The following is a 103,150-nucleotide window of genomic DNA, read 5'->3' on the forward strand; positions in this document are numbered from 1 at the left end:
GTCATAAAAGTTACACCTTTATTTCTTAGTTCACAATTCACTTATTTTTGTTTTTGAGACAGCATCTCACTCTGTCACCTAGGCTAGAGTGCAGTGGCATGATCACAGCCCACTGCAGCCTCAAACACCCAAACATAAGGGATCCTCCTGCCTCAGCCTCCCAAGTAGCTGGGATCACAGGCATGCACCAGCACATCTGGCTAATGGCTATTTTTTTTTCTTTTTTTTTGTAGACATGGAGTCATGTTCTGTTGCTTGACCTGGTTTATTCTTCATTGCTTAGCTATTATTCTCCAAAGCACAAATGTAAATGGTAGTTGGATCTTGAAGTTTTCTGCATCAGTCATATTCTGTTAAAAAACTTTCTTCCATACATTTTTTTTTTCTTTTTAGAGAAAAGGTCTTATTCTCTCACCAAGGCTAGAGTGTAGTGGTGTGATCATAACTCACTTTAGCCCCCTCAAACTCCTGGGCTCAAGTGATACTCCCTCATCAGCCCTCCTGAGTAGCTGGAACTACCGGTACATGTCACCATGTCCAGCTAATTAAAAAAAATTTTTTTTGTACAGACATGGTCTCACTATGTTGCCCAGGCTGGTCTTGAACACCTAGCCTCAAGCAATTCTCCTGCCTTGGCCTCCTAAAGTGCTGGGATTACAGGCATGAGCAACTGCACCTGATTTTCCATAATTTTTTTTGTTTAATAAAATGAGGTGGAATTCACATATGAAACTAACAATTTTAAAGTGAAATTTTCATTGACATTTAGTATAATTACTATGTTGTGTGACTACTACCTCTATCTAGTCCCAAAACATTTTCATCACCCCAAAAGGAAACTCCGTACCAATTAAGCAGTTACTCTCTATTGCCCCCTTCCCTTGGCCTCTGGCAGCCACCAATCTGCTTTCTATCTCTACAGATTTGCATATTATGGACATTATTTATAGAAATGGAATCATAAAATAGGTGACCTTTCGTGTCTGCCTTCTTTCACTTAGTACAATGTTTTTGAGGTTCATCCATATTTTAGCATGTATCAGTACTTCATTTCTTTCTATAGCTGAATCATATTCTATTGAACGCATATACCATATTGTGTTTATCCATGCATTAGTTGATAGACATTTGGTTTCCATCTTTTAGCTATTATGAATAATGCTGCCATGAACATATATGTACTTCCTTGAATTCATAGGCTTTCTTTTTTTTTTTTTTTTGAGACGAAGTTTCACTCTTGTTGCCCAGGCTGGAATGCAATGGTGCGATCTCAGTTCACTACAGCCTCCACCTCCCAGGTTCAAGCGATTCTCCTGCCTCAGCCTTCCAAATAGCTGGGATTACAGGCATGCGCCACCATGCCCAGCTGATTTTTGTATTTTTAGTAGAGACAGGGTTTCATCATGTTGGCCAGACTGGTCTCGAACTCCTGACCTCAGGTGATCCACCTGTCTCAGCCTCCCAAGTGCTGGGATTACAGGTGTGAGCCACTGTGCCCAGCTTCAATTCCTAGGCTTTAAAGCAGAGCCCTGGGCGTGAGCCTAGATGTCCATATCTTTAAGTTAATTTTACTTTAGGAACTTGTTATACTTTCTGCCACTGGGCGTTTGTCAGAATCTCCTCAAAAGATAATTGCTTTTTTTTTGAGAGTCTTGTTCTGTCACCCAAGCCGAGTGCAGTGACGCGATGTTGGCTCACTGCAATGTCCACCTCCTGGGTTCAAGTGATTCTCCTGCCTCAGCCTCCCGAGTAGCTGAGATTATAGGCACCCACCACTACGCCCAGCTAATTTTTGTATTTTAGTAGAGACAGGGTTTTACCATGTTGATCAGGCTGGTCTTGAACTCCTGACTTCAAATGATCCGCCTGCCCTGGCCTCTCAGTGCTGGAATTATAGGCATGAGTCACCATGCCCAGCCTCAAAAGATATTTCTAACTTCAAATCTCAGAGAGTATGGGTTGGATATTGATGTCTCTCTCTTTTTTTTTTTTTTTCAGGTCTTTGGGTTCTTTATGCAAATAGATGTTCAACCCACCTAGAACACTACAAACCAAGGAGAGAAGCCTTAATTAAGCCCTGTAATAGGGTTCCTAGAGGGACAGAAATAATAGGCTGTGTGTGTGTTTGTGTGTGTGTGTATGTGTGTATATATATATCACACACGTATATATATAAACACATATATATACATACATACTCATATATACATGAGTTTATTAAGTATTAACTCACATGATCACAAGGTCCCACAATAGGTCATCTACAAGCTGAGGAACAAGGAGAGCCAGTCTGAGCCCCAAAACTGAAAAACTTGGAGTCTGATGTTCAAGGGCAGGATGCATCCAGCATGGGAGAAAGATGTAGGCTGGGAGGCTAGGTCATTCTAACCTTTTTACATTTTTTCTGCCCGCTTTGTATTCGCTGGCAGTTGTTTAGATGGTGCCCACCCAGATTAAGGGTGGGCCCACATTCCCTAGCCCACTGACTCAAATTTTAATCTCCTTTGGCAACACCCTCACAGACACACCAAGGATCAATACTTTGCATCCTTCAATCCAATCAAGTTGACACTCAGTATTAACCATCACAAGTCCACCCCTTGTCAACTTGAACCCATACACATCTCCTGAGATCATACATAATCTTCAAATAAAGACAATAAGATCATAATTCCACCTAACACAACTATCCCTCATACAACCAGAAACATATCAATCCCCAATCCAAATGCTATTAAAGTTAACAATACTTAAATGCTGACATGAAGTCAATAAATATGATGTCACATGATAAAGGAAAAAGGAAATGAAATGAAGATATTTTCTTAGTACACGTGTATACTTGCACAAACATGTTTTTAACAAAAGAAGGAAATATCCATGACAATTACAGTCCTTGTTTCCACAACTGGTCATGTGGTCACAGCTGGTATTGATGACTATCTTCTTCTGCTACCCATTCTGTATTCCCTTTGCCTTCATCAAGCAGCTCAGCAGGTTGTGGTTTTTTTCCTGGTGGGGTGACCCAAACTTTCATTTCTGAAGGGTCTGGGCAATTTATAGTCCTGCTTGGACTGGGCTGCTGTAGTTTCCCATCGACCTTAACCACAGGGCATGATAATACTAAGAGATGCCCTAATGGGTCTCCTGCATTCCATGAATACTGTGGAGTAGTAGACTGATTTCATCTTGATAATCAGGGTCAATCACACCAGCCAACACTAACTCCCTTCTTAGCCTGTTAACTTAAAGGTAGGAGGAGCCCAAAGTGTCCAGGTGGCAATCGTAACTTCCAGTTTAATGGAATCATTGTTGTGTCTCCTGGTGGCAGCATTCCTCCCTCTGGAACTAAGACCTCTAGGCCATCAGAACGTAATGTCACAGGAACAGGGAGCAAAAACTTGCTAGTGGATCGCTAGGTGTTATGGTGAGTAGTGCCACTTCCACTTCTACCGCTTGATTCCTGGACCCATGAATCCTGGCTACGGGAGAAACAGTACCATACATTGGACACTGATTCAGAGCATACACAATCTTCTGAAGAACTTTGCCCCAGCCCTGCAAAGTACTGTCACCTAGTTGGCGTTGTAATTGTGACATCAAAAGGCCATTCCACTGTTCTATCGATCCAGCTGCTTCAGGATGATGGGGAACATGGTAAGACCAGTGAATTCCATGAGCATGAGCCCACTGCCACACTTCTTTAGTCATAAAGTAAGTGCCTTATCCCAGCACTTTGGGAGGCCGAGATGGGCGGATCACGAGGTCAGGAGATCGAGACCATCCTGGCTAACACGGTGAAACCCCGTCTCTACTAAAAATACAAAAAACTAGCCAGGCGAGGTGGTGGGCGCCTGTAGTCCCAGCTACTCAGGAGGCTGAGGCAGGAGAATGGCGTAAACCCGGGAGGCGGAGCTTGCAGTGAGCTGAGATCCGGCCACTGCACTCCAGCCTGGGCGACAGAGCGAGACTCCGTCTCAAAAAAATAAATAAATAAATAAAATAAAGTAAGTGCCTTAGTCAGAGGCAATGCTGTGTGGAATACCACGACGGTGGATAAGGCATTCTGTGAGTCCATGGATGGTAGTCTTGGCAGAAGCACTGTGTACAAGATAGGCAAACCCATATCCAGAGTAAGTGTCTATTCCAGTGAGGACAAACCTCTGCCTTTTCCACGATGGAAGAGGTTCAGTATAATCAACCTGCCATCAGGTATCTGGCTGATCACCCTGAGGAACTGTACCATATCAAGGGTTCAGTGTTGGTCTCTGCTGATGGCAAATTGGGCACTCAGCAGTGGCCGTAACCAGGTCAGTCTTGGTGAGTGGAAGTTCCTGTTGCTGAGCCCATGAATAACCTCCATCCCTGCCACCATGGCCACTTTGTTCGCGGACCCATTGGATGATGGCAGGGGTGGTTGGGGAAAAGGGCTGAGTGGTGTCCATAGAACGAGTCATCCTATCCACTTGATTATTAAAATCTTCCTCTCCTGAGTTCACCCATTGGTGAGCACTCGCATGGGATAAAAATATCTTCACAGTTTTTGACTACTCAGAGAGGTCCATCTACATACCTCTTCCCCAAATTTTATTCTCACCAATTTTCCAATCATGCTTCTTCCAAGTCCCTGACTATCCAGCCAAACCACTGGCTACAGCCCATGAATCATTATATAATCACACATCTAGTCATCTCTCCTTCCATGCAAAGTGCACATCCAGGTGCACTGCTCAAAGTTCTGCCCACTGGGAAGATTTCCCTTCACCACTGCCCTTCAGGGATGTCCTAGAAAGGGGCTGTAGTGCTGCAGCTTTCCACTTTCAGGGGGTGCCTGCATATCATGCAAAACATCTGTGAACCAGGTTCTAGTCTTCTCTTTCTCTGTCAACTGATCATGATCATAGGGAACTCCCCATGAGGCCATTGGTGCAGGCTGGGGGAGAGAAGGCAGGGTGGCAGGAGTGGAGACCATGGGCATTTGAGCCACTTCCTCATGTAACTTATTCCTCAGGTGACTTTAAGACCGGCGAGAGCCTGATCACACATATACCACTTCCACTGGATGATAGAATGCTGCTGTGCACAACCCACTTTATAGCTAGCTGGGTCAGAAAGCACTCAGTTCATGATAGGCAGTTCAGGTCACATGGTGACTTGCTGACCCATAGTCAAACGTTCAGTTTCCACTAAAGCCCAGTAACAGGCTAAGAGCTGTCTCTCAAAAGGAGAGTAGTTATCTGCAGAAGATGGCAGGGCCTTGCTCCAAAATCCTAGAGGCCTCCACCGTGAGTCATTTATGGGTCCTGCCAAAGGCTCCAAATAGCATCCCTATCTGCCACTGACCCCTCAAGCACCATTGGATCTGCTGGGTCAATGGCCCAAGTGGCAGAGCAGCTTGCACAGCAGCCTGGACCTGTTGCAGAGCCTTCTCCTGTTCTGGACCCTACTCCTGGTACCAAAATCTATATTAGTCAGAGTTCTCTAGAGGCACGGAACTAATAGGATATAAATATACGTGTGTGTGTGTGTGTGTAGGGCAGTTTATTTATTTATTTATTTTTCTGAGACAGAGTCTTGCTCTGTCACCAGGCTGGAGTGCAGTGGCGCGGTCTTGGCTCACTGTAACATCCACCTCCCGGGTTCAAGTGATTCTCCTGCCTTAGCCACCCAAGTAGCTGGGACTACAGGTGCGTGCTACCACGTCCAGCTAATTTTTGTATTTTTAGTAGAGATGGTGGGGATTCACCATGTTGGCCAGAATGGTCTCAATCTCTTGATCTTGTGGTCTGCCTGCCTCGGCTTCCCACAGTGCTGGGATTACAGGCGTAAGCCACCGCGCCTGGCCTATTAAGTATTAACTCACATGATCACAAGGTCCCATAATAGGCCATCTGCAAGCTGAGGTGCAAGGAGAGCCAGTCCAAGTCCCCAAACTGAAGAACTTGGAGTCTGATGTTGGAGGGCAGGAGGGGGATAAATGCACAGGGGAAGGATATAGGCTGGCAGGCTAGGCCAGTCTCATCTTTTCAGGTTTTTCTGCCTGTTTTATATTCACTGGCAGCTGATTAGATGGTGCCCAGCCAGATTAAGGGTGGGTCTGCTCTCCCCAGTCCACTGACTCAAATGTTAATGTCCTTTGGCAATACCCTCACAGACACATCCAAGACCAATACTTTGCATCCTTCAATCCAATCAAGTTGACACTCAGTATTAACCATCACAAGCCCTATGAAATAAAAAGTTTTATGACCCCTTTCTTCCCAGAATTACGAATGCCAATTTACTTGCTCTACATTTATACAACTTCAATGACCTGGGGCAGGTAGGTTTGCAATGTTTTGTTACTTCCCCATTGTCCATATCCACTTGTGTCCTTGGCCATGGCCAACTAATTTACAGGTTGAAACATTTCCCAGCACTTTGGAAGGCTGTGTGGTGGGAGGACTGCTTGAGGCGAGGAGTTCAAGACCAACCTGGGCAAAATAGTGAGACCGCTGTCTCTATAAAAAGTAAGATTAGCCAGGTGTGGTGGCACATTCCTGTGGTCCTGGCTACTTGGGCGGCTGAGCCCAGGAGGTTGAGGCTACAGTGAGCCATGATCGTGCTGCTACACTCCAGCCTGGGTGACGGAGCAAGATCTTATCTCAAAAAAACAAAACAAAACACATTGTACTAGACTGTCTTAGTATTTGAAGCTTGAACAGATACACAGAAAAGACAGAGAAGCCACCTACAACGCATTCTAGAAAGAAGATCATGCTGCTGAGGATCACGGAAGTATCCTGGTTCCCATTGTCAAGCTTAGTTGTTCAGCTCTTCCTTAAGTTATATAAACTATCCCAGAATTCTTCTAAATTCCCCAACCCCTTTAATTTGGTTTAAATTAGCCAAATCAGGTTATTGTTGCCTATAACGAAAACTTAAGGGAAATAAATTGGTTGGGAGAATGTGTTGTAGCCAGTAGCCTGTCAAGAAAATGTTGCATTTTTAAGTGGTTTTGTCAAGCTGAGAAGGGATGAAGTGAGGGAGACTTATCTGACTTTCAAGATACTTGGCTTTCAAACCATTTGTTTTCACTTCTTGACTGTGTTATCACCATCCTCCCAGGACTTTACAGCAGAAATCTGAAGGTCACCACTGATACCATCTTCGCCTCTTTGTTCCTATGTCTAATCATTAGTTACATCTGCCAGGTTCCATACCTTGAGTATGTCTTTTCATTCCCACTATTACTGCCTTAGTTCAGGTTACTGCTTTTCTTACGCATTACATTACTATGGGCTTTTAAATGGCTTCTGTGCCTTTATCTACTCACAAACTATTCACGCTGCAGTCAGAAGTGTTCTTTCTAAGCCAAAATTATTCACTTCCAAAATGAAGATCTAATTATGTTCACAAGTCCTCTCCTTCTTCACCCATTCCCCACTCTAGTGTTAATCTAATACTAGGTTAATCAAGGTAATGGGGTAGAAGGTCATGGGTAACTCCAAATCACACTTTAAATGAACTCTAGTCAAAGTACTGAATACAATGGATATAAACTTGCTTAGAAAAACTACCTCTAATAATTTAGGAATAAATTTGCCTTCTGTGAAAGCCATTCCAAAGTACAAAACTAGTATAATTACAGGTATTTAAGCTCACAAAATATCAAGGTTATGACTGAAAAATTGGCAAAGGTTTTTTGTTTCGCCTCTTAGTTGAGCTCTGTGTAACAAATGGAAATAGAAGCACACAAATTCAAGAAAAGGGACTCTAACAGACTGAGGATATTGTGGCTTTCAAAAAGGAGAGAACATTTTAGATGATACGAAGAAAATGTCACCCCATTACTCAGAATTCACTCTATTCGACAGATATATACACCCCTCAGCAAGTGCTCCTAAGGATGAGAGGAGAGTAAGTTTTTCCATCTATCTCTATCAACACTCTTCCTAAAATACCTAATGCCTAACAAGTCTAAAGAACACACTGGCTACTCATACCTCCCATAGGCAGAGACCTTGTCCTTTTTGTCCTGCTGTATCTCAGGCAACCAGCAGTCACTGAGCGGATGCTAATACATTTGCAAATTCCTCTGGAGCCTCTAAAGACCGTATCATGAATCAATTCAAATGCCTATAGGAGTAGGGCAGGTGATATGATTGAGTAAACAGAGTCATTTTAGGGCCTATAACAAAGGGGAGAGAGGCCAGGAGCGGTGGCTCACGCCTGTAATCCTAGCACTTTGGGAGGCCAAGGTGGGCCAATCATTTGAGGTCAGGAGCTCGAGACCAGCCTGACCAACATGGTGAAACCCCGTCTCTACTAAAAATACAAGAAAATTAGCCGGGCGTGGTGGTGCATGCCTGTAGTCCCAGCTACTTAGGAGGCTGAGGGAGGAGAATCGCTTGAACCCAGGAGGCGGAGGTTACAATGAGCCGAGATCCGCGCCACTGCACTCCAGCGTGGGCGACAGCGAGACTCCGTCTCAAAAAACAAAACAAAAACAAAGGGGAGCCTACAACTACATAAGCCATCTCCAGGCTAGTTTCTTTAACGAGTCTTCATATAATAATCTCCTCAGGGTCCTGTTTTATCCCTACAAAATACAAAACAGTTCCTCGTGTCTTCCTTCAAATATACTACAGTCTTTAGCTCATCAGGGTAGCTGAGTTAATCCAAGGCGTAATCCCAAAAGCGAAACTGAATGTCAGAATCGATCTCATCTCAACACTCATTCCAGAAGTAAAAACTTCTTCTGCAAGTTCAGCTTTTGACTAGGAATTCTTCAGCGCGACTTTTGCAGAGAGCTCTGTTCCAAGAAGCTGGCGGCTTAACACAAACTATCTACTCATGCACAAGGTGAGGCTGGCTTGGGTCCAGATTCGGCGGTAGAGTGGAAAAGTTACGCGGGCCGACTTTAACCACAAAGGCAATTTCTGCCCAGGGCTAGCGTTCCCAGAGGGGCCCGAGGGCGCGCCAGGCTCGGGTGCAGGGGCAAGAAGACCCAGAGCTAAGCACCCTCGGAGGGCCCGCCGAGGAGAGGGCGGGCTCAGGGCTCAGAGACCCTCCCAGCTCGGAGCCAGCGCTGGAACACGAGAGCGCGAAGAGAAACCCCTAGAGACGGCGAAAAGGCGAACGTAGCGAATGACGCTGCCCAGACGTTAGGCGCCGACGGGAGCCTGATTGTCACCGTAGGACCAGTGAGGGGGCGGGGCGGAGCTGTGCCTCAAAGCGCCTGCGCGGAGAGCCCCCTCTCAGGGACCAGGCTGGGAGGCGAGGAAAAGGAACGTGGGGCGCGGGAGGCCCACTGCATACGCAGGCGCACTCGGCGATCCCGGCTTTTCGGCGCACCCGTTCCAGCACAGGCCTTGGGGCGGGGCCTCGGGTGCAGGGGCGGGGCCGGGGCGGGGATAAATGCGGAGGGACTGTCCGGCTTTCGCTCTCAGCTCGCAGCCGCCGCAGTCGCCGCCACCTCCTCTGATCTACTAAAGTCATGTTACCCAATACCGGGTAAGGGGGTCGGGGCGGCGCGGGGAGAGACCCGGTCGGGCGAAGGGCGCGTCTCGGGGGGGCCGCCGCTAATCGCCCGGGCTGGCCGGCCCGGCGGTGGGAAGTCAAGGATGCTGCCTGGGCACGCTCTAAGCTCTGGTCCGCGTTGGGCGCTGTGCACCGAGAATCTGCGGTAACGCGTGAAAAGGAACACAGAGTTTTGTGTTACAGGGTGGCAGCAGTGTAGAAACCTCTTCCACTGGTAAAGGGCCGAGGGTAAGTCACTCTGCCGCCCGCAGTGCTGGCCCTCCCTGAATTTAGCAGGAGTGCATGCCTGGCCGAATGCGTACGAGTTCTAGGTGAAAGGTCGCAGGAGCAGCTCCAGAGTTTAAATGTAGAGTTTTCACTGTTCCTGACGCCCAATTCTAGAGTAATAATGGAGTGTTTAAAAACTGATTTCCAAATTAGAAACAAATTAAACCGATCTTAAAACATAGGTATCTTTTAGGGATTTTTTTCACCTTAAAAAATTGTGTTAAAATACGTATAAAATTTGCCATCTTAACCATTTTTTAAGTGTACACTTTAGTAGTGTTAAGTAGATTCATATCGTTGTGCAGTCAATCTCCAGAACTTTTTTCATCTGCAAGCTGAAACTCTACCCATTAAACAACCCCTCTTCCCCACCTCCGCTCATCCATTGGCAACCACCATTCTACTTTCTGGTTTATGTAAGGTCTGGGTATCTTGAGTTGAGTGACGTGTTGTCAGATTTTGTGATTTGCCTGAAACATGCAGGCATATAGCCAAAGACTTAAAACAGTTAAAAGAATATAGGGTAAAAAGTGAGTCTCCCCATCCGTAAAATCTAGTCCCCCAGTTACTTATGTTATGTTTCTGTTTCGTGCATGTATAAACATATTTTGTATACATCCAGACCCCCCCACACACAGGTACACAGACACACACACCCTTTCTTAAAAGTAGCAGCAAACTCTATTCTTGGTCTTGCTACTTTTAGTTGGTATGCCTTGGGACATTCTTTTTTTTTTTTTAAATACAAGGTCTCCCATGTTGCCCAGACTGGCCTCTAGCCTCGAACCCCCAGGCTGATGTTCCTTCCTTCTTAGTCTCTGGAGTACTTGGGATTACAGGCATGCACCACTGTGCCCAGGGACAAACATTTTTGGTACATGCAGATCTTCTGCCTCCTTTTTTTTTTTCTTTTGAGACAGAGTATCGCTCTTCTCCCAGGCTGAAGTGAAGTGGCGTGATCTCGGCTCACTGCAACCTCCGCCTCCTGGGTTCAAGCGATTCTCCTGCCTCAGCCTCCCTAGTAGCTGGGACTACAGGCGCGTGCCACCACGCCATGTTAATTTTTTAATATTTTTAGTAGAGACGGGGTTTCACCATGTTAGCCAGGATGGTCTCGATTTCCTGACCTCGTGATCCGTCCGCCTCGGCCTCCCAAAGTGCTGGGATTACAGGTGTAAGCCACCTCGCCTGGCCCCTCCTCCTTTTTTTTTTTTTTTTTCGAGACCAGAGTCTCACTCTGTCGCCCAGGCTGGAGTGCAGTGGCGCCATCTCGGCTCACTGCAAGCTCCGCCTCCCGGGTTCACGCCATTCTCCTGCCTCAGCCTCCCGAGAAGCTGGGACTACAGGCACCTGCCACCACGCCAGGCTAATTTTTTTGTATTTTTAGTAGAGACGGGGTTTCACCGTGTTCACCAGGATGGTCTCGATCTCCTGACCTCGTGATCCGCCCACCTGGGCCTCCCAAAGTGCTGGGATTACAGGCGTGAGCCACCATGCCCGGCTACCCCTCCTCCTTTTTAATGGTTGCGTAATATTCTGTAACAGCCTGAGTATCCATTATGCAAAATGCTTGGTTCCAGAAGTGTTTTGGATTTCAGATTTGGTTTGCTCAACCTGTATATGAATATACCTTTGTTTATTTAACCTGTTCCCTATTGTTGGATACTAGACTGTTTCCAGTTTTTTGGATACTCTTTTTGCTTCCATGATTATACTTATATTTCTCTATTTGCATATATGTAAGTGTATATGTAGGGATAAACTCCTGGAAGTGAAATTGCTGGATCGAAGAGTAGATGTGGCTGACACAGTGGCTCACGCCTGTAGTCCCAGTACTTTGGGAGGCCGAGGTGGGTGGATCACTTGAGGTCAAGAGTTCGAGACCAGCCTGGCCAACATGGTGAAACCCTGTCTCCACTAAAACTACAAAATTACAAAAATTACAGATACAAAAATTAGCTGGGCCTGGTGGCGGGCACCTGTAATCCCAGCTACTCAGGAGGCTGAGGCAGGAGAACCGCTTGAACCTGGGAGGCGGAGGTGGCAGTAAACCAAGATCATGCCACTGCCCTGCCCTCCACCCTGGGTGAAAGAGTGAGACTCTGTCTCAAAAAGAAAAAAGAGTAAATGCACTTTATATTTTGATAGATATTGCCAGATGACCCTCCAGAAGGGTTGCACACCCAAAAGGATAAATGAGACCCCCTAATCCCACATGCTGGCTAACTGCAAAATAGTTAATGATGAAAATCTAATTAGAGAAAAAAGTGTCACCTCATTATTGTTAAAATTTGCATTTATTTTATCACAAGTGTGGATTTTGATCTCTTTGTATATTTAAACCAGGGACAATTTGATCCCCAGAGGACATTTGGTAATATCTGAGGACATTTTTGATAGTCACAATTGAACGGGGATGCTAATGCCATCTTGTGAGTAGAGTACAGGGATGCTGGTACACATCCTACAATGCACAAGCATTCCCTACAACAAATAATTATGTAGTCCAAGAGGTCAGTCGTGCAGAGGTTGAGAAACCCTGGTTTAAAGCCATCTATGTATCTTTATATTTGTCTGGCTTAACAAACGGGGTTTTTGATTAATCTCTGAGGGCTCTGTGTATTTTAAAAATTTGTCTTTTATCATGTTACAAATATTTTCCAGTTTTTCATGTTGCATCTGGACTTTGATTATACTGTTTATTTAACATGGAGAAATGTGTTTTTGTAAAGCGAGAGTTATCAGTCTCTTAAGGCTTTTGCATTTTTGTGAGAAGCCTTTGAGTTAAACCAAGATCTTTCTTTCTTTCTTTCTCTCTCTTTTTTTTTTTTTTTAGATGGAGGCTTGCTCTGTTGCCCAGGCTTGAGTGCAGTGGTGCGATCTTGTTTCACTGCATCCTCTGCCTCCCAGGTTCAAGTGATTCTCCTGCCTCAGCCTCCCAGGTTCAAGTGATTCTCCTGCCTCAGCCTCCCAGGTTCAAGTGATTCTCCTGCCGCAGCCTCCCAAGTAGCTGGGATTACAGGCGCACAACGCCATGCCTGGCTAATTTTTATATTTTTAGTAGAGTCGGGGTTTCACCATGTTGGCCAGGTTGGTCTCAAACTCCAGACCTCAAGTAATCATCCTGACTCGGCCTCCGAAAATGCTAGGATTATAGGTGTGAACCACTGTGCCTGGGCAGATCTTTCTATAATTAGTTTCCTTCTAATATTTTTATGGTTTTATATGTTTATATTTTTCAAATATATTTCTATTGTATGTATTTTTTGTACTCAGATTTTTTTTATTCCCCTGGGATTTGTTTCAGGAAGTGAGTTAGGAAGCCTACTTGATTTTTCTTCAGATGGCTGCTCAGTTGTCCTAGCAGCATTGACTTAATAGTTAATCTTTTTTCTTCCGTTCGAAATTCTACCTCTGTCGTACATTAAATTCTTGTACATGTAGAGGTCTGTTTCTGGACTTTCTGCTCTGCTACTTTAGTCTGTATTCATGTACCAGTACCAAACTGTTTAATTAATTAATTAATTGAGACAGGGTCTCACTCTGTCACCCAGGCTGGGGCGCATTGGCACTATCATAGGTCACTGCAGCCTTGATCTCCTGGGCTTAAGCAGTCCTCCCAGCTCATCTTCACAATTAGCTGGGACTAGAGACATGCGCCATAATGCCTGGCTATTTAAAACAAATTTTTTGTAGAGGGGTCTCACTTTGTGGCCCAGGCTGGTCTCAAACTCCTGGGCTCAAGTGATCCTCCGGCCTCAGCCCCCGAAGTGCTAGGATTACAGATGTGAGCCACTCTACCCAGCCCAAACTATTTTAATTGTTTTAGTTTTATAAAATGTTTTAATATGTGGGAAAGCTAGTTCCCACCACATTTGGATTATTTTTCAGAATTTTCCTGGTTATACTTGGGTATTTATTTTTCCAAATGAACTTTAGAATAATTTGTATAGTTTTTTGGAAACAATTGTTCTTCCTTTTTAAAACAGTTAACAAAAATTTCAGCACTTTTACCTGATTTTGGGGTACCAGAGAATTTTAGTAAATCAAACTGTAAGTTAGCTCTGCATTAATAAGTTTTAGCCATCTATCAATAATACTAAGAAATTTGGAGCCTTCTTTGAAGTGCTCTTGCCTTCTATATTCTGGTACTAATGCTTTGGAGCTGGAGGGCTTCCTTACTGGCACAGATCGGGGTTATGTTTGCTTTTTTTTCTGCCAATGCCAAAGACTCTGAGTGAGGAAGAAAATGCCCTTTCTCCTACTGGGAATCAATCCAGCTATACTCAAGGCAAAGAGATACGGCTTTTTCACAGCAATAGTTGGGACATTTTCTTGTAAATACTTATATTAAAAATCACTTTAACCTGTGGTCCCAGCTACTTGGGAGGCTGAGGTGAGAGAATCACTTGAGTCCAGGAGGTTGAGGCTGCCGTGAGCTGTTGAGGCTGTTATGGTAAACTGAGGACCAAAGAGACCGATATTGGGAAGACAGGAGGATGTTTATTTAAGGTACGCACCGGCTCAGTGGATTCACGTCCAAAAAGCTGAGCCTTGAACAAAAACAGATTTTAGCTTATACAGACCAGCATACAAGAGCAAAACAAAGGCAGTAAATTTTACAGTGACAAGTCACGTAATCCATAGCATAACTGCTGACCTGGCACTAACCTGTGGCCTTGCATAGCTAGTGGCCTAGCAGCTGCATTGAAAAAACAGGAACTTTGCAAATCTTACTTAAATACAAGCATTGGCAAACATAGTCATAACTAATAGTACAGGAGAGACAGTAAAGGAAATCGTTTTTCTTCTTTTAACCTTGCTCAGGGGTGTTTGGAGCTCATTTCTGCAGGCTAGGTCACTATGATCTGTCTATAGCCTTGCTTGCAGTAGTGAAAAACTTGTGTTTTTCACTTAACCCTTACTTTCCTTGGAGTGAATAAATGCAATATTTATTTTTCTTTAAATTTCTCCCTCAAGGCAACAGAGCAAGACTGTCAAAAGAAAAACACAATGACAACAAAACCACTTTAATATTTTGTGTATACTGCCTTTTGTATAAAAAAAGGAAGGGATAATTTTTCACATACATGGAGTGTGAGATCTATATATATATGTATGTTTGCTTATCTTTGAAAAAAGTACAAAAATGATAGGCCAGAAATTAATGAAGCTAGTCACCTAGAGGTAAGAGATCAGACTTCTTTTTTAAAAGTTTTTAAGTTTCATTTATTTATTTATTTATTTATTTTTGAGATGGAGTCTTGCTCTGTCGCCCAGGCTGGAGTACAGTGGCGTGATCTAGGCTCACTGCAACCTCTGCCTCTGTTCAAGCGATTCTCCTGCCTCAGCCTCCGGAGTAGCTGGAATTACAGGTGTGCACCACACACCTGGCTAATTTTTTTTTTTTTTTTAAGACGGAGTCTTGCGCTGTGGCCCAGGCTGCACCTCCAGGGTTCAAGCAATTCTCCTGCTTCAGCCTCCCGAGTAGCTGAGATTACAGGTGCCTGCCACCATGCCTGGCTGTTTTGTGTGTGTGTGTGTGTGTGTGTGTGTGTGTGTGTTTAGTAGAGACAGGGTTTCACCATGTTGGTCAGGCTGGTCTCAACTCCTGACCTCGTGATCCACCTGCCTCAATCTCCCAAAGTGCAGGGATTACAGGCATAAGCCACCGCGCCTGGTCAATTTTTGTATTTTTTTAGTAGAGAGGGAGTTTCGCCACGAAACTGGTCTCGAGCTGACCTCAGGTGATCTGCCTACCTCGGCCTTCCAAAGTGCTGGGATTACAGGCGTGAGCCACTGCACCCGGCCTTAATTCTTTTTTAACCCCACAAGTATTATTTTATTATTATTATTATTATTATTATTATTTTTTGAGACGGAGGCTCGCTCTGTCGCCCAGGCTGGAGTGCAGTGGCCGGATCTCAGCTCACTGCAAGCTCCGCCTCCCAGGTTTACGCCATTCTCCTGCCTCAGCCTCCCGAGTAGCTCGGACTACAGGCGTCCGCCACCACGCCCGGCTAGTTTTTTGTATTTTTTTAGTAGAGACGGGCTTTCACCGTGTTAGCCAGGATGGTCTTGATCTCCTGACCTCGTGATCCGCCCGTCTCGGCCTCCCAAAGTGCTGGGATTACAGGCTTGAGCCACCGCTCCCGGCTGTATTATTTTATTATTATTGTACTCTTTCTAAAAAAGATTTCTGTACTTATTTACCAATATCTTTGGTTTTCCTATTTTCTTGAATTTCAGACCTTCCATGTGGAAACACTTTTCTTCTGACTGAAGTGTAACCTTTAGTAAATAAGGTGTAAGACAGAATGAAAAACTATTTGGATTATAATGAAATAAACAATGCTGTAGTTATTTGCCGATGATGTAATTATCCTGCACAGGAAACCAAAATAACGTATAACTGAATTGTTATAATTAATAAAAGTTTAAGAAAATTGCTATATATAAAAGTCAACAAATAAAAATAATTTTGAGCTTGGCATGGTGGCTTACGCCTATAATCCCAACATTTTGAGAGGCCAAGGTGGGAGGATCGCTTGAGCCCAGGTGTTCAAGACCACCCTGGGCAACATAGAAAGACTCTGTCTCTACCAAAAAAAAAAAAAAAAAAAAAATCAAGCATAGTGATGCACACCTGTGATCCTAGTTATTCAGGAGGCTTAGGTAGGAGGATTAGTTGAGCTAGGGGGTCAAGTCTGCAGTAATCTGTGATTGTGCCATTGCACACTAGCCTGGGCGACAAAGGGAGACTCTCTCAAAAAATAATAGTAAGTTAGATTTCTACACAAGCAAAAATCTGCAAGAAGTATATAGTACATAGCAATAAAAATGAGAAGTTCAAAATCCCAGATATGGACTCCACTACAGGACAAATTATGTATATTCTTCAGCAAATAAATGGCATAAAGAGTGGAAGGGAAGCTGGCACTGATTAAAAGAGAAACTCTTAAGGTATAACAACCAAATGTAATGTGGGGTACTTATTGGATCCTGATTTGATCAGGCCAACCACAAAAAAAACTGAGGTAATTATAAAAGTTTGAACATAGACAGATATTGGGTGATATTGAGAAATTATTGTTAATTTTCTTAGGTATAATAATGACATTAGTGTTTTAAAAGTTTTTATCTGTTAGAAAAGTAAATACTGAAGTATTCATAGGTGAAAGTATATAACCTCTGGGATTTGGTTTCTTTTCTTTTCTTTTTTTTTTTTTTTGAAACAGGGTCTCACTCTGTGGTTCAGGCTGGAGTGCAGTGGTGTGATACCAGCTGACTGCAACCTCCGTGTTGTGGTCCCAGGTGATCCTCCTACCTCAGGTTCCTGAGTAGTTGGGACTACGGGTGCATACCACATGCCTGGCTAATTTTTCTATTTTTTAGTAGAGATGAGGTTTCTCCATGTTGCCCAGGCTGGACTCAAACTCCAGGGCTAAAGTGATCTGCCCACCTCCGCCTCCCAAAGTGCTGAGATTATAGGCATGAACCACCATGCTACCCGGGATTTGCTCTCTGATGATTGCTTTCACAATTTAGTTGTTGGATAAACATGGAAGCTTATTATACTCTTTTCTGGTTTTTTGAATGTATTTGAAAATTCCATAATAAAAAGAGTCTTTGTTTTTGCACTGATTGTTTATTGGTTGCAAGGGAAGGAATAGTAACTGTGCAGTGGAGAAATATGGTAACACTATGGATAGATGATAAAAATTAACATTATAAAGTGAGTACAGATGGACGTTGTATGCTGCCCTATGGGATATACTGAGGAAAACACAGTATCACATGTTCTGGTTGGAAATGCATAACCGGAATCTAATCATGAAGAAATATCAGTTGAATCCAAAATGAGCATTCAGCCAGGGGTGGTGGCTCATGCTTGTAATCCCAGCACTTAGCAAGGCCAGGGCAGGAGAATCGCTTGAGCCCAATCGTTCAAGACCAGGCTGGCCAACATAGTAGGACCCTGTCTCTACAAAAAATGAAAAAATTAGCCGGGCTTGATGATGCGTGCCTGTAGTCCCAGCTACTCAGGAGACTGACTAGGAGACTTGCTTGAGTCCAGGAGGTCAAGGCTGCAGTGAGCCCTGATCGCACCACTGGACTTCAGCCTTGGTGACAGGCAAGACCCTGTCTCAAAAAACAAACAAACGAACAAACCAACAAACAAAAAGCCAGGTGCTGTGGCTCACGCCTGTCATCCTAGCACTTTGGGAGACTGAGGCAGGCAGATCACGAGGTTAGGAGTTCAAGACCAGCCTGACCAACATGGTGAAACCCCATCTGTACTAAAAATAGAAAAATTAGCTGGGCATGGTGGCACGTGCCTGTAATCCCAACTACTCAGGAGGCTGAGGCTGGAGAATCACTTGAACCTGGGAGGTGGAGGTTGTAGTGAGCCGAGATCGCGCCACTGCACTCCAGCCTGGGAGACAGAGCTAGACTCTGTCTCAAAAAAAAAAGAAAAAAAAAATAGGCCAGGTGTGGTGGCTCACAGCTGTAATCCCAGCACTTTGGGAGCCTAGGCCAGTGGATCACAAGGTCAGGAGTCCAAGACCATAGTGAAACCCCGTCACTGCTAAAAATATAAAAAATTAGCCAGGTGTGGTGGTGTATGCCTGTAATCCCAGCTACTCAGGAGGCTGAGGCAGGAGAATTGCTTGAACCTGGGAGGTGGAGGTTGCAGTGAGCTGAGATTGTGCCACTGCACTCCATCCTGGGTGACAGAGTGTGACTCCATCTTGGAAAAGAAAAAAACTAAGGATCATTGTATTTTTAAAAAAGGAGTGCAGACTGTATTTTTCACAAGGTCAATATCATAAAAGACAGAAGAGGCTGCAAAAATGTTCTAGAGTAAAGGAGACTAAAGAGATATGTCAATTAAAAGCACTACCCTAAACTGGGTCCTGTAGTGGAAGGAAAAAATGCTCTAAAGGGCATTATTGAATCAATTGACAAAATTAAAATACTATGAAAGTAGATACATAAGAGACCAAGCTTTGATGTATTCAGATCACTTTTTTTTTTTTTTTTTTTTGAGACAGGGTCAGTCTCTGTTTCCCAGGCTAGAGTACAGTAGTGTAATCATGGCTCACTGCAGCCTTGACCTTTGGGCTCAAAAAATCTTCCTGACTGAGCCTCCCGAGTAGCTGGGACTATAGGCGTGCACCACCACACATTGCTAATTTTTAAATTTTGTAGAGACAGGGTCTCACTATGTTGCCCTGGCTGGTTTCGACTTCTGGGCTCAAGTGATCCCCCTGTCTTGGTCTCCCAAACTGCTGGGATTATAGGCATGAGCCACTGCACCTGGCCTCAAATCATTCTTAAGTGTTTTGGAGAAAATAAGATATAAAGAAGGAGAAAGAGAGAAGGAGAGAAAATGAGCACAAATGCTAAATCATTGGGGTAAAATATTAACCATATATGTATCTGGGTGAAGGATATGTGAGTATTTTTTGGTACTACTGTTATTCTTGCAACTTTTCTTTAAGTTTGAATTATTTACAAATAAAAAGTTGGAAAAAGTTAAAAATAATGGAGTACCTAGGAATAAAGCCAACAAAAGATGTATAATACCTTTCTGTAGGAAATTATATAATAGTGAAAAACAGAAAGACCTAAATAAACAGGGAGTTATACCATGTTCATGGATTAGAACACTCACTGTCACAAAGATGTCAATTCTTTCCACTTTGAATTATAGACTTATTATAATTTCTATCAAAATCTCAACTGATTTCACTTGATCAGTTAGATAATGAGATTCTAAAATATACGTGGGCCAGGCACAGTGGCTTATGCCTGTAATTCTAGCACTTTGGGAAGCTGATGCCAGTGGATCACTTGAGGTCAGGAATTTGAGACCAGCTTGGCCAACATGGCAAAACCCTGTCTCTACTAAAAATACAAAAAATAGCTAGTCACGGTGGCGTGTACCTGTAGTCCCAGCTACTCAGGAGGCTGAGGCAGGAGAATCACTTGAACCCAGGAGGCTGAAGTTGCAGTGAGCTGAGATCACACCACTGCACTCCAACCTGGGCGATGGAGCGAGACTCTGTCTCTAAATAAATAAATAAAGTAAAAATTAAAGTAAAATATATGTGGAAAAGCAGAGGTCCAAATATAGACAAGAAACTCTTGAAGAAGAATAAATTGGAATTATTTGCCTTATCAATTATTAAGACTGATAAAACTGTTTTAATCAAGGCAGTGTGGTCATGTAGATTAGTGGAACAGAATAGAGAGTCCAAAAGCAGATATATATATTTATGGACATTCAGTTTGTGACAGAGTTGATATGAAGAGCTGTGAGAAAGATGGGTATTTCAGACTTGGACAGTTGGTTATCTGTGTGGGAAAAAATGTATTAGTCCCCTACCTCCGTTCATACACACAAATTAATTCCAGGTAGATTAAAGACCAAACTTATTAATTTATCTGTTTAGAGACAGGGTCTTGCTCTGTCACCAAGCTCTGGAGTGCAGTGACACGATCATGGCTTACTGCAGCCTCAACCTCCTGGGCTCAAGCAATCCTCTCACCTCAGCCTCCTGAGTAGCTGGGACTACAGGTGCACACCACTACACTGGGCTAATTTTTTAATTTTTTGTAGAGACAGGGTCTCACCATGTTGCCCAGGTTAGTCTTGTACTCCTGGGCTCAATCGATCCTCCCATCACGGCCTCCCAAAGTACTGGGATTATAGGTCTGAGCTACCACACAAGGTAGCTCAAGACCAAACTTTAAAAGGTAAACCATGAAACTTTTGAAATACAAATTAATACACTTATAGGAAAAAAAGAATTTCTTAAGATTCCCAAAGCCCGGGCCATAAAAGAAAAGAATTATACATTCCTTAATATTAATGAATTTTCTAGGCCGGATGCAGTGACTCACACCTGTAATCCCATCACTTTGGGAGGCCAAGGTGGGCAGATCACTTGAGGTCAGGAGTTCAAGACCAGCCTGGCCAACATGGTGAAACCCTGTCTCTACTAAAAATACAAAAAATTAGCCAGGCGTGATGGCACATGCCTGTAATCCCAACTATTTGGGAGGCTGAGGCAGGAGAATCACTTGAATCCAGGAGACAGAGTTTGCAGTGAGCTGAGATCGCGCCACTGCACTTCAGTCTGGGTGACAGAGTAAGACTCCATCTCAAAAAAAAAAAAAAAAGATTTTTCTATAATCCCAGTGCTTTGCAAGGCTGAGGCAGGAGAATTGCTTGAGGCCAGGAGTTAAAGATGAGCCTGGGCAACATAGCAAGACCCTGTCCCCCTCAAAAAATAAAAAAATTAAATTAAGCAGGCATGTTGGTGTGTACGTGTAGTTCCAGCTACTTGGGAGGCTGAGACAGGAGGATTGCATAATCCCAGGAGTAGGAGGTTATAGTGAGTTATGATTGAGCCACTGCACTTCAACCTGGGTGACACAGCAAGACCCTGTCTCCAATGATAAAGAATTTCTGCTAATCAGAAGACACTATAGGCCAGGTGCGGTGGCTCAAGCCTGTAATCCCAGCACTTTGGGAGGCCGAGATGGGCGGATCACGAGGTCAGGAGATCGAGACCATCCTGGCTAACACGGTGAAACCCCGTCTCTACTAAAAAATACAAAAAACTAGCCGGGCGAGGTGGCAGGCGCCTGTAATCCCAGCTACTCGGGAGGCTGAGGCAGGAGAATGGCATAAACCCGGGAGGCGGAGCTTGCAGTGAGCTGAGATCTGGCCACTGCACTCCAGCCTGGGCGACAGAGTGAGACTCCGTCTCAAAAAAAAAAAAAAAAAAAAAAAGACACTATAAAAATAGTGAAAGAGCAAGCCACAAATGAAAAGATACTGAAATGTATGTAATTTATAGACTTGTATGACTCAATAAGAAAAAAGTTAACCTTATTTATAGAAAAATGGGCAAAACTGACCAGGCTTGGTGGCTCACACCTGTAATCCCAGCACTTTGGGAGGTGGAGGCAGGAGGATCACCTTGAGGTCAGGAGTTCGAGACCAGCCTGACCAAAATGCAGAAACCCCCCATCTCTACTAAAAGTACAAAATCAGCTGGGTGTGGCGGCGCATCCCTGTAATCCCAACTACTTGGGAGGCTGAGGCACGAGAATCACTTGAACCCGGGAGGCGGAGGTTGCAGTGAGCCAAGATTACACCATTGTACTGCAGCCTGGGTAACAAGAGCGAAACTCTGTCTCAAAGGAAAAAAAAGAAAAAGAAAAATGGGCAAAACCAATTAATAGGAACTTTGCAAGAGAAGGAACACAAGTGACCATTAACATGGGAACAAAAATGTATTCCACCTCATTAGTAACTGGGGAAGTGCAAATGAAAATTGCATTGGGATATCATTTCATAATACAGAATTGGCAAAAAAATTTTAAGGTCAGATATTACCAAGTGTTGGGGAGGTTGTGGAGCTACAGGAACTCTTATACTCATTCACTGCTGTTGGTAAGAATATTATCCTCTTTGGGCCAGGTGCAGTGGCTCACGCCTGTAATCCCAGCACTTTGGGAGGCCGAGGTAGGCGAATCATGAGGTCAGGAGATCAAGACCATCCTGGCCAACATGGTGAAACCCCATCTCTACTAAAAATACAAAAATTAGCTGGGCGTGGTGGCGTGCGCCTGTAGTCCCAGCTACTTGGGAGGCTGAGGCAGGAGAAATGCTTGAACCCGGGAGGCAGAGGTTGTGATGAGCCAAGATTGCGCCACTGCACTCCAGCCTGGTGACAGAGTGAGACTCAGTCTCAAAATAATAATAATAATAAAAAATAAATAAATAAATAAATAAATAAATAAATAAATAAATAAAACAGAACCACAAACTGGATGGCTTAAAACAAATGGATGCTCTTCTCACTGTTCTGGAAGCCAGAATTCTGAAACCAAGGTGTCAGCAGGCCTGCGCTGTTGCAGTTCTAGGAATAATCTTTCTTTGCTTCTTCCCAGCTTCTGAGGGTGGCCAGCGATCCTTCTGTTTGGGCCTTACAGCTGCATCCCTCCAGACTCTCTGCCTTTGTCATCATACATTCTCTGTGTGTCTGTCTTTACATAGTCTTCCCTCTCAGAAGGACACCTGTCCGATTGGAGTAAGGGCCCACCCTACTCCAATATGACTTCATTTTAACTAATTACGTCTTCAGCAATCCTGGTTCCAACTAAGGTCACCTTCTAAAGTTAGGACTTCCACTTGCTTTTTAGGGGACACAATTCAATCAATAACAGGGAGATAAGGCCGGGGTTATCTTCCTGTTATTGATTGATAACATCCCTTGCTATTATCTTAATTTTTATTCTTTTATTCTTTTTTAATGAGTTTACTAGGAAATTATTTTAGATGTCTCCTTCTCACTTAGCAAGTGAGTAAATAAAAAGTTTAAATGAACTTAATTTAATGTTTATAAGCCCAGCACTTAGGGAGGCCAAAGCAGGAGGATCGCTTGAGCCCAGTTCAAGACCAACCTGGGTGACACAGTGAGACACTGTTTCTACAAAAAATTTAAAATTTTCCAGGTGTGGTCGTACACGCCTGTAGTCCCAGCTACTTAGCTGGTGAGGCAGAAGGATCACTTAAGGCCAGAGGCAGAGGTTGCAGTGAGCCATGATCACACTACGGCACTCCAGACTGGACGACAAACAAACAAACAAAAAAAGTAGCAGAAGGATAATGTTTTATCTAATTAGGATTCAAAATTAGCATTCCTTATCATCAAAATTGATCACAAATGCTCATCTGTAGCAATCAATCTTAGCTCCAGGGCCATACACAAACAGGTGGTGGGTCAGATTTGGCCTGGGGCCATAATTTGCGGACTGTTGATTTAGACTCAGACCTAGGTACTAGGAATAATGAAAAAACAAGGGAATGAATAATAACATTTAAGGTAGTTTTCGTTCTGTGGGGTGGGGGAAGGAAGGAGGATAGAGTTGGAGAGGAATATACAGGTGGCTTCTGGGGTATTGGTAATATTCTATTTCTTGCCTTGATACTACTGTTCATTTTAATTTTGTTCATTAAACAATACACATTGTTTTACATGCTTTTTATATGTGTGCTATATTTCACGAAAAATAATTTCAACCTCTCTGACTCCTCCCCACTTCTCCACCCTCCCTCCTTCTTACCAAACCAATTATTCCTTATTTTAAAACCGCTTCCCACTTTTACCTCTGATCTCTTCTGGAGTGTAATCCTCTGGGTTTTACAAGAGTTTTATGTTCTTTTATTAACAAACCTGTTAATCTATTACCAATCTCAGGTCATCCCTCTTTCTTTGTCATTGTTGCTTTTGCTCTTCTCTCTCCATTCTTTTCCTTAAGCAGACTTTTAAATTTGCCCTTAGAAAGTAAAAAAGAAAGTGGGTTTCCCTTGCTGTTATCTTACTTTATTTTATTCTTTTAGTTTTTCTTTTATGAGTTTACTAGGAAATTATTTTAGATGTCTCCGTTTCACTTAGCAACTGAGTAAGCAGAAAGTTTAAGTGAACTAAATGAAATGGTGGGAGGCCAGGGTGGGAGGATCACATAAGGCCAGGAGTTTGAGACCTGCCTGGGTAACATACCAAGCCCCTGTCTCACAAACAGTTTTAAAAAGTAGCTGGGTATGGTGATGTGCGCCTGTAGTCCCAGCTGCTTGTGAGGCTGAGATGGGAAGATCACTTAGGCCCAGGAATTTAAGGCTGCAGTGAGCCATGGTTGTGCCACTGTACTCCAGCCTGGGTAACAGAGCTGTCTGGAAAAGAAAAAAAAAAAAAAAAAAAGCACGTAGGAGTTCAAGGCCAGCCTGGGTAAGATGGTGAGACCCCATTTCCATTTAAAAAAACAAAAACAAAAAACAGGCTGGCCGGGTGCGGTGGCTCACACCTGTAATCTCAGCACTTTGGGAGGCCGAGGCGGGTGGATCATGAGGTCAGGGGTTCAAGACCAGCCTGGCCAACATGGTGAAACCTCATCTCTGCTAGAAATACAAAAATTAGCTGGGCATGGTGGTGCACACCTGTAGTCCCAGCTACTTGGGAGGCTGAAGCAGGAGAATCGCTTGAACCTGGGAGGCAGAGGTTGCAGTGAGCTGAGATCGTGCCACTGCACTCCAGCCTGGGCGACAGAGCGAGACTCCATCTCAAAAAACACACACACACACAGCACACACACAAAAATAATGAAATGGGCACAGGGACCTGTCAGTACGTTTGAATCAGAATATTTCAGATCAACCTGCAGCAATTTGTGAGACTTCTCGGTTTGTTTATTTAACAGCTCTTTTGAGATGTGATTCACGTACCACACTATTCACTCATTTAAAATATGCAATTCATTGGCTGTTAATATATTCACAGAGTTATGCAGCCATCACCACAGTCAATTTTAAAACCTTTTAATCATCCCAGAAAGAAACCCCTCAACCCTCCGTTGTCAGCCTCCAACCCCTCCCACTTCCAGCTCGAGGTAACCTCTGATCTTTGTGTCTCTATAGGTTTGCCTATTCTGGACATTTCATGTAAATGGCATCATCTGTGGTCCTTCATGACTGGCTTCTTCCACTTAGCAGAATGTTTTTGGTTCATCCATGTTGTGGTTTATAGCAGTACTTTATTTCTGAACATTATTTCATTGTATGCATGGCTACACCACATTCTGCTTATCTGTTCATCAGCTGATGGACATGTGGGTTGTTGCCACCCTGGCTATTATGAGCGTTCGTTGAACAATTGTTTGTTTTTAGATAATTTATTTTAAGTAGCATTTAGTCATTGTGGAAAATTTGAAAAATATTAAAGAATATAAAGAATATGATAAAATTTACTCATAATCCCGCCACTCAAAAAAAAAAAAGCATTATTGACATGTTTTCTGTGGGAAAAAAATGCACGTTTATATAATTTGTTTTATAATTCTTCATTTCTCTTGAAGATTTGCTTTGCATTTGAACAGGTTTTGTTTGCCAAATCACAGCAAGACTGGCCAACTGCAGTTGTCGTAAATAATTTATAAGTCATTGTGCAGTGGGAGTACAGTGGAGTTATCTGCCATCAGATGGGCATGGGGAGGGTTTAGAGAAAATTTCAGAGGAGGAAACATATATTATAAAAATATGTATGAGGTTCTGATACCCATCAGTAAATAAAATATTGGGTCTTCTAATAAGGTCATTTTGTTCTGTTGTAGGAGGCTGGCAGGATGTACAGTCTTTATCACAGGTGCAAGCCGTGGCATTGGCAAAGCTATTGCATTGAAAGCAGCAAAGGATGGAGCAAATATTGTTATTGCTGCAAAGACCGCCCAGCCACATCCAAAACTTCTAGGCACAATCTATACTGCTGCTGAAGAAAGTGAGTGTGACAGTGCCATTTGATAAAATGTCTTTCTAGTGGTTTCAATACATAGAGAATTTGCTGGAGAGTTTAGATAAAGCTGTTTGAAAGCTACCCTGAAAATAATTGTATCTAGTGAAAGAAGTATTTATGTTGTCACCTTGGGGCAGTGCTTCTTACCATTTTTCTCCTCCAGCACTTTTAAGCAATGTGAGAGATTCCATTTAAAAATCTTATTTCATGGCTTGGCGTGGTGACTCACACCTGTAATTTCAGCACTTTGGGAGGCTGAGGCGGGTGGATCACCTGAAGTCAGGAGTTCGAGACCAGCCTGGCCTACATGGCAGAAACCCCGTCTCTACTAAAAATACAAAAATTAGCTGGGTGGGGTGGTGCACACCTGTAATTCCAGCTACTCGGGAGGCTGAGGCAGGAGAATCACTTGAACCTGGGAGGCGGAGGTTGCAGTGAGCCAAGATCATGCCGCTGCACTCTAGCCCGGGTGACAGAGCGAGACTCTGTCTCTAAAAAAAAAAAAAAAACTTGTTTCATGAGGGCAGTGGTTCTTGGATGGGAGAGGGAGTGGGGAAGTAGAGTGGAGAGAATTTGATTGGCAAGTGGCATGAACTCTTTGAAAAAGCTTTATGTGTTATTTATTCTCTGCACAATTTGCAAGTCATCATTTTAATAACTTTTAGTTGACAAATAATTATCACATACTTCTATTTAAGGCATGGTGCTAGGCACAGAGCCAGGAGAGAGGGCTTAAAAATTCAACTTCAGTTGACATTGCTAGTTTTGTTAGTCATGTTCAGAGCACTGTGGTTATGTTAGAGGAATGCATGTGAAGTGTTTATGAGTGAAATGATGTCAGGGATTTGCTTTAAAACACACCAGCAAAAAATAAAATAGGGGAAAGGAAAGATAAACATATTATCTGACAAAACTAACAATCATTGAAGATAGATGATGGGTTCCTATTAGTTTATTATAGCATCTTTACATTTTTGTATACTTTAGAATATTTCCACAATAAAAAGTTTTTTAAAATTACTTTCAACTGGGTGAGGTGACTCATGCCGGTAATCCCAGCACTTTGGGAGGCTAAGGCTGGTGGATCACTTGAGGTCAGGAGTTCCAGACCAGCCTGGGCAACATGGCAAAACCGCGGCTCTACAAAAAATAGAAAAATTAGCCTGGCATGGTGGTGCATGCCTGTAGTCCCAGCTACTTGGAAAGCTGAGGTGGGAGGATCCCTTGAGCCCAGGAGATTGAAGCTGCAGGGAGCCATGTTTGTGCCACTGCACCCGAGCCTGGGCAAGAGAGTGAGACCCTGTCTGAAAAACGAAAACAAACAACAACAACAAAAAACTTCCTTTTTTTTAGCTTTTTAAAAACAGTTACAAAGAAACCGCCACCAAACCTTCGTTTTTGTTTTATAATAGTGTTGGCCTATCTAGTCTGTCCTACTATATGGCAGAGTCACTGGTGGTAAGATAGAGTTATTTATATTGATTTTCCAAACACAGGGTACTTATTTCTTTTGACCGTGATATCGGAATCAAAGGTATAATATTTAAATGCTTTAACGCTTTTTCGTTTTGTATCCTTTATATAAGTTGAAGCAGTTGGAGGGAAGGCCTTGCCGTGTATCGTTGATGTGAGAGATGAACAGCAGATCAGTGATGCAGTGCAGAAAGCCGTCAAGAAATTTGGAGGTAACAACTTCATTCTGAAAAAATTATTGAATATTGGTAAAATAAAGGTATAACTATAATGTTAATTTAAAAATTTGTTTTGATTCTTGAATTTTCTGAGTCATTGGAGAAATAATGTATTTGTTCACGCAGAACATGGTTTAAAAGCATCTGATGAGGCCGGGCGCGGTGGCTCACACCTGTAATCGCAGCACTTCAGGAGGCCGAGGCAGGCAGGTCACTTGAGGTCAGGAGTTTGAGACCTGACCTGGTCAACATGGTGAAACCCCGTCTCCACTAAAAATACAAAAATTAGCTGAGCATGGTGGTGTACGCCTATAATCCCAGCTACTCAGGAGACTGTGATGGGAGAATTGCTTGAACCTGGGAGATGGAGGTTGCAGTGAGCTGAGATTGCACCACTGCATTCCAGCCTGGGTGATAGAGTAAGACTCCATCTCAAAAAAAAGAAAAGAAAAAAAAGTGTAGAATGATAGACTGTGGAGACTGGGAAGAAAGAAGGGATGGAAGAGGGGTGGATGAAGGGAAATTACTTAATGGGTACAATGTTTGCTGTTTGGGTGATGGATACCCTACAATCATGGACACTTCACAATCTATGCATGTGAGAAAATTGCGCTTGTACCTTATACATTTATTTTTGAAAAAAATTCTTCTTTTATATGGTTAAATCTCATCTTCACAAAGTCAGTTCCCTCACCATACCAACTAATCAGAATTATATTTTTCTTTCTCTGATTTCTTTTTTTCTTTTCTTTTCTTTTTTTTTTTTTTTGAGACTGAGTCTTGCTCTTGTCACCCAGGCTGGAGTGTAGTGGCATAATCTTGGCTTACTGCAACCTCTGCCTCCAAGGTTCAAGCAATTCTCCTGCCTCAGCCTCCTGAGTAGCTGGGATTACAGATGCTCGCCACCACGCCCGGCTAATATTTGTATATTTAGTAGAGACAGGTTTCGCCACATTTGCCAGGCTGGTCTCGAACTCCTGACCTCATGATCCACCCACTTCAGCCTCCCAAAGTGCTGGGATTACAGGCGTGAGCCACCATGCCCGGCCTCTCTGATTTCTTAAAACATTCCTTTGATCCTTACCTTGTACTATTTTAGATCTTAGTATTTCTTTTCTCCCCAATTAGTTGAAAAGTTCCTAGAAGAGAGGTGTTGGGGATTGAGCTAAGGCTTTCATGGTATTGTAGTAGTGCACCTAGGCATGTCCAAATCCTGCCTAAACCATTACCACTCTCCCCACTAATGTTCTGGAGGACGATGTGTACATGTGAGGGACAATGGCCAGTGGAAAATGAGGTAATGCTTCAGTGTTAGCAGGGCTGTACTTATAATCCCAGTACAGAGTGCTGTGGCGTGCTGGACTGAAGCACAAGCTTTGGCTCAAGTGGGGCCTCTTCCCTTAAATCCAAAATCTTACCCCTAGCTGGCAGCCTTTCCCAAAGAAATGTGAATGCCTGTGTCAGAAGAGGAGAGAAAATGCAAAATGATGTTTGTCCAACTGATAGGACCCTAATTGTGAAATGTGCCACACTCAACTGCAGGATATTTTATCTAAAATGACTTTACCTAGTAGTAAAAGTGGTTAACTAGTGCCACTTAGGATTTGATGTAATTAGTTTATCCACTAATTTTTGGGGAGGAACTAAGGGGAGAAAGCTGACTTTTCAATTCTCCCATATTCATTCAGTTTTAGTTCTTTTTTTTTTTTTTTTTTTTTAAACAGGGTCTCACTCTGTCACCCAGACTGGTGTGCAGTGGCATGATTGTGGCTCACCGCAGCCTTGGCCTCATGGGCTCAGGTGATCCTCCAACCTCAGCCTGCCGAAAAGCTGGGACTATAGGCGCCCACCATCAGGCCTAGCTAATTTTTGTATTTTTAGTAGAGATAGGGTTTCACCATGTTGGCCAGTCTGGTCTCAAACTCCTGACCTCAAGGGATCCACCCGCCTCAGCTTCCCAAAGTGCTGGGGTTACAGGCATGAGCCATTGTCCCTAGGCTTGCATTTATTATTTAACTTTTAAAAATTGTGGTAAAATACACATAACATAAAATTTACCATCTTATTTTTCAGTGTACAGTTCAGTGACGTCCAAGTTTATTATATTGTTACACAACTATCATTAAGTGCACCTTACAAAGAATAATGAAGACCAGATAGAAACAAATAAAAAATGTTTGACATAGTTTTTGTATTTTACCATTTTCCTTTAATGTTATTTCACTAAGCATATAACTGTAAACAAAACTTGTTGCTTATAGGTGGAAGCTAGATAGAATTTGCAGAAATAGTAGTTACTTTGGTTTATTTTTTGTGTGTGTGTGTATGAGTCACTAAAACAAAATTGATCCACTTTGATGATTTGCCTGGGATTGAAACAGTAGGTCTTTCTCTTTTCCCAGTTCTCAGGACCAGAAAGGAGCCTTTCCCTTTAAGTGAGGGGCCTTGAGGGAAGGGAGAGTACTATGCTTGAAAGGAGGACAGGCCTTTGAAACTTCATGCTAGAGAGGAAGGAAGACTTTAAGGAATTTGATCCAAGGTTTATGGAGACAGGGAGGGACAACCAGGAGGTAAGAGAACAGATAAGAGTGGAAGCTACAAACCACCAAAGACTAAGCCTCCTTTTAGTTTCATGTGGAGCTCTGGCAATTGGCTATGTCTCCATTGTGCTAGAGACAATCATGCAGGTGCTATTTTGAAACAGCTACCAGTCTTGCATTGGTAGTGTTCAGTCATATTATCTAAAAGACGTACAGCCACGCATTGCTTAATGATGGGGATATGTTCTGAGAAAGGCATTATTAGGCGATTTTATGATCGTGTGAACATAGAGTGTAATTACAGAAACCTAGATAGTCTAGCTGACCACATACCTAGGCTGTATGGCATAGCCTATTGCTTCCAGGCTATAAGCCTGTATAACATGTTACTGTACTGACTACTGTAGGCGTTTGTAACCCAACAGTAAGTATGTATCTGAACATAGTTAGACAGAAAAAAGATAAAATAAAAATATAGTGTTATCATTTTAAGGGACCATGTTGCATATATGGTCCATTGTTGACTGAGATGTTAGGTGTGGTACATGACTGTATTTGTCAATCAACTGAGGGTTCAGAAGAGAGTAAATGCTTTTTTGGTGTGTGATAAAAAGTCTTACATTAAAAGGAAATTGATTTTTCAATTTTGAAAACAGGAATTGATATTCTGGTAAATAATGCCAGTGCCATTAGCTTGACCAACACACTGGACACACCTACTAAGAGAGTGGATCTGATGATGAACGTGAACACCAGAGGCACCTACCTTACGTAAGTTTGCAAGAAGAGTTGTGGGGGAGGAGGTCGTGGTGTTCTCTCAGGGAACTTACTTAGTTGTAAACAGATTTGAGTCAAATTAACAGTGTAGTTCAAAATCTAGGCAATCCTTATAAAGGCCTAAAAGTCCTTCATTCGGTCAATAGTATTATATTTTATTTTATTATTTTTTTATATATATTTTTTTGAGATGGAGTTTCGTTCTTGTTGCCCAGGCTGGAGTGCAGTGGCACGATCTCAGCTCCCTGCAACCTCTGCCTCCCAGGTTCAAGCGATTCTCCTGCCTCAGCCTCCCGAGTAGCTGGGATTACAGGCGCCCACCACCATACCCAGCCAATTTTTTGTATTTTTAGTAGAGACAGGGTTTCACCATGTTGGCCAGGCTGGTCTTGAACTCCTGACCTCAGGTGATCCACCCACCTTGGCCTCCCAAAGTGCTGGGATTACAGGCATGAGCCACCACACCCGGCCCAATAGTATTTTAAATAGCTTTATTCGGAGCTCCTTTTCTCTATGAATTTAGGAGAGACCTAAGTAGGCTGAGTGCGGTGGCTCACACCTGTAATTTCCACACTTTGGGTGAGGGGAGGATTATTGGAGGCCAGGAGATCGAGACTGGGATGCACAAGATGGCAAGACGCTGTCTCTACAAAAAAAATTTTTTTAAATCAGGCAGGCATAGTGGTGTGTGCCTACTGAGACCGTGGTGGTGGTCTCATTTACTCAGGAGGCTGAGGCAAGAGGATCCCTTGAGCCCAGGAGTTTGAGGCTGCAGTGGGCTATGATCATGCCACTGCACTCCAGCCTGGACAGAGAAAGACTCTGTCTCCAAAGGAAAAAAAAGGACTAAAGTGTAGCTCAAGCATTTTCTCAAATATTTGCATGTGTAAATACTTACATGTATACTCTGTCTTTCATAGGACACAGTCCTTTCATAGAACTGTTTCTGATTACTGAAGCCAGCAATAGTCTTCTTCCTCTGAAAAAGAACTGGAGTTAAATAAAAAAAAAAAAAAGGCTTAGGTTTTAGTTATTTAAATAACAGTAAGGTCATTCTCATTATGAATCACACTTTGTTGTAACCAATAAAAAGGCTAACACTTTTTTGGGCTTTGCCGGGGAAATGTAGAATATCAAATGAAAGAACATAGTCCTGATCTGTTCTGGATTCATCAGACAACTCATCTTATTGTCCATATATTTATTTGTTTATTTACCCTCTGGTTCTATCATTTTCTATGTGAGTATCAGGATACACCAGGGTAGAACTTGCTTCTGTACCTTACGTGTATCTTGTTACACACAGAACAGGTGGTTAGGAGCTCAGACTTTGGAATAAGACTGCTTGGATTCAAATCTTAACACTCACCCTTCATGACTTTCTATTTTGTGACCTTGGACAAGTAACTTAACTTCTTGCAGATTCAGTTTCTTTACTTTTAAAATGGCAATAATAAAGTAGAATGTTATAGGGTTGGTCATGAGGGTTAAATATCTAAGTTATTAAGTTAGAGTCCTGAATTTTTCCCTCAGGTATGTTTTGTTGGGTCTGCAAAACTTGGCCCAGACAGTGTTAAAACAAAATTATTTTCATGAGTTACCTACATTCAAAGTTTTATTAGTTAGGGCCAGGCAGGGCGGCTCATGCTTGGAATCCCAGCACTTTGGGAGGCTGAGCCAGGCAGGTCACTTGAGCCCAGGAGTTCAAAACCAGCCTAGACAACATGGCAAAACCCTGTCTCTACAAAAAATAGAAAAATTAGCTGGGGATGGTGGCACATGTGCCTGTAGTCCCAGCTACTCAGGAAGCTGAAGTGGGGGGATTGCCTGAATCTGGGAGGTGGACGTTGCTGTGAGCTGAGATCACGCTACTGCGCTCCAGCCTGGGCAACAGAGCGAGACCCTGTCTCAAAAACTTTATTGGTTGCTTATGTTGAAAAAACTAGAAGATTTATATAAAAGTCCAGATTCCTAGCTTTTCTTGAAATGTTAGAAGATCTGGCCACATAGAGAAGCATTACCACATGGCAATAGTTGCTGTAGCTGAGTGGCAGGGTATCAACTACCTCATTAGATGGGGCCAGAGCTCTGTTGTCTTCTGGATGCTGAGGACAGGCTAACAAGTTATATCATTGTGTTTACACTGTTGTTTTTTCTTATATGAAAGAGGAAAGTGAAATATTTCTCATAACCACATCTCTCTCTGAAGTAGGAAAATGAGACTTATGCCAAGAGGGCTGTATATTCAAGTAAAATGGGTGAAAGCTTACTTGTTTGTAGATATGAGGCATATTTCTACAAATTCACTATGTAAGGTATGTCTCTATTGAATGAAACCATATTGAACCCGACCATAGCAAGAATTATGGCAACTGGCTGGGCATGGTGGCTTGTAATCCCAGCACTTTGGGAGGCCAGTGCAGGCAGATCACCTGAGGTCAGGAGTTTAAGACCAGCCAGGCCAACATGGTAGAAACCCTGTCTCTACTAAAAATACAAAAAATTAGCCGGGCATGGTGGTGCGCACCTGTTACTCGACTACTCTGGAGGCTGAGGCAGAAGAATCGCTTGAACCCAGGAGGCAGAGGCTGCCGTAAGCCAAGATCGCACCACTGTACTCCAGCTTGGGCGACAGAGTGAGACTCTGTCTCAAAAAGGAAAAAAGAATTATGGCAAGCGTATAGATTGTAGTGAAAAACTTGAACTAGAAAAGGAATTTATTTTTCAAGAGTTTGTGTTTCTTTTCAAATAAAATAGGCAATGTTGCTATGTGATACTGTCATGGTACTAGAAAAAATTATATGGGAATCAAAATCTTTTACAGCTGGCAACTTTGTGAAATAAGTTCAATTGAAAGTTAAGTATTTGTTTAAACAAATGCTTAAAAATATAAACCTAGCCAGGAATACTATTGCTCAACATGTTAAACTAAGGCTTAGTTAAGGGCATGTTGTGTGAATAAGTTTAATGATTTATGGCAGTTTCTATTGTAGATGATGAAGCCACAGATATACATATACAGGTTGAGTATCCCTGGTTTGAAAATCTCAAATCCAGAATGCTCTGAGATCTGAAACTCTGAGCGCTGACTCAACGCTCAAAAGAAATGTTCATTGGAACATTATGGATTTCAGATTTTTGGAGTAGGGATGTTGAACTGGTTAAGTATAATGTAGATATTTCAGAATGGAATCTGAAACAATTCTGCTCCCAAGCGTAAGGGTTACTAAACTTGTACCACACACCTAGGTATATGGCGTCAGGAGAATTTCGAAGTGAATAAAAAGGTGTTAGACTGGGTATTCATGACATGAAATGACTTCTAAGGTATTGACAGATATCTTGGCAAGTTTAAGGTAGATTTGTCAAAACTAGTAATCATAACTAGAGACAGTGCTGTAGTAGTGGTCAGTGTTAACTTTAGACTTATTAAAAATCTAAACAAATGTAGATATATGTTTTGCAGGGGTGCAGAAATTGTTTGTTCATTGTATCATTTGCTAGGAATTGCTCCCTACTAACAAAGTTAAAAACATACATGTTTTCTTTCCACAAGATGATCAATACAAGTAAAGCACTGAATTTTATGTAGATTTGTCAAAATTGGTAATCATAACTATGGACTTGACGTTTTAAACTGACATTATGACTGATGTGTACATAAATGTATGAGTCTTTTTGTTTTTTTCCTTGTGAAATTATGTCTTTGGAAAGCCCATTTGGCAAAAATAATTTAGTCTACTTTCCTGTATTGAGGTAATTTTTCAAAAATGAAAGTGATGTCTTAACCCACATTTTTAGATGTGAAGGTTCAATTAAAAACAAAATAGACCAGGTGGGGTAGCTCCTGCTTGTAATCTCTGCACTTTGGGAGGCCGAGGCGGGTGGATTACTTGAGCCCAGAAGTTCGAGACCAACCTGGGCAACACAGTGAACCCTGTCTCTATTTAAAAAAAAAATTAAAGTTAAAATTAAAACTCTTGCACAAAGATTCTGTTCACTATTGAAAGTGCCTACCTTTATAAACAGCTGCGTAAAAAAAAATCCACTAAATAAAATTAAATATTGCTCCCAGTTAAAAGCAGATTGCAATGCCAAATGAAAGACCTCACACTGACCTTTGGGTCAAAGAAAAGTGTCAGAGTTTTGGCCTTCTATGAAAGGTATGTTATAAAATGAAAATTCATAATGAAATATTTCTATTTTGGCCAGGCAGGTGGTGGCTCACACCTGTATTCCCAGCACGTTGGGAGGCTGAGGCGGGTGGATCATGAGGTTGGGAAATCAAGACCATCCTGGCTAACACAGTGAAACCCTATCTCTACTACAAATACAAAAAATTAGCTGGGCGTGGTGGCGGGCGCCTTGTAGTCCCAGCTACTCGGGAGGCTGAGGCAGGAGAATGGCGTGAACCCGGGAGGCGGAGCTTGCAGTGAGCTGAGATCGCGCCACTTCACTCCAGCCTGGGCAACAGAGTGAGACTCCGTCTCAAAAAAAAAAAAAAAGGTGGATTGGCCCGGCATGATGGCTCACGCTTGTAATCCTAGTACTTTGGGAGGCTGAGGTGGGTAGATCGCTTGAGTCCAGGAGTTTGAGACAAGCCTGGGCAACATAGCAAGACCCTGTTTCTAAAAAAAAAAAAAAAAAAAATTACAAAAACTATCCAGGTAGCTGGGCATGCTGGCACATGCCTGTAGTCCCAGCTACTTAGGAGGCTGAGGTGAGAGGAACGCTTGAGCTGGGGAGGTAGAGGCTACAATGAGATGTGATCATACCACTGCACTCCATCCTGGCAGCAGAGACACCCTGTCTTAAAATTAAAAAAAAAAAAAAGAAAAAGGAGAAGTTAGCTGGTAGCAGTGGTTCACACCTGTAAACCTGTAATCCTGGCACTTCGGGAGGCTGAGGTAGGAAGAGTGCGTGAGTCCATGGGGTTCAAGACCAGCCTGGGCAACAATGCTAGACCCTATCTCAAAAAAAAAAAAAAAAAAAATTACAAAAATTAGTGGAGCATGGTGGTGCACACCTGTAGTTCCAGCTACTCGGAAAGCTGAGGCGGGAGGATTGCTTGAGCCCAGGCGCCCAGGAACTCAAGGCTTTAGCAAACTGTGATTGAGCCATGCACTCCAGCCTGGGCAACAGAGTGAGGCCCCGTCTCTTTAAAAAAAAAAAAAAAAAAGTGGAGAAATTTAGAAAGCTGTTTAATTTGACTTGTATTTTCTTTTGCTTTCAGATCTAAAGCATGTATTCCTTATTTGAAAAAGAGTAAAGTTGCTCATATCCTCAATATCAGTCCACCACTAAACCTAAATCCAGTTTGGTTCAAAGAGCACTGTGGTAGGTGGTAGGGTGAGGGGATGGTTTGTGCTTAATTTGTTTTGAATTAAATCTGTGTATGTCTGATGTAATCATAATCTGCACATAACAATCAGCATTGAATTTTCTATGCCAAATCATTAAGTGGCATTTGGAAAGCAGATTCTTAATCTTTTATCTGTAATTAAAAAAAAACTGAGGCATAATTTACATTCAATAAAATGCCCAGCTCTTAATGGTTCAGTTTGATGAATTTTGAGAAATGTATATAACCAACATCCAAATCAAGATACAGATTTTTACCATTTCAGAAAGCTCTTTCATTTCCCAATGAGTGTGTTTTACTGTGTGTAATTTATTCGTCTATAAAGTTGGTTAAAAACTATCTATGGGATACTTTATTTTTCTTAGCCAGGTATGCACCTGTAGTCCTAGCTACTTGGGAGGCTGAGGTGGGAGGATCGCTTGAGCCCAGGAGTTTGAGGCTGCAGTGAGCTATGATCATGGTATGCACTCCCGCCTGGGTGACAGAGAGAGACCCTGACTCAAAAAAAAAAACAAACACGACCAAAAAAAAAAAAAAAACTATTACCTTTCATAGCATACCAATGGTTTAAGGTAAATATGCTAAGCAACAAGATTTACGTATAGGTGCCTCCTTTAAAATAGTTGTACCAAACACTTAGTTTTTATTTCAGCACAATTCACTAACATTTGGAAAGGCACTTGGAATGGGAACCCACAGAGCAAAACTGAAAGTTGTTTCGCTTTAATTGACTAGGTTAAATACATTTGCAGCCTTTTGTAATGATTGTTTTACTAGCAGCAGTTTCCCTTTAAATAAACACTTTCATACTTAAAAAAAAAAAAGAGTCCAGACATGGTGGTTCAGATCTGTAATCCCAGCACTTTGGGAAGCCGAGGCAGGCAGATCACTTGAGGCCAGGAGTTTGAGACCAGCCTGGCCAACATAGTGAAGCTCCATCTCTACTAAAAATACGAAAATTAGCTGGGCATGGTGGCACACACCTGTAATCCCAGCTGCTCAGAGGCTGAGGCACAAGAATCACTTGAACCAGGGAGGTGGAGTTTGCAGTGAGCCAAGATCACACCACTGTGCTCTAGCCTGGGCAACAGAGTGAAACTGCGTCTCAAAAAAAAAAAAAAAAAAAAAAAAGGTGTAACATATTAAGAAATAATAATGTAATTTACCCTTATAGTATTAAGAAAAATGAAAGTTTATTACTGTCACTTTTATTTTAATCAAATATTAGGAGGGAAATATATAAAATGATTTCATCTCTGTTCACTTCTATAAAAACTGTTCTTTAGAAAATAGTACATTTAAAAGTTATATTTTATATTATTGAAAAGAATTCTCAAAAATACATCAGGGAGGCTGAGTGTGGTGGCTCATACCTGTAATCCCAGCACTTTGGGAGACCAAGGCAGATGGATTGCTTGAGCCCAGGAGTTCAAGACCAGGCTAGGCAACATGGCAAAGCCCTGTCTCTACAACAAATTGAAAAATTAGTCAGGCTTGGTGGCACGTGCCCATAGTCCCAGCTACTTGGGAGGCTGAGGTGGGAGGGTCGCTTGAGCCCAGGAGGTAGAGGCTGCAGTGAGTCATGATTACACCACTGCACTCCAGCCCAAGTGATAGAGTGAGACCTTGTCTCAAAAAAAAAAAAGAATATGTGTATACATATGTATATATGTATGTGTGTCTGTATACATGTGTGTATTACTGTTTTCTTCCTGATATATATCTGTATATGGATATGTTGTATGTATATACATGTATATACATATATGTATACACACATATACACATATATATGTATATACATACATACACACATATATATGTATATACATACATACACACATATATTGGGAAGAAAATAGTAATAGAAAAATTGGTTATTTCTACTCACAAGTTAATCAAATTAATTTCTTTTATAATTAGATTATTATTTTTTGTGCTTCTTTCAGCTTATACCATTGCTAAGTATGGTATGTCTATGTATGTGCTTGGAATGGCAGAAGAATTTAAAGGTGAAATTGCAGTCAATGCATTATGGCCTAAAACAGGTATGTATTTTTAAAAACTTCATTTGGTAGATTTTCACGTATTGTCCCTGACACTTATTATTTTTTTGATCCAGGGTAGAGTGCAGTGGTGTGATCTCGGCTCACTGCAACCTCTGCCTCCCGGGTTCCAGCAGTTCTTGTGCCTCAGCCTCCCAAGCAGCTGGTCTCAATCCCTTGACCTCGTGATCTGCCAGCCTCGGCCTCCCAAAGTGCTGGGATTACAGGTGTGAGCCACTGTGCCCGGCCTCTTCATTACATTTTTAAAATTTTTTTTGTATTTTTTTTAGTAGAAAGGGGGTTTTGCCACGTTTGCCAGGCTGGTCTTGAACTTCTTGCCTCAAGTGATACAGCCTCCTCGGCCTCCCAAAGTGCTGGAATTACAGGCATGAGCCACTGCGCCAGCCTCATTACATTTTTTAAAACACTTCTAGGCCGGGCGCGGTGGCTCACGCCTGTAATCCCAGCACTTTGGGAGACGAAGGCGGGCAGATCACAAGGTCAGGAGATTGAGACTATCCTGGCTAACACGGTGAAACCCCGTCTCTACTAAAAATACAAAAAGTAGCTGGGCATGGTGGCGGGTGCCTGTAGTCCCAGCTGCTCGGGAGGCTGAGGCAGGAGAATGGCATGAAACTGGGAGACTGAGCTTGCAGTGAGCCGAGATCGCACCACTGCACTCCAGCCTGGGAGACAGTAAAACTCCGTCTTGGGAAAAAACCCACAAAAACAAAGAAAAATCACTTCTACTGATGGCAAATTGGAATCTTTTTCACTGAATTTGCCGGCAGAGGGGGTTTCTAGGAAGATGACTACTGGAAGTCATGTCCCTGCTATCCCTTCCGTTCCCCTGATTGGAGCAGCTGCTACGGTGGTGGGCAGGTAGGACTAGGAAGGAAGGAGTAGGACTTGATTCTGTAAGAGAAGGAACTTGAGAAGCTTGTGAAAGACTGTTCTCTCTGAGCTAGAGGACAGAATGGAGCCAGGGCAGAGAACTTGAGAAAGAACAGATACTCAGAAGTTCCTGGAGAGGGCTTTGACCATGGAGATCTGAGGACTCAACGGGGTGGCTCAACAGGCAAGGTAAGTATTTCCTATCCTTGAGGTGTGGAAGTGAGGAGACCTTGGAGACTTCATCAAGTCCCAAAATAGATTCAGTGACTAGTATATCTGATATGATAACTTACTACTGCTGGCAACGCTAGCATCGTTTAAACTATCCTGGTGACAGAGCGAGACTGTCTCAAAAAAAAAAAGCTACATAAGGGTGAACAGTGCTATGAGGAAACAAAGAAAAATGGTAGTACAGCTAAGAGGACCCAATATCCAGACACAGAAAAAATAAACAGAATACCCAGAATAGTAGTTTTCAGTGAAATAAAACTGCTAAAGAAACAGAAAATACCTCAGTTCATAAAGAAAAATCATAACATAAGAGATTGAATTATAGTATGAAAAATGCTTTCTGGAACTAAAAATAGATTGTGTTTTTAAAATACATAATGGGCCGGGTGCCGTGGCTCATGCCTGTAATCCCAGCACTTTGGGAGGCCCAGACGGGCAGATCACGAGGTCAGGAGATTGAGACCATCCTGGCTAACACGGTGACACCCCGTCTCTACTAAAAACACAAAAAATTAGCCGGGCATAGTGTCGGGCGCCTGTAGTCCCAGCTACTCGGGAGGCTGAGGCAGCAGAATGGCGTGAGCCCGGGAGGCGGAGCTTGCAGTAAGTCGAGATGGCGCCACTGCACTCCAGCCTGGGCGACAGAGCGAGACTCCGTCTCAAAAAACAAACAAACAAACAAACAAAACAAATAAAATACATATATGTATATAGTAGTTGAAGGGTTGGATGTTGAGTAACACCTGAGTAAGCAGCTTGGATAGTCTACTGCAAGAAATATCTCAGAAGAGCAAAAACACCCTGAAGAAAATGGAGAGAGGCTTAGAGGACACATCCAGGGAACTTCACATGCAAATATCAGAAGTCCCAGAAGGATATCTGGAAAGAGAAAAAATAGAGGAGAAACAATAATTGAATGACTAATAGGAAACAATTCCCTTGAGCAGAAGAAAGACCGATATGGATGTAGACTAAAAGGTTGACCAGATTTGAGGCTGAATTTATGAGGGGGAGAAAGACATCTGGGAGAACTTCAGAATTTCAAGGATAAAAAAATCTTCCAAGCCTTCAGGCAGAATATATGTTACTTACAAAGGAAAAAGATTGCAGACTCTTTTATCTTCAATGCCAGAAACTAGAAGGCAGTGGAATAACATCTGTATGTTACTGATGGAAAGGGATTCAGCCAAGATAGTTATTTATTGACAAGATGAAGGGAAGATATGTGGATATGCTACCACACTTGAGAAGAGTCTTATAGAAAGGGCTGTTAACCAAGCAGCAAATCTGTCAGAACAGAGTTTTCAAGATAGGAGTCAGAAAAAAAGAGGAGAGAAAATAATGGCTAGCAAATAAACCTGTAGTATATTTAATATATGGTCAAATGTACATGGATTACCTAGAATAACTGGGAATATGAAATACAGGTACCAAATATCAACTCTCTACATTGAAGAGATAGGAGAAGAGAAAAGTTTAATACTTGTCTGTAGTATAGGCGCCTGCCGCTGTGCCCGGCTAAATTTTGACTACACTGTCTTCAAAACCTAGATTTTGGGGAAGAGGGAAATGTGGAAGTCATTGAATTCTTTTCTTTTCTTTCTTTTTTTTTTTTTTTTTTTTGAGACGAGTTTTGTTCTTGTCACCCAGGCTGGAGTGCAGTGGCACAATCTTGGCTCACTGCAACCTCTGCTTCCCGAGTAGCTAGGACTACAGGCGTGCACTATCACGCCCAGCAAATTTTTGTATTTTTAATAGAGAGGGGGTTTCACCACGTTGGCCAGACTGGTCTCAAACTCCTGACCTCAGGTGATCCACCTGCCTCGGCCTCCCAAAGTGCTGGGATTATAGGCATGAGCCACTGCACCAGGCCAGAAGTCACTGAATTCTGAAGGACTCATATGAGCATGGGAAGATTAGGGAAGGGAACGCTTTCTCACCATCTCGTTTTGAGGCAGCTACAATTCTAGATAGTGTCTTTGTTGTTGTTGTTTGTTTGTTTTTTGAGACAGTCTCACTCTGTTGCCTAGGCTGGAGTGCAGTGGCGTAGTCGGCTCACTGCAACCTCTGCCTCTGAGGCTCAAGTGATTCTTGTGCCTCAGTCTCCCAAATGGCTGGGATTACAGGCACTCGCCACCATGCCCAGCTAATTTTTGTATTTTTAGTAGAGATAGGGTTTCACCATGTTGGCCGGGCTGGTCTTGAACTCCTGAACTCAGATGATCCTCCTGCCTTGGCCTCCCAAAGTGCTGGGATTATAGGCATGAGCCACCACACACACCCGCCCTAGATGGTATCTTTTAAAAAAATTATATTTTCTGTTTGGTGCTAGGGTGTAGAAATGTTTTTGCATTTAAACATTATAGGCAGCTATCTTTCTAAACTTTCTTGTTGAGTCTAATAATTTAGAGTCTCTTGGATTTTCTGTGCAGGTAATCATATAATCTATAATAACATTCCAATTCTTATGTCCTTGGTTTCTTTTTTTCTTGCTTTACTGCATTCTCTTCTCTCCTTCTCTCTAGCCTTCACTAGTAGTTTTCTCTTGACTTATTGAGAGCCCAGCAGTGCTTTTAAAAAATGCTTATTGCTTATTTATAGTTATATTGTAATGAGACAGCCCTTTAGAGTTTATAAGTCATCATATAGTTGATACATGAACAATGCGGTGTTAGGGATGCCAGCCCCCAGCAGCGAAAAAAAGAAAACGTATTTCCAGAAGCAGAAGACTAGTCCTATCCATTTTTAGTTAGATATATTACTAGATATTTTATATATATATATATATATTTTTTTTTTTTTTTTGAGATGGAGTCTTGCCCTGTCGCCCAGGCTGGAGTGCAGTGGCGTGATCTCAGCTCACTGCAAGCTCCACCGCCTCCCGGGTTCACGCCATTCTCCTGCCTCAGCCTCCCGAGAAGCTGGGACTACAGGTGCCCGCCACCACGCCCAGCTAATTTTTTTTTGTATTTTTAGTAGAGATGGGGTTTGACCGTGTTTGCCAGGATGGTCTCGATCTCCTAACCTTGTGATCCGCCCGCCTCGGCCTCCCAAAGTGCCGGTATTACAGGCGTGAGCCACCGCACCCAGCCAATATTTTATATTTTTATTGTTTTCAATATATTTTCTAATTTGTTAAAGTATATATAAATATAAAAATGATATATCTTTATTACAAATATACTAGTAAACTGAACTCTCTTATTAGTACTAAAAAGTTTTCTGCAGATTCTCCTAGTTTTTTTAGGTTTAAAGTCTTATCACAAAAAGTGACAATTGTGTTTCTGCCTTTTCCTTATATGTTAAATTATGTTTCCTTTTCTTATTAGATTAGCTAATCCTTTTAGAACAATGTTGAATAGTAACAATGATGGGACGTATATTTGTTGTGTTCTTGTCAATAATGGGAAGGCTTTTCTTTTCATCATTATATATACACAGTTTCTTCCCTTTTTTTAACTTCAGTTCTTGCATCCTTTCTACTACTTAATGCTGTGTTAGTATTAAATGTGATAGTTAAGGCATTAAGGTCTTACTTGATTTGCTGGAAATTTTTGTGTAATGTTCCTATCTACCAAGTGGACTTGGTAAGTTGGTAACTTATACTGAACTACCATAAAATCTCCATGTAAGTTTTTAAATGCTTAATAAAATTGAAATATTACTTTTTAGTCATATCTCAAACTTGGAACTATTGGAGAATTAAGCAGTAACATATTGTTTCTGCCGTTAGTGGTTTACAAATTTTGTTAGGGCAAATAAATCATATAAATATAATGCAGCCAGAGAGGTAATCTACCTAGATACTCTTCAAATGTTTGAACTCTTGATTGTAAAGTTGCAAATAGGCTTCCATAATCTATTAATTATGGAAATTAGTTCCATCTGTATCTTCTCTTCTGTGAGAGCCTTTGAGCTTTCATATTCTCGGTGTCACATTTTGTTAATTTTCTTTTTAGCACACTTATTCTGTATTCCAGATTCTCAATTAACCATATAATATAGTTCAGGTAAAGAAATGATAGAACTGATTTTTATTTATTTATTTTGAGATAAGATCTTGCCCTGTTACCCAGACTGGAGTGCAATGGCATGATCACAGCTCACTGCAGCCTTGACCTCCTGGGCTCAAGCCATCTTCCTGCCTCAACCTCCTAAATAGCTAGGACCACAGGCACATACCACCATGCCCAGCTGGTTTTTTAGGTTTTTTTTTTTTTTTTTTTTTTGTGGAGATGGGTTCTTGCCATGTTATCCAGGTTGGTCTCGAACTCCTGGGCTCAGGAAACCCTTGCACCTCGGCTTCCTAAATTGTTGGGATTACAGGCGTGAGCTACTGTGCCCTGCCAGAACTAATTTTGATAAAATATCCAAACGTCACATTAGTATTTAAAATTACTCAGTTTCTCTTTGCTTCTTTGGGCTTGTGGCACTCTGGCCACCCCCATCTGGCTGTGATAGCCTCTATAGTCCATGGGCTGGCACTTTGCTCATCTTTTAAAGTTTCTTTTCCTACCCAATCCCCACTTTCTGGTAAGACTTTTTTTTTTTTTTTTTTTTGAGACAGAGTCTTGCTCTGTCACCCAGGCTGGAGTGCAGTGGCATGATCTCAGCTCACTGCAACCTCCGTCTCCCGGGTTCAAGCGATTCTCATGCCTCAACCTCCCAAGTAGCCGGGACTTCAGGAGCCTTTTACCATGCCTGGCTAATTTTTGTAATTTTAGTAGAGATGGGGTTGCGCCATTTTGACCAGGCTAGTCTCAAACTCCTGACCTCAGGTGATCCACCCGCTTTGGTCTCCCAAAGTGCTGGGATTATAGGCATGAGCCACCACTCTCTGCCCTGGTAAGGTTTCTCTGAGGTCTGTTAGGTGTACATCCTGCAGCTTATTGGTTTAAAATGTACTAGCCTTTGGTGTAGTCTCTTTGGGGCTGATTGGGAGAAAGAAAAATCAATAGTGCAACTGTTTTGATACTGAATATTGACAAGTGTCTTTATGAACTAAAGAACCAGTCCCTCGAAAAAATAAAAATAAAATAATTCAGTTTCTGTATTGCACATATTCTTCTTAGCTGTGTGAGCTGCAGTAGCTGTCTGTACCTAGTTTCCCCTTATATAAAATTCAGTATTATAAATAACCTCTAAAGCCCTTTGTTGCATATTTTTCAAACTTTTACTTATGAAAAAAGTCAAACATACGTACAAACATGTATACAAGTAGGGAGACTAGTACATCATGTACAATTCCGCTTCAGCGATTTCACCACATGGCCAATCTAGTTTTATCGGCCCTCCCACCTCCATCTCCCTTTAAACCCACTTCTTTTTTTGTTGTTGTTGTTGTTGAGACAGAGTCTCGCTCTGTCGCCCAAGCTGGAGTGCAGTAGCCGGATCTCAGCTCACTGCAAGCTCCGCCTCCCGGGTTTATGCCATTCTCCTGCCTCAGCCTCCCAAGTAGCTGGGACTACAGGTGCCCGCCACCTCGCCCGGCTAGTTTTTTGTATTTTTTAGTAGAGACGGGGTTTCACCGTGTTAGCCAGGATGGTCCCGATCTCCTGACCTCGTGATCCGCCCGTCTCGGCCTCCCAAAGTGCTGGGATTACAGGCTTGAGCCACCACGCCCAGCCTTAAACCCACTTCTAACCTCACCAGATTATTATATTATTAATTAATTAATTATTTTTTCGAGACAGAGTCTCACTCTGTCACCCAGGCTGGAGTGCAGTGGCACGATCTCATTCCACTGCAGCCTCCACCTCCCAGGTTTAAGTGATTCTCCTGCTCCAGCCTCCAGAGTAGCTGGGATTATAGGCGCCCGCCACTGTGCCCGGCTAATTTTTGTATCTTTAGTAGAGAGGGTGTTTTGCCATGTTGGCCAGGCTGGTCTCGAACTCCTGACCTCAAGTGATCCACCCACCTCGGCCTCCCAAAGTGCTGGGATTACAGGTGTGAGCCACTGTGCCTGGCCCTCACCACATTATTTTTAAGCAGATCTCAATCATAGCATCATTTCATCTGTATATACTTCAATATGCATTTTTAAATGATTAGGGCTCTTTAAAAAGGCAAAATTATTATCATAGCTAACAAACATACCTTAATACCATCTAATATCTAGTCAGTGTTCAAATTCCCTCAAGGGTCTCATAAATGTTTTCTTTGCAGTTGGTTTATTTACATCAGGATCTAAATTGTTCCATACATTGCATTTGTTTGATAAGTCTCAAGTTTGTTTTTTTGTTTTTTTGTTTTTTTTTTTTGATATGGAGTCTTGCTCTGTCACTCAGTCTGGAGTGCAGTGGCCGGATCTCAGCTCACTGCAAGCTCCGCCTCTCGGGTTCATGCCATTCTCCTTCCTCAGCCTCCCAAGTAGCTGGGACTACAGGCGCCTGCCACCATGCCCGGCTAATTTTTTGTATTTTTAATAGAGACAGCGTTTCACATTATTAGCCAGGATGGTCTTGATCTCCTGACCTCGTGATCCACCTGCCTCAGCCTCCCAAAGTGCTGGGATTACAGGCGTGAGCCACCGCGCCTGGCCAGTCTCAAGTGTTTTTAATCTAAAGCAGTTACACTCATTTTTTTTTCTTGCCACTTATTTCTTGAAAAACCAGGTTGTTTATCTTACAGGATTTCTGTCATTCCAGATTTTCCTGATTCTCCCAGTCGTATCATTTAACGTCTTTCTGTATCCTCTAAGGACCCTTATATTAGTATATTGTTTATTTCCATTCTTCTTTCTTCTGGCATTATTTTGTTTATTCATTCATCATCCAACAACTATTGATTGGATGGTTATCATGAAGTAGACATGGGTACTGGGGATACTTCTTTGGCCTTTTTACCTAGTGTATGTCTAGGTTGGTAGAAGTTAGGTTTTAAAAGCATATTTAATCCAGCATTTATGCAAAGTATTATTAAAGCCCTGGTGGTACTCTTGAACTGAACTGCCACATATAGCTGTGTGAAACATATCCAGAGTTCTAGTTTAGGAATAAATGATTTCTTTTCATTGTTGCTTCCTGTCTGCTATGTACTGGATAAAGGGAGTTCCCCAGCTCCAAGCAGTACTGAAAATTCTATGGCCTGTGGTGTAGATGAGGGGAAACAAGGGGTTATGGGTGAGAATTTACCGAGTACTGGGGCATGCTGCTGAGGTAACTCTTAGGAATATTTGAGGGTTGCAGCCAGTTTTCCAATCACCATCTTTTTCTTCTAAGTAGTCCAGGAATCAATTTGGTTAAATTCCTTTCTTCTGCAATTTGGCCAACACTCCTTTCTTTCCTGGTCCCCACTGTGGGACCAAAACCATGTTTTATTGCTTCTTTGTTTCCTTTATGTTTCTGTAGCAGATAATTCTTTTAAGATTTTCAGAAGAGTGATGTTTTTCGCAGTGGGGAAAAAGAGAGTGAAAAAGGCACTTCTTCAATATTTCTCAAACTGTATGTCAAGACTCATTGGTGAGTCATGAAATCAATTTAGTGAGGCATGAAATCAATTTAGTGGATTGTGAAATTGATTTAGTGAGTAGCAGCCAGAGTTGTTTTGTTGTGTTTTTTTTTTTTATTATTATTTCTAGTGGAATCGAATAGAAAATATTAGAGTGCACTGCACAGAGGAAGGGCCAGTATTGTTTCATAAGCTTTTGTTTCATATATAAGTGTCATATATGAAAATGTTACCTATTATGGGTCACAGCCAAAAAAATTAAAAGCTCACACTTTATCGTGTCTCTCTTTTTCAACTTCTTTGCCTTTTCTCACCCTATCTCAATCACCCTCCCTCACATCATTGTTGTCATTAAAGTTGATATAGAGAGTTAGGAAGTATAGTTAGAAAGGGAAGTCTCTTAGGTAACAAAGTTCTAACACATTATTTTCCCTCTTTGTACCTCCCTTATATTACTCGTCACTTTCTCTTTTTTTATTTTTGAGACAGTCTCGCTCTGTTGCCCAGGCTGCAGTGCAGTGGTGCGATCTTGGCTCACTGCAACCTCTGCCTCCCGGGTTCAAGCGATTCTCAGGCCACAGCCTCCCAAGTAGCTGGGATTTCAGGCGCACGCCACCACGCCCCGCTAATTTTTGTATTTTTAGTAGAGATAGGGTTTCACCATGTTGGCCAGGCTGATCTTAAAGTCCTGAGCTTAGGAGATCTGCCCGTCTCAGCCTCCAAAAGTACGGGGATTACAGGCATGAGCCACTGTGCGCAGCTGACTTCTCACTTTACATTCGTTCATTTCCGAAACGTTCATTCTTACATGCCAGGCACAGTTCTCTGCACTATTCACTTGTTACGCATTTGACAGATAATTTATTAACTGTCTACTTGGTGCAAGGCAAGGCCACATGGGTACTAAGATGAATGTGACACAATCCCTACCCTCAAAGAGTTTACCATTTAGTATGGGAGATTTAAGAGTTTGTTACCACCAGTTGTACTTTGTCCTCCCCCCACTTTCCTTTATTTCCGCACCTGTAGGTCTTTGGGATCCTGGGGTAACAAAGTCAGAAAAAGCCTTCTTTGACTCTTAAGAATTTTAAATTTTATTCATACAATAAACATTCATTGGACCCTTATTTTGTGCCAAGCTGTGTTCTGTTTGCTGAAGATACATCAGAGATCAAAAGAGATAACAATCTCTGTCCTTATGGAACTTACAGTCTAATTGGGAGAGATACAACAGACAACATGATAAATGGCAAAGTATATAGTATGCTAGAAGGTAACCTGTTATGAAAAATAGAACAAAGGAAGGGGGATTGGAGTCTCAGCCATTGAGGAAGGAAGGTGGTAATTTAAATAGGGTAGAAGGGTTTGGCATTAGGCCAGGAGCAGTGGCTCCTGCTTGTAATCCCAACGCTTTGGGAGGCCAAAGCAGACCGATCACTGGAGCCCAGGAGTTCGAGACCAACCTGAGCAACATGGCAGAACTCCGTCTTTACAAAAAGTAGCAGGGTGTGGTGGTGTGTGCCTGTCGTCCCAACTACTCAGGGGGCTGAGGCGGGAGGATCACCTGAGCCTTAGGAGTTCAAGGCTGCAGTGAGCCATGATCGTACCACTGCACTTCAGCCTGGGCAACAGAGTGAAACCCTGTCTCAAAGAAAAAGAAAGAAAAGAGATGTTTGGTCTTTCTGAGAGTGCCAAGCCCTAACTGTCAGACCACCAGGGAAGTTGGTTTGGCCTTTCTGAGAAGGTGACATTTGAGCATAGACTTTGACATTTGAGCATATGGTTAGTCTTAGGGGTAATACGGTTAGCCAAAGGTTATCTGAGGGAAAACCTGCAAGGCAGAGGAAGCAGCAGTGGATAGGTCCTGTGGACTAGTATGACTGGCATGATGCAAGAGCAGGGAGAAGACCATTGTCGCCAGAGTGAGGGGAGAGGAGTAGAAAATGAGATGATGTCCATAAGGAAATGGGGGTCAGATGTTATAGGCCCTTGCCAAGACTTGGTCTTAGATTACTCTGGGTGAAATGAGGAGCTGTTTCAGGATTTCAAGCAGAGAAGGGACCTGATCAAACCTAAATGTTTAAAAAACCTCTCTGGCTGTTCTGATGAGCCTTGATTCCTTTTTTTTTTTTTGAGACGGAGTCTCACTCAGTCACCCAGGCTGGAGTACAGTGGCATGATCTCGGCTCACTGCAAGCTCTGCCTACTGGGTTCACGCCATTCTCCTGCCTCAGCCTCCCGAGTAGCTGGGACTACAGGTGCTGGCCACCTCGCCCGGCTAATTTTTTGTATTTTTAGTAGAGATGGGGTTTCACCGTGTTAGCCAAGATGGTCTCGATCTCCTGACCTCGTGATCCACCTGTTTCGACCTCCCAAAGTGCTGGGATTACAGGCGTCAACCACTGTGCTCAGCCAAGCCTAGATTCTTGAGAGGCAAAGGGGGGAACAGTTGGGAGGCTATTGCAGGAAGTGAGGCACAGATTTTGGTGGCTGTGACCAGGATGACAGCAGTAAAGGTGGTGGAGAGTGGCCAGATTCTGATATATTTTCAAGGTAGAACCAACAATATCTGCTGATGGATTGCCTTTGGGACGTGAGAGAAAGAGTCAAGGGTGACTCCAAGATTTCTGGAAAATAGCCAGGTGCGGTGGCTCACATCTGTAATCCCAGCACTTTGGGGAGGCCCAGGTGGATGAATCACCTGAGGTCAAGAGTTCAAGACCAGCCTGGCCAACATGGTGAAACCTCATCTCTACTAAAAATACAAAAAATTAGCCTGGCTTAGTGATGCGTGCCTGTAGTCCCATCCACTCAGGAGGCTGAGGCAGGAGAATTGCTTGAACCTGGGAGGTGGAGGTTACAGTGAGCTGAGATCACGCCAGTGCACTCCAGCCTGGGTGAGAGAGTGAGACTCCAACTCAAAAAAAAAAAAAAAAAATTAAATTAAAAAAATAAAGATTTCTGGCTTGAGTTACTAGGACGGTGGAGACTATCTCCATCTCAGGAATTGAGATGGAGAAAGCTGCACGTAGAGCAGATGGAGGGCAAGCTTAGGAATTCAGTGTGGGGTGTTGTGTTTGAACACCCAAGCGGGGACAGTCATTAGACAGCAGGGCTTGTGAATAGGGGTCAGGAGAGTGGTCCAGGCTGGAGATAAAAATCTGTGGGTTATCAACATATAGAAGGCATTAAAAGCCACAAAACTACACGATACCATCTAGGCAGTGAGAAGAAGAGAAAGGACCATTGCCCATTTCAACATTGAAAGGTTGGCAAGAAGAGGAAGACCCACATAGGAGAGTAAAGTAGGAAGAAACCCAGAGGAGATGAAAGCTGGCTGAAGAAACTGTTCCAAGGAGAATGGGGAGTGATACAGTTTGGATGTTGTCTCCACCTAAATCTCATGTCAAAATGTCATCCCCAGTGTTGGAGGTGGGGTCTGGTGGGAGCTGATTGGATCATGGGGACAGCTTTCTCATGAACGGTTTAGCACCATCCTCCTTGGTACTGCCCTCACCATAGTGAGCAAGTTCTTATCTGGTTTTTAAAAGTATGTAGCACACCCCCTCGCTCTCTTGTTCCTCCTTTAGCCATGTGATGTGCCTGCTCCTTCTTCACCTTCCGCCATGAGTACAAGCTCCCCAAGGCCTCCCCAGAAGCCAAGTGATGTTGGAGCCATGCTTGTACAGCATGCAGAACTGTGAGCCACTTAAACCTCTTTTAAAAATTACCCAGTCTTGGCCGGGCGAGGTGGCTCAAGCCTGTAATCCCAGCACTTTGGGAGGCCGAGACGGGCGGATCACGAGGTCAGGAGATCGAGACCATCCTGGCTAACACAGTGAAACCCCGTCTCTACTAAAAATACAAAAAAAAAAAACTTAGCCGGGCGAGGTGGCAGGCGCCTGTAGTCCCAGCTACTCGGGAGGCTGAGGCAGGAGAATGGCGTGAACCCGGGAGGCGGAGCTTGCAGTGAGCTGAGATCCGGCCACTGCACTCCAGCCTGGGTGACAGAGCGAGACTCCGTCTCAAAAAAAAAAAAAAAAAAAAAAAAATTACCCAGTCTCAGGTATTTCTTTTTTTTTTCTTTTTTTTTTTTTTTTTGAGACGGAGTCTTACTCTGTTGCCCAGGCTGGACTGGAGCGCAGTGGCTCGATCTCAGCTCACTGCAACCTCTGCCTCCCAGGTTCAGGTGATTCTCCTGCTTCAGCCTCCCGAGTAGCTGGGATTACAGGCGTGCACCACCACACCTGGCTAAGTTTTTTGTATTATTAGTAGAGACGGGGTTTCACCATGTTGGCTAGGCTGGTCTTGAACTCCTGACCTCAAGTGATCCACCCACCTCGGCCTCCCAAAGTGCTGGGATTACAGCCGTGCCCAGCCTAGGTATTTCTTTATAGTAATGCGAGAACAGACTAATATAGGGAGTGATCAATTGTGTCAGATTATGCTGATAGTTCTTACAAAATGGGACTGATCATCGGGTTTAGTAGTCTGTACATCTTCACATCACTTACAGCAATTGTAATTATTAACTTATAATTATGGTTATTTAATGTCTTCTTTACTAGAATGAAAACTTCTTGAGGATAGGGACAGTGTTTGCTTTGTTCGTTTTATTGTAGTCATTGTAGATAAATATTTGATGACATTCAATAAATATTTGATGAGTGAGTAAATGAGTGAATGAATGTGCAATATGATTACCTTCTGCCTGGCTCCAAAATATTGTGGACAAAGCTTATATAACAGGCAGAATGTTCTGTATCAGGGAATATAGAGGGCATTATCAGGATCAGCAGGAAAAATCAGCTCATTGCTGAGATCTTTGCTTTAGCTTCAAGATATTCATTTTAGAAGGTTTACTAGACATCTTGGAGCCAGTGATGTTACTTGGTGCTAGACTTGATGACACACTAAATCCAATTTACAGTCATGTTCCTTGTGGTGCATGGTATGATGAATTATGTACTGGGTATTGTTTTTTATTTTTTATTTTTTGAGACAGAATCTTGCTCTGTCACCCAGGCTGGAATGCAGTGGCGCCATCTTGGCTCACTGAAACCTCTGATTCCTGAGTTCAAGTGATTCTCCTGCCTCAGCCTCCCAAGTAGGTGGGACTACAGGCACGCACCACCACGCCCAGCTAATTTTTGTATTTTTTTTTTTTTTAGTACAGACGGGTTTTACCACATTGGCGAGGGTGCTCTGGAACTCCTGACCTCAAGTGATCCACCCTCCTCGGCCTCTCAAAGTGCTGGGATTACAGGTGTGATCCACCGTGCCTGGCCTACAGGGTGCTTTTGAGACATAGTAGCTCAGGATAAATGATCAGAGAGGTAGATTTTCAAAAGTAGGTAAACAATTGAAAAGAGATCTCAAGGGGATGTTGGAATGTTTCAGAAAGGAGAACTGGGAAAGACATTTCTCAGCAGAGGGAGCGATGCATGCAAAGATTGCAGTTTGGGAAAATACTGTCTGTGCGGTGGAACTACAAGGCTGGTGTATGTATGATAGGGTGTGGGCTTGTTATTTCCTACTGAACTTGAGCAACTCAAGTTTTGCAGGTTGACTGGAATGTTGGGTGAGTGTGAGGGTGTGGGGAAGATGGATGAGATGGATGGTCTTGTCTGCCAAGTTTAGGAGCTTGAGTTGTAACCTGTATTCAGTGGAGAGCCACTGAAGACTTAAAAGCAGAAGATTAATAATAAACTAGGGAAAATAGTAGCACTGAAGTAATATGGTTGTTGATGAGGTTTAGGAAGTTTAATCTGGCATCTGAATATAGGATGGCTTGTAAGATTATAGAGAGAAGAGGCAGGAAAGCTAGCTAGAATATTACATTATTCATGAGTGAGGCAATGAAAATGGAGGGGTGAAAATGGACTTGAGAGGGTGGCCAGGCTCTTGGCTGTTTGTGAGGCCTCTATTTAAAGGAAAACACGCATCTCCTCATCTTAGATGACAGCGTAGAGTGACTCTCTTTATGTCAGCTGGAACCAGAAGTAATCTCCCAACATTATTGCCTTTCAAGAAAAAAGAGATTTATTGTGCTTAACGGAGTGAGTACAGTGTAACATATATTATCCTCAATCACAGCAGTGTCCTGGTCTGCCGCTTGGCTTTTCAGCTGCGTGCTCTTCTCAACAACACTGACTTCGTTGCTCCTCCTGGGTTTAGCACTTTCACCCTGCTGAATTCAGCACATCCAGAGAAAGGATCAGAGGGCCGGCCTCTAGTTGTTTCACAACATGGAATTTCAGGCTTCCAACTAGGTCACCTTCAGAATTGTAATTTTTTTCTTTTTATAAGACCTGTTTCATGGTTCCTGCTGAAATGGAGGGTGGAGAAGGAGAGAGGGATGATGGCTGCTATTCACAATGCGTACTCTTCTTACCTTGTGACTGGTCTGGACAAGTGTAGTAGAAGCAGGAAAGTCCACTTGTGGGTGGATTTGATTTGGGCTTGGGGTGGGGAGTCTGGGTATGGCAGCTACTGATTTGGTAATGGCTGCAGAGAGGAAGGCCGCAGAAGTATCACAGAGCAGCTGCAGACCTCTGTCACCTGGACTATATTGCAAATAGATTTGTGAACTCAGCTAACCAAGGAGGGTGAGGCGACAAGGTGGTGCCTCACCTCCTTCCTGTCTGGTGCTAGAAATCAAAACTAGTTTCTCTGTTTTTCAAGGGACCTGTTCACTGACTAGGTTAAACAGTTTATACATTTTCATTGATTCTGACATCCCCATGCTTTGTATTTGTACATCTCTAATATCTGTCTGTATCTTACAATGGATGATATATCATAGTTTAATTGGCAGCTTTTTTCTTTCCTTAGTGATCCCTAAGGTAATGGTGTGCTGTATAATCGGTGGCATCACTGGTTCAGTGGATACACACACGAGTATGTGGATATGTGTGGTGGTGGCTGACAGGTGTTAAAGAGGGGAAATAAGCTCTCTTCCCAGAGAAGGAGTCATCACGGGCAGTGCTGATGTTTTAAGCCTCATATGCACTCCATATATTTATGTGAAAGGAAATCTTTGATTGGTCTTAAGACTGTTGGTACTGTCTGTTTTCAGGCAGTAATCTCTTAGCTGTTATCAGGAGAATCAACTGGAAGCTATTAGATGTCTCTTCAGTTATCTCTTAATAAGACTTAAGTTTTAGGGTTGATGTTGTGACTCTTGTGATCCATGGTTTATCTGCTTTCATTATAAATCTTGCTTATTTTCTTTCCCAGAAATCATCAGTGAATTTCATTTGATTTATCCTACTGTTAACCTGTTTCTATCGTTATCAGTTTTTTCTAACCTGTTGGGTTAGCTTGTTGGCATTCCAAAATCTGTGTTGAGAAATACTCAATGGCCCACTTCTTGATTTTTGAGTGTCTAGTTGTACCTTCTTTGTATCTTTCCTAGAAAGATTGTTAAAGTAATGATAGGTTGGAGGAACATTTCTTATTCTATAGACACACACACATAGCATGTATATACTTACATGTGACATATTTTTATTAGACTTCTAATTTAGAATTTTTAAGGATTCTTGTGCAACTGATGTCGTTTACATGGAGACTAGGAGTGTGCATGTATGCATATCGTTTCAAAATAGATTATACTCAATTATGTGCAGGAAAGTTCTACAGTTTTCGAGAGTGAGATGATAACTGAACTCCAAGAACTTTGATTAACAAGGTATGACCCATTTAGTTGCATCATGGATGAGAGCCTGGCTCTCAAGTCAGGCTGCTGGGTGTTTGAATTTTAGCTTCTGTGACCTTGGGCAAGTTACTTAACTTCTCTGTGCTTGAGCACTCCTATCTATAAAATGGGAATAACAACAGGACCTACCTTAGGGTTCTAAGAATTAAGTAAGATAATGTATGTAAAATAGGTAATAGCATGCCTGGCACAGGGTATACTTAATGAATGGCAGGTGCTATTTTTTATTTTAGTTTATTCATTTTTAATTTTTGTGTTTTTTTGACAAGCAGATGGGGTCTCACTCTGTCACCCAGGCTGGAATGCAGTGGCACAGTCATAGCTCACTGCAGCCTCAAACTCCTAGGCTCAAGCAATCTTCCTGCCTCAGCCTCCAGAATATCTGGAATTATAGGCTCTAGCCACCACATCCAGCTGCTATTTTTTTTTTTTTTAATTAATAAAGGATCAGTTCAAGAGTGAGACCAGAGCTCTTGCTCTTGATCTGTTGGTTACGGAAAAAAATTATTTCTAGGGCTGGACATGGTGGCTCACACCTGTAATCCCAACACTTTGGGAGGCCGAGGCAGGAGGATGGCTTGAGCCCACCAGTTGGAGACCAGCCTGGGAAACATAGCAAGACCCATTTCTACAAAGAAAAAAAAAAAAAAAAAAAGCCGGGCGCAGTGGCTCACGCCTGTAATCCCAGCACTTTGGGAGGCTGAGGCCAGTGGATCACGAGGTCAGGAAATTGAGACCATCCTGGCTAACACGGTGAAACCCCGTCTCTACTAAAAATACAAAAAATTAGCCAGGCGTGGTGGCGGGGCGCCTGTAGTCCCAGCTGCTCTGGAGGCTGAGGCAGGAGAATGGCGTGAACGGGGGAGGCGGAGCTTGCGGTGAGCCGAGATCGCGGCACTGCACTCCAGCCTGGGTGACAGAGCCAGACTCCGTCTCAAAAAAAAATAAATAAATAAAAAAACTGGATGTGGTGGGAGGGTGAGGTAGGAGGATAGTTTGAGAGCCCAGGAGATCAAGGCTGCTGAGAGCCATGATCTCACCACTACCTTTGGCCTGGGTGCCAGTATGAGACCCTATCTCGGGGAAAAAAAAAAAAAAAAAAAAAAAAATTATTCCTAGTAAATGATTTTTTAGTTATGAAGTAGAAAAGTGTCTTCTAACTCAATGCTTTCAAGAAATTCCCTAAATTAATTGAACATTAAAAAAAAGGGATGTAAGTTCCACGAAGGTAGATGCCTTATGTCCGTTTTGTCAACATCTGTGTCCTTAATATCTAGAATAGCGCCTGACTTATATATAGTAAGTGCTTAATAACTATTTGTTGAGTGAATGCAAAAGGGCCAATGGCCCTTAAAAGCTACAGACATTTCATCTTATAGACCAAAATATGTAAGTTATTCTAGCATATAATAATTTAAAATTGTATTTTAACAATGTATGGAAATAAGTTTTATCTAAAGTACTAGAAACTCACAAACCTAAGTACATTTAAATAAATTGACTTTCTGTGAACCTATGAATTATGTTGGAAAATAAATAAATAAATAGACTTTTCTTGTTTGATGTAAACTAGGATATATGTAAGCAAATTGAGATGTTACTGTTGACAATGTGTAATTAATAATGTACTGTTAATTGTAGAGTTTCAAGTTACTTCATATAAGACACATAATTTTTAAAAGTACAGCTAACATAGTAAAAATTATATGCAAATATTAACAGCAGGTATCCCTAGATAGGGAAATTATAATTAATTAAGCAATTTTTCCTTTTACTTCTCTTTATTTCCTTTTTTTTTTTTTTTCCTGAGACGGAGTCTCACTCTGTCACCCAGGCTGGAGTACACTGGAGTAATTTCAGCCCATTACAACCTCTGGCTCTCAGATTCAAGCGATCCTCCTACCTCTGCCTCCCAAGTAGCTGGGACTACAGGCACTCGCCACCACGCCTGGCTAATTTTTGTATTTTTAGTAGAGATGGGGTTTCACCATGTTGACCAGGCTTGTCCCGAACTCCTGACCTCAAGTGATCCATCCACCTTGGCCTCCCACAGTGCTGGGATTACAGGCATGAGCCACCGCACCTGGCTATTTTCTAATATTTTCTACAGAACAGAGTTGTCTGAATTTAAAAAGCACCCCCCCAGAAATCCAAGCAATATTTATTGAGTGTTTTTCAAGGAACCTATTCACTGACTAGGTGAAAGAGTTTATACCATTTTCATTGATGCTGAGATGCCCATGTATTATATTTGTACATCTCCGATACCAGTCTGTATCTTACAATGAATGATATATCATAATTTAATTGGCAGCTTTTTTGTTTCCTTAGTGGTCCCTAACATAATGGTGCACTTTATAATCAGTGGCATTGTTGGTTCAGTGAATTCCCACAAGAATGTGTGCATGTGGTTGGTGGTGGCTGACAGGTGTTAAAGAGGGGAAATAAGCTCTCTTCCCAGAGAAGGAGTCATCACAGGCAGTGCTGATGTTTTAAGCCTCATATGCATTCCATATGTTTATGTGAAAGGAAATTTTGGGTATTAATACTGGTGGTACTGTCTGTTTTCAGGCAGTCATCTCTTAGCTGTTATCAAGAGAATCAATTGGAAGCTATTAGAGGTCTCTTCAGTTATTCCTTTAAAAGACATGCAAATTCTTGAGCATTCTAAATCAGAAAGTTCATTGAATTTTACTGTGAGTCTTCTGGTTTAGTCTGTAGTATAAGGCAGGGTTGCACAGAGTAAGGAACATGTGTTTTCTACCCAGTTCTCTCTGTGGAACATTTGGCAAATTCTGGGGCCGGGCTCAGTGGCTCACGCCTGTCATCCCAGCACTTTGGGAGGCCGAGGTGGATGGATCACGAGGTCAGGAGTTTGAGACCAGCCTGGCCAACATGGTGAAACCCCGTTTCTACTAAAAATACAAAAAATTTCCTGGGCGTGGTGGCGCACGCCTGTAATCCCAGCTACTCGGAAGGCTGGGTTCAATTGCTTGAACCCAGGAGGTGGAGGTTGCGGTGAGCGGAGATCACGCCATTGCACTCCTGTCTGGGCGACACAGCAAGACTGTCTCCAAAACAAAAACAAAAACAAAAAGCAAAAAAATTTGGCAAATCCCTTAAGCATTCTGGACCTTGTTTTCATCATCTGAGAAATGAAAGAATTAGCCTTGATAATTGTGAAGGGTAGTGCTTGTTACTTCCATAGTTTTATTATTTGATTTGGAGTTACGAGTGTACGTGTGTGTGTGTTTTCTCTACAGCCATACACACTGCTGCTATGGAGATGCTGGGAGGACCTGGTATCGAAAGCCAGTGTAGAAAAGTGGATATCATTGCAGATGCAGCATATTCCATTTTCCAAAAGCCAAAAAGTTTTACTGGCAACTTCGTCATTGATGAAAATATCTTAAAAGCAGAAGGAATACAAAATTTTGACATCTATGCAATTAAACCAGGTAATGCTTGTATAGTTTTTAAAAGTAACAATATGTTTTTCCATATTTTCTGCCATGAACACATCTGTTTTTTGTGTTTGTGTGATCGTAAAATGAATATGTTATTTTAAAAGCTGTCTTCCCAATGAAGGAAAAAAACCCATACCAACACAACTTAAAAAAAAAGATGAATAAAAAATAGAGGTGAGTTGAGGGCTTTTGAAGTGATATATATAAGCACAGAAAGTCAGATCAGCTACTAGCCACTTCCAAATCTCGAAATAAGAAATGAAAATTATTTTTTAAAGTTGGTCTTAAAATCACAGAGTAAAGATTTTGTTCAAGAATACGTGGTGACAGATGGTACAGTAGTGGGTTATTTATTTATTTGAGAAAGGGTCTCACTCTGTCACCCTGGCTGGAGTGTAGTGGCACGATCTCAGCTTACTGCAACCTCCACCTCCTAGGCTCAAGCAATCCTTCCACCGCAGCCTCTTGAGTAGCTGGGACTATAGGCATGTGCCACCACACCTGGTTAATTTTTATATTTGTAGATGTGGGATTTCACCATGTTGCCCAGGCTGGTCTTGAACTCCTGAGCTCAAGTGATCTGCCTGCCTTGGCCTCCTAAAGTGTTAGAATTACAGGTGTGAGCCACTGCACCTGGCCCAGTCATGAATTTTTTTGTTTAAAATAATTTATGATTGTAGACTCTGTAAATATTTGTCTCTTAAGTGCAGTCTCTTAGAGTAGCTTAATGACAGATGGTGTAGATGAGTGGGCATGGTGTAGTAAAGTGATCTGAGAAGCTTCCAGAAAGCCCTCTTTTTAAGTAACTCTCTCTCTCTGAAATCGTGGATGATAATGATAATAATGGATTTTTACCATATAGAATATGATGTATTCTAATATAGCCATGTATAGAAGTAAATTTAATTTATGGTAAAGTATATTTTAAGTATTATTCATTAAGCTGAGCTTCTAAATGACACAAACCATGTTTATATTTGTATCATCCCTGCTCATCTCTGCAGTTCCAACTGAATTAAATAGCAGATTATAGTTTTATAAAACACTCTTATATGCATTATCTATTTAGCCTGCATAACAATTCTGTAAGGGAAGTAATGCTTAGTGATTAAGAACATGGAATTTGGGAGAAGACAAGCCAGGTTCATATTGCAGCTCTGCTGCTCACTGCTATGCAGCTTTGAGCGTGTCACCCAGTTTGTCTGTCTCAGCCTTAATGTCCATATTGGTAAACTTAAGAGAACGATACATTTCATACAAGATTTTTGTAAAGACTAAATGTGATAACGTATGTTTTTGGCACAGTGCCCAGCATATAGTACACTCAGAATATTTGGTAGTTAATATTTACAAGTGGAAAAACAGGCTCAGAGAGATTGAGCCTTTGCCTAAGAGCAGATGGCTAACAGGCGGCAGAACCTGACTAGATTCGGGTCTTCTGGGTCCTGGTACCCAGGAATATAATTATTACTTTAGGTTTTAAAGACACAGTGTAATTGTGCACAAGTTTTAAAATTTTATTTAAATTAAAAATCCTATCAAGTATTGAGAACTTAGTATGACCAGATACTATGATATTAGGATACAACAAAGATGAATTCATTCCTGCCCTCCAGAAGTTTGCTTAAACTTCTGAAAAAGAGAGAGAGAGACAGGAGACTGAGGCAGGAGGCTCATTTGAGCCCAGAAGTTTGAGACCAGCCTGGGCAAAACAGCAAGACCCCATCTCAAAAAAAAAAAAAAAAAAAGAAAAGAAAAGAAAAAAAAGGAAAAGAAAGAAAGGAAAAGAAAAAGAGAGCAATTGAGATTGTTAACATCTCACTGTACTATAGTTTTGAAGGCTTTGTGGCCTTTAAATCTTCTAGTGTGCACGTGTCTTGGAGTTATCAGTGTAATTAAAACAGTTAGCCTATTTGCTAACCACAACCATTAGCTGAAAATAAGACCTAGTGGAGGCTGTGTGCAGTGGCTCACACCTGTAATCCCAGCGCCTTGGGAGGCCAAGGCCGGCAGATCACTTGAGCCAAAGAGTTCAAGACCATACTGGGCAACATGGCAAAACCCTCTGTCTATAAAAAATAAAAATGAGTGGTCGGGTGCCATGGCTCATGCCCATAATCCCAGCACATTGGGAAACCGAGGTGGGTGGATATCCTGAGGTCAGGAGTTCGAGACCGGCCTGACCAATATGGGGAAACTCTGTCTCTACTAGAAATACAAAAATTAGCCAGGCCTGGTGGTGGGCACCTGTAATCCCAGCTACTTGGGAAGCTGAGGCAGGAGGATTCCTTGAACCTGGGAGGCAGAGGGTGCAATGAGCCGAGATTGTGCCACTGTACTCAAGCCTGGGTGACAGAGCGAGACTCCATCTCAATAAATAAATAAATAAATAAATATTAGCTGGATATGGTGGCTTGCACCTGTGGTCCCAGTTACTTGGGAGGCTGAGGGAGGAGGATCACTGGATCCCACGAGGTGGAGGTTGCAGTGAGCCAAGATCGTGCCACTGCACTCCAGCCTGGGTGACAGTGAGACCCTGTGTCAATAATAATAATAATAACCCAGTGGAATGGATGGAATAGGATAGCTTAGTTTTCATGATGATGGAGTGAGAGGAAGAGGGAGAGAGAGAAGAGACCCAAATGCACTAATGCTGAGAAGAAAGTCCTTCTTAAGAAGGGGCCCTCTGCTCTTAGGAGGGCAGGTAAGAAATGAGTCCTGAGCACTTTGGAAGAATGTGGGCCAGAAGAGCAGTGTAGGATGAGAAGGGCAAAGGTTCCTGGGAGAGCAGGTAAAGGCTTTACAGAACAGGTGATCTTTTGGGGATTAAATCTTGAAGATAAAATTTATCAGAGGAGAGGAGGATAACTGAATTATGAGAAAATTAATTGAATGAAGATCAGGTCATTCGCAGTTCTCACGGAGGCCTTTTCTGTTGCACCAGAATGATTTTTAATGAAATAGATATGTTTACTAAACAGATGTTAAAATCTTAGTATGTTGTAGTTACATTAACCTAATGGTTTGGGGTCAATTTTTCAGGTCATCCTTTGCAACCAGATTTCTTCTTAGATGAATACCCAGAAGCAGTTAGTAAGAAAATGGAATCAACTGGTAAGATCTAGACTATATTTTATGTTAGAAAATATAAATCCTAACTTACGTATTTCTTCCAAAATATGGAATTGATCCTATAACAGTGACATTTCTGCCTTCTGTTTTTAAACTATTTTGTAATTTAAAGTAAACAAGTAATGTGAGCTCTCAGTTAATTCTAGTAAAGAAGGTTATTTTGTTCATCTACCACTAAGAAGTTTTAATAAGGCTGGGCACAATGGCTCATACCTGTAATCCCAGCACTTTTGAGGCGAATGGATCACTTGAGTCCAGGAGTTTGCGACAAGCTTGGGCAACATGGCAAAACCCCATGTCTACAAAAAAATAAACTGGGCGTGGTGGCACGAGACTGTAGTCCCAGCTACTCAGGAGGCTGAGCCTGGGAAGTTGAAGCTTCAGTGAGCCATGATCGTGCCACTGCACTCTAGCCTGGGTGACAGAGCAAGACCCTGTCTCAAAAAAAAAAAAAAAAAAAAGAAGGAGTTATTAATATATTCTTTGCATTTGGTCAAAAAAAGGTCTGAAAAAACTTTTTTTTCAGGTTTTATTTATTTTCTTTTGCACTGTCTTTAGGTATTTCATGTTGATACGTTATTTTGAGGAAAAGTGTGTCATATATCAAATACATCTAACACCATTTCCACAGTTTGTGTTATGTGACGATTTTATGGAAGAAATCAACTTCAGAGGAGGTTCGGGTTTTACTTTGTTTTGTTTCTGTAATTCAGAAACAACAGTGCCCTTGAATTGGTCCAGAGTTTACATTTTAGACTTTGTGTTCTGACATTTTGCCAGTGGCTCACTTAAAGAAGAAACACTTTAATGAATACCTGTGGGAAGAATTTCTCTCCTGGTTTACTAATAAGAATGGCTGTGCTTCTTATGGGCCCTTACCTTATTTTTATCTTATAGATGCTGTGATGCTCATCGATTTTGTTTTTTTTTTTTTTTAGAAGTCTGATAGAAAATATAGGGATGAATTTCCTTGATACCGTTAGCAAATCTGTGGCACCTTACTGCAGTGCATTTTAGTGCCAAACCTTATTTCCAGCTTTCCTTTATTTATTCTTTATTATTTATCTTTTCTTTTTCCAAATTTTTGTGGTAATTAAAAAAAATTACTTAGGTAATAAAAAGGACTTTTTTGTATTATAGACAATTTAAAACAATAGAAAGGAAAATAGTTACTCATAATCCTACTACCCAGAGTATTAAAACCAGGAAAGACAAGATTCTCAGTCTTTTTCTCAAAAGGCCTCTTACAGAATGGTGGAAAATTATCAAAGTCTGGAAGAGTCTGGTCTTCAAGTTAGTTAAGTCCAAAACTCTGATTTTTGCCCAGCGCCCTAAGGTTGGATCTGTCTTTTAGAAGAAGGCATGCATGAACTGAGCTCATTTAAATTCCAAATTTTAAATAATAACCATTTATTGATCAAGTATATTCATTTTGTTTATTCAACAACTATTTACTGGACACCTACTATGTGCCAAACACTGTGCTAAGTACTTTGCATGCATTGTCCTGTTTAACACTATTAATCCCCAAGACAGATACTACCCTCATTTTATAGCTGCGATTGCACAGCCAGCAGGTGGCAGAACTAAGATTTAAACTTGTATTTCTGTGATTCCAAAGCCCATGTCTTTAACCAGTAAACTTAAATGGCTTTCCTAACACTTGAATACTTAGTCTTATAAATTTAAGCATATTCTTAGTCTGGGCAACATGGTGAGGCCCCATCTCTACAAAAAATAAAAAAAATTAGCTGGGCATGGTGGCACATGCCTGTAGTCTCAGCTACTCAGGAGACTGAAGCAGGAGGATCCCTTGAGCTCAAGAGTTTGAGGCTGCAGTGAGCTATGATTGAGCTATAGCACTCCAGCCTGGGCAACAGAGCAAGACCCTGTCTCAAATAAATACATAAATTAGCACATTCTTTCCCGTGATAATCCAATTTATTAATTTATAACAAGGAGTTGCCATCTCATAGGTTAAACATGTAGGTGCTTGATCAGCACATTCTTTTCCTTTGGATATAATTACACATGAAACAGAATCATAGTCAGAAGGTCATTTAGTGACCATGGAATCAGAACAAGGGGGTTAGACAGGTAGAGTGTAAAATCAGTGTTTACTGGCATCAGGCTTTGATAGGGATAACTTTGCCTATAGCCATCTCCACAGAAGCAATGCTCTCACCCTTAAGGTCAGAAGACTCAAATTCCTTTGGCTAACTTCCCCCACCTAATGCTGCGGGAGCATTTACTTTTGTAGTTCTCTTTTTTTGATTCTGTGTGGTTCAGTCGATAGCAATTTTACTTGACCTTTTCTGTAGGTATATTATTATAGTCATATAGATAGTAGCCTGGGCTATAAGTTACCTCTTTCAGTTTATTTCTTATGTCCTCTCATAGTTCAACTCTCTGAGAACTATGGTGTATCCCTTGTTTCCAAAGGGGGAGAGGTTCACCCTAATGTTGCACCCACAACTTAGAATAACCTGTTACCATTTCATTATACCTTTTCCAGTATTTGTCCTGTGTATGTTAGCTCTTATATATGTAATTATTATAAACAGTGTACATAGTTTTAAATTGATTTTTTCTTTCTTCCTATCTTAAAAGCAATATCAACCAGGCATAGTGGCTCATGCCTGTAGTCCCAGCACTTTGGGAGGCTGAGGTGGGAGGATTGCTTGAGCCCAGGAGTTCAAAAGTAGTCTGGACAACATGGCGAAACCTTGTCTCTACAAAAAGTACAAAAATTAGCTGGGTGTGATGGTGCATGCCTGTAGTCCCAGCGACTTGGGAGGCTGAGGTGGGAGGATCACTTGAGTTCAGGAGTTTGAGGTTGCAGTGAGCTATGATCAAGCCAGTGAACTCCAGCCTGTGTGAGAGAGTGAGAACCTGTCTCAAAAAACAAACAAACAAAAAACACAATACCATTATTTCTTCATTGATTCCCCCCACCCCTACTCTCCACTGGAACACAGGGAGCCCACTCAGTCTTTTTTTTTTTTTTTTGACTTTCAGCTTATTCTTATTTTTATTTTTCATTTGTTTTAGAGACTGGGTCTCACCCTGTCGCCCAAGCTGGAGTGCAGTGGCTCGATCATAGCCCACTGCAGCCCTCAAAGTCCTGGACTTAAACAATCCTCTCACCTCAGCCTCCCCAATAGCTGGGAGTAGAGGTGCATGCCACCACGCCCAGCTAATTTTTAAATTTTTTGTAAAGAGGGGATCTTATTAGATTGCCCAGGCTGGTCTCAAACTCCTGGCCTCAAACAATCATCCTGCCTCGGCCTCCCAACGTGCTGGGATTACAGGCATGAGCTATGGCGCTGGGCCTGTTTTCCTTCAGTTACAGTTTTAATTGCTTCTGTTCCATTTGTTCTTGATTCTCAGAAACACTTATTCTTACCCTGGCTCCCCTTACCCTTTCCCTGTAGTTAGCACCACTTCTCATTGGTTCCGGCTTTCTCTTCTGTATTCTGGAGACCTTTTAAAGTTTGTCCTCTATTAAAAAGGACAGTCTGATAAGATGTTCTATAGCTTAGTTTCTCTTCCATATTGTCTCGAATGGTTATTTTAATTTGCTATGGTGCTTATATTTCTCTCACTTCCTCTTTCATTTTATCCTATTGTCTTTTCATCTCAGCCAGTTACATATAACTTTCTGTCCCTGTTTCATATAGGTTTTTTTTAAGGCTTTATTTATTTAATTTTTTGAGAGTCTCTCTCTGTTGCCCACGCTGGAGTGCAGTGGCATGATCTTGGCTCACTGCAACCTCCACCTCCCAGTTTCAAGCAATTCTCCTCCCTCAGCCTTGCTAGTAACTGGGATTACATGGGTGTGCCACCACGCCTGGCTAATTTTGTATTTTTAGTAGAGATGGGGTTTCGCCACATTGGCCAGGCTGGTCTCAAACTTCTGACCTCAGGTGATCTGCCCACCTTGGCCTCCCAAAGTGCTGGGATTACAGGCATGAGCCACTGTGCCTGGCCAAAGCTTTATTTTTTCGAGAGCAGTTTTAGATTCAGAGCAAAACTGAGAGGAAGGTATAGAAATATCCCATATACCCGCCTGCCCCCACACATGCATAACCTCCTTCCTTAGCAGCATCCTCTACCAGAGTGGCACATTTGTCACAACTGATGAATCTGTATTGACACATCATAATGATATAGTTTCCATGTGGAAGAATTCTTGTAAGTTAGTTTTAGATCTTGCTCTTCAGAGTAGCCTCCATTGCCTTGTGGCATATTATTTTTTTCATAGGCATCAGGTTATTTTTTTTCCATTAATTCTTCCTCATAGTAGGAGGTATCTCTAGAGCTAGTGTAGTCAAAGGCAGGAATGTGTAGGTTGCTTTTGGCTCCACTCCCTGTCCATATGGAGGAATTCCTTTTTCTGAGCTGTAGTTTCAAATGTAGCACCTGTTGGGCAAATAGCTCAGGCCAGTGTGCAAGGCTGACATGTGACCTTCCTTTACTTCCTCTGTTTCAAACTACTCTCCAGGCCTGGCTCAGTGGCTAAAGCCTATAATCCCAGCACTTTGGGAGGCTGTGGTGGGAGGATCGCCTGAGGCCAGGAGTTCTAGATGAGCCTGAGCAATATAGCAATAGCAAGATCCCATTTCTACAAAAAACTTTTAACAATAGCCAGGCGTGGTGGTACGTACCTGTAGTCTCAGGTACTTGGGAGGCTGAGGCAGGAGGATCACTTGAACCCAGGAGTTCAAGGTTGCAGCGAGCTGTGATTGTGCCATTGCACTCCAGCCCGGGTGACAGAGGGAGATCCTATCTCAAAAACAACATGAAACACAACAAAAACACAAAAACTACTCTCTCCTGCAATGCTCTGCTGCCAAGGTTCTTCCCCTCCCCATCCTTGTCAGCCATGCCTTGGGGCATGTACTTCCCAGGATGCTGCACTGCAGGACTCCCCTACTGTCTGCTTATCTTATTTGGGAGCTACAAGCTTTGGAACTGGATTTGAAAGATGCGGATGAGGAATCATATACAGTGTGTCTTGAAAAGTAGCGTGTGTAAAACAGAGAGGCAGCTCCTGATCTTAGTTGGTACAAGCCCAGAGTCTGATCCAGCGCGAGCCTCTCTTCTTTGTTCGGGTGGGCACAGGTATTCTTTCTTTGAGATCTTTCATGAGGGAAAGCACAGGAGACCGGTCTTTCTGAGGCTGACTCAGTGTACCTTAGAGCTGCTGAACCTCTCCTCCGAGATTCAGATAATAGATTGTGTATCAGTCTAGGTGATGTTCAGTATTTCCCCTTTTTTGTGTGTGTGCATTTTTATATTTATTCAGGGTGAAGTTAGGAGAGCCTGTGTCAGGGACTACCAGCCATGTGTCATCTTCTTTTGTGTACTGGAATTCTATAAATATTTCTTTCCCATTCCGGCTTACATTTTTGTAGTCTGATGGCTGCACCTTTAAAATCTATCATTGGTTTGTTGTTTTTGTCTCCTGAAGTTTTTTTTTTTTCTCTTGTGCAAACTCATCATGTTTACGTCTCAATAATCCAGGTGATAAATTATGCAATTTATCTCTTGGCAAATGTCTTTCAGGGATAAACTAAAGTTTTTGCTGCAATCTCCTTGGCACTTCATATGTAGATGATATACCTTGACTAATATACAAATCACCTGAAGTAGTTACCCACTAGGAAGGGAGGGGTTCCAGCAGTTATTTATATGACAGACTCAGTTCTCTCTGGTGTAACTGCTAAGACAAAACACATGACCTGCCTTTGGAAACATGAAGGAACCGTGTGTCTTCGCTGCCCTTGCTTTAGCAGCCTTTGCTTGGTCAACTTCTGGTGAGTTTCACATCTCAGCACTGTGCTCAGCTTTTATGTTGGCTATATAAAAAATTAGATTGCTAAACATAGAAGAAAATGTTGAGGACATATTTATTACTCAGTGGATAAAATTGCAGGCTCTGGAGTCAGACTGCCTGGATTTAATCTTGAATTCCATTTGTTTTTATTAAACAAATTGAAATGCTTTCTGGAACAAGGCAAGTTAAAAATAAAAAGGGGGAAATTAACTTTTGTATGTTCTGTATCTGGTCACCATCATGAGCTTTTTGTTGTTGTTTTTAAAGACATCTAATAGTTTCTGAGAGAGAGTGAGTACTCATTGAAAGCATAGACTTCGGAGTAAGACAAATATGGGTTCAAATCCGGTGCCTGCCACTTACATCTGTCATTTTGGGCACATCACTTCAGTTCTCTGAAACAGTTTTGTCACCTCTTGCTTTCCTTGTGTAATTATTGTGAGGAATAAGAGTGATAGTACATCATATTGTACATTTGATGCAGGAAGCCCCTATAACTATTGGTTGCTGTAGTTATTATTAATTACCTTGGATTTTCTACATGGTAAAACTTCTTGTCTGCAAATAATAATATCTTTGAAGGATTATTTCTGGCATATATCTTAATACACTGACTTGAACTTCCACGAGTTCTTTAAAACTATTTTATTTTAATTATCCTTATTTTATTCTTAATTTTAATTAGAAAAATCTTCAGATTTTACCATAAGGTGTTAACATTTCTATAAGATGGATATTTTTTAAATCAGAGAAGTTAGATTGGTATCTACTTTTTTTAGTGTAATAAACTTGTTACATTTTAAATATGTTAAATGGGTAATGTTCTCTTTCTGTGCTCTTTCTTCCTTTCTTCTTTCCTTTCTTTCTTTCCTTTTTTTTTTTTTTTTATTGAGATGGAGTCCGTTCTGTTGCCCAGGCTGGATGCAGTGGCGTTTTCTTGGCTCACTGCAACCTGAGCCGTCTGGGTTCAAGCGATTCTCCTGCCTCAGCCTCTTGAGTAGCTGGGATTACAGGCTCGCGCCACCATGCCCGGCTAATTTTATTTTTATTTTTTTATTTTTAGTAGAGACAGGGTTTCACTGTGTTAGCCAGGATGGTCTCAACCTCCTAACCTTGTGATCCACCTGCCTTGACCTCCCAAAAGTGCTGAGATTACAGGCATGAGCCACCACACCCGGCCTTTTTCTATGCTCTCTTCTTTGAAGGTTTGAAATACCTACTAAGTCATTTGGGTCTCTTCTGAAGTTATTTCTTTCAGAACCTTTATTTTATTCAATTATAGGCTTTTTAAAACATAAAAAAACCAAAATTATCCATTTGAAGTTTCAAAATCTATTTAAGAGTTGACATGTAGTATTTCACTTACACAGTTTTTTAAAGTTTTCAAACTGTTTTATCTCTTTCCTTTGTTTTTTTTTTTTTCTTTTGAGAAAAAGTCTCACTCTGTCACCCAGGCTGGAGTGCAGTGGTGCTATCTTGACTCACTGCAACCCCCACCTCCCAGGTTCAAGGAATTCTCGTGCCTCAGCCTCCTGAGTAGCTGGGATTACAGGCACCCGCCACCATGCCCAGCTAATTTTTGTATTTTTAGTAGAGACAGGGTTTCACCATGTTGGTCAGGCTGTTCTCAAACTCCTGACCTCAGGTGATCCACCCACCTCAGCCTCCCAAAGTGCTAGGATTACAGGTATGAGCCTCTGCACCTGGCCTCTTTCCTCTGTTTTAAAAATTATTTTTCTTTTTTCTTGATCAGTTGCTTATTTTATAGTATCTTATTTTTTTTTCTCAAAAGCACCAGATTTTAAATTTTATTTCATGTTTAATTCTACAGGTTTTCTCTTTTCTGATTCATTATCCTTTTAAAAACAACTTGAGATATAACTTACATACACCAAAAAATTCACCATTTTAGGCCGGGCACGGTGGCTCATGCCTGTATCCTAGCACTTTGGGAGGCTGAGGCAGGCGGATTGTCTGAGCTCAGGAGTTCAGCCTGGGCAACAGGCGAAATCCTGTCTCTACTAAAAATACAAAAAATTAGCTGGGTGTGGTGGTGCACGTCTGTAATTCCAGTTACTCGGGAGGCTGAGGCAGGAGAATCACTTGAGCCTGGGAGGTGGAGGTTGCAGTGAGCCAAAATCATGTCACTGCACTCCAGATGGGGCGACAGAGTGAAGCTCTGTTTAAAAAAAAAAAAAAAAAAATTCACCATTTGAAAGTGTCTAATGATTTTTAGCATCTTCCCAGAATTGTGCAACCATCTGATACCTCACTTTTTTTACTTTTGCTTTATTGTTTTCTCCTTTCTTTGAGGTCGGTTTTGTTCCTGTTCTTACTTGTTGGGCTAATACTTTATTGTTATTTCTTTTAAAATAATGAAATAAAGTTTGTGCATTTATCCCCTTAACATAGTTTTGGCTACAGCCAATCAATTTTGTTATATACTTTACTCAATTTTGATAGCATTTTAAATTAGTCTGTATAGAAAAACTTAGTATGGGCAGGATGTAGGGGCTCACACCTGTAATCCTAACACTGTGGGAGATAGAGGCGGGATGATCACTTGAGGACAGGAGTTCAAGACCAGCCTGGGCAACATAGCGAGACCCTATCGCTACAAATAGAAAAAATTTAAAACATTAAAAATTAAAAACATTTTTGAAAAGAAAAGCTTAATACAGAAGTATAAAAAAGTATAGAACAGGCCAGGTGCAGTGGCTCACACCTGTAATCCCAGCACTTTGGGAGGCTGAGGTGAGCGAATCGCCTGAGGTCGGGAGTTTGAGACCAGCCTGGTCAACACGGTGAAACCCTGTCTCAAATAAAAACACAAAATTAGTTGGGTGCAGTGGTATGTGCCTGTAATCCCAGCTACTTGGGAGGCTGAGGCACCAGAATCGCTTGACCCTGGGAGATGGAGATTGCAGTGGGCTGAGATCACGCCACTGCACTCCAGCCTGGGTGACACAGCAAGACTCTGTCTCAAAAAAAAAAAAAAAAAAAAGTATAGAACAGCTCAAAGAAAAAAATTTAAAGTACCTGTAATCCAATTATAAGTACATTTATATTTTGGCTTATTTCCTTTCAACCACTGTTTTTTTTTTTTTTTTTTTTTTGCACATATAACTTAAAATGTATACCCAGAAATAAATATTTTACCAGTAGGTTCATAGTGTGTTTTTTTTTTTTTTGAAAGAAGCTTTATTTATATTATGTTTAATTGCATAGATTCTCATTTAATTTAACATTACTTAATTATTGTGAATGTTCTCCATGTCTTCAAAAACAACTTTTTGAGGCTGGGTGCAGTAGCTCATGTCTGTAATCCCAGTCATGGGTGGCTGAAGCGGGTGGATCACTTGAGTCTAGGAGTTCGAGACCAGCCTGGCCAACATGGTGAAACCCTATCTCTATAAAAAATACAAAAAATTAGCTGGGCATAGTGGCACATGCCTGTGGTCCCAGCTACTCAGGAAGCTTGAACTCAGGAAGTTGAGGCTGTAGTGAACCTTGATTATACCACTGCACTTCAGCCTGGGTGACAGAGTAAGCCCCTGTCTCAAAAAACAATAAATAAATAAATAGATAAATATTGGAGTTCATAGCTCAATTTTAAAATTGGCTTCTAAATAATAATACCTTATATGAATAGTAATGTGTCCCATTCACTTACACTGGTGTACACTTGGAAAATAACTGGGAAGTGGCCTTGCTCAAATAAGCACTGCAAAGGTTAGAAAGTATTAGGTGTTATTGTTGAAGCATGGGGAATACCTTTTTCAAATTTAACTGGTGAAGATGAACTACTGGCCAATTTTATGTTTTCAAATTGTAGAATAAATATGTACGTGTGTATGTATTTACATATTCAGCCTTATATTGTTTAGTTCAGTATCTATTCAAAAACTATCTTAACTAAAATATTCTTTTTTTTTTTTTTTTTTTTTTTGAGACGGAGTCTCACGCTGTTGCCCAGGCTGGAGTGCAGTGGCGCGATCTCGGCTCACTGCAAGCTCCGCCTCCCGGGTTCCCACCATTCTCCTGCCTCAGCCTCCTGAGTAGCTGGGACTACAGGCGCCCGCCACCGCGCCCGGCTAATTTTTTGTATTTTTAGTAGAGACGGGGTTTCACTGTGGTCTCGATCTCCTGACCTTGTGATCCGCCCGCCTCGGCCTCCCAAAGTGCTGGGATTACAGGCTTGAGCTACCGCGCCCGGCCAACTAAAATATTCTTACATTCTATCCCAGTTCTTAAGTAGAACCCATCACTTCTCGACTTAATTTTATGTATGTATGCATGTATATGCATTTGCATATTGTCTGTCTACCCTAGTCAGTTTTCTTGTATGTCTGTGTCTGGCTTGGTGTCATGGTAAACTGGCCTCACGTAATTAATTAGAAAGTGTTCCCTCCTCTTGCATTTTTTTTTGGAAGAGTTTTGAAGGTTCGGCAGGCATATAAAAATAGATACTGTATGATTGATTCCATTTATTTGACGATAAACATGAGACAAAACTAATATATGGTGTTAGCAATTAGGAGGGGTTGTGGAGTGGGCTTCTGGGATACCTGTAATGTCCTCTTTCTTGACCTAGGTGGTGATGACACGATGTTTTCACTTTCTTACATAAATTTTGGTCTGGATACACCTGATCACTGTTTCTGAATGTATGTTACACATTAATAAAAAGCAGCGCCATGCTAAGGGCAAGGCAGGAGAAGTGGATAGCCCCCAGTGCAGGCAATAAAGGGGTACACTGTAGTAAATTTTAAAACAATAATAAAACAGGCTAAAGAAATTCTTTAAGGCTTTCATCTCTAATATATGTTTGTACTTTAACTTATAAAAGGAGAAGGGTTTTTTTTTTAAATTTGTGGAAACATCATAATGAAAGGCAATGTATATTCAGTATACTTTATGAATTAATAGCTTACTTTGTACTATGGAGTATCTTTATGCTGTCAATTAGATTTCATTTAATAACCTTTGGGGAATTGTATTAGACAAGATGGCTGTGTATAATTTGAGTTGAGAAACAGATTCACCTTCAGCCTAGAGCACAGATTGGCCTTGGAGTTAATTTAATTAATGAATTGTTCTTACCTGTTTCTGGGGGCAACTACTTAGCTGCCCCTATGTGATTCTAGGATGATAAATAAAGGAACAGAGAGGCTGGGCATGGTGGCTCACGTCTGCAATCCCAGCACTTTGGGAGGCCAAGGTGGGCAGATCACCTGAGATCAGGAGTTTGAGACCAACCTGGCCAACATGGTAAAACCCTGTCTCTACTAAAAATTCAAAAGTTAGCCGGGCATGGTGGTGGGCACCTGTAGTCTCAGCTACTTGGGAGGCTGAAGCAGGAGAATCGCTTGAACCGGGAGACGGAGGTTGCAGTGAGCCGAGATCAAGTCACTGCACTCCAGCCTGGGTGACAAAGCGAGATTTTGAGACAAATCTCAAAAATAAATAAATAAATAAATAAATAAATAAATAAATAAATACACAAACCGTGACAGTATTGGGGGGCAGCATCATGATACGGGAGCAAAGCAGTCCTATGAACTGCTGTCTTCTCCCCTGGCTTAACATCATATGTTGTTATAGCCAGTGGGTTAAGTGAATGCAAGTTTTAAAATGTTGCAGGCAACCTTCATTCCCGTGACCTAGTGTTTCCAGAGAAGGCAGCCTGTTAGTCAGGGGGCTAATAGTTTAACCTCCCTTTTCATCTATTGGGAGGATCAATCTGAATAAGGGAGATGGGGAGAACTTGAGGTTGTATGTCAGACCCTTTTGAGCATTCTCTTTTTGAGCAGGCTGTCCTCAGTTTTCTACATGATCTGTACTTAACAGAGCATTTCTAACCTGTGATGGGAGGATGCAGGATCAATCCATGGGTGAAAGGACTATGTGAATAGATTGAATATAGAGGTAGAGTGATTAGAAAGCACACTTGGGTGTTGATTCAAGCTACAGTCTCCAGTATAGCTCCACTAATTCCACAGCTGATATTTTGATTTCCATCTTTGATTCCAGTGTCATTTTGTTCTCATTTGGTTTTAGAACTCAGAGAAATTGACAAAGGAGTGATTGATTATCATCCCTAATACTCCAGTAGTTGTGTTTAGGTCTGTTTATTTTATTTATATTTTTGAGACAGGGTCTCCCTCTGTCACCCAGGCTGGAGTGCAGTGGCGTGATCTCGGCTCACTGCAGCCTCCACCTCCCAGGCTCAAGTGATCCTCTCACCTCAGCCTCCCAAGTAGCTGGGACTACAGACACCAACCACCACGCCCAGCTAATTTTTGTATTGTTTGTAGAGACAGGGTTTCTCCATGTTGCCCAGGCTGGTCTTGAACTCCTGGGCTCAAGTGATCCGCTCGCCTTCGCCTCCCAAAGTGCTGGAATTACACGCATGAGCCACCACGCCCAGCCTTGGCCTCACAAAGTGCTCAGATATAGAAGGTCTGTTTATAATGAATATTTATAGTTTAGTAGTATTTTTAACCTAATCTGAAAGTTAGCCTTTTATTTGGAGAGTACAAACTATTTACATTTATAGTCACAATTGATGTGTGTTTGACTGTTATTCTGTCAATATGATTTATGCTTTTACATGCCACTTAATGCATTTAAAGTCATTTTGGTCAAATAGGTCTAATTGGTGGCAAGTCTGTCCTGCTGATTAATTAATTCTGTGTGTGGTCCTTCACTGCCAAGCATTAAGGTCATTTGCTTGAATAACATCTTATAGGTGCTGTTCCAGAATTCAAAGAAGAGAAACCGCAACCGCAACCAAAACCACGTTCTGGAGCTGTGGAAAAAACATTTAGAATTGTTAAGGATTCTCTCAGTGATGATATTGTTAAAGCCACTCAAGCAATCTATCTGTTTGAACTCTCCGGTAAGGACTGCATCTGGTAATCTGAAGTTTTAATGAAACAAAACGGGGTGTTTCCTTTGGAAGAAAATCAGCCTCCAACAGTGATGCCCCGGATAGTTGGCTGCATTCAAGACCCTTACTCTTGAATATAGACATTCAAGAACAGCACCTATAACTATTAATTTGTTTTTGTTGTTGTCTCTTTGAGATGGAGTCTTTGTCACCCAGGTTGGAGAGCAATGGCATGATCATGGCTCACTTCAGCCTCGACCTACTGGGCTCAAGTGATCCTCCGACTTCAGCCTCCCAATGATTTTTATTTCTAGATTAAGATCAGTGCAGTGCGTACGGACACATGTAAAGTAAATTTTATTACAAATATTCCCAGTGTTATATAACTCTGGCATATTTGAGAGAAAATCCTGCTTAGAAGGGCATATGGATCATGACAGGTAATATGATACAGTAATTTATCAACTATAGGCACCTTGCCACTTTTATCTTTGACATTAACAGGTCAGTCTGAAAGCAGTCAGCTTTTTTTACATTTCTGTTTTTTAAAATTTATTTTTTTTTTTTGAGACGGAGTCTCGCTTTGTTGCCCAGGCTGGAGTGCAGTGGTGTGATCTGGGCTCACTGCAACCTCTGCCTCCTGGGTTCAAGCGATTCTCCTGCTTCTCAGCCTTCCAAGTAGCTGGGATTAAAGGCACCCACCATCACACATGGCTATTTTTTTGTATTTTTAGTAGAGGTGGGGTTTTGCCATGTTGCCCAGGCTGGTCTCAAACTCCTAGCCTCAAGCGATCCTCCTGCCTCAGCCTCCTCCCAAAGTGCTGAGATTGCACGTGTGAGCCATTGTGCCTGGATGATAGTTAGCTTTTAAAAACCAATTAATATTGTTCTTCTCCATATAAAATTTACCCATGTTAATAATAGTTTAAGAACTAGCTGCCAGGGATGGTGGCATGCAGCTGTAATTGCAGCTACTCAGGAGGCTGAGGCTGGAGGATCACTTGAGCCCAAGAGTTCAAGACTGTAGTACACTGTGATCGCATCTGAGAATAATCACTGCACTCCAGCCTGGACCACACAGTGAGATGCATCTCAAACAAATAAAAGAAAGAAACAGATAAAATTTATGTTACAAAAAAGCTACCTCAGCCCCATTATACACAAACGTTTTTATTCTTCGTCCTCTCTGCTTTATCTTAATCCATCCTGCCTTCCTGTTCTTACTTCCTTGCCATCCTTGGGATCCATCATCCATGGCTTTAGTCACTCTCTTGCTTGTGTCCTAAACTTGCTGGACCCTTTGTGCTTGTGCCATCACCTGACAAAGGACTAGTCCTGGCTGAATCAAACTCTCTGGCTGCTCCACAGTTGCATCCAGGCTGCTAAGTTTTGAGGGAGGAAAGGAAAAAAAAATCACACCGCCTGGGTGGATCTGTACCAGCAGAAATTGACTATTGCTCCACTTCAGCTGAGGTTTAAGCAACACTTCAGAATTCCGTATTTTCATGGTCAGTTTACTGCTGCATTTTCCACAGTGACTATTTTAAACTTTCTCAGTGTTCCTGAAATCTCCCATATTTCCCCTCACCTCTTCCCTGCCAGTGTCAGCAGATAATTCCACTTGCTCTTTGACAGAGGTAGTAGAAGACTGCAGACATAAATTCCTTCAGCTTCCTGCCATCAGATATCAAATCAACCATGATAGGCATCATCCTCGCCTCCTTCCCTCTTAGTAGAATGGAGCTCAGCTCTCCATCAGTGCATCTCAAGCTCTAATGTCTATACCAAGTACCTGGGATCTTCCTAAAATGCAAAATAATGATTCAGTAGGTCTGGAGTGGAGTCTGAGATTCTGCATTTCTGACAGGTAATGACAGTATTGCAGTCCATGGATCATACTTGGAAGCAAAGTTCTAGATCCCATTTTCCCTGGCCTTCTCAAGAATTTTGTGCTGTTAATTGTACCTTGTCCTCAATCTGTTCATCTTGCAGCCTCCTTCCCAGTGGTATTTTAATGTTCTCAATTCTTTTCTAACTTTAAAACGGAACCCAATGACAATAACAAACCACGCACCCCATCTTTTTTCTCCTTTTCAGAGCCAGACTGATGTTCATCTACAACTTACTCCCCTGAACACACCCTGCTGATACCATTTGTTTCCATTTCACAGAATTGGTTTTCACCAAGGTCCTTGATGACTTCCATGTCACCAGTGGGCATGTGTCATTCCTCCCTTGTGACCACACTGCAGCATTTGATATTGCTGACCACACTTTCCTTGTGGAAATGCTCCTTCCCCGGTCCTTCATTGTAACCTCCTTGCCTTCCTTCCCTGCCTGTGATCATAGCTTGTCAGTCTCCCTTGCTGGCTGCTTCTCCTCTGTCCTTCCCTTAAGCAGTGTTCTTCACGTCACTGTCTCAGCACTCTTGACACTCTACTTCTGACACTTTCTCTAGGAAACCCCAACCATTCACGTGGCTTCAGTGACCATATGAACCGATTGATTATGCGTCCCTGTTTCTAGCTTAGCCAGACTTCATCTGACATTTTTAGTTAACTATCACAAAGATGTCTCAGCCTGAAAATGTCCAAAACAACCATTCCCAGGACCTGCCTTTGCAACCACCCATTAAATCTGCTGAGCGTCTGGCTTACTGTGTCTCTTGGGCACTGTCAATCCACACCCTCTCTCTGCATGCTTCCTTGCCATGCCTCGAAAAATTAAGGAAATTCCTGGGTGGCTCATGCCTATTATCCCAGCACTTCGGGAGGCTGAGGTGGGCAGATCACCAGAGGTCAAGACCAGCTTGGCCGGCATGGCAAAACCTCATCTCTACTAAAAAATATAAAAATTAGCCGGGCTTGGTGGTGTGCGCCTGTAGTCCCAGCTACTTGGGAGGAGGCTGAGGCAGGAGAATTGCTTGAACCCTGGAGACGGAGGTTGCAGTGAGCCCAGATTGCATCACTGCACTCCAGCCTGGGCAACAGAGCGAGACTCTGACTCAAAAAACGAAAGAAAGGAAAAAGAAAAATGGAGGAAATCAAGCACTTTCTGCTCAGATCCAGGCAAGTGGATGCCATATCTGTCAAGATCAAGAAAAATAAAGTTCACAGCAGCAGGATTATACTTTGGTTGTCACAGACAAAGAGAAGGCAGAGAAACTGAAGCAGTCCCTGCCCCCTGGTTTGACAGTGAAGGAGCTGAGATGAACCAGACATACTGGTTTGAGCTGTATTACATTTTAAACGATGCCTGTAATCCCAGCACTCTGGGAGGCCGATCACTTGAGCTCAGGAGTTTGAGACCAGGCTGGGTAACATAGTGAGACCCTGTCTCTACAAAAAAAAAAATAAAAAATTAGCTGGACATGGTGATGTATGCCTGTAGTCCCAGATACTTGGGAGACTGAGACAGGAAGGCTGCTTAAGCCCAGAAGGTCGAGGCTGCAGTGAGCGGTGATCATGCCACTTCCCTCTAGCCTGGGCAACACAGCAAGACCTGTCTTAAAAAATTAAAAATAAAGCAATCTGTTGTTCTTCAGTAGTCTTCTCCCACTTAAAAAACAAATCCACCCAAGCCAAGAACTAGCAGATCATTCCTATGTACCCTCCCCACCTTTTCCTCTTCATATGCAGTTACCTAGTCTTATGGTTCTGCCTTGAAATTCTCTCTCAAATGTACCCACTTTTCTCCATGCCTCTGCCACGCTCCCAGTCCAGGCATGCACCCTCAAGCTCCTGAACTATCCCAACACCATCCTTACTAGTCCTCTCCATTCTTTTGATTTCTCTCCATGTATTATCTACACTGCAGGTAGGGCCATACGCAAACCTTACCATATGACACATCCTGTAGGATGAAGTCATTCAATCTTTTACATGACTGGCTGTGCTCAGACCTAGACTGCCTCACAAGCTCATCCAACACCCATCTACCTTCTAGTGCCACTGTGTTTTTTTCAGTTCCTCACACATGCTGCACTCTTGATTCTGGCTTTTCTGCATATGCTGTTCTCATTGCCTGAAATACTTTCCCTCTACCATGTCCATCCAGCTAATTCTTACTTAACTTTCAAATCTCAGCTTCAACTGAGCTTTCCTGACCCTTTTTGAAAATTTAATTTTGCATCGCAGTAAAAGATACATAAAATTGTAACCACTTCTTTTGTTCTTTTTTTTTCTTTTGAGATGGAGTTTCACTCTTGTTGCCCAAGCTGGAGTGCAATGGCGTGATCTTGGCTTACTGCAACCTCTGCCTCCCGGGTTCAAACGATTTTCTTGCCTCAGCCTCCCAAGTAGCTGGGATTACAGGTGCTCCCCCCCCACACCTGGCTAATTTTTTGTATTGTTAGTAGAAACAGGGTTTCACCATGTTGGCCAGGCTGGTCTCGAACTCCTGACCTCAGGTGATCTGCCCACTTTGGCCTCCCAAAGTGCTAGGATTACAGGTGTGAGTCACCATGCCCAGCCTATTTTAACCACTTCTAAGTGTACAGCTTAGTAGCATTAAATGTATTCACATTGTTTTATAACAGTCATCACCGGCCAGGTGCAGTGGCTCACGCCTGTAATCCCAGCACTTTGGGAGGCTGAGGTAGGCGGATCACCAGGTCAGGAGATCGAGACCATCCTGGCTAACATGGTGAAACCCCGTCTCTACAAAAAATACAAAAAATTAGCTGGGCACAGTGGCAGGCGCCTGTAGTCCCAGCTACTTGGGAGGCTGAGGCAGGAGAATGACGTGAACCCAGGAGGCGGAGCTTGCAGTGAGCCGAGATTGAGCCACTGCACTCCAGCCTGGGTGACAGAGCAAGACTCCGTCTCAAAAAAAGAAAAAAAAGGAAAGAAAACAAAACAAAACAAAAAACAATCATCAACATCTATCTCCAGAACTTTTTCATCATTCCAAGTGAAACTCTATACCCATTCAACAGTAACTCCCATTCCCCCATCCCCCAGTCCCTAGGAACCACTGTTCTACTTTCTGTCTTTATGAGTTTTCTTACTCCGGGTATTTTGACTCTTTAATATGCTCCCACATCACCCTCTACTTCCTCTTTTGTGAGTAGAACCATGTTTTTTTTTTTTTTTTTATTGAAGAGTATTCAGAGCCTAGCAGAGTACCTGGACATGCTTAATAAATATTTGCTGAATTTGACTGATGGAGGTCTGGGGATTTTAACTTGGGAAACAGCATTTTGTAAGATTATTCTAATTGAAGTAATTATTAAATTTAAGAAGAACAGGGCTCCTATAACACTGATTTCCATATGTTTATCTCTCTAGGTGAAGATGGTGGCACGTGGTTTCTTGATCTGAAAAGCAAGGGTGGGAATGTCGGATATGGAGAGCCTTCTGATCAGGCAGATGTGGTGATGAGTATGTCTACTGATGACTTTGTAAAAATGTTTTCAGGTGAGTTTTCCAGTTTATTAGTTTACCTTATTGTTCAGCGAAAATTTAGTTCTGATATTTTGCTTTATCCCTTCCCAAATAATCAAGACTTGTAGATGTTGCCAGCAGTGGACTCTTAGTTTTGGGAAGGCTGTTCTTACTGTTGCCTCTATTGCCACTTCTCCCTCCTCTCACAGGTGGAAGGCAGATGTCAGAATCATTTTCTTCCATTACTGAGAAGCCAGTAATGTTGGGAACAGAGAGATAATTCAAAGGGACTCCTGAGTGGGCTTCAACATATTAGCTGGCCTAAGGTATTATGTTTCCAATAACACCCCAGTCACTGGAGGCACTGAACTCAGTAGCAGCAATTCACTTATCAAGAGTAAGGTCGTGCTTCCATCCTGCCAGCTGTTTGAATAGGAAACACATACCAGCCCTCGGCCATGGCCTAGTAACCCTGCTTTCTGTGGAGTCCCAAACCCAGAGAACCTTCTGTGTGATTTTTCTATTCTGTCCATTTACCTCTAACTGTGCTAGAAAATTAAGGATAATTTTCTCTTTTTTACTCTTAGAAAACTACTCCAAATGATAAGTTAATTAACTCAAATTCTAAAAAACTAGAAGCAGCACTTGAAACTAAGCATAACATTCTGATCTAAAGAGTCTTTCATGGAATGAATTATAAATGTTATTCAGACTTCGTTCTGTTTTAATCTTTCTAAACAGGAACATGGTGTATTCTGTGCCCTCTAAGTCTTTTTTTCCAGTTCTAATTCAGGATGCTAATTGCCTACATTCCATCTGAGCCAATCTGTATACAGTGTACTAATGATCAACATTTCTTCAACTTTTCCCTTTTTTTAAAGTGGTATTAAATGTTCATATGAAAATTAGAAAAGATAGGCCAGGCATGGTGGCTCATGCCTGTAATCCCAACACTTTGGGAGGCCAAGGTGGGAGGATCACTTGCGCCCAGGAGTTTGAGACCAGCCTGGGCAACATGGGGAAACCATGTCTCTACCGAAAATACAAAAATTGGTTGGGTGTGCTGGTGCGCACCTGTAGTCCCCAGCTACTCCAGTGGTTAAGGTAGGAGGATTGCCTGAGCCCAGGAGGTGGAGGCTGCAGTAAGTTGAGATAAGACCACTGCACTCCAGCCTGGGCGGCAGAATGAGACCCTGTCTCAAAAAAAGAGAAAGTATACCTAAGAAAAAAGAAAATAAAATTATTTTTACCATACCACTGAAAGATGACCATAATATACATATGTATGATGCTAAACCATAACCAAACCAAAATATGGTTTAGCATCTATATATGTATGTTATGCTCATCTTATTATGGTTTGCATAATTTGGTTTAGCATCATACATATGTATATTTGTGTGTGTGAGTGTATATAAATATACATGTGTGCTTATAAAAACAGGATCATACCATTACTGCTGTTGGGCAATCTTTTTCACTTAATACACTATAACATCTTTTCAATGTTTATCAGTGGTTTTCCCTTTAAGGATTTTTTTTTTTTTTTTTGAGATGTAGTTTAGCTCTTGTTGCCCAGGCTGGAGTGCAATGGTGCAACCTTGGCTCACTGAAACCTCTGCCTCCAGGTTCAAGTGATTCTTCTGCCTCAGCCTCCAGAGTTGCTGGGATTACAGGTGCCCACCACCATGCCTGGCTAATTTTTTGTATTTTTAGTAAAGACAGGGTTTCACCATGTTGGCCAGGCTGGTCTCGAATTCCTGACCTCAGGTGATCCACCCACCTTGGCCTCCCCAAGTGCTGGCATTACAAGCGTGAGCCACCATGCCTGGCCCCTTTAATGATTTTTAATAGTTTAGTGTTTCAACAACTATCTCTCCATAGAGCTTAAACACAGTTCTTTGGACACATTTAATAAATGCTCAATGAATTGGTGAACTGGTTTCTTATAAGTATTGAACATGAAGACCATTTAAAATAAAAATTTATTGTCAACTTCTAAATGGAAATAACAGTAATTATGTATGATTTATTTATTATATGATTGCTATAGGTTAAGCAATACTCCCAACAGTCCTTTCCAATAAAATATGTTCTCCATTTTATACCAGTAAGTACTGAGGCTTTGATAAATAATAAGCCCAAGGTCAGCTGATGAATGAGAAAATAGAGCTAGGATTTGAATCCAAGCTAACTCCAAAGCTTATGCTACTCTGCCCTCCAAAGGTGAAGTAATCAAGTGACTTCTTTCTTTAATTTACATTTCACTTATGTAGCATACACTTGAAATAATAGGCTTTTTATTGGTATCTTTCTTTGAATGTGGTCTTGAGTTCACTGGATGAGGTCAGTCAGTTATATGAATTATTTAAAAAAAACAGTTATTCTTATCAAGTATATTTTATAGGTATGGTTTAGATTGGGAGCAAGTGAGTTTGCTTGTGCTTCTTATGTCCTTTTATTCTGTTTTTCCCATCTGCTTTCCTCTAAATGGGCACAATTTAGACTTTACATCCTAAGAATTCTCTTTGATGAAACCATAGCCATTTCTATGCCTAGTTTATATAGTGGATACATTATAAACATAAAATTTAGGCCAGGCATGGTGGCTCATGCCTGTAATCCCAGCGCTTTGGGAGGCCAAGGCAGATGCATGCCTTGAGGTCAGGAGTTTGAGACCAGCCTGGCCTACAGGGCGAAACCCTGTCTCTACCAAAAATACAAAAATTAGCCGGGTGTGGTGGCACATGCCTGTAACTCCAGCTCCTTGGGAGGCTGAGGCACAAGAATAGGCTGAACCTTGGAAGCAGAGGTTGCAGTGAGCTGAGATCAAGCCACTGCACTCCAGCCTGGGTGACTGACTGACACTCTGTCTCAAAAAAAAAAAAAAAAAAAAAGCAACTAGTAACCAACTAATCGGAATCTCTCCTTTTGGCCAATAGAGGCCACTATATGGCGGAGCAGTATGATAGAAATAAAGTAAATTGAGCAATATTACTTTACTTGAGGAGGGGTGTGTGTGTGTGTGTGTGTGTGTGTGTGTGTGTGTGTGTGTGTGTGTGTGTATAAAACATTGAGCTTACTAGCTTTTTAAAAAACCTTTTGTTAAAACAGTATTGTTGAGGTCTAATTCACATGCAATAAAATTTACCATCCTAAGTATAAATGATTTTTAATAAATTTATAGTTGCACAGCCATAACTACAGTCCAGTTATGGACTGTATGTTATGAGAACATTTCATCACACCAAAAAATTCTCTCATGTCTCTTTGCAGTCAATCCTATTTCCACTCCCAACCCCCTAGCCAGCCAAATACTAATTTCCTCTCCGTCTCTATAAATTTGCTATTTCTGGACATTTTATATATATGGAATAAAACAGTGTATAGTCTTTTGCATCTAGGTCCTTTTACTTAGCATAGGCTTTTGATATTCATTCATATATATGTTGTAGCTGGTATCAATAGTTCGGTTCCTTTTTATTGCTGAATAGTATTCCATTGTATGGATATACCACATGTTTATTCACTCTCCAGCTGATGGACACTTGGATTGTTTCAAGTTTTTGGCTATTATGAATATTGCTGCTATGAACATTCTCATACATGTATCAGTATGGATATTTGTTTTCATTTTTCTTGGGTAGATTTTTAAGAATGGAATTGCTAGGTCTTATGGTAAGTTGACATTTAACTTTTTTTTTTTTTTCACTTAAAATAAAATAGAGATAGGGTCTCGCTTTGTTGCCCAGGCTGGTCTTGAACTTTTGGGCTAAAGCAATCCTCCCACCTCAGCTTTCCAAAGTCCTGGGATTACAGGTGAGAACCACTGTAAGCCAATATTTAACTTTTTAAGAACCTACCAAACTATTTGCTACAGTGCCTATACCATTTTTATAGTCCCATCAGCAGTGTATTAAGGTTTCATTTTCTCTACCTACTCACCAACACTTGTTGTCTTTTAAAAACATTTTTTTTAACTGCTCCTTGCAGAGCAGGGTCAACTCATAGGCAGTACACCCAGAGTTGGCTTGTTGTCTTTTTTATTATAGCCATTCTAGTAGGCGTGTAGTGGTATCTCATATGTTTGTTTATGTGTTTGTTTGTTTTTTGAGACAGAGTCTTGCTCTGTCTCCCAGGCTGGAGTGCAGTGGCATGATCTTAGCTCGCTGCAACCTCCACCTCCTGGGTTCAAGCAATTCTCATGCCTCAGCCTCCCAAGAAGCTGGGATTACAGGCATGCACTACCACACCTAGGTAATTTTTGTATTTTTACTAGAGATGGGGTTTCACCATGTTGGCCAGGCTGCTCTCAAACTCCTGGCCTCAAGTGATCCACCCACCTCAGCCTCCCAAAGCGATGGGATTATAGGCACGAGCCACCGTGCCTAGTGTTGTTTTAATTTGCATTTTCTTACTGATAATGATGTTAAACATATTTTCATGTGTTTAATAGCTATTTATATTGGGTGAATTGTCTATTCAGTCTTTGCTCATTTTAAAATTGAGTTGTCAGCCAGGCATGGTGGCTCATGCCTATAATTTCAACACTTTGGGGGGCCAAAGAAAGAGGATACTTGAGGCCAGGAGTATGAGACCAGCCTGAATAACATAGTGAGACCCTGCTTCTAAACACACACACACACAAAATAAAGTAAAATTGAGTCATCTTTTTAATATTGAGTTCTAAGATTCTTTATAAATTCTGGATGCATGTTCTTTATTGGATATGTGATTTGCAAATATTTTCTCCCAGTATGTGGCTTCTCTTTCCATTTTCTTAATAGTATATTTGTATTACAAAAGTTTTTTGTTTTGATCAAGTTTAATCTATGATTTTTTCCTCTTATGGTTCATGCTTTTCCCACTAAATATTTTATTCTTTTTTACTATTGTGAATGAAATTATTGTTGTTAGTTTATTCCAAATTGCCTGTTTCTGGTATATAGACCTATACTTAATTTTTGTGTTTTGATTTTGTATCATTTGAATTAATTAGTGAAGCCATTTTGTAGCTGGGATTTTTTTGTAGGAATATTTTAAATTAACAATTCAATTTCTTGTTGTATGTCAATAGCTTTTTAAAAACCGCTTTATTGAGATATAATTCATATACCATACAGTTCACCCATTTAAAGTGTATTTTATTTTTTGAGACAGAGTCTCACTGTGTCAGCCCAGCTGGAGTGCAGTGGCGCAATCTTGGCTCACTGCAACATCTGCCTCCTGGGTTCAAGCAATTCTCCTGCCTCAGTCTCCCAGGTAGCTGAGATTACAGGAGCCCACTACCATGCCTGGCTAATTTTTGTATTTTTAGTAGAGACAGAATTTCACCATGTTGGCCAGACTGGTCTCGAACTCCTGACCTCAGGCAATCTGCCTGCCTCGGCCTGCCAAAGTGCTGGGATTACAGGCGTGAGCCACCGCGCCTGGCCGCAATCGGCCGCAATTAGTCATTTTAAAGTGTATAGTTCAGTGACATTTAACATTCACAATGCTGTGCAACCACCACTTCTCCCTGGTTTCAAAATTTTTTCATCACTGCAGAAGAATACCTGTACCATATGTAAGTAAGCACTTCTCATTCTCACCTCCCCTGGCAACCACTAATCTGCTTTTTCTCTATTGATTTGCATATTCTGAATATTTTAAATAAATGGAATCATACAATATGTGATTTTTTGCATCTGACTTATTTTACTTAGTATAATGTTTTTGAGGTTCATCCAAGCTGTAGCATGTATCAGTACCTCATTTCTTTTTATGGCTGAATATTATTCCATTATATGGATTTGCCACAATTCATTTACCCATTCATCTTCTGATGGACAGGTAGGTTATTTCTGCTGTCTGGCTATTATGAATAATGCTTCAATAAACATTCATATACAAGTTTCTGTGTGGATATATGTTTTCCTTTCTCTTGGCTATCTACATGGGAGTAGAATTTCTAGGTCATAACATATGTTTAACTTCTCAAAGAATTGCCAAAAGGTGTTTCATAGTGGCTACATCATTTACATTCCCACGACCAATGTACAAGGATTTCTATTTTTCCATATCCTAGCCCTTACCAACACTTCTTTTCTGGGTTTTTAAAATTATTTTGTTTTTTCATTATTGCCACCCTAGTGGATGTGAAATGGCTTCTTGTTGTTTTGATCTGCATTTCTCTAATGACAAATGATACACATTTTTTCATGTGCTTATGGATCAGAGGTATTTCCTTGGAGAAATCTCCATTCAAGTCCTTTGCCATTTCAAAATTTGGTTATTTGTCTTTTATTATTCAGTTTTAAGAAATTATGGCCAGGCGCAGTGGCTCACACCTGTAATCCTAGCAGTTTGGGAGGCCGAGGAGGGCAGATCACTTGAGGTCAGGAGTTCGAGACCAGCCTGGCCAACATGGTGAAACCCTGTCTCTACTAAAAATACAAAAATTAGCCAGGTATGGTGGCAGGCGCCTGTAATCCCATCTACTTAGGAAACTGAGGCAGGAGAAACGCTTTAACCCAGGAAGCGGAGGTTGCAGTGAGCCAAGATCATGCCACTGTACTCTAGTCTGGGTGACAGAGAGACACTGTATCCAAAAAAAAAAAAAGAAAGAAACTCTTCATATATTTTCAGTTACGTTTCATCAGATACATGATTTACAAATGCTTTTTCACATTTTTTGTGGGTTGTCTTTCACTTTCTTGATGATATATTTTGAAGCACATATGTTTTTAGTTTTAACGTTCAACCTATGTTTTTTGGTTTTTACTTCCAGTGTCATATCTAAGAATCATTTGCCAAATCAAGGTTAGGAAGCTTTATCCCTATATTTTCTTCTAAGAGTTTTGAGTTTTACCTCTTACATTTAGGTTTATGATTCATTTTAAGTTAATTTTTGTGGATAGCAGGAGAGTCCAACTTCATTCTTTTGTATGTGGATATCCAGTTATCCCAGCACCATTTGTGGAATAGACTGTTTTTTCCTGTGTTAAATGGTCTTGGCACCCTTGTTGAAGGAAGATCAGTTGACTATAGACACATGGGTTTAAACCCATAGATGTACAGGTACAGTTAATTACAGAATTACCAAATGACAATTTCTAGTTGTAAATCTATACTCAAAAGAATTGAAAACAGGCACTCAAACAAATAAATGTACATGCATATTCACAGCAGCGCTATTCACAATAGGCAAAAGACGGAAACAACCCAAATGTCCATTAAGGGATACATGGATAAACAAAGAGTGGTATATACATACAATGAAATAGTAGTCAGCCATAAAAAGGAATGAAGTACTGACACATGCTATACCATGGGACATTATGCTAAATGAAAAAAGCCAGACACCAAAGATCATATACTGTCGAAATCCTTTTATATTAAATATCTAGAATGGGTGCATCCAGAGACACAGAGAGCTGTTGGTGGTTGCCAGAGTCTGGAGGCAGGGGGAACTGCTAATGCTGAATCCCTGAGGGTTTCATTTTGGGATGATGAAAATGGGTTGAAACTAGATAGATACCACATGTGTTGCATGGTGGTACACAACATTGTGGCTGGACTTAAATGCCACTGAATTATTTCTCTTCCTTTTCTTATAAGGGCACTAATCCCATCATTCTGGCTCCATCCTCATGATTTCACCTAAACCAAATTATTTTCCCAATGCCCCACTTCCTGAGACCATCACACCGAGGGCAAGAGCTTCAAGAGATGAAGTTTGTGGGGAATGCCAACATTCAGTCCATGACACTAAGCAGAGTCTTCCTGTACTCTTCCCACAGCTTCCTGATGCAGTTTTCTACATTGTCAAATGTATCAGCTCATGTCAGTCCATTTTTTCCCTGCAGCCCTTTGTCTTCATGTTATAATCCAGACCTGAAGCTCATTAAGCCTGCTACACAGCTGTTGTCCTAGAAATTTAACTCTCTCCTGCACTGAATCTCCTGTTTCCTGGATCCCATGTCTTCTTTCTTCCTTTACATCTTCATTTTGGTGGCACGCATTCTCCAGTAGTTTCATGAGAAAGGATACCTTAGAGAAAATTTTTGTGTGTATCTGAAACCACTATTATTCTACCAACTCTCTTGATTGTTTGGGTAGAGATTTCTGGGTTGCAATTCATTTTCCCTCAGAATTTTGAGGCCATTGCTTTATCATCTTAAGATTATCGTTGAGAATTTGATGTTGTTGTTCTTAATCTTTTCTATCTACCCTTGTCCTTTCTGAAAGTTTTTGAAATCAGAGGCATCTTTCTCTGTGGTGGTCTCATATTTCACAGTGATAAAAGGTAAATGTCTTCTGTCATTTTTTCAGCCCCTTGAAAAGTTCTTACGTTATTTCTTTGATAGTTCTCTCAGTTTTCTCTCTTCTGACTTTCTGGAGAAAAGATCATCTGATTTAATCATGCATTTCTCCTATTGCACATGTATTTGTATAATTCTTTTCACCTTCTAGGAGATCGACTCACCTTCTTTTTCCTTTCTATTGCATTTTAATTTTGTTGAGTAAAATTTTAATTTCTAAGAGCTCATCTTGTTTTCTTCCTCCTCGTCAATCCAACCCATCCCCTGTCTTTCCCTGGTATCGCTGCCTTTCCCCCTTTCCCTTTTTCTCCCCTCTCCTTCCTCTTTATCCCCTCTTCTTTTCATCTCTCCTTCCTGTGCTCCTCCTCTTCCCTCTCTCTCCGCCTGCATCCTGTTCTCCATCCCTTGCTGTATTATTTTCTTTTATCTCTGAGGGCAGAGATTATGGAATTTTTAATTTGTTCTCCATTTACTCTATTTTAGTTATCTTTCGTCTGAGCCTGCATTCTGTTTCCTCCAAGTTGCTCTTATCTATGTTTTGGTTTTGGTTATATTTGATGTCCATTCATCTCTATGGGCAAGGCTTTGCAAAGCTGATTGGAAGATGTGTGTGAGTGGGGTGGGTGGAATGGTAGGCTTCACTGTAGAATAACAGAGCATGATCCAGTTGATTTAGCTGAAGGACACCCAGATGTCTGTGTTTTTTGAGGGGCTGTTCTGTTCCTTCAATAATAAAGATCCTTCAGTATCCTCCATGTAAATAAAAGTTGCCCTTCATTTATTATTTGCTAGTATTGGGATTTAAACATCACATTGTCTTAAAGTAGGACACAGCTCAGTTTATTCATTAAAAGAGTTGGACTTGATCCTTTCTACCTTATAATAACTCTATGAGGCTTTGCTACAACCTCTATTTGGAATCATTTAAAGGCATTTAATAGCTTAATATAATATATATAAAATACATTAACTCATATACTTTCTCTACAAAGAACCTGTGTGGAGCACAGTGGTGGGGAGGGTGGCTACTAATATACCAAACACATTTTGTGCCTTCTAGGAGATCTGTCATCTATATCAATTAGCATAATGTAAGACAAAATCATAAATGAGGCTGGGCCAGATGGCTCACATCTGTAATCCCAGCACTCTGGGAGGCAAGTGGATCACTTGAGACCAGCCTGGGCAACATAGCAAAACCTCATCTCTACAAAATCAGCCCTGCATGGTGTTGCACGCCTGTAGTCCAGCTACTCAGGAGGCTGAGGTAGGAGGTTCGGCTGAACCTGGGAAGTCCAGGCTGCAGTAAGCAACGATCACACCACTGTACTCCAGCCTGGGAGACAGAGTGAGACCCTGTCTCAAAATAAAAAGAAAAGGAAAAAAAAAGTCATAAATGAAAGGCAGACATATCTGGCTTTGAATTGCAGCACTGCCTCATACAAGCTGTGTGACCTTGGGCAAGTCAAAATCTTTTTGAGTCTGTTTCCTCATTAATTCCACTATGTGACAGACCCCGTACTGACACTGGAATAAGAGTAGCAGATAACAAATGTACTTCTCTCCATGGAGCTCATATTTATTACATGTTGTTACTAGCTACAATTCTATTTTAATGCTCACATTTTTTATACCCTGGCATTTCTGTGGTTAAAGTAATGCTAACACATATTTTGTGTCCATACACTATACTTTTAATGATCATTTCTTAAGAATATTTTGTTCATTTACACTCTTTGGTTTTTTTAACTTAAACTTGAAATGTTAAAAGTTTAATGAACTATCATAAGTTGGAAAATTTATTTTATTTTATTTTTTTTTTTTTTTGTTTTTTTTTTTTGAGACAGAGTCTCGCTTAGTCGCCCAGGCTGGAGTGCAGTGGCGCGATCTCGGCTCACTGCAAGCTCTGCCTCCCGGGTTCACGCCATTCTCCTGCCTCAGCCTCCTGAGTAGCTGGGACTACAGGCGCCCGCCGCCTCGCCCGGCTAATTTTTTGCATTTTTAGTAGAGACGGGGTTTCACCGTGTTAGCCAGGATGGTCTCGATCTCCTGACCTCGTGATCCGCCTGCCTCGGCCTCCCAAAGTGCTGGGATTACAGGCTTGAGCCACCGCGCCCGGCCATAAGTTGGAAAATTAACTAAAATAGACAGTATTTGTTTAGCAGAATTCATTAGAGGGCCGTGTATCCTTTAGTGTATAAAAATCTTTTTAGTGTAAAAACATTTGCTCTAATCTTTTGCTGATTGTGGTTTTTATGCTAGCTTTTATAGGATATTGTTAACATTTAAGTCTAGGAATTGGGATTCCCAAGATACTGATATAAAATGCTGTAACAGAAATTTCTGTGCTTCTGAGGTTTATAGAACTCGAGATTCTTTTAGAATGAGTGTTCTTAAAGCAGTATATCCCTAAGGGCATTCATGGTTGCTTTTCTCTCTTCTCCTTTTCTCATTTTAGGGAAACTAAAACCAACAATGGCATTCATGTCAGGAAAATTGAAGATTAAAGGTAACATGGCCCTAGCAATCAAATTGGAGAAGCTAATGAATCAGATGAATGCCAGACTGTGAAGGAAAAGATAAAAAAAAAAAAAAAAAAAATCGACTGCTATGCTCAAAAAGTAAAAAAAGCTCAACAGTTAAAATCTAATGTTTGTTTTCTTCCCTGTTGTGTTATAAGGATATGCACGTTTGTTCTGGAAAAAATAGAATTTGTCTCTAAAAGACCTGAAATTGTAATTAAAACAGCAAGCTAATCAAACATAAGCTTCATTAAGTGGGATTCTAAGACAGTATGTGTTTTTATATTTCAAGGGTTTAACCCTTTGAGCCTTACATCTCACTCACTGTCTTTCTCCAAGAAAAGTATTTTGGGCAGCCAGTCAGATCAAGCAGTAAAATTAGCTCTTTGTCATGTAAAATGAAGCTAGTCTGTTTTAAAATTTTTAGTTTTGGATTGTATACTAATGAAAATTTTAATGATGTATTTGATTTTTATATACTTATTTTAAAGAAAATCGTATATAGTGCATTTAACAAAAATCACAAAAAACGAATTAACTACTACTGGTGAGGACTAAATGAAACAATTCATTTTTCATTTTGATAACTAGCTTTCCAGGTAGACTTAGCCATAGGAAAATATTACTAATGTAATTTAACAAATTGCAGTATGTATTCCATGTAAAAATATGTTTAAATTGTCCTAAAACAAAATAATTTTCTCCCTAGGAGTATGCATTTGGCTACCATGTTTTGAAACAGGAACCTTAGGATAGGGCATTGGTATGGGCTGAATTGTGTAACCCCCAATTCCTTCGTTGAAGTCCTACCTCCCATTTCTATTTGGAGATGAGGTCTTTAAAGAGGTGACTGAGTTCAAAGGAGGCTGTTAGTCTAATCCAACACGGTGTCCTTGGACATAAGAGATACCAGCGATGCGTGCACAGAACAAGGACCAGGAGAGGACACAGTGAGAAGGCAGCTATCTGCAAGCAAAGAGAGGCCTCAGAAGAAACAAAATCACCAGCACCTTGATCTTTGACTTCTAATCTCCAGAATAGTGAGAAATAAATTTCTGTTGTTAAGCCGTCCACTGTGGGAGGCCAAGGCAGGAGGATTGCTTGAGGCCAGGAGTTCAAGGCCAGCCTGGACAACATAGTAAGACCCTATCTCTACCCACCAAATAAGTTAATTTAAAAAGCCACTCAATCTGTGGGGTTTTTTTTATGGCAGCCCTCGCAAGCTGATACAGTGGTTTGAGAGGCTGGGAGGGTTGAGGGGAAGATAAACTTTAAAAAAGCTCTTATCTTTCATTTCAATCAGTTAAAAATACTTGCTCAGCGTAACAATTTTGCTTCTCATCTTCCACTCTAATATTATTGTGCCATTAAGCAATTTAGCTAATCCTGACATTTCTTAGAATCATAATGTCAGGAGCATTTAATCTGTATTTTACAAGTTAGGAAGCAGAGGATCAGAGATGGGAAAGGAGTAGCCCAAGGCCAAAATTAACAAGCCCTATCTAACAAAAACTTTCCAATACATTTATGTTGAATGGAACTCCAAGATCTCACCTCTCCATCCAGGAATGGAGTACGTGTAATCAAAGTGAACTTAAAAATAGGACAGTTTCAACAAGTCCAGAGATTCACTGCAACTGATCAAAGGGAGTCCAGTCAACATGAGCCAGCGTGATGATGACGAGGAAGCCCCCTCTGCTTTAATCCACACAAGGAACGTAACCTGAAGTAACCTGATGTTAACCAATCTGCTACTTCTACTATGCTGTTTCCTTGTTCCTGCTAGTGCTGCCTGACAAATGCAGACCGTTCCGTCACACCTGGTGGAGCTTCTGTTTATTTTGTAGGCTGGATGCTACCCGGTTCATGAATCGCTAATAAAAGCCAATTAGATCTTTACAATTTAATTTGTTGAGATTTTATTCTTTGACATTCTTTAAGGTTTGGGAAAATGAGAAGTAGAAAATACCGTGAGGCAGCAATCTCTGGGTTCTGGTCATTAAAACATGAATTTGCTAATTATACCCATTCCAACAGGGGGATTGAGTCAAGGGACCTTGCCCTTTTCTTGACTGACCTGCTTGATTATTGCCCTAAGTGATTGTTAGTTAGGTTGCCCATCGGAATCTCTGTCTTCTGGCTTTAAAATTTTTTCCAAATTGGAGTAAATTGAGCTGACTGGTTTTGAGCTTGTAATGTTAGGGGACCAGCAATGAGTTCCTCTGATCCATCCAATCATTAGATTACACCTTTGTTTTAAACCCATCACAGTCTACTATTCATCCCTTTTTTAAATAACCATTTAAAAATTTTCTCTCCTGAATTGCATTTTGAAAGGGATGGTTCCTAGGTAACACAAGGTAGAAAATTTACATCTCAAAGGCAAAGAACTTACATTTCAGGCCCAAATATTGTTATTTGCCAAGACAGAAAGGTGATGCTAAGAAGCCCAGTTAAGACAAAATGGTCGAAGGTGAGGTTTATTTGGACTAATGCTCTCACCTATTGTAAGAATTTCTACTGATTTTCCTTTATAGATACACATTTTTACAAAGAGTTTCAAAATAACTGGCCAAATACCAGAAATGCAAATTTTGGAGACTGATTTAATTCAATAGGTGGTCTTTTCAACTTAGCTTCTGTTTCTTAACTAGATTACTGAGTTCAGGGCAGAGCCCATTAGCAAATAGAGCAGACAAAGGGTTTCCTATTTCTGGACGCAGATGGATAGTTCTGAAAAAGCAGCAAACCTGCTTTACCCACGGGCCTAATTTTTATAAATATTACCTAGCATTCTTTTTGCCTTTGGAGTAAAATAGTAACTAAGTGAAAAGGTTGGCAGATTCAATCTTCTTATAAACTAGTTGCTAAAGCTTTTCATTTGCCTTCTACATGGGATCTTTTAAAGAGGCAAACATTTTTGAAATCTTTTTAGAAGCTTTTGCACATCAGTAGGTATCCCTGGGAGGGCCTGATTCAGAAGCCCTCATTTTTAAACTCAATTCTTAGATGAACAAACAGTCTTATTCATCTGGAATGTTCCACATAATGGTCATCATAATTCTCATTTATCTTTAATAAGATTTCACCATTTTTGTAAGTATTTGCAGCTTCTAGGCCCTAATACATGTAAAAGGCAAACATAGCCAGAAGGTGAAGTACACAGTTCTTTAAAAATTTAAGGGCCGGGCGCAGTGGCTCCCGCCTGTAATCCCAGCACTTTGGGAGGCCGAGACGGGCGGATCACAAGGTCAGGAGATCGAGACCATCCTGGCTAACACAGTGACACCCCGTCTCTACTAAAAATACAAAAAAAAAAAATTAGCCGGGCGTGGTGGCAGGCGCCTGTAGTCCCAGCTACACAGGAGGCTGAGGCAGGAGAATGGCGTGAACCGGGGGGGCGGAGCTTGCAGTGAGCTGACATCACGCCACTGCACTCCAGCCTGGGCGACAGAGCGAGACTGTCTCAAAAAAAAAAAAAAAAAAAATTTTTAAGGATGCTGTCCAGGCATGGTAGCTCACACCTGTAATCCCAGCACTTTGGGAGGCTGAGGTCAGTGGATCACTTGAGGCCAGCAGTTCGAGACCAGCCTAGCCAACATGGTGAAACCCCATCTCTACTAAAAATACAAAAATTAGCCGGGTGTGGCAGTGTGGCCTGTAATCCCAGCTACCCAGGAGGCTGAAGCGTGAGAATTGTTTGAGCCCAGGAGGTGGAGGTTGCATTGAGCCAAGACTGCACCACTGCACTCCAACCTGGATAACAGAGTAAGAATCTGTCTTTAAAAAAAAAAAAAAAAAAAAAAGAATTAAGGATGCCATTTTTAAATTGAATCTTGAGTCTCTCAGAGTCAAGATAAAAGTCTAAGAGTGAAATGCCATGAGGTTGGGTCATTGTGTTTTTTTCCTCTCTCTCTCTTCCCCCCTCCCCTTCTCCCCCTCTATGTTTTTCTCCAGGGTTCCTGGCTTATAATTCCTATAGCATTGTTACAAGCATTTGTTACAATGTTGGGTGTGTCAGGCCTTGCAGGCAGGCCTCAGGAAACGGAATCTCTCTGACCTTCTCTTGCCTTCCTTTCACCTCCCCAAGGCAGAACTGTGGGTCATATAAACCCTCATTCTAGAGAGGATGCTGCTCTATATGCTGGGGGAAAGAATGCCAACTTAATGAAGCCTCCATAAAAACCCAAGAGGACTGGGTTCCAAGAGCTTCTGGATAGCTGAACACATGGAGGGTCCTGGAGGGTGATGCACCCAGGGAGGGCTGGAGAGCTCTGTGCCCCCTTCCCCAATACTGTGCCCTACGCATCTCTTCATATGTATCCTTTATTATTTTCTTTACGATAAACTGGTAAATGTGTTTCCCTGAGTTCTGTGAGCTGCACCAGCAAATTAATCGAACCCCAGTGGGAACCCCAACTTTAAGTCAGTTAGAATTTCCAGAGGCCCAGAGTTACAACTGGTGTCTGAGAGGTGGGCCAGTTTTGGGGACTGAGCCCTCGACCTGTGGCATCTAACACTTTGGAGATAGTAGATAGTGGGCAACATCGTGATACCCACTATCTCCAAGTAGATAGTGTCAGAATAAAATTGGAGGACACCCACTTGGTGTCCACTGCTTAGTGTGTGGGAAAAACCCTCACACATTTGGTCGCATAAGTCTTCTTGTGTGTTGGTGATTGCTGTGTTGGTATAAGAGCAGAGGAAAAATGGTTTGGAGTTTTTCCCAAAACAGTCATGTAATGCTCTCATAGTGTACCTCAGTGCACAGATATTTTCTTTTTTCTGCAGTGCATTCTAGAGTGCAGTGGCATGCTCATAGCTCACTGCAGCCTTGAATTCCTGGGCTCAAGGTCTCAGCTTTCCAAGTCTCAGCTTTCCTGGGCTCCCGCCTCAGCTTTCCAAGTAGCTGGGATTACAGGCAAATACCACCATGCCTGGCTTTGTTTTTTTTTTTTGTATGGACAAGGTCTCACTTTGTTGCCCAGGCTGGTCTCAAACTCCTGGCTTCAAGTAATCCTCCCACCTCAGCCTCCCAAAGTGCTGGGATTATAGGTGTGAGCCACCATGCCCAGCCTAAATAATTTTCTAAATTCCAGTTTTTAATTATTCTGTGTTAGGATACAGAAATACTTTGTGTCCTGCAATACTGTTAAACCTACTTACTAGTTTTAGCAGCTTTTTTGTAAATCCCTTAGGATTTTCTATGTATGTGATAGTTATCTGCAAATAAAGATAGTTTTATTTCTTCTTTAACATTCTGGGTGCCTTATATATTTCTTTTCTTGTCATATTGCACTGTTAGACCCACAGTATAGTGGTGAATACTGGTGGTAAAAATGGATATCCCAGCCTTGTTCTTAGTCTTAGGGGGAAAACACTGTGTTTTTTCACCATTAACTATGACAGTTGTAGGGTGTTTTTTTTGTAGATGCACATTATCAGGCTGATTATTGTTTATCTGCTGAGTATTCTCAATCATACGATTGCTGAATTTTGTCAAATGCTATTCCTATTATCTATTGAGACGATTAGGGTTATTCTCCTTTATTCTATTAATATGGTGAATTAAAATGATTTTTAAAAATTACTTTTACTTTTTTTAGAGATGGGGTCTTGCTCTGTTACCCAGGCTCATCTCAAACTCTTGGTCTCAAGCAATCCTCCTGCTTTGGCCTCTCAAAGTGCTGGAATGACAGGTGTGAGCCACCTTGCCTAGTCTAAAATGATTTTTTTAAGTTAAAAATATTTACTGTGCTGTTTTCCCCAACCCATGTTTGTTGAAGCCAAATGTACTTAAATAGAGACAAACAGCTGTATCTAGGGGAATGATGGCAGTTTAGGAAGTATCAGGCTTCATTCCCAACCAACAGAAAGTTCACCTAGAAACTATCCACAGGGCAGAAAACCCTTTTGTAAACCCCAATACTTGGAAACAAGTTTGAGACACACATGGTCCACAGAACTGAATGAAATCTGAATTAGAAGGGTAAAGAGAACAGTCTTTTTTTTTTTTTTTTCTTTTTAAGAGACTGTATCTCACTATGTTGCCCAAGGAAGAATGGTCTTATTCCAACTGTGGCACCCCTTTCCCTCCAAGTCAGCACAATGCAAGACAGAAGATTTTCCTGGCCCACAGTTTCTACTAGGGGAAAAGAGAAATTGAGACAGTCATCTAGCTTCCCTAGCGTATTCTGAGATGTTTCCCCGGCAGCCCACTGTGTTTTCCCCTGGAACACTTGGGGAAATGGCATCACTAGACCACTCAGGGCCAGGTAGAAACAATGAAAGGAGGCAGAGGTCATAGTAACCAGCACGTGGATCTTGGTAATACCTTTACGTTTCTGCCAGTTGTGGCACCAGATGAGAGATACCAGCCAGTCTCAAAGCCTACCCACAAAACTGAGCTAGTCACTTTCAGAAGCATGGTGGGTATTTCAAGCTAGCTTGAGTCCCTAGATAGCTAGTCTCTGTGCCCAGACTCAGAGCCCACCCTAACAATCCTACTCAAGCAAGGAAACTCCCACCTCCATGCACTGGAGAGAAGGAGCTAGACCAGCTTGACCCAGGAAGCCAAACGTAAGATCTACTCAGCCCTCAGCCAAAAATCCCACCTAACAACCTACCCACGCAGGAAGACTCCCACCTCTAAACATTTCAGAAATGCAAAGGGGCCAGACTGGCTTGACCTGAGAAGTCAAACAACCACTTAACTCAGCCAAAAGCCTACCCCACAGTTCTATCCTGACAGGCAGGCAATCCTCAATTCTGCAATTTTTTTTTTTTTTTTTTTTTTTTTTTGAGATGTAGTTTCACTGTTGTTGCCCAGGCTGGAGTGCAATGGCACAGTCTCAGCTCACTGCAACCTCTGCCTCCCAGGTTCAAGCGATTCTCCTGCCCCAGCCTCCCGAGTAGCTGGGATTACAGGCACCTACCAATACGCCCAGCTAATTTTTGTATTTTTAGTAGAGACAGGGTTTCTCCATGTTGGTCACACTGGTCTCGAACTACTGACCTCGTGACCCACCTGCCTCAGCCTCCCGAAGTGCTGGGATTATAGACCGCACCCAGCCTCAATTGTGCAATTCTAAGGAGCATAGCTTGTGATCCCACTTGTCCCAAGCAGTGACTCTACCTAACTTCCAATCCCAGCCCGCAGCCTTCCCTAACTGCAGATCCCAAATATCAGAATTGCTTGGCTAGGGAATATATCCTGTGACTAACCTGACCAAAAGCCCTCACAGTTCCCAGCCAGCAGCTCTATCCAGTATCAGGGCAAAGGCAGTAGCCCAGTCAACTAGAGAAATCACAACAAGCTCTGCCTATCTGGGGTCATTCCAGCTTATCTGGGAGCTGGCCCTTCCAGAATCACAGGCTAAATAGTGAAGGTCTACTTCTGCCAAAGAACACCTTCATAAGACAGAAGAGGGGGCGGTCTTCTTTTTTTTTTTTTGATACGGACTCTCGCTCTGTTGTCCAGACTGGAATGCAGTGGCGCAATCTCGGCTCACTGCAAGCTCCACCTCCCAGGTACATGCCATTCTCCTGCCTCAGCCTCCTGAGTTAGCTGGTACTACAGGCACCTGCCACCATGCCAGGCTAATTTTTGTATTTTTAGTAGAGACGGGGTTTCACCATGTTAGCCAGGATGGTCTTGATCTCGTGACCTCGTGATCTGCCTGCCTCGGCCTCCCAAAGTGCTGGGATTACAGGCGTGAGTCACCATGCCCAGCCAGGGGCGGTCTTCTTAAATGCTCAGACAACAATGCAAGGACACAAAGATTGCAAAGAATCAGTGAATTATGACACCTCCAAAAGATACTAATAAACCTTCAATAATGGGCCCACATGGGATGAGATTTTAAACCTTACAGCACACAAATCTCTTATTTTAGACTTTTTATCTTCCTTATGATATTCTTCTCCAGGCAATTCTGTTTCTAAATTTTGAGATGTTTAAGTCAATATAAAGATGGCAAAGACTCCGTCTCAAAAAAAAATTATTATTATTTTACATAAGAAGAAACAATGTAATGATTGATTTTTGAGTGAAAAGCTAACTTTATTATTTCTAGGAAAAATCCCATTTAGTCATATTGTATTAATTATATATTGGTGGATTCACTTTTGTATTTGTGTCCCTTTGCCATATTGGGGCCATAGCTTTTCTTTTTTTTTTTTTTTGAGGATAGTCTCCATGTCCTGACCTCGGCCCGCCTCGGCCTCCCAAAGTGCTGGGATTACAGGCGTGAGACACCGCGCCCGGCCTGGGCTGTAGCTTTCTTGACACGTCTTTGTCTGTTTTTGGTCTCAGAGTAATGGTGGTCTCAAAAAAGGAGTTAGGAAGTGTTCCCTTATATTTTGAAAAAGTTTCTGAAAGATGGGCATTCTTTTTTCTTTCTTTTTCCTGAGAGGGAGTCTCTCTCTGTTGCCCAGGCTGGAGTGCAGTGGCGCGATCTCGGCTCACTGCAAGCTCCGCCTCCCAGGTTCATGCCATTCTCCTGCCTCAGCCTCCGGAGTAGCTGGGACTACAAGCGCCCTCCACCATGCCCGGCTAATTTTTTGTATTTTTAGTAGAGACGGGGTTTCAGTGTGTTAGCCGGGATGGTCTCGATCCGACCTCGTGATCCACCCGCCCTGGCCTCCCAAAGTGCTGGTATTACACGCGTGAGCCACCGCGCCCGGTCGGCATTATTTTTTCTTAAAAGTTTGACAGAATTTATCAGATTTATCAGTGAATTTACCCGGGCCAGATTTTCCTTAAGGGAAAGTTTTAAACTGCAAATTCTTTTTTTTTTTTTCTTTTTTACAAACAGGGTCTTGCTCTGTTACCTAGTCTGGAGTGGAGTGGAGCAATCATAGTTCACTGTGTCCTTGAACCCCTGGGCTCAAGCAATCCTCTTGCCTCAGCGTCCTGAGTAGCTAGAACTACGGGAGCATGTGACTATGCCAGCTAATTAAAAAAAAAAAAATCTGTTTTGTGGGTCTTGTTATGTTGGCCAGGCTTCGATATCTTAATAGAAAGAAAACTATTCAAATTTATATTTTTTTCTAGAGCCCATTTTGTCATTTTTGTCTCTTAAAGAATTTAAGTTGTTCAATTTAGCGGCATAAAGTTGACTTCAATATTCTATATTGTCACTTTAATGTCTATGAATTCCTTCTTTCATTTTTGAAATTAGTAATGTCCATTTTCTTGACTAATGTAAATGGAGCTTTAGTACAGGTTCTCACTCTCACCCAGGCTGGAGTACACTGGCGTGAGCACAGCTCGCTGCAACCTCAAACTCTCGGACTAGAGTGATCCTCCCACCTCAGCCTCTAGATGACCTAAGACCACAGGCACACACCACCATGCTCGGCTAATATTTTAATTTTAATTTTGTAGAGACAAGGTCTCACTATGTTGCCCAGGATGGTCTCAAACTCCTGGGCTCAAGCGATTCACCCACCTTGGCCTCCCAAAGCACTGAGATTACAGGTATGAACCACCATGCCTGGCAATGATTTTTTACAAAATACTTTATGTTTTCCTTTATTTTCTTTCTTTCTTTTGTTTTTTGGGGGGGGTCTGTTTTCTGTTTTAAGTTGATTTCTACTATCTTATTTGTTTTCTTCTTTGTGTTTAATATGTCCTTTCTTCTAGCTTCTGAAGATTAAAAGTTAGTTCATTCTCTTGGGCCTTCTTTTTCTTATGATATAAACTTTTAAGCCATAAATTTTACTTTTAGAACTGCCTTAACATTTTCCCACAAACATTTGATATATTGTGTAATTTTTCATTCACTTCGAGAGATTTTCCTACTTTCCTTCTAAGTTCTTCTTTAGTCAATGAGGAATATAGAAACATGTTTAATTTTCAAATATTCATAGAGTTTCCAGATATTGATCTATAATTGATTTCAAATTTAGCTTTACAGTGGTTAGAAAATATACTTTGTGTGACTTCAATCGTTTTAAATTTCTCGAGACTTGTTTTATAGCTAATTATATGGCCTTTTTTCGTGAACATTATATATGCACTTAAAAGGAACATCTAGGCTGGGCATGGTGGCTCACGCCTGTAATTCCAACACTTCGAAGGCCAAGGTGAGAGGATCACTTGAGCCCAGGAGTTCAAGACCAACCTGAGCAATATAGCGAGACCACATCTCTACAAAAAAAAAATTAAAAATTAGCTGGGTATGGCCGGGTGTGGTGGCTCACACCTGTAATCCCAGCACTTTGGGAGGCCATGGCAGGCGGATCACAACGCCAAGAGATCAAGGCCATCCTGGCCAACATGGTGAAACCTCATCTTTACTAAAAATACAAAAATTAGCTGGGCATCGTGCCGCGTGCCTGTAGTCTCAGCTACTTGGGAGGCTGAGGCAGGAGAATCGTTTGAACCTGGGAGGTGGAGGTTGCAGTGAGTCGAGATCGCACCACTGCACTCTAGCCTGGTGACACAGTGAGACCCCGTCTCAAAAAAAAAAAAGGAAAGAAAGAAAGAAAAAAAAATTAGCTGGGTATGATGACACCCACCTGTAGTCCCTGCTATTGGAGGCTGATGTGGGAGGATCGCTTGAACATGGAGGTCAAGGCTGCAGTGTGCTATGATCCACGTTACTCTAGGCTGGGTGACAGAGTGAGACTCTGTCTCAAAACAAATAAAAATAATGAAAGAAAGGAACTTGTATTCTGCAATTGTTGGGATAAATCATTTTGTTTTAGCACCTCTTTTTGCTTTCACTTGAAAGTCTTATCTTCCTCATCCATTTTCTTGGCCTGCTTCTTGAACTGTTTTAGGGGGTCCTTCTTGCTGGACATGGCTCCTTCACGCCATGGCACCTTCACAGCTGGACTTGGCACCTGTGCCCCTTCCTCAGACTGGGCCCTCTATTGGACTCCTTTTTCCTTTTTTTTTTGGAGACAGAGTCTTGCTCTGTCACCCATGCTGGAGTGCAGTGGCACAAACACAGCTTACTGTGGCCCTGACGCTCCTAGGACCAACCGATTCTCCCACATCAGCCTTCCAAGTAGCTGGGACTACAGACGTGTGCCACCACGCCCGGCTAATTGTTTAATTTTTTTGTAGCGACGGGGTCTCACTTTGTTGCCCAGGCTGGTCCCAAACTCCTGGGCTCAAGCAATCCTCCCACCTTGGCCTCCCAAAGTGCTGAGATGACGGGCATGAGCCACCATGCCTGGCCTAGGATTTGTATTTGATGCTTTCTTTTTGAAACAGTTTTATTGAGAAATAACTCACATACCATACAGTTCACCCATTAAAATGTACAATTCAGTAGTTGTTAGTATAATCAGAGTTTCATAAACATCATCCAATTTTAGAATATTTTCATCACCCCAAAAAGAAACTTTACTCTGTAGTAGTTACCTCACATTTTCACCGAAACTTCTCAGCCCTGGGGAATCATTAGTCTACTTTCTCTCCCTATTGATTTGTATATTCTAGACACTTCATATAAATGGAATCATATAATATATGACCCTTTGTGACTGGCTTCTTTCGCATAGCTTTGTAAGCTTTTCCAGGTTTATCCATGTTGAAGCATGTACCAGTGTCATAAATTTTTTAATATAGTTGCTGCTTTGGTATTCATTTTTAGGCCTGGCCTAAGTCTTTGGAAACCCAGTTGTATACTCACCCCCTGGCCCCTGCCGTCACCTTTGGCCTCGTTAAAACTTACCCTTCTGGCCAGGTGTGGTGGCTCACACCTGTAATCCCACACTTTGGGAGACCAAGGTGGGAGGATCACTTGAGGTCAGGAGTTCAAGACCAGCCTGGCCAATATGGTAAAACCTTGCCTCTACTGAAAATACAAAAATTAGCCGGGCAGGATGGCGCGCACCTATAATCCCAGCTACTTGGGAGGCTGAGGCACGAGAATCACTTGAATGTGGGAGGCGGAGGAGGCTGCAGTGAGCTGAGATCACGCCACTGCACTCCAGCCGGGGCCACACAGCAAGACTCTGTCTCAAGAAACAAAACAAAAACAAAACAAACTTCCCCTCCTGGTGTGGTTGATACAGCCCACTTGTTCATCTTATAGACCCCCAAACACAACATATCCCTCAGCTGCTGACCATGAAAAAACCTAATGGTTGACTGAGGGCTGTAATCCCGGCAGGTTCGGAGGGTGCGGCAGGAGGATTGTTTGAGGCCAGGAGTTTGAGACCACCCTGGGTAACATAGTGAGACCCCTGTGTCTACAAAAAGAAAAAAAAATTAGCTGGGCATGGTGGCCCACATCTCTAGTCCCAGCTGCTGAAGAGGCTGAGGCAGGAGGATTGACTGAGACAGGGAGGTAGAGGATGCAGTGAGCTGAGATCATGCCACTGCACTCCAGCCTGGGCGACAGAGCGAGACCTTGTCTCAAAACAAAACAGAACACCACAAAAACTTAATGGTCAACACCAGAGCCTTGCAAATAAGTTCCCCTCCTTTGCGCATGTGGTTTTTTAAGGGCATAATGCCTATGGACCTAATAAAAGCATAATCCCACAGGTCTCTTTTCTCTCGCTCTCTTTCTCCTGAGTAGCTGGAGCTGAAGATGTGGGCCACCAGGCCTAGCTAATTTTTTTTTTTTTCTTTTTGTAGAGATGGGGGTCTCACTATGTTACCCAGGGTGGTCTCAAACTCCTGGTCTCAAGCAATCCTCCTGCCACATCCTCCCAAAGTGCCGGGATTACGGCCCTCAGCCAACCCATTAGGTTTACTGTGATTGCTTTATCTGGGATCTTGG

General features: G+C 41.8%; 1 protein-coding gene and 1 pseudogene across 3 annotated transcripts; both read left to right on the forward strand.

Annotated features, from left to right (window-relative positions):
- The first annotated feature begins 9,347 nt into the window (after nucleotides 1-9,347).
- On the forward strand, nucleotides 9,348-92,311 carry LOC105481082 (hydroxysteroid dehydrogenase like 2). Of its 3 annotated transcripts, none has more exons than XM_071078181.1 (11): nucleotides 9,348-9,495; nucleotides 25,978-26,141; nucleotides 27,743-27,841; nucleotides 31,044-31,158; nucleotides 36,398-36,501; nucleotides 38,476-38,574; nucleotides 58,129-58,323; nucleotides 61,375-61,446; nucleotides 74,055-74,204; nucleotides 79,484-79,612; nucleotides 90,341-92,311. In XM_071078181.1, exons 1-11 carry the CDS (start codon nucleotides 9,479-9,481, stop codon nucleotides 90,451-90,453), a joined length of 1,257 nt encoding a protein of 418 aa, XP_070934282.1. In that variant the 5' UTR covers nucleotides 9,348-9,478; the 3' UTR covers nucleotides 90,454-92,311. The 3 variants fall into 3 exon arrangements, with proteins under 3 accessions (XP_070934282.1, XP_070934283.1, XP_070934284.1); XM_071078182.1 differs by lacking the exon at nucleotides 90,341-92,311 and adding an exon at nucleotides 79,789-86,184; XM_071078183.1 differs by lacking the exon at nucleotides 74,055-74,204.
- Nucleotides 74,629-78,516, forward strand: LOC139358271 (large ribosomal subunit protein eL38 pseudogene; annotated as a pseudogene).
- Nucleotides 92,312-103,150: the final 10,839 nt, after the last annotated feature.

Source organism: Macaca nemestrina, chromosome 14, assembly GCF_043159975.1.
Source record: "Macaca nemestrina isolate mMacNem1 chromosome 14, mMacNem.hap1, whole genome shotgun sequence".
In the NCBI taxonomy this organism is placed as follows: domain Eukaryota; kingdom Metazoa; phylum Chordata; class Mammalia; order Primates; family Cercopithecidae; genus Macaca; species Macaca nemestrina.

Excerpts from the sequence above, each read along its gene's own strand:
- LOC105481082 (XM_071078181.1), top strand. Across the intron at positions 26,142-27,742 it reads CTATACTGCTGCTGAAGAAA|TTGAAGCAGTTGGAGGGAAG; the intron begins GTGAGTGTGACA and ends CCTTTATATAAG. Across the intron at positions 36,502-38,475 it reads TTGGTTCAAAGAGCACTGTG|CTTATACCATTGCTAAGTAT; the intron begins GTAGGTGGTAGG and ends TGCTTCTTTCAG.